At 42.3% G+C, this 144,179-nt stretch overlaps 3 protein-coding genes across 4 annotated transcripts; 1 reads left to right on the plus strand and 2 right to left on the minus strand.

Annotated features, from left to right (window-relative positions):
• Positions 1-22,990: 22,990 nt before the first annotated feature.
• Positions 22,991-24,674, minus strand: LOC147421627 (uncharacterized). Its single transcript, XM_086503298.1, has 3 exons — positions 24,578-24,674; positions 23,989-24,201; positions 22,991-23,850 (listed from the first exon to the last, which is right to left on the minus strand). Exons 1-3 carry the CDS (start codon positions 24,605-24,607, stop codon positions 23,104-23,106), a joined length of 990 nt encoding a protein of 329 aa, XP_086359424.1. The 5' UTR covers positions 24,608-24,674; the 3' UTR covers positions 22,991-23,103.
• A 42,799-nt stretch (positions 24,675-67,473) lies between these two features.
• Positions 67,474-117,181, minus strand: LOC147421628 (dynein regulatory complex protein 1-like). Of its 2 annotated transcripts, XM_086502667.1 has the most exons (12): positions 116,970-117,181; positions 105,830-105,923; positions 101,531-101,601; positions 98,473-98,552; positions 70,547-70,636; positions 70,238-70,372; positions 69,928-70,157; positions 68,823-69,360; positions 68,376-68,577; positions 68,093-68,291; positions 67,900-67,984; positions 67,474-67,764 (listed from the first exon to the last, which is right to left on the minus strand). In XM_086502667.1, the coding sequence occupies exons 2-12, from the start codon at positions 105,865-105,867 to the stop codon at positions 67,747-67,749; spliced, it is 1,686 nt and encodes a 561-aa protein (XP_086358793.1). In that variant the 5' UTR covers positions 105,868-105,923; positions 116,970-117,181; the 3' UTR covers positions 67,474-67,746. The 2 variants fall into 2 exon arrangements, with proteins under 2 accessions (XP_086358793.1, XP_086358792.1); XM_086502666.1 differs by having other exon boundaries at positions 67,474-67,984; positions 116,970-117,180.
• Positions 90,912-96,800, plus strand: LOC147421629 (uncharacterized). The gene is made up of 3 exons (XM_086502377.1): positions 90,912-90,928; positions 91,015-91,802; positions 96,670-96,800. The coding sequence occupies exons 1-3, from the start codon at positions 90,912-90,914 to the stop codon at positions 96,798-96,800; spliced, it is 936 nt and encodes a 311-aa protein (XP_086358503.1).
• Positions 117,182-144,179: the final 26,998 nt, after the last annotated feature.

The raw sequence follows: 144,179 nt of genomic DNA on the forward strand, positions 1-144,179 counted from the left end.
ATGGTGTAGGGGACATTTCGCAGAGAGAGAGAGAGAGAGAGAGAGAGAGAGAGAGAGAGAGAGAGAGGCTCAGGGCCTGCAGTCGACGAGGACAAGGGGAAAAGAAAAAATCCCGTCCCAATTTTGTACGTTTGGAGAAAAAAATTCCCGAATTCACCCACAAAGAGAGAGAGAGAGAGAGAGAGAGAGAGAGAGAGAGAGAGAGAGAGAGAGAGAGAGAGAGAGAGAGAGAGAGAGAGAGAGAGAGAGAGAGATGTACCGGTCAGGACAATGGCACGGCCTCAGGCTCGGGTTTTTTTCTAACACTGCTGGAGTCCTTGACTCCTTGGGTTTCGTGAAAAACGCGTCTTAGCCTAATATCGTGCCTGTTTCAGTTACCAGAAGGATCACCGATACTTTGGGTTCATTAGCTTTCAAGCTGTGGGTTTCATAGGAATGGAGGCATAAACGATCGATGATGTAGGGGGCATTTCGCAGAGAGAGAGAGAGAGAGAGAGAGAGAGAGAGAGAGAGAGAGAGAGAGAGAGAGAGAGAGAGAGAGAGAGAGAGAGAGAGGCTCAGGGCCTGCAGTCGACGAGGACAAGGGGATCGAGGACAAGGGGAAAAGAAAAAATCCCGTCCCAATTTTGTATGTTTGGAGAAAAAAATTCCCGAATTCACCACAAAAGAGAGAGAGAGAGAGAGAGAGAGAGAGAGAGAGAGAGAGAGAGAGAGAGAGAGAGAGAGAGAGAGAGAGAGAGAGAGAGAGAGAGAGAGATGTACGGGTCAGAACAATGGCACGGCCTCAGGCTCGGTCTCCTAGGGTCAATCGTTGCAGTGTCGTATCAGGTTGTGGGGACGCCATCTATGGCGTGGTGAACCAGGGTAGGCCAACGAATCAGTGGCAACAAGCTAAGGTGCACGAACGAGAGAGAGAGAGAGAGAGAGAGAGAGAGAGAGAGAGAGAGAGAGAGAGAGAGAGAGAGAGAGAGAGAGAGAGAGAGAGAGAGAGAGAGAGGCTGTCCCAGTTGTGCACGAACGCCGAGAACTAGGTAGATGGTTAGTCGTAGTGGGCGAGAGAGATAGATAGATAGATAGATTTTATTATCGTCCTCGGAGGTCAAATATGACCTATGGGACCAAAGTTACATGTGATGTAGTATGTCTATGGCTGATGAGTGACTCTCGATGCTCCAAAATTGTAGTGATGAGAGTCGCAATGGAGAGCCCACACTTTGGCTGGGAGAAGAAAGTGTGTAGGTCTAAGTTATGGCTGAAAATGTGAGAGAAGCAAGTTCGGATGTGATCAAAAGTTGAGCACTCTAGTAGTGTGTGGTACTCAGACTCTCGAACTTGTAGTGAGCATAATGTGCACAATCGATTTGACTCTTCTCCATTGCCCCAACGCCCTATCTCGCATCGAAGGAAATGGGAGCTAAGCCGAATTGCTGCGATAGTGTGTATCGCGGACAAGGGAATAGGCTCAAGCATGTAAGTGTGAGTACGGTTTCCTCTCTCATCGAAGAACATGGTTTTGTAGTTGGGGGCAATATAGGTGGTGTAATGTATGAAGCGTGACCCACCGAATTTCTCCCAAGCCGTAATACATTGGCGTTGTAGAAAAGCTTCATTCACTTGAGAGTCAATTGAAGCATCATGTAGCAAGTGTAATGCATCCCATCTCCCAAACCACTTCTTTATGTCTTGCATCCATCCCGTGCTCAAGATCTTGCTTTTATGCATCTTTTGAACTTTTTTGCTTGCTTCCCATGCAATTGTAGGAAGTCGCTGTGAGGGGTTTTGACGCATCTTTATCATGTACTCCACAACCCTTTCCATGCCCATAACCTCAATTGGAAGAGATCCCGACTCAAGAAGTAGGAGCATATATGGTGTTTGTGTCTTAACTTGGAGAAAGTTTGTAAGAAAACGCTTTTGGACATTCTCAAACTCTTTCCAAGTAGACTTTGAGATGCTCCCGCCCCACACTTCAACTCCATAAAGAAGAACCGGTGTCACCAATGCATCAAAAAGATACTTCTTGAGAACCCAACACTTGATGTTTCCCGCATTACACATGTTCTCAAATGCATAATATGCTCTCTTTCCCGCTTCCAAACGACGCATAGCACATTCATGCCACTTCTGATTGGATGGAACCTCAGGGCCAAGTTACTTAAAGCTCTCAACAACTTCAAGTGTCTCGTTGTTGTACACAATGCATGGCTTCTCCTTATGGTTGGTTTTCACAAGCATAACCTTTGTTTTGGATTCATTTACAATCAGCCCACTATGCAATCAAAAGTTCTCAAGGACAACCATAAGCTTTTGTGCATCTTCTAAAGTGTGTGCTAGAAGCACTACATCATCCGCATACAACAAAAGCATGATTACCGCATTGCAAATAGTGACCTCTTCAATGCCTTCTTCTTGCATAAAGTCAAGTACCATTTGTTCCAATTGATCGATGCATAGACCAAAGAGAGTTGGTGACAATGGACATCCTTGTTTAGCCCCAATAGTGCTTACAAAAATTTCTAAAATTTCTCTTCCCATGCGCAATTGACAAATCACCTTCTCATAGATTCGAGAAACCGCAAGCATAAACTCACTTGGCACTTGGAGTTCTTCCATCCTTCTCCACAAATTGTTACGTGGAATCATATCAAAGGCTTTCTTAAAGTCCACAAAACAACAATACAATCTCTTGCCTTTCAACCGACTTTCCTCCATGAGAACACGAAGAGTGACAAGATGATCAATGGTGCTATGGCATCGACGAAAACCCGCTTGTCCCTTTGCACGCTTGTCATTCTCTTCAGCCCAATCACTCAATTTCATCTCCATTATGCACCCAAACAACTTTGCCATAAGAGACCCAATCATTATAGTCCGGTAGTTGCTTGCATTCTTTACATCCCCTCCTTTATGCAAAGGCTTAACCCAATTAGTACTCCAATCATAAGGCATACCATGTTGAAGTGCAAGGTTGAACATATCACACATCCACTCATGGGTAAAATCTCCCGTCCATTTGATCATCTCCGGCTTGATACCTTGAAGATCTCCCGCTTTGCGAGTGGCCAACTTTTCAAGCCCACCGCATACATCCTCAATAGTAAAAAAAGACGGCATACATGGGAGTGAACCATAAAATGGCATTTTTTCAGTATTTTCTTGCTCATATATTTGCCTACAATGTGTGTACATATCCACTAGACTCAAGTTACCAAAATTCTCAACCCGCTTGCCTCTCAAGTTTCTCCAAAATCTTCCACATGCATGTGCCTTTTCTTGGACTTGAAATTCTTGTTGCTTTACTTCCCATCTTCTTCTCTTCTTTTGAATCAATGCCTTGTATGTATGCAAATGACTTTGATAGTTGTATTTGTCCATAGTTGCATCAAGCTTTATCAAGGACTTTCGAGCATCTTGACATTCTTTATCAAGCCACCTTTTGCGCGATCTATCTTTGTTGATACCATGGAGATGCTTTATGGCAAAGCATTCTTACGCACAAGAACAAATAGCTTTCTTGAAAGCTTCCCATTTAGTTTCCAATGGTGCATCACATTGAAGATTTGTCATCCATAATTTTTGCTCAACCATTTCAATGTACATTGGTGCCCGTTTAAAATCCATACATAGTGATAACTTCTCTTTCCTTTGGCTGAGATTATCATGCTTAGTTGCTTCTCCACATGAAAGGTCAATACATAAGGTGCGATGGTCGGATTTCGGGGTCCATTGACCAAACATAAAACTCTTTATGCGATACATGATGGCTTCAGAGAGTAGCATATAGTCAATCACACTATCCCCATTATGTCTTCTACATGTAAATCCATTGGTTCCACTCCACAAAGATACACCATTGGCAATGAACATACCCGTGCTATTACACATGTGTAAAAGCAACTTTCCATAGTGATCCGGCTCTTTCTCATCCATTGAAGTACGATCATACAAGTGAACTTCCTCCAACTCCCTTGAAATGTATGGCATATCAAATTGTTGAGTATCATGTTGCAATGTTTTTGTGCGAGCATTCATATCCCCAAATACAATAACATCACCTTCACCTTTGAAATAAGCAATGTCCTCTTCCAAATCAGAAAATGGTTGATCTCTATCCATGCAAGCATAAAAGGGAGAATCATGATGAGGAATGTAGCAACCGGCTACAAAAATGGGTGCTCTTTTTGGTGTCATAATTTTCAGCCATACATAACGTTTGTACTTGTCATCTTTCACAATTGATACAAAATCCTCCAATCCTTTCTTAACCATACATGCTAACCCTCCTTGTCCTCTTCGTTGCTTGAGATTCTTTGACCACATCAATGAATGTACATTGTAATCCTCCAAGCCGTTAATCCTTTGTGTATCATGCTCCCAAGTTTCAACAAGAAGTACAACATCGGCTTTGCTTGTTAGTTCATCAATGCCAACCCCCGCATTCCATGGGTATCCATTACAATTCCAAAAGCATATTTTCAATTGTAACTCGGTCTCATAGGTCACGCATCCCTATTTGCTTGAGAGACTTGCCTCCTCCTTGGGCACATTTTCTTCATGAGAGATCTCCTTGTTTTTATTATTCTTTTCCTCATATGCCTTGCGACGCATATTTTGTTGCTTAATAGTGCGATCTTCACATACAAAACATTTTGTATCCCTCAAATAGATCCAACTATTATCAAGGATAATCTTTCGCTTGGTCTCATCCGGCATGGTGCATACAATTGGCCGTTCTCTCGAGCGAGGAGCTCCTTGCTTCCCCACTCTATGTGCTCCATAGACCATAACTCCGGACATGCCAAAGTGGGTTTTGAAGAAATCTACAATAAAAATGGCAAGAGAAGGAGGTGTCTCTAACTTCTCTTCGGGAATTCCACGAATAACAATGTTCTTGGAACGTCGCTCCCGTTCCTTCAACTCCTCCACATCCACATTCTCAACATTCTTTGTTTGGACCATAGCTTGCATGAGTGAGGAATTAGAAACCACATTGCTACCACATACATCAGCCCAAGACTTGTTTGTGCATACATTTTTCATGTCGCATACATCCCGGCTCATAGTGTCAAATTTCTCCTCTTTCAATACATGGTCATGCTCTACTTTGCTCATCCGCTCCTTCAAAGCATTCAAGTCCACAAGTGAGCGTTTACATTCCTTGACTTCCTCTTCAAGTTGCATCAAACGTGTTTTTTGCATCTCAAGTGTCCTCTTGAGATTCTCATTCTCAACCACAAGTACCCTTAGTGTGCCATTCTCCATTGCAAGTGCTCGTAAGTCTTCGCCTTGTTTGTTTACGGTCTCTTGCAATGATCCCAAGTACGCCATGATCATGGTTTTCGATGTCGTTGGTTGGGTGGTTGTGTTGCTATCTCCACACTTAGGAGATTTTGGATCATTTTCCACAATGGTTGTGGACCTTGTTGAAGAAGAAGAACCCTTGCGAGTGCCGGAAGACATTGTATGTAAAATAGGAGATGAGAATCAATTTTGTTGAACCTGTTCACTTCGGAAATGCTGCTACAGAAACGCCTTCCATAACTCTGAAAATTTTTGTCTTTACATCAATGCGTAGAGGACTTCGTGCTCTTCGATTGAGGCTATAGATCACCCAAATCGGAGTTCGGATGAAGAAGTTATGATCAAAAGAGTGGACTGCTGTCTACTAGGTCAAAAAACGGCTGCACTGAGAGAGAGAGAGAGAGAGAGAGAGAGAGAGAGAGAGAAGAAGAAGAAGAAGAACACACATTGTTGTGCCGTGTTCGAAAAAAATGTGTCTGAGCTTAATATCGTGTCTAAAATAATGAAAAAATTAGTGTAATTTGGTGTAAAAACCTTCAAATTTTGTCAATTTACCTTTGTTGTTTCAAATATGTAGGTTTGCCAAGTGTTTAGAAAAAAAAAAAATCGAGCACTGGCCTGCACGCACGTGCACTAGGGGAGAGAGAGAGAGAGACTCCCTCTCTGTCGCGTCACGGATGCGCACTGCGCACGTGCAGTAGGGGCATCAGCTTAATACGGTGCCATTTTCAATTTCCTGGAGTCCAGGGCTAGAAAAAAACAGTTTTCCTACCCGAAGAAAATAAGGGCAAACTTGAAATACTCCTGGTTTTTCGATCGAAATTTAATGCTTTTGCCGGTAATTACACTAAAACTTATGAAAATTGCCCGGTTTTCTTCAAGGCAAGCTCAAAATCTAATCGGGATTTTAGGATTTCAACTGGTTAAAATACACTCGACCCCGATTTTTTTCTAACATTGCTGGAGTCCTTGACTCCTTGGGTTTCGTGAAAAATGTGTCTCAGCCTAATATCGTGCCCGTTTCAGTTTGCCAGAAGGATCACCGATACTTTGGGTTCATGAGCTTTCAAGCTGTGGGCTTCATAGGAATGGAGGCATGAACGATCGATGGTGTAGGGGGCATTTCGCAGAGAGAGAGAGAGAGAGAGAGAGAGAGAGAGAGAGAGAGAGAGAGAGAGAGAGAGAGAGAGAGAGAGAGAGAGAGAGAGAGAGAGAGAGAGAGAGAGAGAGAGAGAGAGGCTCAGGGCCTGCAGTCGACGAGGAAAGGGGAAAAGAAAAAATCCCATCCCAATTTTCTACGTTTGGAGAAAAAAAATCCCGAATTCACCCACAAAGAGAGAGAGAGAGAGAGAGAGAGAGAGAGAGAGAGAGATGTACGGGTCGGGACAATGGCACGGCCTCAGGCTCGGGTCTTTTTCTAACACTACTGGAGTCCTTGACTCCTTGGGTTTCGTGAAAAATGCGTCTCAGCCTAATACCGCGCCCGTTTCAGTTGCCAGAAGGATCACCGATACTTTGGGTTCATTAGCTTTCAAGCTGTGGGTTTCATAGGAATGGAGGCATAAACGATGGATGGTGTAGGGGGCATTCCGCAAAGAGAGAGAGAGAGAGAGAGAGGCTCAGGGCCTGTAGTCGACGAGGACAAGGGGATCGAGGACAAGGGGAAAAGAAAAAATCCCGTCCCAATTTTGTACGTTTGGAGAAAAAAGTTCCCAAATTCACCCACAAAGAGAGAGAGAGAGAGAGAGAGAGAGAGAGAGAGAGAGAGAGAGAGAGAGAGAGAGAGAGAGAGAGAGATGTACGGGTCGGGACAATGGCACGGCCTCAGGCTCGGGCTCCTGGGGTCAATCATTGCAGCGTTGTATCAGGTTGTGGGGACGCCATCTATGGCGTGGTGAACTAGCGTACGCCAACGAATCAGTGGCAACAAACCAAGGTGCACGAACGAGAGAGAGAGAGAGAGAGAGAGAGAGAGAGAGAGAGAGAGAGAGAGAGAGAGAGAGAGAGAGAGAGAGAGAGAGAGAGAGAGAGAGAGAGGCTGTCCCAGTTGTGCACGAACGCCGAGAACCAAGGAGATGTTAGTCGTAGTGGGCGAGAGAGAGAGAGAAGAAGAAGAAGAAGAAGAAGAAGAACACACATTGCTGTGCCTTGTTCGAAAAAAATGTGTCTGAGCTTAATACCATGTCTAAAACGTTTTTAAATTCAAAAATACCGGTTGAGGACAAGGACAAAAGGAAAAATTCCGTCCCAAAATAAAGAAAAGTAAACTTTTTGAAATCTCCTCTTCGCAAATTCAAGCAAAGGATTTTTGTATGATTGGGAAAATGATTTTTCTCGAATTGACAGAGAGAGAGAGAGAGAGAGAGAGAGAGAGAGAGAGAGATGTACGGGCCGGGGCAATCTCACGGCCTCACGCCTGGGCTCTTGGGATCAACCGTCGCAGCATCGTAGCAGGTTGTGGGGACGCCAGTTATGGCGTGATGAACTAGGGTAGGCCAACGAATCTACGGAAACGAGACAAGGTGCACAAACCAGAGTGTTAACCCTCACGGCTCACGGACACCCCATCACCTACGACGGACGTGTATTATGTATTTGGTAGAGTCAGGTACCGGGCTTGTCGGACCAATAGGAAAAGGGTAAGAGTGATCGCCGATGAGAGGCGCACTCTAACTGGGACATTCAAGGGATTAGTTGGCTAAGCATGGGCGCCCAAGTGTGAATGGGGTGAGCTCATATAAAAGCCAACTAAACCTAAAATTCACTCATTCTCTCATGTGTGCAATAGAAGAGTGCTCTTGCTCCATCTCCATCTCCATCTTCTTCTTCTTCACCTCCTTGTGTGTGTGTATGTGTGTGTGTGTGTGTGTGTGTGTGTGTGTGTGTGTGTGTGTGTGTGTGTGTGTGTGAGAGAGAGAGAGAGAGTGCAATCGAGCATTGCGGCGGCACGACGGCGGTAAAGCGGTTGAGCGCGACGTAGCAGCGTCTCCTTCTTCTTCGCGGCGAGGAATCCTCCACGGCAGAAGCATAGAGCGGTGAGTGACACACCATTGCCCTCTTTTGAGCTTACTAGTTAAGCTAGTTGTGTGCTTGGAGCCGTCTATGGCTCGCATACAGTGTTAGGCAAGGCCCTTGCTTCGACAGTGCGGCAAGGAGCGCACATTTTTGGCGCCGCTGCCGGGGAATCGCCCTGCACTAAGCCCAAGAGGCACTTTGTGCTTCTCCTATGAGTTTTTTGTAGTAGGAAAGAAGAGGAAGAGGAAGAGGAATGAGTTATTTTTCTGCAAGTTATTAATTTCTGTATTGTCTGCAAGTTCTGTGATTTCTGCATAATGTTGTGTTTTCTGTTTGCACACAGTCTTTGCACGGTTAGTAGTCGTTAGCTTGTTCGTAGTGAATGAATAAGTAGGAAGGCAGTTAGCAATTTCTGTTTGCACACAGTCTGTACACAGTTTTCTATCAAGGTTTGCCTGCACACAGTCTTTGCACAGTAAGGTAGTGAGAGAGGAAGTAGGTGGACAGTTAGCCCACTGTCAGTAAGCAGTTAGGTAGGTGTTTACAGTGTGTGTGGCCAAGAAAGGGTCACCTAAACCGCGTGCGGTCGTCGCCTTTAGAAATATATATATATATATATATATATATATATATATATATATATATATATATATATATATATATATATATATATATATATATATATATATATATATATATATATATATATATATATATATATATATATTAATATTAAAATTTTAAAAAAAAAACAAAAATATTTAAGCGTGAGTGACTGGGGGCTACACTAAAATTTTGATCGGGATCGGGATCGGGATCATTTCCCCAAGCCCAAGCCCAGGCCCAGGCCCAGGCCTAGGCCTCAGTCCTATGATATATACTAGACTCACTCCACCCTAGGTTTTGGACCTTCGGCTGGGACTCAAGGTAGCGCGACCCAAGATCCTCATATCGCGTCTAGTGATTCTTCCTCTGACTACGAAGTCATGGAGGGGTATCCTACACCAAACCCTAATACTTCAAGTCAAGACATGCATGCCATGGGCCCACGGCCCGGGTCCAGCATGTTTAGCCGCTTAAAAGACACCCTTAGTAGAGCTACTCACTCCGAACATGCGGTTAATGAAATAAATGAAGGGAGTGGGGAAGTAAATTCGTCATTCATGCCTAAAATAGAACCTATGCTTCTTGAGAGTGTGCATGTGAATGTTCCATCCACTGCACCTCCTGATCCTTTAGGACTATCTTCCTCTGAGGTTTTACTCCCCGATGGTAGGAGTCTTGCCGAAGTACAAGAGATCGAACGCTATATGCAAGCAACAAGGGAGAGGGAAATTGAGAACCTACGAAGGCTAGAACAAAGTCGAGCCCTGAAAGCAAAGGATCCTATGACAACAATCATGCCAGCCGAGCAACCGAGTGCTCCCAAGGTAGCAGTCACGGAGGGGCAAGCGATGGGGAGCAATAATGCTTCCACTTCGAGGGAAACCTCCAACACGCCAGGCCTAGATGGGATATTCCTAAACGAAAATTGGGAGTATAACCTACAAGCAGAAGCTTTAACTGATCGGTACACAGGACACACCTATCATGTGGGTTGTTTAGATGTTCTACAATCCACATCGGGTGCTACTAGCATAGATGAGCAACAACAGAAAGTCTGTGATGTCCTCCATAGGATTGTCGAGTTAGAAAGACAGAACACAGCGATCAACATGCCTTCAACAGGCCTAATGAGATTCTTGGATACAGGAAAGGCCAACCAACCAACCCTATCACCAATGGAGACTCCCTCAGTGAGCCCCATTGATCCTCCATATGTTGTTTCGCCAGGAGCCTCAGTACAATCTGAGCCCACAAGTGGCAGCTTTACCTTCCCAGATCTAGCTCATCTTTATCTTAATGACACTACGGCTACCATGCATATCCCAATGGTGAGCATGACAAGAAGTACACCATGGAGTTAATTTGTTAACACTGCGCCGATGCCTAGTAGCACAATGCCCCTAACTATACCTACATGTATGTATCAATCATGTGCACCTGTCGTACCTTAGCCTCATGTAGCTCCTACACCTCCGATTATTCCAAGAGCTTACAATCCAGAATGGCATTATCCAAGCTCTTATACAAGTGGAGCTATGCCATTTAATAATAACATGCCATATCAGGCACCCCCTATGCCTAGGGCCACGCCTGTAAACTTTGGACCACCGTCTGGTACACCACCATACGAAATATGGGACCCAAGAGCCGCGCGTATGCCAAGGCCAAGGCTAACTCCCAACTCGCATGTGGTTCCAGGAGCACATACACCCATTATACCTGCTCAAATAGGAGATTTGGCAACATTTGCTCAAACTATCGGTCGCTCTATTGCGGAAAACATGCGTAGTGCACCTGATAGAGAGCCTAGGAGCAAGGCAGTTCAAGTAGCTAAGCTCACACAGAAATTCAGTGGAGACGGAGATGCTAGAAAGCATATGGAAGTATTTGAACATGTGTGTGATTCCTTGGAAGAGCACAATGAGCTACATAAGTGTAAGGCTTTGAGTTTGACCCTAAGCGGAAAGGCTAGAGATTGGCATAGAACCTTAAGAGTAGAAGAGAAAACGATCTACTCTACTCTTAGGAGACTGTTCTTAAAAGAATACATACGAGAGGGAGTACTTTGGGGTGTAGCCTCTCAGCTCCAGAAAGCCCAACGAGAAGAAGGTGAATCTGTGAGAGACTTCATTAGTCGCCTAAAGAATTTGAATTCTCGATGCAATCCAAACAAGCGATTCAACAACAACCAATTGCTCGATAGATTCATTAGGGGACTACGACATGAAAGTATCTATAATGGCCTAGTCATTAGAGGTATCACTACTTGGGAAGCAGTCACCATGAATGCGATCCAATTGGAGGATAATTTAATGATTGCAGGAGAAAGAGTGTCCGCCGAGCCGAAGTCTAGTAGCTCGCAAGCGTCAGGGCATGAGCCAATGAAGATAAATCCAATCGTGAAAGAGAAAACAATATCTGAGATGACTTTGGCAGATATCACCAAGGCCATCCAAGAAAGCCTTAGGGGTAATCGTGCTCCACAAAACACTCATATGTATCCAAGAAGGGAGCAGCAATGGTGCTCAATCTGCTTGGGCCCACATACTACGAGTGAATGCCCTACTTTCAGAGTAAAGTTTAACGGGACTTGTAACGCGTGTGGTAGGTATGGCCATCAAGCGAAGGATTGCCTAATGCTTAAACGCATCATGGAAAATAGACCGCCTATAGCTTGGGCAGACTCACCTCGAGTTCCTGCATTGATGCCTACCCCACCCATGGAGCAACAGTTGCCATTACAGCACATGGTCCCTAGAACCCAAAATGTGGTCCAAACCACACCGTTGCCACCTCCAGTGCTAGGACCGCAACCCCCTCATCCAAGAGTTACACCTATGAACCAAATAGGTTGCGAGTCATCTAGTACTTATGTAGATTGCGAAGAGGACATAGACTCTAGTATCACTTATGGAGTCGACATGCTTGAGGAGTGTCCCATGTACTATATGGAAGACCGTTGGGGACAAATCAAACTGGTATATCAAGCTACTGCGCTAGCAGCAAGAGGCAAAAACATTAATAGTTTTGCCAGGAGACCACCTCTTCAGTGCTACGAATGTGGTGGACCACATCGAGTAGCTGAGTGCCCCATTAGAATGCAAAAGAATGTTGCACTAATGCAAACAAGTCAAGGGAGTGCATTGGCAATGCCAATACTCACTTGTAATCGTTGTGGCATAGATCATTTGATTGCACAGTGTCCTAACGATCCAAACGCACCAAAAATCACACCATTGAACATAATAGAGATTGTTGATAGGACACCACCAACTATAAACATAACACCAGTGAATGCACTCACACGGTCGATGCTCCAAAAGCAAAATTACATCCTCGAAGAGGGAGATGCTGCATCCATTGGCCAAGCGAGAAAGAAGAAAACACGAAGAAAGAAATCCCTTAATGCTTCTAGCTCAAAACCTAGTTCAAAGACTAACATAGGGACAGGAGAGGATCCCGTGTATATGAATGACCCTGAGGATGACTCAGATTCGATAGAGACCACGGAGACCAAAACTGTTACTACAAAGGAAAAAGCCAGTGAGGAGGATCACGAGAGGGAATTACGACGAACACCAAAAGAGTATTCAAGTTAAACCACCCAGTTGCGAGCCCCCAAGATAAGCCACGAGAGACAAAAAATGAGGATTACAAGAGAAAGATTGGAACCTATCCAAACCCAACGGTGGAAATTGAACGAGTCCAACAACTGAGGGGTTTGGTGGAAGAAACTCAACGAACATTAGAACCTAAACCCAAACATATCCAGATGTCGGACACAGTGTTTCCCACAAAAGTTCAACCTCACAAGAACTACAGGCCGTTAGCTATACCCAGTATCATTCGGGAAGAGAGTGAGGGTAGGACATCTGAAAGTGGACACACACCTTTCCTACTAGAGAGAATGTTTGGTGAGGGAATGCCCGAACCCCTTGAGGAAGTGGACATTCCATCTTCACTATTCTCTTTTCAGGGTCCTACGTCCCACAAGATGCCATTAAATGTTGCCAAACTATATAAAGACCGCGAGCCAGTCTCAGCTCTTCGAGCCTTCCTCAATGGAGAATTACAGGCCAGATTACCACAGTTTGCACATATGAACAAACCTGACTCGGTAATGAATGATGAGGAACATTTAGCACCACCATCTGACCTAGCGGGACATGAATCTGTAATTGAAGTACCCGTTAACAAGTTGGGGCAATACTTTGAAGGTGATGAATCTAATGCTACTCTACCAATCACTACTAAAGGATTAACTGTAAAGGGGGTCCTTGACGGTGGTGCGGGAGTCAGCATGGTGACAAAGAGTTGTTGGGAGTCTATGGGGGACCTCACCTTGAAGCCACAAGCGTAGTGGTAAAAATGGCTAATGGATCTATTGTTACGCCTATTGGAATGCTAAAGGATCTCAGGATCAAGGTCTTGGGACACAAGGTAAGGCAGACTTTCATTGTTATGGATTTTTCCAAGCATCCTATGTCATTTGAGATGATCTTAGGGCATCCATTCATGAGGGAAGCAAAAATGAAGCATGACTGGTCCAAAAACCACGTCTACTTACAGTTCCAAGACTCTGTCATTCGAGTTGATCTTTTAAGTGGTCGAACGCATCCTCTAGGAAATAAATTCATCATTGATAATCGATCAGACACAACAATTCACTCAGCTCCATTACAGTATTGTTACACATTTAACGAAGACACGGATATTGGGGAGAACTCTCCTTATATGGATATCCTACCCGGAATGGCTGAGTCAGACAATGTCGATTGGGTACACCTAGCGGCAACTATAGATACATGGGGAGCTAGAGGAACAACCTGGGTAACACCAGATGGGGAAGGGATACCACACATTGCACCAGTAAACATGTTAGGTGTAGCGCATGTAACATCCGATGATAAGAAAGAGGCACACCTACCTGAGAGTGAAACTGATGATTCCTCAAAGGCTTCAGGCCAATACACATCAGAAACAGAATCTCGGGGAGAAATGGATTCAGAACCTGAGGAACCATCGAGTGAACCAAGTATAGAAACTGAACACTCAAGGCCTAGTACGACCATCTATGGTAATTTATATGAGAGTGAAGAAGATACAAGCGAAGACGTATCAGGCGAGTCGAGTTCAAACATTTACCAAAATCAAACCTTAACAAGAAACAAAGGTCATATAAGAGACGACGATATCGAGCAAATGTGAGAGCTAGGATACACAAGGAAAGATCTACTGCAGAATGGCTTAGCTATCTAGGGGCATGTGATGCTCATCGAAAGCTAGTAGACAATTGGGGTGAACATCTCCAGAGTGTCATGTGGTGCAGCCCGCAACCCATTGACCTCGCTCAATTGGAGGTTACAGAGCTGAAATTGAGTGGAACTATAAGAAGACGTCAAAACCGAGAGTTAGCACAACAACAAAAGGAGGCAGAACAAAAAGAAAGGTCTCCGTCAGGACAAGAGCTTGCTGAGTTACATACGGCTCCTGAACATTTTAAATCTTATACCACGGGAGAGCGAAAGGTTGTGTATGCCAAAGCCCAACGAATACCTACCAATGGAAACAGTGGAGTCTATGATGGTCCAGTGGTAGTTAAAGAGATAGAATTAGCAGAACAAGGTGAGAAGTCTAAACCAGACTTTATTGCTCAAGACCTTATCGAAACTGAAGAGGCTGTACTTAAGGAGCTCCTCAAGGAATGCAAGGATATCTTTGCTTGGACATATCATGACATGAAGGGCGTTCCACCTTCTGTGGTGCAACATACAATTCCCATGATCAACACTGCTAAACCCGTCCAACAACGACCCTATCCAATGAATCCCAAGTACGCCAAAATTGTACAAGAGGAGATTGAAAAACTTATCCAATGTGGATTCATATACCCTATTGAGCACTCAGAATGGGTTTCTCCAATAGTCATTGTGCCAAAAAAGAATGGGAAACTAAGAGTGTGTGTGGACCTCAAGAAAGTTAATGCAACTACTAGGAGAGATCATTATCCCTTGCCATATTCAGAACATGTGCTTGAGAGAGTTGCGGGCAAGGAAGCTTATAGCTTTTTAGATGGGTACTCTGGTTACAATCAAATCACAATTGCATTAGAGGACCAAGCTAAAACTGCTTTTATCACAGAGTTTGGAGTGTTTGCATTTCGTGTTATGGCTTTTGGCTTAACAAATGCCCCTGCTACATTCCAACGATTAATAAACACTGCGTTTAACAATTTCTAAGGGAGTTTTGTGAAGCTTTCCTAGATGACCTTTGTGTTTATTCTTCTTGGGAGAAGCATTTGTTATATCTACGAAAAATACTTGAAAGGTGCAGATTTTATCGAATCTCATTGAACCCTTTCAAATGCCAATTTTGGGTTGGAGTCATTCTAGGGCATATAGTGTCCAAGAACGGGATATCCACAGATGAGAGTAAGATTAAAGCCATTGCCAATTTTCCACCACCTACTAACTATAAAGGAGTTCAAAGATTTATGGGCCATTTTGGTTATTATCGAAGGTTTATTTTAAACTTTGCCGAGAGAGCGCGTCCATTGTACAAGCTTCTTATCGAGTTTCACTGGACGGAAGAATGTCATCAATCTTATGAGTTATTAAAGAAGGCCCTAACAAGTGCTCCAATCCTGCGAACACCTGATTGGAATGTACCTTTTCATGTGCATATTGATGCATCAAATTTTTCTGTTGGGTGTGTTCTAACTCAACCAGGAGAACATAAATTGGACTACCCTATTGGCTTTTCAAGTCGCCAATTAAATGATGCCGAGATGAACTACACTACTATAGAGCGCGAAGGTCTAGCTATGATTTACGCAATAAAGAAATTTTGCCATTACCTTCTTGCTACCAAGTTTGTGTTTTATGTTGATCATCAAGCATTGCTATATTTGGTAAACAAGCCGTGTTCCACATGTCAAATTACACGATGGTTGTTAATTCTTCTTGAGTTTGACTTCACCGTTGTTGTGAGGCCTGGGAGGAAACATGTCATGGCGGATGAGTATTTATATATTCTACAAGAGGCACACATGGGCGTAGCTGGTGGTCACTTTTCAGGAAATTTGACTGCCCGAAAGATCTTACAGTCAGGCTATTGGTGGCCCACTCTGTTTAAGGATGCATCACTTTTTGCAAAGGGATGTGATGAATGACAATGCTTCAAGAAGCCACAAAGAAGTGATAGGATGCCTCTACATCCCATCAAGGTAACCCAACCATTTGAAAAGTGGGGCTTAGACTTTGTAGGACCGATTAGTCCGGATGCACGTAACACGCAATCACGATATATCATTGTGGCTACCGACTATGTAACTATGTACCAAATTACCCCACAAGGTACCATTTGTGTGGAGAGGAGACTCTAGATGGAGTTGAAACCATTGGATTCCTTAATGGGACTAAATTCAAAAGATATGATGATCCTCTAAGCCAAGAAGAGTTGCAAGCCATCCATCAAAAGAAGGCTGCCAAGGAACAAGCAGAGCTTTAAAAAATCCAAGCAAGAGTTGAGGCTCGAGAACGACAACAACGTCTTAGACGCCAACGAGAGGCTAATCTGGGAATCACGCAAGCATTTTTCGAGGACACAGATGACGACTCATTAGAATCTGAGCCACCCCTACGATACCCAATTGAGCTAAATAGCCCCTATGGGAAAGTACTATACAATGCCTTATTAGATACGGGAGCTAAACACAATTTGTTGTCCTATGGAGTTTGGTGTCAATTAGGGAAACCAACCCTATCCCCGAGTACGATGCAAGTCAAAGGCATTAATAAAAAGAAAACTGCTATTCTTGGAGTCCTTCAGACCCTTGTTGTCTATGACAATGGAAGCATAGTGCAGAGGTTTCTAGTCATGCCCGCGGGAGCTATGGAAGGGAATGTAAACCTGGGACGCACGTGGATGTTGGCAACCAAATGCACTATTGATTGGGATACTGGTAGTGTCACGACGCGACCACCGACTCTTACCCCTATCATTCAAGAAAAGTCACCTACGTTGCAAACTCTAGCAAAGTTGAAAGATAGCCAACATTCACGAGCCAAAGTGGTTAACTTGTCTTTTTCGGCTATCCATGAACCTAGCACTTCAACACTTGTAGTTGCAGTAAGCAGTAATATTGCAAGTACTCAACCTGCACGACATAAGAGTACATATCAATGGGTCCCCAAGGCCTTACTTCCAACTACCTCAACCCTCCCATCCATTCCAAGAAAAAATTCCCCTGGAAAACCAAGAGCGCGCTCTAGGAGAGTCAAGAACAAATCACAATGGATTCCAAAACGACTATTAGAAGCCCAAGGCTACTATGATGGAAATGAGCAAATTTGGGTACCTAAACGTAAAATGTGTCCTTCCCTATCGACAACAAACCCATATGAGTCAAACAGTGTAACGCTAAAGCCAATGGCAGACCGTGGGAAAGGAAAGATCACAGAATGCTACACACCTAGTCCAGAGCTAGTTTGGGCTCCAAGGCAAAACCAATTTATTCCACCTAGCTCAGGAAGGGGGGAGTTCCATGAAGCTTCTAGCTCCTCATGTAATACATCCATAGAGGTAAAAGCTTCTACACAGCCTCCACCTACAATAGTGGACCTCCATGAAGCTACAAAAGAATCCACACCTCCCAGTGTTCAAGAATCACCTGATGAACCACTTCAAGTTCGATCCTGGGAGAGTACCTTACCACCCTTGCAACTTGACGAGGCACCTAGGGTAATAGAAAACTACTGGCAAAAATCCTCACCTATTACCAACTGGAACAATTGGTTTCAAAGGGTGACGACATCATTTCAAACGGTATGATCTACCCAAGGAAGGGGGGAGTATTTGTGGACATCCATTATTCACTTGCTTCCCTCTCAACCTTTCTCCCTGACCTCTTAATCTCGAAATCTTAGGGAATGTATATATAAAGCCTTATACTCACAAAAACAAGATAAAAAAGTAAAAGACTAAGAGCCATAACACAAATCATAAAAACAAATTATGCACAAGAACACGACCCTTGTAATATGTGCACTCTAACCATCATCTATTTGCGTGTTTAGATATGGCTAGTACGCTAGAGTCATCCACTCCTGCCTTGGGTGAGAGGTACCCTCGTTACTTTTCACAAATATTTCACATGGTCTTTCCAGTGCTTGCATGTGAATGGGATTTGATAGGTACGCTAGCATGTAAGAGGAATTTTGAGGAGTTAGAATGGCTGATACGTCTCTTGACCACGTCTGATCCATACTTAGTAGAGAGCGTTTCTCCCATTGCACAAGCCTACCCTTTTGACCAAGATGACTATAGGCGTCTAGTGACCTTCTTAGTAAGCATGGGCACCTATGATGAAGAAGAAAATTTACAGGACTACACGGATGGCACATATGGTCTCATGGAGGATGACTTTGTTTATCTCGACGACGAGGATAGGGGTTTAGCCTTAGGGTTTCCCCCCAACCTCTACAATATCTTATTCCCTTGACTCTTTAGGAGGAGTGCAAATAATTAGGTTAGGGTTCCTTATGTTTTTTGTTGTGTTCAATAAGTGTTGGTACCTTTTCCCACTAATGTGCCTCCTGGAGGTATTCCTTTTGTTTCCTAGTGTACAGGAACGTGTTGCTATTGATAGGATTTGGACCTTCATGGAATCTTTATCTCGACTCACTCTTCAAATCAAGCGCGACCATCGACACAAACAGGTGTTTCTTGTCCATTAGCATTGCCCCTTATCTTTTTTGAATCTATGATTGTCTGCTTTAATTGTGATTGGTAGACTAATATTCACCGCATTTGCTTAGTATCAAACATTTAATTCAATGTAATTTTTTGTCATAATCACTTGTCTAAGTTTAAAAATCAAGCAATCCGACTAAGCTAGTTTGACCAAGTTAGGTGTTAGAGATCTTCTCTTAATACCATGGGGAATGCCTTCCTAATAATCAATGGTTACTTAGGTTCTTAATCCGATTTAGGCAGCATTGTGTGAAATATACTATGGCTTTCTAGTGGGCTTGACCCTATTGACCTTTCGCTTAAGTATTATAAAGGGAGTTTACTAGTGTGATGAGCCTGGGGAGGTGTATCAGTGTTATATGACCCCCCAAAGTTACAAAATTAAAATGTTGAAAATGAACAAACAAAAAATCGAAGTGCCACACTGTAAAATCTTAAGCTGGAAGAGAAATCTCAGCTTGATTTGGTACTTCACTCACATGTATTGCCTATGGTACCAGAGCCCTAGAGGTTCGCAGTATGGGCGCTTTTCCTTGAAAAGAAAAAAACCCAAGGCATACAAAATAAGCGATGATTTCATGAGAAATTCCTTTTATCGTAGCTTAACTACAAGGTCCTCTAGGTATAGCCTCTAGTCAGCCCTCGAACATGAAATACTCAGCTCTCGCGATTAAACAACTTATTTAACCAGAGAAAATTAAGAAGCTTACCCATGGTATTAATAGTCGATTTCTAGTGCCTTTCGGCCGTTAAATTAGCGACCCCGGACTTGTTTAATATTTTACCTTTACATCTGTTTATGCATTTGATTACATTGCAATTTAATGCTTATTGCTGACAAATTGTTTAAAATTCTGTTACCAATCAATTGTCTGCCTAAAATTGCATAAGCTTTTTAATCGCTTATGAGAATGCAATTACTGTGCAATGTTGTTTGATTTTGCAGTGAATAATGAAGGCTAAGGACATTCATCTCAAATGCTCTTCCACCTCGACGAACGAGCTTCAACTCAATAGCTTCCGAGGACGGAATCTACATCAGGAAGGGGGGCATGTTAACCCTCATGGCTCACGGACACCCCATCACCTACGACGGACGTGTATTATGTATTTGGTAGAGTCAGGTATCGGGCTTGTCGGACCAATAGGAAAAGGGTAAGAGTGATCGCCGATGAGAGGCGCACTCTAACTGAGACATTCAAGGGATTAGTTGGCTAAGCATGGGCGCCCAAGTGTGAATGGGGTGAGCTCATATAAAAGCCAACTAAACCTAAAATTCACTCATTCTGTCATTTGTGCAATAGAAGAGTGCTCTTGCTCCATCTCCATCTCCATATTCTTCTTCTTCACCTCCTTGTGTGTGTGTGTGTGTGTGTGTGTGTGTGTGAGAGAGAGAGAGAGAGAGAGAGAGTGCGATCGAGCATTGCGGCGGCACGACGGCGGTGAAGCGGTTGAGCGCGACGTAGCGGCGTCTCCTTCTTCTTCGCGACGAGGAATCCTCCACGATAGGAGCATAGAGCGGTGAGTGACACACCATTGCCCTCTTTTGAGCTTACTAGTTAAGCTAGTTGTGTGCTTGGAGCCGTCTATGGCTCGCATACAGTGTTAGGCAAGGCCGTTGCTTCGACAGCTTGCTCCGGCCAAGCTCCGACAGTGCAGCCTGCAGCCCAGGGCATTCAACGCACTATGTGTGTGTGTGTGTGTGTGTGTGTGTGTGTGTGTGTGAGAGAGAGAGAGAGAGAGAGAGAGAGAGAGAGAGAGTGCACCCAAGAGAGAGAGAGAGAGAGAGAGAGAGAGAGGCAGTCGAAGGCTGTCGTCCGTACTAGTTGGCTTAAAGAATGTTTGTCTATGTTTGAGATAAAGTGTGTAACGAGATTAGTGTATGCAGGGGATAAAGATTTTTTTGCCAATGGGCTTTATTAACTTTGAGAGATATTGGGTATGTGGACATAAAATGGCCACACACAACCTTGGGATTTTTTCATCCTATCTTCTCTCCTTCATCTCTCTTGGCTTGTAGCTACATAATGTTGCTCTCATATATGTGTGAGCATCAGATTCGGGGTTCGAGCCTAGCTGTCAAGAGTGCCCTAGGTATCCCCCTCCCTGGCTCTTCACTGGTGGCCTCTTTTGCTACAAACATAATTTTGTGTAGCATCGTTCGAACTGCTATGGCTTCTGCTGCTGCAGATACGCCTTTCTCTCAGTTGTCGATTGCACCCTCCTAAGTTGAAAATAGCGCAGCACAGAGCTCGCTATCTATCGCCTCGCTTAGCTGGCCTTATACCGGCCCCTTTACATACTTGCAAAGAGAGATGTGTGTAACTAAGTAGCAAGAGTGTGTACACCTAGGTTATGTGTGAATGTGGTTGAGCGTTGTGAACTAATAATAAGGAGCAAAATGAGGGTTGCCAAGCCATGATTTCAACCTTTTGAGCTTCTATTCTCTCACTTTTTGTGGATGCCATTTGTGCTATGAAACAAATTTTTATATGGCAGACTTCGTTCGTGTGTGTGTGTGTGTGTGTGTGTGTGTGAGAGAGAGAGAGAGAGAGAGAGAGAGAGAGAGAGAGAGAGAGAGAGAGAGCACTCGCAAGGGAAGAGAGCTTTTATGACATAAAACCATTTTATGATACCTCAAAGATCAAGTCTCAAACTCAACAAACGTCATCCAAGGTAGAGTCAAATTGTATACTTCTAATACAAATTCCTTGCTTTGTTGATTTAATTATTTATTTTAGAAAAAGAAAGAAAAAAGAGAATCCAGGTACCTACCAGGCTTTGGCAAATCGTAATAACAGCTGATAAAAATTCAAGCTAGCTAATATAACTTATTTGATAATGAATGATCTGGTTCTAATTTCATTGGACCTTAATGTTCAAGGTTAAATATTGGGCATTTAGTTGTGAAGTCATTTAAATACCTTGAAGATGCTAATCCTAATTGTCTTGTTATGTTCACCTTGGCAATCAAGGCTAAGAAAATGGTTGTTTAAGAGTAGTGGTCTGCATAAAGAGTGCAAGCACAGATAATTCAAGTCGAAACGCTCAATGTACTACACCGGTTGAGAGTATAGCCTCTAATTATGTGAATGATGCATGCATAAACTTAATACTCATGCTTCAATGTTGTGGTCATTACATATATATACGATTACAACAAGTGAGAGAATCATGATGGCTTTCTAAAACAATTAGAACGTGATAAAATCATTAGGTTGAGTTTAAGTAGCATCAGTGTTCAAGAAAGGATTGCCTCACCCTAGCCTTGAGCCTATTGAAAGTAGATATTAGCTGGTTACAAACCATGGTAAAGGGAAGAAAAATTGGTGAAATATGTGATAAAATAGTTCAAAAATCCTGCAAATTTTAAATTTATGCTAGCAATTTCGGTTTGTAGGGAGGAAACTCAGTCGACAGTTGCTTAATGAAATAGACTTTTGTGAATATTGACTAGAATTAAGCTGTAGAATGTAAGAAAAGTCAAGCCATGTGAGGCTATAAAATGAAATGTGAAATTAAAAAAACTCATTAATATGTGTGTGTACACATAGGATTTACTAGAATTATGCAGGTGAAATTTCACTTTAACATTCTAAAACAATACAATGCAAGAAAAGTTAAAACATGTCATGCAAGAAAAGTCAAGACATGTCACGATATGAAATAAAAAAATCCATTTATTATTTTAAAATTGAAATAACATTGAATGCAAGTCTCAATCATCATTGAAAACACTGAAAGTATGCTAACCCAACTTAACTCTAAGGCTTCTTTTAGAAACCAAAAAGGGGAGGGATTCTGGCTATTATAAAAGAAGAAGAATTTTGGACCCCTCCCCCAGACATGTGACGGCAACTCCTTCATCCGACCAGCTTTCAATGGTTGCCTTGCAGCTCAACGCGCTCGACGAGAGAGAAAAGGATTGCACGCGCAAAAAGAGAGAGAGAGAGAGAGAGAGAGAGAGAGAGAGAGAGAGAGAGAGAGAGAGAGAGAGAGAGAGAGGCCACCAGCAATACTAGTGTACACTAGTACATGTTCATTACATATGTATAGATGGTGAACTACACCTAGTTGCATGGTTTATGTCACTGCTAGTCAAGTTAGTTTGCCACAACATAAGAATTAACAGGAGTTCCCATATTGAGACATGCTCATGTATGGTGGTGGAGCTACAGTACTCACGTTAGTTTCAGCATATTCTGTGAGTACATACAGACAATTGCAAATCACTACACAATTACATATCACGTTTATATGTTCAAACAAGAGCATTCTAAACTCTTAATTAGGATCATACATACATACACTTAGAAATAGGCAATTCACAACTTGCTCTTTTGTTGGTTTTTACACTTGCCTTTTTTCTTCTCATTACATGTTTTGTTCCCTTTTTGAAAAAAAATTGAAAAAAAAGCGAGAAAATTATTATGCCTCGGCATATATAAAGTGGTCCCCCTCTACTTTCTGGGGGCGTGGCCTATATAAGACTGGGCATCTCTTAGGGAGCTTAGGAGCCTTAAAGTCATTGTTGTAGTTGGTCTCACCTGAAAACTTGGCATCCGCAGGTGGGCTCAAATTGCACTTGAGGGGATCTCCACGACGGTTTGCTCGAACCGGCCATGCTTTATAGTTGTCATGATATGTTGACTCCCCAACAAAGGCATGTTGATTGGGGTCTCCAACATTATCTGTGTCATGTCTCACAGATGGACATCTCTTAGGGAGAGGCTTTGGCCCAAAATCATGATGATGGGTGGTTTCACTAGAGAAGGGTGCATTTGATGCTGCAGTTGGCTCGTGTTTGCGTGGTGAAGGGCGAGGAAGTGCTTTGGACTTATCCCAATAATTTATGCTGTAGGTAGTTGTGTCATCCAGCTTTGATCTACTATCCAGACATGTTGATGGTGGTTTCATCGGTGCTCGTGGATGCAATGGCCATGCTTTGTAGTCAGTGTGGTTTGTTGTTGTGTCATCAAACTTTGCATTGTCTCCAAATTTTGTAGAATGTGGCTTAACAGGCGTGCGTTGTTGGAAAGGTTTCTTCTTGTAGTTTTCACCGTATTCAGTTGTGACGTTGTTGTAGTTGCCATCGGGAATGCAATGGTCTAGGGTCTTTTGGGCCCCGTGCTTGATAGGAGTTCTGTTGGGTATTCTTTTGGGACAGTAATCCACCTTGGTAACACAAAGTGAGAAATTAGGTTTGTTGAATCGACTAATTAATCAAGGGTTTAGGGATAGTTTGAGTTAGAAAAGCTTGTTTTGCATTTGCAAGAGGCTGCACTCAATTAAGATTGTAGGTTAAGCATTCACCTTGTTGGTTGTCACCCCTACAAAGGGTGGTGCATCTTTACCTAAAATGGCCACCTTGGGCTTAACCCTGTCTTGCTTAGGCCACTTAACGTACCTCCCACTGTATTCTGATCCGAGGTCCTTCGAATAATGCACATTTGACGAGGTGTGTAGCGTCGGACACTTGTGCATGCCACACTCGCACACATGGCACATGCACTCCTTTCCTTGGAGCTAGCCAAGTTCACAAAACAGGAAATTGTAAACATTAGAGTATGAAATTCTAGCAAGCATTGACATTGAATTTCATACTCTAATGGCAATGCTTGCTAAGGTGGGTGGGTGTGTATGTGTGTGATAGATATATATATATATATATATATATATATATATATATATATACACACACACAGAGAGAGAGAGAGAGAGAGAGAGAGAAGAAGAAGAAGAGAATTTTTAACGTCGTGAGAGAGAGAGAGAGAGAGAGAGAAAAGAAGAAGAGAATTTTTAACGTCGTGAGAGAGAGAGAGAGAGAGAGAGGAAAAAAATAAATAAAACAATCCAGTCTTAAGCTTAAGAAGGAAGAGAGAGAGAGAGAGAGAGAGAGTACTTTGCAGGGATCGATTCTGTCTGGCGCCATGATCAAAGGTCGTGAGAGAGAAGTCCGTCCTCCGTTCGATGCACTTTCTACGCGCGCGAGAGAGAGAGAGAGAGAGAGAGAGAGAGAGAGAGATATCGCTCTCTTCGAAACGAGAGAGAGAGAGAGAGAGAGCGCTTTGCAGGTGACTCTTCGAAATTCAGTGGTCCGGAAAATTGTGCCGCAAAGGAAAAATCTCACCAGAAAAATATTGTTAAAATTTTAAGGGAAAATTATCAAAATACCCTCTAATTTGTGAAAATTTCCAATATACCCCTCAAATTTCAAAAATTCCCAAGATCTATTTTCGTTGGATCTTCAAGATTTTCTAATCTTTATTCTTGTTTGACAATTGAGATCAGTTTTTAAGTGCTTAGCATGTAAATTTTTGGAAATTACCTCCAAAAAAAAGGCAATTATGTCTAAAAATAATGAAGGAATTCATCTCCAAAGCCTACGTATCCAACTCAAATTTTGGTTTTAGCATCCTGTATGGTAAACAATCACTCCTCTTATAAAAAGCTACAAATTTTTTTGTTTTTGGAGAAATTGACTCTCACAACCAAGGGTATTTTGGAAATTTTGAAAATTTTGAAGGGCATTTTGGGAATTTATAACAAATTATGGAGGTACTTTGGGAATTTTAGAAATTTGAGGGGTATTTTGGTTACCCCTCTAATTTGAGAAAATTCCCAAAATACCCTTGTGTCTACTTTGGTTGGATTGTTCAAGATTTTCTAATCGTCATTCGTTTTTGACAATTGAGATCCATTTTTGAGTGCTCAGCGTGTAATTTGTCACTAGTTACCGTTGCAAAAATGGCAATTATATCTAAAAATAATGAAGCAATTCATCTCCAAAGCTTACATAACCAACTCAAATTGTAGTTTTAGCATCTTGTACAATAGACAATCACTCTTCTTGTGAAGATCTAAAAAAAAAAATATTTTTGGAGAAATCTACTCTCACAACCAAGGGTATTTCGGGAATTTTTGAAATTTGAGGGGTATTTTGGGAATTTCTCAAATTAGATGGGTATTTTGGTAATTTTCCCAACTTTTAAATTTTAGCTCAAATTTTCTCTTGGAAAAATCGTAAAAAAGAGTTGTGTATGGTTGCATTTCCCGAGAACATTGCCTCGAATGCTCTAAAACTTTTTTAGCAATCAAGGAAACCTTCGAAATTGGTCACAAGGGCCTTCTCTGCGATAGGTACCCTAAGGGGAACTATGTGCCTACAATACCTATAAAAGAATTTGTGCTCAACGTCATAGTCATGCGAAGCTAAACTGCATTGGCAGTTTAGCTTCGCATATACATTGGCAACGGCCATGTATAGGTGAGTTACAACTTGAGTAGTCCACGGGTTCGTAGAGGGAGAGGACAAAGAGAGAGTACACTCCAACCTTGGGCCCATCAAAGGACGTCACATACCAAAGCACTATATGCAACAAAAGCTACTAGTTATGCAACTATGCCAAAATCAACATAGTTGTAAAACTTTGGGCACAGCCATACTATGCAAACAACTCTGCATCATGTGGCATAGTTACCTGTCAGATCTACACATAACTATGCATCATGTGACCACTATCTTAGGTGCAATTCACACGAGTGCTTGGTTTGCAAAATGCAGGCAACATTGCCAATTTTTTTGGTTCACATGGAGTGTCTCCATTTCAAATTTGGTAACATGTTCCCAACAAGTTTCCAAATGGCTCCATGCCAAAGGGGTGAAGCAAGATGGCAACCGCAAGTGAAGGCAAAAGCGTTCCTCATTATATGGGGGAAAAGAAAAGGCTTTTTTGCACACACCCTCTCTTCTCTCACCTACTTTCTCCTTTCACATTTCTTAACAAGCAGATCTCTCTGGACAAGTTGCTAACCACACTATCATGTGAACTAGCTCTTATTGTGCTCACACTGCACCCCCCTAAGTGACTTCTTTTTCGCACGTTATCATCCCAGAGAGAGAGAGAGAGAGAGAGAGAGAGAGAGAGAGAGAGAGAGAGAGAGAGTTGTGATACTGGTAGCGTGTGTTTGGTAAGAGAGAAGGCGATCAGAGAATGTTATTGGGGGAAAAAATGCCTTTTTTTTAAAAGATGGATTTTTGAGAGAAAACTTTTACTTGCTAGTACTTGCACCATCATCCACATAACGTATGAACGTTGTTCAAATTCTAGCAATCTCAATGCACCACTTGACACTGGGTGGCAGACCCTCTATTTTTCTTTGATTAGAATATATTTATAACGGTAGTATATAATGTCACTAATGAACAATAACATCAACATTTGACAATGAAGAGTCGGATGGTAGCAACAACAACAGAGCATGGTGGTGAGTAGCTCTCTCTCTCTCTCTCTCTCTCTCTCTCTCTCTCTCTCTCTCTCACACACACACACACACACAAACAATCTATTTTGTAACGTTTGATGTATCCTGTACGTGTCACTGATTTTGTCTCAAAGTGGCAGCAAACCACTCAGGATGAAGCGAGGTTGACTAGACGAGTAGAGCTAGAATGAAAGAGCATGATGAGGAGTCAAAAGCAATGAGTTTTTTTTTTTTTACTAGAGTTCTTTAGTGAAATTGAAGGCTGAAAAAGCATAATGGTAGAAAAAACAATGGGTCGATTAGACAAGACGACAACCTATTAATTAATTAGAGCCAAAGATTCTTTCTCCTAGTATTGTCAAACTAAGCTATGTGCTTTCGTGCCAATTCATGTGTGCGTTCTCTCTTCTTCTCCCGCGCCTGCACACACGCCCATCTTTGTGAGTTGCGTCTCCCCTTCCTCTCCTGCTACACAAGATCCCATTACATCCCTGCTCCAAACCCTTATCCCCGGACCCTAATCTAGCACATTGCCTCCATTGCCTGAGAGAGAGAGAGAGAGAGAGAGAGAGAGAGAGAGAGAGAGAGAGAGAGAGAGAGAGAGAGAGAGAGAGATACTTGAGCATCTCTGCTCGTGCTGGTGGACGACCAGCCTCCCAGACACCTCCATTCGATTAATGGTCCCCTCCCTTGGCTACTCATCCGCGTAGAGCATCTTGAGCTTCCTCCCTCGATTAGTTAGCTTCTCCCACGTCGCCACTGCATGAACCTCGACCCTGCGCAATCTTGCCACGTGAATATCGCCCTACTCCGCATTACGACAAAAACCTATTCAACAACACGAACCTCCGATCCTGTTGGGGTATAAAGCCCAATGTGGTCGCCCAGGTAAGTGGGCGGGCCGCCAGGTATGTACACATATTCTTTTGTAAAAACCTAATAAGAACTCACTATGCTCTACACATTATAGTAGAGCGAGTTCACCATATCGTCGTGCTCTTCTTCTCGCACTCTCTCTCGCGTCGCACTTCCGCTCGTACTCCTTCAACTGGTATCAGAGCTCAGATCGAGGCTCGGGGCAGCACTGCAGGAGGCTAGAGTCACCAACTCAGATTGGAGTGAAATTCGACAGGCAAAGACACGGCCCCAAATCTCGTGGGTGGACCCGAAGGGCTTGGTGTTGTCAAAAATTCATTCTGAGGTCATCTCGGCCACCGTTCGGCTTCGACAAAGGTCTGCGCAGGCCATTTTCGACTACGTGGTCTCGACGGGTGCAGATCTGACTCTGCAAATTTGGGGTTTTCGGCCTACGACTGCAGGTGTTGAGGATATCGACACTCCCAGAGTGTTGATTTGTGGCTGTCTACACATCGAAGGACGGCTCAAAGTTCTTGGAGGCGTGTCACATACGACAGGGGCGTATCTACACACAGACTGTAGGCGACATCCACTAGTTCATCAGGTAGCTTGTGTTTGCTGCTTGATGTTCCAGATTTCATCCTGACATTGCAGGTACTTCCACATGGGATGTATTGTCAGAGATGATGTATGTCTGTTGAGGGTTTGCTGGCTGTGAGTCACGCAGCAAACAACCGCCGCAGCGGTTACAGCATATAGTGGGAAATTTGTGGATGTATGACTTTGTGGGAAGTCTATGTACTGTCAGATTTACTGCAGCCTTTGTTGAGGGTCGAGTGAGGTTTTATTGAGCTGGGGGATTCTCGAATGTTGAGATCCTTTCGGTGATACAGGTCTTGGAGCGATCCCTCGAGCAACCTTAGATAGGCAGCTAGGATGTATTGACTATGAGTTAGACAGTTGGGATTGCATCTTTGCTTTACTGCCGTTGAGGCATTGTCACACTCTATGCTTACAGGACAGTGACAGGACAGTGAGAGACAGTACAGGTGCAGGACAGGTTTACCCGCAGCTTACAGTGTCAGAGAGACAGTGTTTTTTGAGCTGTTTTTTGGTGTGTTTTTTAGTACACCAGAGCCATTTTACAAAGGAGACTCTGCCAAAATTTCTGCAGAATTTGAAGCTTTCTTGGTTCATTTGACAGGTTGATATTGGTTTAGAGGTCAGTTTACAGGGGAAACTCTGCCAAATTTTTCCCAGGAAAGTAAACTACTGTGAAGCGTAGCTATGGCTGGATCACAGGACACTGCTCTTTACAATATCAAGAAGCTGGATGGAACCAATTTCCCATTGTGGAAGAAGCATATAAAACCTATAAAGCTCAAGGGGATAAAACCAGAAGATATGGACGAAGATGAATGGAGCGAAATGGATGAATTGGCACTTTCTACCATTATGCTGACTTTGGCAGAAAGCGTTTACTTCAATGTAGCAGACGAGATGTCGGCTTATCAAGCATGGTTAAAGCTGAGTGATCTTTATGAGAAGCAGAGTACAGCTTCACAGGTATACTGGCTTAAGAAGCTTGTTGACTTGAAGATGAAAGAAGGGACACCTATGTCCAATCATCTGAATGAATTCAACACAATCTACAGTCAGTTGTCAGCTCAAGGTGTCAGGTTTGATGAACCTGTTAGAGCTATGTTCCTGTTGATCACATTGCCGGAAAGTTGGGACACTTTTCGCACAGCTTTGAGTAATTCTGCACCTCCAGATGGTTTGAACATAGCAGGTGTAGAAGGAAGTCTGCTTACTGAAGAAACCAATAGAAAGACAATGGACAAAGGCAAAGGAACAGCCTTAGTTGTCAGGGGAAGGACCAAAGAAAAGTACAAAGGTGGAAAGAGGAATCAGTCTCGTAGCAAGTCCCGCAGTGCTAAAGGCAAGAGTGACATAGAATGCTACCATTGTGGCAAGAAGGGTCACATGAAAAGAGACTGCAGAGAATGGAAAGCAGAAAAAGGCAAAGAGAAAGCTGAAGACCATGGTGAGAAGAACAAGTCCTCAGTGAAGATTCAAGAAATAAATGTGACAAACACTGTTGCCGAGGATGACAGTCTAGTGTCAGGAGACATCTACTTCTTGAAGAATACAATGGACTCAGCTCTTCTTACAGCATCTGATGGAAATGCACTGAGTGACTGGATTATAGACTCAGGGGCATCACTTCATGTGTCTCCAAACAAGGAGTGGTTTACCTCTTATGTGACCACTAAAGATCATGTTCGGCTAGGCAATGGGCAGACATGTGAGATCTTAGGTGTTGGAGATGTTCAATTGAAGTTTCAGAATGGCTCTTCTTTCATGCTGAAGAATGTGAGACATGTTCCCGCAATTACAAAGAGCTTGATCAGCACAGGTTTAGTTGATGATGCTGGCTACGTCACCACTTTTGGACAGAACATGTGGAAGATATCCAAGGGTTCTATGACAGTAGCACATGGAGTAAAGTCTGGAGGACTTTACATGATTTATGTATCAAATGTCTCTAAAAATGTAATCAATGTAACCGAGCAGCCGAACGTTTCTTTGTGGCATTGCCGGTTAGGACATATGTCCAAGAAGGGAATGGAAATCTTGTCTCGTTCTGGTTATTTGCCTGGCTTTTCATTTAATGATTTTGAATTCTGTGAACACTGTCTGTATGGTAAGCAAACACAGCAGCCACATAAGCATAGAAGCAATAGAAGAGATACACAATTGGCACTTGTTCATAGTGATCTGTGTGGACCTATGCCTAACCTATCTCTAGGGGGAGCTTCTTACTTTATGACATTTATAGATGATTACTCGAGGAAAGTATGGGTTTACTTTCTCAAGCACAAGGATGAAGCGTTTAGTGTTTTCAAAACGTTTGTGACACTTGTGGAGAATCAGAGTGGCAAGAAGCTTAAATGCTTACGCACTGACAATGGTGGAGAGTATGTTTCAAAGGCCTTTCAGGACTTTTGTGAGTCAAAAGGTATAAAACGTGAACTTACTGCTCCTTACAATCCTCCTCAAAATGGTGTTGCTGAGAGGATGAATAGGACCATACAAGAGAAGGTCAGAAGTATGTTGTCTAATGCACAGCTGCCAAATGGGTTTTGGGCTGAAGCTGTATCAATAGCTGTTCCTCTTGTAAATAGATCTCCTAGCAAGGTTTTGCAGAAGGATTCAGTGCCAGAGATGGTATGGTCAGGCAAAATGCCCTCATACAAGCATCTCAGAGTCTTTGGCTGTGAGGCATATACTCACGTTCCAAAGGAATTTAGGAACAAACTTGAGCCAAAGAGTAGAAAGTGCATCTTTCTAGGCTATGGTAATTCTGGTGAGATGGGGTACAGACTTTGGGATCCCGAATCCAAAAAGGTTGCCCGCAGCAATGATGTTCACTTTAATGAATCCAAATATCATTCTAAACCAGAGAGGGTTGAGGAGATTAGAAGAGTTGTCTTCCAAGAAGATGGACCTGCACGTGCAAGACAAAATGTCAGGGCTCAAGAGGAGCAAGGACAAGATAGAGTGGAACCACAGGTTGTGGCTGAGCCTGAGCCACCTATTGTGCGTAGATCTGGACGTGTCACGCGACCTCCTAATAGGTTTGTTCCATCTATGAACTATGTCATGTTGACTGATTGCAATGAGCCTTCATGTTACAAGGAAGCAGTGCAAATGAAGGACTCCGGGAATTGGCAATTGGCCATGCAGTCAGAGATCACAGCTCTGCATAAAAACAAGACATGGAAGCTAGTTAAATTACCACAGGGAAAAAAGGCTCTACCTTGTAAATGGGTTTACAGGTATAAGATCACCGCTCATGATAGTCAGCCAAAGTACAAAGCAAGGCTTGTTGCCAAGGGCTTTAAGCAAGAACAAGGCATTGACTTTGATGAAGTCTTCTCTCCGGTGGTCAAGATGACTACATTGAGATGCTTTCTTGCATTGGTTGCCATATTAGATTTGGTGTTGCACCAAATGGATGTCAAGACAACGTTCTTGCATGGTGATTTAGATGTGGAAATTTACATGCAGCAGCCAGAAGGGTTTGTTGAGAAAGGCAAGGAAGATTGGGTATGCCAGTTGTTAAAGAGTCTTTATGGCTTAAAACAATCACCGAGGGCATGGTACCATAAATTCCACAAGTTTATGCTTTCTCAAGGCTACAAACGTAGTGAGTTCGATCACTGTCTATATACAAAGAAGGCTAAGGATGGCAGTTGGCTGATCCTTATTTTGTATGTGGATGACATGTTGATTGCTGGCAAGCACTTGGAAGAAATTTCAGCTTTGAAGTCAAAGATGGCAAAATCGTTTGACATGAAAGACATGGGTGAGGCAAGTCATATACTTGGTATGCGCATTGAGAGAGACAGATCAAAGAAGTTGATTTGGTTATCTCAAACAGAGTATATTGACAAGGTTTTGCAACGTTTCAATATGGAGAAGGGAAAGGCACTGAGTGTTCCATTGCCACCATATGTGAAACTTAGCAAACAAGATTGTCCTGTGTCTGAGGAAGAACGGGCTGAAATGGATAAGATTCCATATGCGTCTGCAGTGGGTAGTTTGATGTATGCAATGATTGCTACTCGCCCAGACATTGCATTTGCAGTGGGAGTAGTAAGTCGATACATGTCAAACCCAGGCAAGAAACATTGGGAGGCAGTGAAAGGAATATTGAGATACCTGAAAGCTACAAAGAGTATGCGTATATGCTATGGGAGTCAGGAGCTAAGTGTAAAGGGTTTTACAGACTCAGATTATGCAGGTGACTTAGACAACCGAAGGTCTACGTCAGGGTATGTCTTTACATTGGCTGGTGGAGCAGTATCATGGCGTTCTAGATTACAAGATTGTGTTACTCAGTCTACTACAGATGCTGAATATGTTGCAGCATCAGAGGCATGCAAAGAATCAATTTGGCTTAATCGACTAGTAACAGATTTGGGAATCAAAGAAGAGATGCCTGTGTTATATTGTGATAGTCAAAGTGCTATACAATTGGCTCGCAATCCAGTTTATCACTCAAAGACAAAGCATGTGGATGTGAAGTATCATTTCATCAGGGAAATGCTCGAGGATAAGCAACTTCAGCTTGTCAAAGTTCACGCCACAGAAAATCCTGCTGATCTACTTACAAAAGGACTTCCCTCAGAGAGCTTTGCGCATTTTCGCAAGCAGTTAGGTGTAGGGTAGTACATCTCTTGTATATTAGCTTGTATAGTAGCTTCTCTCACACTTAAAGTACCACATTGGACTTTAAGTGGGAGGTTGTTGGGGTATAAAGCCCAATGTGGTCGCCCAGGTAAGTGGGCGGGCCGCCAGGTATGTACACATATTCTTTTGTAAAAACCTAATAAGAACTCACTATGCTCTACACATTACAGTAGAGCGAGTTCACCATATCGTCGTGCTCTTCTTCTCGCACTCTCTCTGGCGTCGCACTTCCGCTCGTACTCCTTCAGATCCTACTGTGTAGAACGATGCAAAACGCATGCTTCCCCTTCTCCCCAACACGATGCCCTCTCACACACTCCCGGTCGGTTGATTCATGCCCGACCAACTCATAGGAAAAAATTATCAAGCTCTCGTTTCGCCTGCCCGCACATGGCATCCCTTTTCTCTCTCCTCCACGTGACAGCTCTCCGCTTTTTCACTTCGAAGCGGTCAAAGGGATCTCCCAAGATCCCCCTTAATTCACCTGCTTAGCAACATTGAACGGACATATTGGTAGAAAAAACAGTGAAGGACAAAAAGATTATGGATTGCACATCAAGCTAGAGTAAAAGAGCATGATGAGGAGTCAAAAGCAATGAGTTTTTTCTTTTTGACTAGAGTTGTTTAGTGAGATTGAATTGCTACAAAAGCATAATGGTAGAAAAGGCAATGGACGACAAAAAGATTATGGATTGCACAACTAACTAAGGGTCCAAACCTGTTGTCCACCTTGTCCTACTCTAATAGCTAAAATGACTTGTACACACAGAGAGATAGAGGGAGAGATGCATGGATAGTCGTATACACACATAATACCAAAATATCAGTAGAGATACACAACAAATTTCTCTCTCTCTCTCTAAAAATAGAGGTTTTATGAGTCGTGATCTAAAAGTTGCATTTTTAGCCACACAGAAAAAGGGGGTGGTTTTGCAATTTTGTTCGTATTTTCTTATAGATCAGACCTGTTCCCATCATTTTGAGTACCTGAAAGTCTATATTTTGAGTTATGGTAGAAAAAAATTGTCAGCAGCAACAACAGGTTAAAACAAACAGATATACACAGGTAATATCTCTTTTAGTTGATCCAATCAAAAAGTGATTGTACTCTTTTAAGATGGTACAAAATTATGTTTTATAATTTGATTATCATGTTGAATTGGTTGCACAAGTATATTCTTTTGGCTGTTTTGCAAACGTTGCAGAAACCAATGTGATATCTACTCTTCAACGTGAAATGGGATCTATCATGATATTGAGAATGTGATCTTATTGCGATTCGGATTATGATCTTTGTTGTCATTCAAAGATTGAGATTGTGATAGAAATTGAGAGTGTGATTGTGATTGAGAATGTGATTGAGATTGAGAGTATGATTGTGATTGAGATTGAGATTGTGCACAAGATTGAGATTGAGATAGTTCGGGGGTGGTCTGGAGGTTATGAAACAAGCTATGCTTTTCCTGTAATCATTATCGTACATCCATACAAATTCTTTATTTCATCTAGTATTCTGTGTATTCTATATTTTTCATTATCAATGTATGTTGCTCTCCCATGTCGTGTCACAAGTGGTGTTAGAGTAGTTTCGATTATGTGACAACCATAAAGAATACGAAAATTTTTGAAGAAAGAAAAAGATGAAAGTGGAGATAAATATCAAAAAAGAAGAAACGAAAAAGCAATGATGGTGATGATGGCGATGACGATCCGGGAGAAGCAACAATCAAATAATCTCGGGAGGCTCACCATTCAGTACCCCCCTGTATAACGTGCGTTCGTGGGGTATTAAAAAAAACCCTCTTTTAACATGTCTGAATGAATAAAATGACCCCTTATTTTAGGTGTTTTCAAGATTGAATATAAAACCCCCTTATTTTAATGTATCTCTATTAAATTGCCTAATTTTTTTTCCATTTTAAAACCCCTCCTTTCGAACTCACATTATACATTAACATGATTACATAGTGCACTTCCCGAGAAAATAATTCTTTAAGAAGGCTAATCTTAATGAGTTTGACGGCATCAGAAAGACAGACAAAGATTTGGAAGCGTGGATTGGAGAACTCAAAGATTTAGACTATGCTTTCAATATGGAGAACAAGACCACCAAACTTTTGAATGCCCAAACAAAGTGATCGATAAGGTAGTACGAAGCAAGATGGCTGAAGTGGAGATGATTCACAATGGATATGATAAAGGTATGTCATTTGACCCTCTGTCATTCTAATACTTTACGTCTTTGATGAATCCTTTGAAATCTTCTGAGATCAAATTCATGCATAAAATTTGAGATTTAAAATTGGATTTCTTAATTGATTTGAATAGTACACATTGCTTATTGTTCGTTGAGTTAATTGAGAAATCAAACATGAAATTAAATTGAGAAATTAAGAGACTTGTGGACTTAACTAGTGATAATAAAAGATTCACGAAAGAACTAATGGAAAACATGTCTTTTTCTTGAATAGTCGTAATCATAAGGGTAATTTTTATGTCATAAACATGGGTATGCATGATGTCATTATTGGTATCAATTAGATGGCTGAAAATCATGCTTTCATTGATTATGAAGAAAGAAAAGTCTCTCTTAAATCATTGAATAAGGATAGTCACACTCTTCATAGGAAAGAAAGAGATTATAAATCTAGTTTTGGCCATGAAATTGATAAGGTGACTTATACAAGAGTCTGAGACTTTTATAACTTTTATAAGTGAGTTAAAAGATGAACCAAAAATAAGAAACGGAAAATCCAGAGTATGTGGAAAGCTTCTTGACGAGTTCAAGGATGTTTTTTTTCATTTGGAAAAGAATGAACCCTCTAGGGGGCCTTTGGAATTAAGATTAATTAGAGATCAGCCAATGAGAAGAGGGTGGTGGACACACTTTATGCCCTCAAAAAAGTAGGGGGACAAAGTAGTCTTACACTTCTTAATGGCCATTTACCTAGTGAGAAGGTGGGGGGTGGGGGGGGTCACCTAGAACCTCCAACTTCCCTCCTTTTTTATCCAGTTTAGAAAAAATCCCAAAATTTTGAAATTTTCAAAACTCAAATCTTTTCTTCTTAAAACCCCCCCTAAACCTATTTTATGGTCAAAAAATCATTTTTTCACCTCCAAAAGTCAAAACAGGCACCCAAAAATTCAAAAAAATCTTTGAAACATCATTTTTTACTATCCAAAGCCCCCCCCAAAACCATTTCTCAATCAAAAAGTAATTTTCTCTCTCTAGAACCCCTTTTCCAACCCCTCCTTGGTTGCAACCATCACACTCACCCTCTACTCTAACACTCTCTCTCTACACCATCTCCATTGCTGCAGCAAGGAAGCTCCTCTCTCCTCCCCTCTCACCTCCATTGCCACATCAAGCAAGGGTTATCCAGCTTCTCCTATCTCGATTTCCACAACACTCCTCCCCCCCCCTCTGTCACTACCACCTGCCATTGGTACACCAAGCAAAGTCATTCACTTTCTCCCACCTACATTGTAGCAACAAGCAAGATCCTCCTCCTCCTCCTAATTTTCTTTGTACACCCATGGCCAGCTCTACTCCACAAAGGCGGCCAAAGGATGAGGTCACATCACTTGCATGCCACAACACAAGAGGTATAGATGGTGAGTGGGTGCCATAAGAGTTCACCAAAGGTGCTTGGGTATACATGCAGCCATCTGTTGTTGGCCCTCACTGTATGCGAAATCATGCAAACTTGGATTATCATTGGAAAGGAAAGATCCTTGGCTTTAAGAATCACAAAGACAAGGGGATAGCCATTGTGCAACATGTTTTCTTAATGTCAAGCATGCAATTGCAACAACCAGTTTGATTTCCAACACATTGTAAGTACATGTTTTGAGAATACAAAGCTAGGTGTGAAATCACAGTCGAATGTACTTATGGATTCATATTTAAGATTTGCCATGCATTCATAGTCATATTTCCATCCACATTGGTGGAGGAGCAACCACTACATAGCCTCTCCGGCACATTCAATGCTATACATGCGGATATTGGAGCAACAATTTTTGCACATCTTTGCCCAACCAAACTGGTTCAAAGAAGTATTTTCTTCTATCTCACTCCTATATTGTGTCTACTTCTACACAAGGGTTTGGAAAGCTTGAACCCATCAAAGTATCTTCCTTATTAAGTATGGAGTGGCCACAACCAGATCTGTGGTCGATAGCATCTCTCAAGAGAAAATGATAATAGATGTTCAAAACTCCTTGAAATATGCTAAAGCTTCTAGGTCTATGGGCTTGAGTTGGTGTTTTCCTATAAATTGTTTCGTGCGTATCTTTAAAGAGTTTAAATTTGTGGAGACTACCACAATTCTTGTATGTAAAGATGTGCATTATGAGGATTTAGGGAGGCTTTTAGAAGAGGACTGGAGTTTTTTGGAGGGCATGCATAGTGGGGATAGGTACCGTTGTAAGGTTGGAGCTTCAGGTATTGGAATGCGCTATTTAAAATCCTGCATCTCCTTGTAGATACAATTTCACTATGATCGTTGGATGTACAAGCTTGGAGTGTGGACTCTCTTAAAGAGTGTAAATGGCGCTATTGCAAGCTTTGACATTGTAGTGAGGATGCCCAACGATGCTTTAAAGGTTGTCCAAGTGAACAAGCATTGGACTCTCATTAATGCGCGAGAACATTTGGCTATTATGGGTTTTGAGGACCTTCAACAAGCACAATCTTGTTTACAAAGTCACAAGGTGAGAATCCTTCTACCAAATTTTCACTCCATCAAAGTTTTAGGAACATTGTCTACTTATTGTAATGAATATCCGCAGATTGGGAAGAGAATGGAAGACAAAATGAAGGTCAATGAGGATTGGGACATGGATGGAAATATGCTATCACTGTTATAGCTTTCTAACTCTTGCAGTTTTGGAAACAATGCCCTATGTAATCAATATGATTTGCTTCAGCAAATTTAAGACTTTGAATATATTTTTTACTCTACAATGGCCGTCTTATAACTTGTTTTAGAACCATCTTTAGTTATTATTGAAATCTAACCATCACATTGATACAAAAGTTCATTTTTGGTGAAAGTTCCCTTTTTTTATTGTAAAAGTGCCTTTTTTTAAAAGGGACCATTATAAAAGGGGGTCTACATAACTCATCAAACCTTTCACTTTCGCAACCCTTGAGATCCTCCACTCTCTGTTTGCACCTTGGGCTAGATATGGACGCCTCCACAGCCTCTGTATCTGCACCCACATTCACCCCTTTGTCACGCTTTACCCTCTTCCTTGAGGACACCAACTACAAGGGGTAGTTGGACCTCCACACCTTCTTTACTCGTCTCCTCGACCTTGACGCCACAGTTGCCCTCCACATGGATGCATTTGCTGAGATTTCAACTTTCATGGAGGAGCACATCATAAAATATTCCATATCTATCTCCCCACATGCACGAAACTGGGTGCCTTGCAATCTCTTGCTCTACATACATAAAGGTGATCACCCATTCTCTAAGCGGTTGAGATGGTTCCAAGAAATTGCCGCCGATGTAGGCCATTTCTTGGACGAGCAAGCCCGAGGAGTGCCAGTGCTCAAGAAGCGCAATTCGGGGGTGGAGTACCTTTTTTGACTGGCAACATTCATCTTCTTTGTGAGTGAGGAACCTGATTTAGAGGAGCTCCGCCTACCATACCTTCAGGTTGAGTCCTTTATCAAGGACGCAAAGGAGCAGGAGGGTGTCCCTATGAATCCTGCAGTGGAAGGATAAGCACTTCGTCTCGAGTACCTCAGGGGGCTCAAGGAGGTGCTTGAGAAATCCATTGTTGTGGATGTTACTAGTGAAACTCTAGTGGATGCTGATGGATGAAGTTATCCTAGAGGTAGAAATCAATCACTTCTCCTCAGTGGTAGTGTATGGGGAGGAGAATGTCTTTATGCATGACTTGGAGAAAGCATTTGGTATGCGCATGGATGAGTGCATGAGCATGCTATGCACCAACGCCCAATTTCCCTTAGACAATGAGCTAGATGCCCTTGAAAGCAAGATCTTGCCACTTGGGGACTATGTTACTAACACTATTGCAGTTGTGTATGTGGAGGTCCTGACAGCAGAGCAGTTGCATGTGGCCGAGGAAGAATTCCAGGCCATGCAAGCCAAGGTTGTGGCCTCTAGGATGCCTACTCCATTGCAGAACCCCCCTCTAATGATCCAAAGCTTGTGGATGCGATGAAATCAAGCGTCGACTTGGGTGGAAAGGGCAATAGGGAGGAGGAGAACAAGGAGTAGGAGGTAAACTCTATCCTAATTTCCATGTTGTTTTTACTTCCCTTCATTGTCTTTTTCTTACCCTTGACTGGTTTATGATAGGACATCCTGGAGGTTGATGAGTTTGCAACAAGGATGGGTGGAAAGCGGACAGCCTTTGGACCTCGGTCTCCCCTTGTACATTACATAGTACAACTCCCCCTCGCGATGTTGCATTGTACACAATGAATTTACTACCCAAGGGTCCTGGAGTGCAAACAAGGCCAAAGAATTCCAAAAAGGGGGTGGCCATAAGGGCGCACAGATGGGCCAGACGGGGGGGGGGCTGCCTGGCCCATCTGCGCGCCCTTGTGGCCACCTCCTTTTTTTGGCATTTTTTGGCCTTGCTTGCACTCTAGGACCTCAAAAGTGGTGATATAAAGCTTAAATTTAATTAATGCACATGATCACTGCCTTCCACTTAATACATCAAGAATCCAAAAAGGCAAATCATTTTGGGGATAGTATAAAAACCATCTGAGTGAAAAGAAGTGGAATTACACTATTATTTTGCATAAACATCTGCTTTCACTAAATATTAACCCTTTTGGGTATCCTAGAGGGCATACAAGACCAGATAAGGCCAAAAAGGGGGTGGCCACAAGGGCGTGCTGATGGGCTAAACAGGACTTCTGTTTGGCCCATCTATGCGTCCTTGTGGCCACCCTTATTTTGGCTTTTCTTGGCCTTGAGGACACCAGAAAATGTTAAGATTTAGTTTAAATTTAATTGTTCATGCACAAAATCACTTAACTTAAACTCATGAAGAAGCAAAAAAGGCAAATGAATTTGGAGATAGTAGATACAAAACTCTTTTGTCATTGCAAAATCAAATGAGTACAAAAGCAGAGTGTGCAATACAAAAAGAGAGGTGTAACTTCAGCTAATGCTTGAAGTCTTGCCGCAATCGGCATGCAAGATGCATGTCCTTTGGTTGTATTGTCACTCTCTTTGCATGTATGGCGCATAGGTTGGTATCTCCAACACAGAGATAATGTGGGCCTCTGCAACTTCTTGAATAGCCTCCAGCACCATTGCTTGCATTCTGTATTGATTGCCATAGCTTTCAAGCACCTCCTTCACTGTGCGAAAAAAGGGGGCTCGTCAAATTAGAATCAGATTAGTCTTCTTGTAGTGCTAGATTTTTGCAAATTCCCTTGCTATTTTACGACGCCGTTGAGGTTTTCTAGGGACACTTGCAAGTTTGCTAGTGAGCGGTGTTTGGGCTTCTTGAAAAATTTAGATTTGCGCATGTTTACATGCTTTGGCATTGGATCTTCCGCCTCTTCTGACTCATCCTCTCCCCTTTCCTCTTGATCTTGTGCTGTGGGAAGAGCTCCCTGGCCATGGGGCAGGGTCTTCCTCCCCCCCACTGGCACCTAGTGTGTGTGCGGTATATGAGTACGCTGCCATGGTGGCTCTTTCTCTAATTCAGTATCTGTATGGACCACCTGAGATTTGGATGTTATGCTTTCAATTGGTGGCACGGTGGCTCCTCCCTGTCAGACTCTGATGTTTGACGGTCATCCTCTTCTTGCTAGTGCTCGGTGTGTTGCTTAACTCTACGTCGAGTTGTTTGTTGTTTTGCACGTGAAGAATCTTCTGCCCTCTATGACTCCGGGCCCCGACTACCCTCCCCACTGCTTGAAGAGTACCTACTAGAACGACAAAGTTGTTCGGGCCGTTTTCTTGTGCCTTTAAGCCACACCGGATTCTCACATCCTTGGAGGGTGTTTTTGTTGGCAGGCAGAGGCTCTTTGGCCGTTTGTTTGGTGTGCATCATTCGGTATGGTAAGAGCTCACATGTGTTGAAGAAATAAGTGGTTTATGAGTGGATCCAATATTTATAAGGGCCCATTTTAAAAGATCCCAATTTAAAAGGGCTCTGTTCACACTAATTTTACACAAAAATATTATTTTTTAAAAGGGTGCACCAAATTTTACTAAAGAAATATGTAAAGAAGAGTTGGACCCTGCGTTCATGTGTAGTCAATCGCACAGAATCCACTTTGATCTTATCGCACTCTATATTGGTTCCATGCAGCATGCTTGGTGGGGCCTTGCGACATTTGCCACTTGTTGTTGAGCTGTTGACGACTCAATTTGCGCACTTCTCTAGCAATCTTGGATTGTCGCACACTCTCCGTTGTGAGCTTACGATAAAATGTTTTGCAAAAACCAGTTGAACCTCTCCTCCAAATAGTTGGATTGCACCATACCACCACCATGTTGAGTAATTTTGAAGTACATCCCCCTTGCTCGATAATGGGACTTCTCCATGCCTTGAGTGCTAAAAATCTCAAGTGAACCATATTTATGCATAAAAAATGCACCATGCGCAAAAAAGATATGTTGTTCACATGAGAAAACAATGCACATTATTTAATAAAAACAATCTCTTGTAATAAGTTCACTACGTTACACGGCTTACCATGTAAAATGTGATGTTATTTTCACCCCAAGAAAGGGTGAAGACCTTGGTGAAATCCGCCAAGGCTTCTTGAAATGATTGGCATTGTTCTTCTATTGTGCTGGTAAGGCCCATAAGCTTGACCATTTTATCAAAAGTTGCCCAAACTTGCTTGCGCTTGTTTACAAGCTCGCCATTCAAATCATTGTCAATAGTAGCTTTGCATAATTACTTCCAAAGTTTTGAAAGCGTTAGGAAGAGAATGAGGTCTAGGAGGGCCTCTTTATCTGCCATGAGATTATGGAGGTGATTAACATTTTGACGAATAGGTGCATGCCATGTGTGCAAGAATGGTGGGTGTGTAACAGAGGTGTAAGAATAATCAAAGAATGCATTTTTTTCCCAAAACAGAGGGCGACAACTTTTTGATTTTCGGCCTTCCATAACTCCTACATATGATCTCCGATTTTAGCTCTTTCTGTAGATATGTTACATGATATAGTTTTCCCCGCTAGATTTTGAATTTCATTTTGGAGGGGAAATTTTGAATAAACTAGTTGTTTTGCCTGTTTGGATTCAAAAGCTTTCCTTTGATTGCTTTCTTGATACTAGAGCTTTGACTCCCTTAAAATGCCAAATAAAGAGGCCCTCCTAGACCCCATTATCTTCCAAATGGGTTACCTGCCTTGTGGTTGGAGCTCTTTTGAGCATCATATCGACTTGGCTTTCCTTGGGTTACTTTCTTCAAAAAGTGTCTAGCTTTTTGTCCACTCATTGACACTTATTAAGCAATTTCATGGGCCTCCCCTGTGTTCTTTGCAGCAGTGATTGACACATCCACTGTGATAGCCAATGGAATTCAAGAGTTCCTCCACCCTTTCAATCGCTTTGTGGGACTTTTCCAATGGCTTCATTGTGAAAGCATAGTCAACGTGGAGCTTCAATAGCCTATCAAAATGTGCCTGAATGTGTGTAATGTACAAAAATGTACATTCAATAGATAAAATGGAATTATTGGAATCCAAGCCTGGTCCTTTTGTGCGTGATCTGGGGCATTGAGCATGGGACATCTCAAAAGAGATGCTTCCCATTCTTTGCCTTCATCTGCGACATCAAGATTGTCCAACCCTTCTTCTCCATCCCCTTGCCATGGAAGCATTGAATCACCCTTTGCAGAGTTCTTGTGTACTTTTTTTCCGCTAGGTTTGTACCCTCGAGTGCAAAATGGACAAGGGATGAGAGAAGAAGCCCCTTGTTTACAGCCAAGCAAACACTTTATGGTCTTCAAGTCCTCACCTAGGTGCCACTCCACATCAAAGCTGCCAAAACCCTCAACCTCCAACTTCTCAACTGCAAGTTGGGAGTGCATTACTTTGTGATCCATGGAGTTCTCTAAAAAATCCATGAAAGTACTCCGTTGGTCTCTTTGGGCACCTCAATAGCACCCAACCACCAAATGTCTTTCTCTAATTGCACACTAAAAGACGAGGTGGGAGATGGCTTGAGTGAATACCTTCTCTTGGTTTGCCAAAGGGCTTCATTCATTAGAATGAAACTTAGCCTCTCTATAACCTTCAGCCTTTCACTATTTGACACTCATCGAGTTTTGGTACAAAAGTGACATTTGTGTCAAGCACTGCAAAATAAATAGTGGCAAGACTATAAACTTCAAAGTCTATGATACGAAGAACACAACCAATAGAAAGAATAGTGTGTCACCTTCTTCAGGTAACTCGTAGAATCTCAGCATGGATTGTTGAAGCCTTCTAAGGTCCACAAAAATATTGTTCCACATTGTGTAAGGGAAGCCCTTCTCCGAAGGTCTTATGGAGTGTTTCCTACCTTTTCCCCTTGCCTTTGGTGTGCACGAAGCATAAAGCAAAGTTGGCATTGTGTCCTCAATGTTTAGGTATGCCCCAACGTGGGAGAACACATCTTTGTTTGTGGCCTTCTTTGCAAGGTTTACCTTGTGCGGAATGGGAAATAGATTTTCCACAATGTCACGCTCTTTGAGGGTATTCTTTAAGAGTTGAAAAATAGACTGGTAGGATTTGGTAATCCCAGCCTCATCACAAGCTTTTTACACGTCATCTTCACTAACCACAATTTTCAATTCCTCCATAAGGTCCTTGGTGTGACTGCATCCTCAATATGCTTCCCCCCAGGTGATTGTGAGATAGAAATCACATCATGGGTCTTGAGACAACTAGTGAGAAGGTTGACTCAATCATCCTAGCTTGCTCCACCGCATGCCTCTTGGATGAAGTAGACTAGCAATCAATAAGATAAATGTTAGAAAATATTATGAAGTAAAAATATATCTTGCAAGTAAAGAACAAATAAAGAATAGTGTGAAGTAAAGAATGGTAGGCTTTGGTGTTGATCACAGCCTCATCACAAGCTTGTTGGGCATCATCTTCACTAACCACATTTCTCAATTTTTGCATAAGGTCCTTGGTAACTGCATCCCTAATGTGCTTCCCCCCAGGTGATTGTAAGAGAGAAATCACATCATGGGTATTGAGACAACTAGTGAGAAGGTTGACTCGATCATCTTGGCTTGTTCCACTGCATGCCTCTTGGATGAAGTAGGCTAGCAACCAATAAGATAAATGTTAGAAAATAGTGTGAAGTAAAAATATATCTTCCAAGTAAAGAACAAATCACCTTGTGGTTGTCACGCGTCGTTTGCATGCTCCACCCGAATGTGCAAGTGTTTTAATGGATGAAAACATGCACTTGTGCTCCCTTGCACCAAGGGGTGTTTCTTTCAAATATGTGATGGTGTTGGCAAGCTTCATAATGTGAGCATCCTTTTCCTACGTTTGTTGTTGAAGAGTTTCAACCTCCCTCTCCAAAGAGGCAATACTTTCTTGTAATGCCACTATCTTGAGATAAAGAGCTTGACATTTGTGCATCCACGAATGCAAAGAAGCACCTGCACTCATACACAACCATTTGCAAATAGCCTAACAAACCTGCTTCTCCCCTCCCAAGATATTGAAGAAATGTTAAAAGGCTATTAAAGGATGGATGGAAGCGGCTTATAGGATCGTAAGGGTGAAAATGGTTGTCCACCCAAATGTCAACATTCATCTCACCGGCGGTAAGACGTTCTTGTGAGATGACCTTTGATCACCCTCACATGCAGCCTTCAGTGCAAACACTGTGGGAAAGAAAATATGTATGCTTTTGGTATGCGAAGCACGTGGTGGTGGAAGCAAATGATTTGTGATGTATGTAAGCACCATGGCAGTTGTTGTGTGAGGAAGCAAAGGATGAAAAGAGAGAGGGGGAGGGAGAGGGAGGAGAGAAGGGAGCAAGGGGGAGAGGGAGAGAGAGAGAGGAGGAGGAGGAGGGTAGGGACAAGGAGGGAGAGGAGACGGAGAGCGGAGGAGAGAACAAAAAAAATTTCTTTAAAGGGGAAAGATTTTGAAAATTTGACTTTTAGTGTTTGTAGGTTTTAAAAAAAGGTCAAAAAATGATTTTTGGATATGTATATATGTTAGGGGGAGCTTTAAGTAAAAAATAAGTGAAAGTGAGTTTTTCTTTTTTAAAGGTAAAAACTTTTGGCTCTTAGTGACCCACGTTTTTGTTGATGTGGCCACACGCCTTTACTCCCTTCACTTTCAAAAAGCTAGAGAGAGAGAAAGTAACCTCTTAGGTCCACATCCTATATACATCTTATAAAAAGGCTAGAAAAGCCTACTCAAAACCAAATTCTTGCTTACTCAAAACTAACTTCTTGAATGTCCTTCTCCCCTTAACCCTACACGACATTAGCCTTAATCCCTAAAAATTAGGATTCCTTACAAGGCAAAGTCCATATTTCTCCTAATGTTGGTTACCTACCAAGTATGCCCCTCCTTCTAACTCTGAGGATAGAGAGGATAGAGTTAATTTTGATAAGGGTAGAATGTAATAGGACTATTTTTTCAAGTTCTTAAAGTCGGAAAGAATATAATAGGTTAGATCTTTTGTTAAATATGGTTTAAATTATTTTTGAATAGTTTATGAGATAGAGAGTGTTAGTCGTACACAAATGAGTTCGAGATATCGAGGGAGAAAATATATTCTTTCACAATACATTAAAGATGTATTTAATAATAATTATTGAATAAAAGATAATTTGGTTATAGACTGTAAAGTAAACACGTAGTCAAAATTGATGTTTTTATCAATATCAATGTTTTGTTTTTATGTTTTTTAGCTTGAAATACATACGTAAGCTTAAAATAAGTTGGAAAAGTCGGAGATCCAGAAATAGAGGTTTTATGATTCGGTTTTAGTCCAAAAAAGTTTCATTTTTAGCCCAAAAAAATGGTTTTTGCAATTATGTTTGCGTTGCCTTGTAGATCAGACATGTTCCCATCCTTTCGCGTACTTGGAAGTCTATATTCTGAGTTTATATGACAAAGTTATGGCAAAAAAAAATTGCCAGCAGTAATAGGTTAGCTTACAAACAGATATACACATGTAATATCTCTTTTGTTTGATCCAATAAAAAAGTGATTGTACTTTTTTATGATGGTACAAAATTGCCAGCTGCTCCAGCACAAGCCTGCTCACTTTCTCCAATTACAGTGAGGTTTGGCGAGCATTCGCAGGTCGACAAATATTTCAAGTGAGCTTGTAGAGCCCAGTCTGCTTAGATTTTTTATTCGGGCTCATTTCGACCTTCATTTCCACTACAGGCAGGTCTGCATAGGCAATTTCGTCATTTTGTGTAGAATTTTTGTCAATGCCAATTTTTGCATAACAGGTGCCTTCCAGTCTTCTACGGTTTGTGCTATATAGCACGTGTTGTTCCCGCTCTGTTTCTCCTATTTTCAGCAGCATTTACCATGGCTTACAACAACACAGATGTCTTCAAGATGTTTGCTGATGAGGACAGGTTGGATGGGGACAATTACCCTATGTGGGCTTATACGATGCAACACGTTCTTGTGTCAAAGGGCGTCTGGAATATTGTGCAGGGCATTGATGTACGTCCTCGTTCTGAGGATGTAGGCGATGTTGAGGATGTTGCAGGTCTTGCTGTAAGGATTGCTGCTATTAGAGTTGTTTTGCCTACGACAAAACAAGCTCGTTGGGATGTAAAGGATGTGCAGGCTCATGCATTGATTGCGTTTTCTGTGAAGTGCACCATTGTTCCTCACATCCATTCAGCAAAATACAGGCTTGGGATATTTTGGCTGGTCTTTATGCAAGTCGCAATGAGGCTAAAATTGATTTGCTGCGTAAAGAGCTGGAGTCAAAGATTATGCATGAGGAAGATGATATGGACACTTTTTTTGCTGGTGTCAAGGATATCAATGAGCAACTTATTTCTGCAGGTGAAGTCGTTTGAGAGAGTTCCATTATGCAGACTTTTCTTGATGCCTTACCAGACTTTTGCTAGTACTTGGAGACTTATGACCCAAGGAAATCCAAAATTTGTCAAGTTTGATGCGTTATGCACATTGCTGTTGCAAGAGTCACTTTCCAGAAAAAACAGGACAAGACAATGTGCAATCAAACACGCTTTTATTGCTTCTCAAAGAAAGGGTGGTAATAGCAATGCAGCCACTTCTTATGGTTCTGTTGCGAGTGGCAAAACTTCTGTTCCCAATGCTTCTGCTGACAGCACTTCGTCTGGCAATTCTGCTGATAAGGGAAAAAGAAAGATGCATTGCCATTATTGTAAAGCTAATGATCACTTGATCAAACAATGTCCTAATTTGAAGGCAAAAGAGGCTAAGAAGAAAGAGGGTGGTTCCAACGCAAATGCTGGTTCCACTACAAATGCAGCCATTGTTGACTCTTCTGTGAAAGGAGATTGTGTTGCTGATGTTGATGCGAGTGGGCTTTTAGCGCGGAGTGCACTTACAATCCTGTTGTCCATGATGCATGCTTGTCAGTTGCTGCAGATTCACATGTGTGGTATTTCGACAGTGGTGCTACAAAGCACATTACCTCACATCGTGAATTGTTCACCTCTCTCGAGTCTGTCCCTCATGGGAATTCAGTCACTTGTGCCAACAATGCCTCTTATACGGTTCAGGGAGTTGGAAAGATTGTGCTTACGCTGCAAACGACAGTTCCTTCACACTTGTTGATGCACTTTATGTACCTGGGATCAATAAGAATCTCTTATATGTATCCGCACTTGCTATACTTGGACTTGTACTCAAATTTGTGGATGACAGATGTATAGTTCATGATCTCAGTTTTGGTGATGAAATTGTTGCATCCAGTCTTTTGTGCCGTGGGTTGTATATACTCACTTTGTATGGCAAGTGTGGAAAATTTTTACAAATGCTGTTGCAGATTCAAGGGCTATTTCAGATGCAAAACTTTGGCATGCACGTTTTCATCATCGAAATTTTTCCAGCTTGTTGCGTTCGCAGAAATTTGATATGGTTGCTTCTTTTCTGCCTCTTGAAGCACCTGTCAAACATGTTTGTGAAGGCTATATTTTGGGTAAGATGCAGTCCTCTAAGTTTCCAAAGGATGGTTCAATTCGGGCCACATGCAGGTTGCAGCTTGTGCATAGTGATGTTTGTGGGCCCATGCAAACTCCGTCCTTGGGCAACTACATGTACTTCGTGACTTTCATTGATGATTACTCCAAGCATGCATGGGTATTTCCGCTTAAAGTGAAGTCCAAAGTTTTTATGTGCTTCAAATTTTTTTTGGCTATTGCTGAAAATGACTCGAAATGTACTATGGGCACCCTCCATTCCAATCGAGGGGGGGAGAATACGTCTCATGAATTTAATGCATTTCTGGCTAGTTGTGGGATAAAACACCAATGTAAAGTGCCTTATACACCTCAGCAAAATGGTATTGCTGAGAGGAAAAATAGGTCACTTATGGAAATGGCACGATGCATGGTCAAAAGTCAAGCTTTGCCGCATTCTTTGTGGCTTGAGACCATCATGTGTGCCACTTATGTACTAAACAGGTGTCCTAAGAAAGCTTTGCAGTCTATTACTCTATATGAAGCATGGCATGATAGAAACCCTTCTATTGAGCACATGCGTGTTTTTGGCTATTTGGCATATGCTTTGGTGCCACAAACACAGCGCAGAAATTTGGATGATAAGGCTGTCAAATGTATTTTTGTTGGTTATAGTGCTGAAAGCAAAGGTTACAGGTTGTATCATCCGCAAACAAAACGTATTCTAGTTTCACGGGATATAGTGTTTGTGGAAGATTATGTTGAGCCCTTGCTGTCATGTACTAGAGACAGTAATGTAAGCTCACAGGACATTTATGACACTTTGTTGCCTCTTTTCAATGGTGAAAATACGAATGTAAGTTCCAATGCGGCAAATGTACAGCCTATGGGGGTTTCTGAAAATGTTATAGATCAGCCTATTACTGATGCATATGTACATGACGTACTTGATGAGGAAAGGGCTGAAAATGAGCAGGCTAGAGGTATACCAAAATGGCTGGTGCACACTTTGCGTGACAATAAATTGGATGCACCTTTGTCTAGTCATACTCGTTCAGGCTCTTGCCATGCATTTTATGCATCAGATTGTTATGCTTTGGCTGTGTTCAGCTTACATGATGTTGAGGAGCCTCTGTCTTTTGATGAAGCACAGAATTTAGAAAATTGGATGGCTGCCATGCAATCAGAATATGATGCACTTATAGACAATAACACGTGGACTTTATGTGATGCAAAAAGGCCATTGGTACAAAGTGGGTTTACAAGTTGAAACACAAGCCGGATGGTGAGATCGATCGCCATAAGGCTCGACTTGTTGCAAAGGGTTATGCACATCAAAAAGGCATAGATTATGAAGATACTTTTGCTCCCACTTGTCGTATGACTACTATGCGTTTTCTATGTGCATTGGCAGCTCATTTTGGTTGGGATGTACATCAATCAGACATTGTTACTGCTTTTTTGAATTGTGACATATTTGAGGAAGTTTATGTAACGCAGCCTCGCGGTATTGTCATAAAAGGACAAGAGGACAAAGTGTGCAGATGTAAGAAGGCTTTGTATGGATTGAAGCAATCTCCTCGTGCTTGGTATGAGAAAGTTGAACACTCATTTGGTCAAACAAGGCTTTCATAACAGTCCAACAGAAAGCACATTGTATGTAAAGCGTGAGGGTGATGTACTTCTCATTGTGGTTCTTTATGTCGATGATTTGCTGATCACTAGACCAAATGAGAGACATATTGCTGAATTTAAGGCTGATTTGAATGCTACTTTCAAGATGAAAGATTTGGGGTTGTTGCATCATTATTTGGGCATACAGTTTAAGCAGTGTGATGGTGGTATTGCCTTGTGTCAGAAAAGTTACATAGAGACATTGCTATGTAAGTTTGGACTTGAGGATTGCAAACCTATTGCCATTCCCATGGGAACAGGTTTGAAGTTGAGTCTACGTGATGCTGGCGATCCTGCTGATGTCACTCTTTACGAAACTTCTGTTGGCTGCCTCATTTATGTATGCAACACAAGGCCAGATATTCAGTTTGCAGTCTCACAGGTCAGCAGATTTATGCATAGCCGAGCGTCTAAGCATTAGCAGGCTGTCAAGAGGATTTTCCACTACCTTAGTGGCACTTTACATCTTGTCTTGTTTTATCCCAAGGAGGGATCATTGCCACTAGACTTACATGCTTTTTCAGACTCAGATTGGGCTGGTTGTTTTGACACGCCAGTGTCCACAAGTGGTTTTTCTTTCATGCTTGGCAGTTCATGTATATCATAGTTGAGCAAGAAGCAACCTACTGTGGCCACTTCTAGTTGTGAGGCTAAGTACAGGGCAGTCTTCACAGCTACGGTTGAGTGTATATGGCTCAGACGCCTTATGGATGATTTGGGTGTTGGACAGGACACTGCCAACACTATCTACACTAACAGTCAAAGCGCATTGGCAGTTGCGAGGAACCCAATTTTTCATGATCGCACAAAGCACATTGAGGTGCATTATCACTATGTCAGGGAGAGGCTCTCAGCATGAGAGATCATCTTGGCTTATGTGCCAACACAGGACAACCTTGCAGATCTTTTCACAAAGGCATTGTCTCGTGAGAAGCTTGAAGCTTTCCGCAAAGGCATTGTCTCGTGAGAAGCTTGAAGATTTCCGCAAAGCTTTGGGCTTACTCCCCTTTGTGGATTGATCATGTCCTCAGGGCATGGCACTTCCCTTTACTCTTGTGCTAGCTCACCGCATCACTCCAGGGGGGGGATTTATTACCATATACATGTGGTAGTGATGTGTGTGAACACACTAGGACCTCCGGGGCATTTTTTCCCTCTTTAGGAGGTTTTTTCCCTCGTGCATTGTATATACGCCCATCACTCTAGGGCTATCTATCTTTCCATTGTACACTAAGTAACACACTCTCTATTGTGGGCCTTTAGCTTCCTTCGTCTTCTCCAAGCTGTGTGCGTTTCTCTACAATCCTAATTCCAAGAGGCTAAGCTTAATGAGTGTGACGGCATAAGAAAAACAAACAAAGATCTAGAAGGGTGGATTGCAGAACTTGAAGATTTGGATTATGCTTTCAATATGAAGAACATGCTCACCAAACTTACGAATGCCTAAACAAAGTGATCAATAAGGTAGTATGGAGCAAGATGACTAATTTGGAGACTTTCACAATGCACATGATAAAGGTATGTCATTTGACCCTCTTTTCTAATACTTTACGTCTTTGATGAATCCTTTGAAATCTTCTGAGATCAAATTCATGCGTAAAATTTGAGATTTGAAATTGAATTTCTTAATTGATTTGGATAGTACACATTGCTTCTTATTTGTTGAGTTAATTGAGAAATTAAACATGAAATTAAACTGAGAAATTAAGAGACTAAAAGATTTACGAAAGAACTAATTGAAAACATGTCTTTTTCCTTGAATGGCAATTTTTATGTCATAAACATGGGTATAAATGATGTAATTATTATTATCAATTAGATGGCTGAAAATCATGTTTTTATTGATTATGAAGAAAGAAAAATCTCTCTTAAATCATTAGATGAGGATAGTCACACTCTTCATGGGGAAGAAAGAGATTCTAAATCAAGTTTTGGCCATGAAAGTAATAAGGTGACTTAAATGAAAGTGTGAGACTTATAAACTTTTATAAATGAGTTAAAAGGTGAACCAAAAATAAGAAAGGAAAAAAATCCAAAGTATGTGGAAAGATTTGATGAGTTCAAGCATATTTTTCTTGATGACCTACCATGTATGCCCCTCCTTATAACTCTGAGGACAGAGTTAGTTTTGATAAGGGGAGAATGTAATAGGACTATTTTTTCAAGTTCTTAAAGCCAGAAACAATATAATAGGTTAGATCTTTTGTTAAATATGGTTTAAATGAATAGTATATGAGATAGAGAGTATTAGTCGTACATAAATGAGTTCAAGATATCAAGGGAGGAAATATATTCTCTTCACAATACATTAAAGATGTATTTATTGAATAAGACAAAACTTGGTTATAGACTGTAAAGTGAACACGTAGTGCAAATTGATGTTTTCATCAATATCAATGTTTTGTTTTTATGGTTTTTAGCTTGAAATACATATGTAAGCTTAAAATAAGTTAAAAAATTCATGGAGACCCAAAAATAGAGGTTTTATGAGTCACGATCTAAAAGTTGTGTTTTTAGCCAAAAAAGAAAAGGGAGTTTTTTGTAAATTTTTTCGGGTTGCCTTATAGATTAGACCCGTTCCCATCATTTTAAGTACCTGAAAGTCTATAATCTGAGTTTGTATGACAAAGTTATGGGAAAAAAAAATTGCCAACAACAGTAAGACAACCTACAAGCAGCAAACAGTTAGCTTATAAACAGATATACATACGTAATATCTCTTTTAGTTTATCCAATCAAAAAGTGATCGTACTCAGTTTTTATGGTACAAAATTATGTTTTCTAATTTGATTATCATATTGAATTGGTTGCACGAGTATGTTATTTTGGCTATTTTGTAGACGTTGCAGAGACCAATGTGATATCTACTCTTCAATGTGAAACAGGATCTTTCATGATATTGATATTGTGATCATGTTGCGATTCGAATTATGATCTTTGTTGCCATCCAAAGATTTAGATTGTGATAGAGATTGAGAGTGTGATTGAGATTGAGATTGAGATTGTGCACAAGATTGATATTGTGCACAAGATTGAGAGTGTGATTGAGATTGAGATTGAGATAACTCGGGGGTGGTCGGGAGGTTATAAAATGAGATATGCTCTTCATGTAATCATTATCTTACATCTACTTATTCTGCTATTTTTTATTATCAATGTATTTCACTCTCCCATGTTACGTCACAATAGGAGGATCCAACAAGCAAGATGGTCTAGATGTAGGATCTCATCATAGTCACAAGGCCTAGAGGTTGATTTGGCTTCCCTCTAAACAATTTATTTATCATGATGTGTTGCAATGTTATGGAAATTCATCAAGTAAGTGTCACTTGGTCTAGTTTTACCATCAGGAGTGAGAAAGTTGTTTTCAATATGAGCTTGAAACGGTGGGCTACCATGATGTCTCTAGAATTCTCCAGCATGTTACAAGCATCACAGGTTGTACAATGTATCTTGTATTTACTTCAATGGTGGAACTAATCAACTCACCTTTTATCTCTAGATTAGAGTCTCTGCATGTAAATGATAAACTATTGACCATGGTGAACAATAGAATAAATAACTATGCATGGAGATACATATATGGTGACAATATTGAGCTTGAGAGTTCTTTCTAGGGTTTGAAAGTTCATTAGAGCACACTATAAATGGGCAAGCCTAATGATTTTATCATAGGTTAACTCCTAAAGGAGCTCTCTAATATTCAATGAGCAATATGGATTTCTCTTGTTTTAGAATAGCCATATGATCCTTCACCTTCTTTTAGTTAGTGATAGAGTTCCTCTAATTTCCCTTTCAATGAGTTTTAAAATGCCCAAGCGAGGCTTCATCGTGTTCCCTCATTAATATGGTCCAAGTTTTCCTACATTCTCTCTCTAGATGATCACAATCATATATATATATATATATATACTATTAAAAAAAGGGGGAGGGATTCTGCCCCCCTGACACATGGAAAGCTCTCCTTGCTTCGATGTACGTGCCCTACAGCTCCCGACAACATAGCATCACACACACACACACACACACACACACACACACACACACACACACACACACACACACACACACACACACACACACACACACACAGGTGGCCATCGGTTTCTAGCCAAACTAGTCTATATCTATATTTAAAAGACAAGCATATGCTCCATGTGGTTGCAAGCACGATGGAAGGCCCCCAATTTTCCTTTCTAGATGCCAACGAGGTTCCACCAAGTCGAACCCATCTCTCTCTCTCTCTCTCTCTCTCTCTCTCTCTCTCTCTCTCTCTCTCTCTCTCTCTCTCTCTCTCTCTCTCTCTCTCTCTCTCTCTCTCTCTCTAGCATGGGCTTGGGGAAAAAACCCCTGCCGTGAATAAATGCATGCAGTGCACTCTGCCTACATTGGAGTCAATGTGCATCAAAATTAATGCACATAGTGGGCTTGGCTTGCCGCAGTAGATGAGAATTGCAATCAAACGGTAGATCTTGTGGCTGCAAGCATTTACAACCACATGGATCAAACTCATGTATGACCATGCACACATGGAATTCTTGGGTACCACAATGAACATTTCGTAACAATGCAATGCACTACCCCCTCGACTCAGTAAACAAGTACGTAGTGATGGCCAAATTGCGGGAACACTTTTCATGGACTGCAAGCCTCTGCCAACGTATGCAAAAGCCATACATCTGTGTCAAATAATTTCTACTTTGGACACTCCCACTTGCAACTATCAAGCACCTACAAAAGCCCGTTGAGATAGAGTAAAACGATTCCCAAGCCGGGTGCATAGCTGAGATTGAAGATGGAACACTAAAAGAAGCTTTGAATAAATTGTAATATCATACAAAGTTTCACATGTCATACTTAGAAGTTAGAGAACCATGTCATAAGCATCCACATATCTTCAGTGTCGTGACCCTTGATGTTTCCTTGCTAACATATTAACAAGTGATGAAGAGAAGAAAATTTTTGAGCCCTTCATATGGATCCTCTTCTTCTTCCCGAATCGGAGAGAGGACTTTTGGAAGTCTCACAAGGAGGCTTCCTAGGTACTCTCTCATCATGGTGGGGAGTTTGGAGAATCCCATGAGCACGAAGCTTCCGACTTTGGAGGGATGGATTACCCATGGCTTGTTGAAGCTTGGAAACAAGGTAGTTCACAAGCATAGGGGCATCATTAGTAGCCTGCTCATTAGCAAAATCAAAGCTATCAACATTAATTTCACTCTCTTTACTATTGGCAGCCATTCTAACAACCTTTAGGTGTAAACTTTTCTAGGTGTACTTTGGCACTTCAAGACCTAATTGCTACTCCTCTTTACCCCTTTAGAAAAGCACTCAAGCTACTGAACCCGTAGCTCGAATACCATTAATTGCAAGGAATAGAAGGGAGGATTTTTCAACACCAAAATAGTACCGGTTCCTATCAAGCTTCTAATAGCTCAATAGTGGTTAAGCCGTAGGCAAGCCGCGTAGGACTCGACTATTAAGACCGTAGCTCTCGATGGTGATGCCCCATTATCTGCATGAAGGAAGGCGCACTGCAAGGCTGAAAATTTCCTATTCTACTTACTCAATTGCAATTAATAATACCAACCATTTATAGCTAGCTTGAGGATCTCCCTTCTTGAGCAAGAAAAGAGAAACCTTGTGCTCTGATACCAATGTAGCATTTAATGGCCTAGTAACTTGCGTGTAGCAAAAAATAGCATGAACATAGTGAGCATTTCATTAGAATAGATTCCTAATGAGAATACCAAGAGTGCTTGGGTGGAGAGAGCAACAAAAATCATAACACCTAGTTCGATACGCATGAACAATACTTCAAAAAATAGAGAAATTAAGCTATTGACAATAGTTGAGGATCGGATTTACATGGAGCCGGCGGTCCCCCCTCCAAAAGGCTTTGTATTATAGGTTTCCCCCATCAAGGGAGACATTTTACAATACAATTCTTCATGTTCCTTCAATAACTAGCTAGTGCAATGAAGATGGAAGCTTCAAGCACTAGCAAACACTTTAAACACAACATCAATTCCCTCACGATCTCAGACCCAAGACCTCACACACCTTCGAAGATGGTGAGAGATAGCGGGGTATGAGAGTAGATTGAGAGGAAGAAGGAGTTGTCTTACGTGAAAGAAGTACATCTCCTCACATAATCACTCATATTATCATAGCATAGCTTAGCTTAGTAATTAGCATGGTAGAGGAGATGAGCATGCATTGAAGCTTGGCTTTTGGTTGGATTTTCATCACAAAGCCAAGATTTTTTGGTGTAGGCCTCCCTTCTCACAAGCTTGGAGTAGGTGATAAGCTTTCCATTATAGCTTGAGAAGGAGAGAGAGAGAGAGAGAGTATTCTTGCTTCACACATGAGCTAGTGTGAGTGTGTGTGGAATAATTCCTTTGAAAACATCAGCCCCTCTCTCTCTTGGTCGACCTCTCTTGCTAAATCCTCTTGCTGGCACCTCATTGGACCTTTCCAGGCTTAGCCAATAGGCTTTAAAAAGCATAAGTGGTAGCCTTCTGACATGTGTCCTCCTTTCCCCTTTTATGCAAGATTTAGGTAATTAATTAATGCAACTAAACTCTCATTGGATCCCTTTGTCTCCTGGCCAATAGGAATCAGACAAGCCATTAGGCTGCTGAATGCTCATTGGACCCCTTGGGAGACTGTCCAATAGTCTTCTAGAGAGCTTAATTCTTATTGGTTATTTTATTAAGTGTTTTTAAATTAATTAAACTAGATTTACTATAGCCTAATTCTCATTGGTCCACCTCCATGGCCATTCAATAGGATTTGAGTGCACCTTGTGTGCATCTGGGCTAGGGAGCTGACATGTGTCCCTCATTCCCTTTGTGTAAAGGAAGCTTGTGAGTGTGTGTGTGTGTGTGTGTGTGTGTGTGTGTGTGTGTGTGTGTGTGTGTGTGTGTGTGTGTGTGTGTGTGTGTGTGTGTGTGTTTCTCTCTCATCTCCTACTTACAGGGCTCGCCCCCTCTTATGTAGTAATCATGAAGACTTTTTGGTACACACACAAAGCATCCAATTTTTCTAAGCTTGACCATTGGACACAACCTTTGATATTTGGAACCTTAGCATTTTGGAAGTCTTAATGGGCTGAACCTTAGGGTCTTTAAAGCCCATTGTTGCACATTGCTCTACAGATGGCCCCCCCTTTGGATCCCTATTGTGGCCGATCTGCCAGCTTAACCAACATTCTAGCTTTTTCTCCCCTGGCACTTCCCCATATTAAACGATCAGTTTAACATGAGAAAATCATTTAGGAGAATTAGATATTAGTTATTATGACACCACCCGTGGAGTGCCTTAGAATAAATTTTTCACTGACCTCTGGGTGGGCCCTCACCTAGAGCATGTTGTCATGTATAGTGGAGACCATCTTTCTCTTTGAGTCTCCAACAAGGAAATCCCAAGGAATCTCTAATCAACATATAATCCATCACCCTAGACAGAGGTCTAAAGCCACATCTAAAGACACATTGAAATCATCCATGATTCTCATAATACACTAGGCGTTGACATAAATAGTGCTACGCGGTCTCTAGCTCTAAGTCACAAAATTCACATGTCCTCTCCTCGGAAAGTGTTGAAATATATCCCCATGTCTCTCTCTGCAATTGATGCGAGGAGGCATGAAGCTACCCTATCGCACATCAAAGGCCATGTGAGAAATGTGAATCCCTGTATATCGGTGGTAGAATGAATCCATCTTCAATAGTATTAAGAAAATTCTCTCTATAAAAAGCCCTTTTGTTTCCTAACTCATGAGAGGGGGCCTCAACCATGTCCTCTCTGCATCAATCTATGTAATATCCTTTCTTACTATTGTGTAAATCTCTGAGCAAGTCAACGTAAGTGATGGTGCATCCAAGGAGTACTAAAGGGTGGCAATTTATCCATTGTGAAGCCATGTAGTTGAAACCAAGCTGACATCTGTGCATAGCAACATCTAGAGTCTCCCCCCATAGTCTAGCATAACAATGACATGGGAGATCCCACAAGACATGTATATTTGAAATTCTATTATAGTAAGTGACTAAATCACAAGTGGGTAGTTGCCAAATCTGCTCTAACAATCTCAAGTGGTATTGCGGTCTTGCAATGGATCAACTTGGAGATCATAGTGACGAGAGATTTCTCCATTGCTCTCCACCCATCATACATTCCTTTGTACTTCATGCGATGATTAAGACCAGGTCCCCAAATTTGCACCCCATACAATAATGTGGATGTCACTACAGTAACAACAGCCACAACTTAGTTCGCAAATCTTGAAATTGTACCAAGGAGCACATTTTCTCCAAGCGTGCAAGGCATGTATGCCCTTGTATAAGTCTACATGCTAATGCCTCTGTCATAGAGAAAGAGGGTTCTCTAAATACAACTCCAAGGTAAGTGTAGTTTTGTGTAACCTCTACCACCTCCTATCCATTAAAAAACATTGTGCTACTGCCCTCACCCATTGACAAGTGCTAAGGTTCACATAAAAATCCTTGTTATGTACATATCTTTGCAGTGTATCCAATTGGTTGTGCGATCCTTCTGAAGATTTAGCAATGGGTACAAAGTGATCCACATAAAGAAAACAAAGGTATCCATGTGCCTAATAGCTATGCATTGCTATCTCTATCTCTATCAATATAGTATGGAACCCTTCAATGGACATACCAAACAGAGAAGGACAGACTGGACATCCATATTTCACTCCATTGGTGGAATCAACAATCTCTGAAAGGCCCTTTGATATGTACATTCTACATGTGACTATTTCATAAAGTAGAAGGATACCCCTTGTAATTGCAATTGGAACCCCCATATCATACAGTTTTCACATCAATCTTGCTCTAGGCACTAAATCAAGCGCTTTCCAAAAATCAACAATGTAAGAGTAAACATGTTGCTCATGTGTGTGACCCTCCTCAATGATAGCTTGAATAGTAAATATGTGATCAAGAGTAGAGATTCTTCTTCTAATACTACCCACGTGCTCTTACACCCTCTCTCTTTGCCCAACGACTAAGCCTGTTCTCAAGCATAAAGCCATAAAGCTTTTCCAATGTGTGATATAGCATGATGGCATTATAATTACTATGCAACATAGGATCCCCAACTTTGAATACTGGCACAATGATGTTGGTGCTCCAATTTTACGAAAGCATTCACAAACATCACTATTAAACATGTGGGCCAATAAGCATGCCAATGAACCTTGCACATGACGTACATGTTTTCAGCAATCAATCCATCATGATCATATTCTCTACGTGTATGAAGTCTATCAATGGCATCATGTATCATACTCTTAGTGAAGAATGTGCAAGTCTGAGGACGGCCCCCTACTGGAAATGCTAGGGAAGGCTGATTTGGCATTGTATATAATTATTTGCATACTATCCCCAAGTATGTGTAGAAGTAGTGGGTGGGGGTGCTCAATGCTCCTAAAAGATTCTCCATGCTTCTCTAGATTCCTGGCTCAAGAAAATCTCAAATAAATCCTACTCAAGTAGGACACAAAGCATCTCTTCTTTTGCCTCACGAGATGTTGAAAGATAATCTTTGGTTGTCGATGTGTCGTACCACCTGCTACTACCTCTCTTTGTAGTCTAGCCCTCATCTTTTCACACTCATTTTCATACAAACTATTCTAAGGTTTAATGTCCTTAATGTCTCTCTCAACATCGCCAAGGTGGGGAAAATCAATTTTTTCAATTTCATGGAAAGCATTCGCAAGCTACTCTTTAAGCTATATCAAAGGTACATGGGGATCCACCATTGATAGTCATATAAAGATCTCCAAAGTATATTAATTTTGTGTCTTCTTAGTAAAACGATATATAGGATACATTAGTGATTTTGTTGGCTACCCATAAGCTGTATAAAATACCAACAATCTTAATGTGAAAGATAAATATGCATGATCTATAGTAGTCTCGATACTTCTAGGTGAAACTGATAGCTCATGAATACATGGGATGAGTGCAAGCAGTGCAAGTAAATGGTCCATCATAGGAACATTACAATGTGTATAGCACGTGAGCTCTTTTGAAAATGGCCACTTCATGATGCCATTGATTATGGCTAGTCCGTGTATAGCTCCCATCTCTATAAGACACTTACCATATAATGTGCATTTACTTTTATCCTTTAAGACTCTCTTGATCCCAAGATCCACTTAATCATACTCACAAAAACCTTCTACAAATGTATTAAGAAAGGAAGCTTCACACAAACATGTCCTTGCATTAAAGTCCACAACATTTGGACAAGCATAGATAGTGTTCGAAGGTGCAAAATAGCATATAGCAATGTAAAAATGAAAAATATTTTGTCTATAATCCACGTATAAGGAGCCTCTTCATCTCTCGTGAACACTTGTATGATAGGATGTAACTCCTCTCTGTATAATACAACAATTCCTCTTGATCATCTATAAGTATCCCCATGAGGCTTTTTGTGGCCATTGATTCCCATCTATATCACAAAGGTGTTTTTCCTATATTGATGAGTTTTTGTATAGAAAATTACATATCAATCACACATGGCATACACTCTTTTCTATGTGAAATTTGAGCATGAGTGAGATCCTCTTCCAAAACTATTTCCTTGAAGGCACGTCGATGCAAAAGAAAATCTTTATTTGTCTCGAGATCAACAAACTTCAAGATTAGTGGCCTCTTTTGATACATCCTTTTCTACTCTCCATTTTTTATACATCCTTTCCTAAAATCCATGTCAGCCAATGTCTTTTTGTTTGCTCCCATTTTCATGCATAAATCCAAAGGATCCTCTTTTAGACTCTTGTTCTCTTTCCATCCAAACACTCATACATAAAAAACTCACACTTTTCTCTGATTGTCTTCCTCTAATGTATCCTTTATGAAAATAGGAGGAGAAGATGTTGGAGCTGCCTATTGCTCTTTTGTCACTTCTATGCATGTTGTGTTCTCCTCATATTGTTTAACTACATCGGTCCATGCACTCAATCCATTCTCTACATGACATTTTAGCTCTTTCACCTCTTCTTGGAAGTGCAGGTCTGCTCTACCATTTGATGATACCTCATTTTCATCCAGCCTCTAACATGCTTTGAGCTAGTCCTTGAGGTCATCAATCAAGGTATCCTTTTCACTCAAGCATTTTTTCTACTTTTGCTTTCTAGGATTCAAAAGTAGAAAGTGTATCATCTAATGTTTTTTGCAACATGCCTTCCATTACATTCACCTTGAGATCCTCAATCAAGGAATCCTTTTCACTTATGCATTCTTCTAATTTTTCTTTCCAAGATTCAAAAGTAGTAAGTGGATCATCTAATCTTTTTTGAAGCACGCCTTCCATTACATTCATCTTGAGATCCTCATTCAAGGAGTCATTTTCATTTATGCAATTTTATACTTTCTCTTTCCAAGATTCAAAAGTAGTCAGTGGATTGTCTAATCTTTTTTGCAACACACCTTCCATTGCATTCACCTTTGCCCAGACAATGCCTTGCAATTCTCCTTTAAGTCATGTATACGTCTCCGCTTTAGCCTCACTAAGCATCTCTTTTTGCACATCCTTCCTTATTTTTTCATACATACACTATTCATGAGAGTTCAAAAGTTCATACATCTCTGTCTCAATCTCTTTCCTCGATTTGAAGGATGGATTATGTACAATAAATGGAGGTGACCATAGATGGTATGAGTGTCCCAAGAAACCAAATCCATCTAATTTGAGAAGAAATTTCAACACAAAAACATCATCCAATTTTGAGCGAATTGCTTTTGCTAAGGATAAAGGAAAATCTCTAGTCAATACAATTAATGTCTCGATGGATACGACTATCCTTATGAAGCATGCTCAATGTGTTTCTCCAATTTTGAAGCCTCTCTCAAAGTTAGTTTTGATCCTTCTTGGAAGTCCCAATGGTCACTCTATCAATGTTTTGATAGACATTGGTTGTTCCAATAATTTTGTCATCACTCAAATAGTTTCACAGCTTGGCTTGCCAACTCAAAAGACATCTTAATTTTATGAAGTGGAGTTAATAGATGGATCATTTTTAACTTGTGATAAGACAGTTCAACACTTGCAGTTCAATTTTCAAAATTATGCAAATCAACTGGATTTCAAGGTCATGCCTTTATCTTATTACGACATAATTCTTAGTCAACATTGGTTGTTTCAATATGATCCAGCTATTAGCTTTTGATGACATATTATCAATGTGTTCAAAGATGGACGTTAACTAATTTTATCATATGGAGCGAATGATTCAAGCCTCACATGTACAAGTCAAACATCATGATACAGTGGATTGTAAAACAGATATAATTTTTGATGCAAATAAAGAAATTATTATTGATGAAATTTTGGATTCATTAACTTCTCCTCAAATCAATTGTTAAAGACAAAAATGATTTCAAACAGGAAGTTTTGTCAAATGATACTTTGTTTTTAAATAAAGATAAAGATATGGTTGTAGATTCTCGGTCAAAAGATGATTATGCTTTTTTTTATTCTTTGATGGACAATGATATGCCAATTGCAAGATGTAACAATTTTTTAAGATGATTCTGAAGAATTTTGGGATTCGTTATTGGAAGATAATCCCAGTAGTCTCAATCAAAAATCCTCTTCGATGATAAGTAAAGTTGAAGTTACCCCCTTCAAAGAATACTTTAAGAAGACTTCCTATGTGCCAAATGTTTCGCAATTATTGAAAGATTTTCAACGAGATGCCTTATATCAATAGAAACATTTTGAAGATCACTCTCTTGTTGTGCCAGCCTAACTAAACCACATTCCTTTAAAAAGTCTTTGAATGGTGCAATGAAATAGGATTTAGCATTCAAAGAAAAAAACATTTTTAAGAAGCAAAAGTTCAAGACGAAGGTTCTAATAACTCAAAGACTAAAGATTTTTGGAGATTCAACTCTTCTACAAATTTCTATCAACATCACAAGTCTTTTCTTTAACTGGGGCTCTATCATTTTAAATGGGAGGCAATGTCACAATTGTGACATACACTCCATCCATATGTTACCTTCTTGCACTTAATCATGTTGCACATACAAATATGGACCAGAATGGAGACCCCTGTTCTCGAAAGGGTGCATCTCTTAGCCAAACAACTACACATTTTCATCGAATGGTTGCGCCCTTACAACAGATGGTCATGTCTACAATGATTGGTCACAACTATTGGTCAAAGGATGTAGCTCTTAGTCTAGAGTCATGTCTCTTCATCAGCCATTGACATGCCTCTTGATATGTGTCTCTTTGCCTCCTATATAAGGCACCTATTGTACTCAGTTTCCATCATTCATTCAATCCATCAAATCAATTCAACAAGTGTTATTGTCTCTTTAGTCTTAGTTTAATCTTAAGTATGAAGTTTTATTTTCTAATTCTAGGATTAGCACCACTAATCCTCACAACCTCCAAATAGCTCTTTGTTTCTCCTTTGCTTCATTTGACTAGATGGCTCATCTGGTAACTCTTGGATGACAACTCTAGCACTCCTAGTGATCACTTGCACTCGAACTAGCTCTGACACCTTACCTTCGACCACTTAGCTTTCACATTATTTGGACATTATGCTACAAATTCCTCGTATTTTTCACAGGTATAGGGGTGAAAGCATGTTAACCTGTCATGCTTTTTCATGTCCTGAACAATGCTAACTAGCACAATTTTGACATATGCTAACTAGTACAATAACTTGAGCTACATCTCCAAGATCTATGGCATATGATATATCAATAGAAAGCACTTGAAACAAGGAATCCAAATGTACAACCTCCGACAAATTTTGATATTATTTGTAAAAAAATTGTAGGACGCCCAACTTTTCGAAGATGTGCTAACTTTAAACTGCTAACTAGCACAAAAAGCGCGACAGGTTAACATGCTTTCACCCATAGCCTCTTATGTTACGAATGGTAAAATCGGCTCCATCTCTACCCCTACCAAAAAAAATTCTGATAGCATCATCTTCTAGATATATTGTTGGCACTGGCTCCATTGTCCATGTTCACTCTATCCCTTCTTTGCTTAGCTCATTCTCGATTCGTTAGGAATATCGTAGAAACATCTTCTCCTTACTTGAAATGATGCATTCTAATTTTGCAATTGTTAGGTACCCAAAGGATTTAAAATAAGTGCGATGGTAGCTTTCTTCATACCTATGCTCTTTTGACTTGCATTTTGTGCACCAAATCTCTACTTTTCCTACTGAAGTTTGGTTCTTGGATATCTTAGATATCTGCTTAGATAGAACCTCAATCTTTTTTGTTCATGCTCTGTTCTTCCTACTCTTGGGCGTATCCTCCAAATCACTTTTGAAGAGCTGGAGCTAGTACTGAATCCTTCAATAGATTATTCACTAGAACTAGAACTCTCGATTCCTTTGCTTCCCTTCTCTTTCTTCCTGCATGTTAATCGAACTTCAAAGCTATTTGCACCAAATCGTGAAACTTTTGAGTTGGTGGTGGCACTTCTTGTTCTCTAAATTTCTTGCTTTTGAACCCACTCAAAAACCACACACATGCGTTTTTATGATGGTGGTCCATTCAGTGGCCTGGTCAATTCCTTTGTCTTCTCCACATAACTCCTGACAGACAGCTTACCCTATTTGATTTTATCCAATTCGCAAAGGATGTCCTCATCCTCCCAGTTTTCACTATACTTCAGCAAGAATGCCTCCTTCAACATACTGTAAGTTTGGAGCTTACACATGGGTAACGGTAGTATCACTTCCTTGTTGCATCCTTCAGAGTTTGTGAAAAGTACGTTGCCCATTCATCCTCATCAATGTCCTTCAAATCATCATAGTACTCAAAGGTTTCTATGTTTGGACTTATGCTTGTGATTTGGTGTCCTGTCCCAATGTTTGTGCTTACTATAGTGATCTGTGTCTACCTCTTATCTATCATTGTAGTTATCATCAATTTATGTAACCATATCAAGCTCATTCCCTTGAAGTGCTTTTGTGTGGTCCATCTCGTGCTCGTTTACTATGCTTGTTGCAATCATTGACATCTTTGTGAACCTTCACTTTGCCTCTCCCATCTAAATGTCGAGACCCATGTGAATGAGAACGTCTCTTAGTTCTCTCGAAATGGCATCTTCTCGAGTGCATTGAATGCTCAGTAGCTCGATGCTCCTTACCCCCTCTTCTCCCTGGATTGGCATTAGTTCCCTATTCAGAGAGCGTGGTTTTCTTTGAGAACGTTGCTCCAATTCCTCATCGAATGTGTTGATGTGGTCCTAGTATTCAACAAACACTGTAGTAGCTCTCCTTTCTTGCACTGGGGAAGACTTGAGGATATTGCAAATAGCTAATTGACTTTGAATTTCAAGTAAGAGATTGGTTCCTGTCAAAAGCTTTAGCTCAGCACCATGATCGCCAAAATGGAATAAGTTGGATAGCTATCCCAAGTTTAGAATTCTAGAATCATATATTGGATATTAGATCAGATGATATGAATAGAATCAAACTTCAAGAGACCATACGAAAAATTTATACAAATAACTGAACTGAACTGAAAGAATGAATTCAAATGACATGAAGTGAGATAATTCGAACTTAGATATTTAGATTTATGAATGGTCAACTTTGGAAGTACAAATGATACTACACTTGGTGCTCAGTTACAAGATGGTACAAGTGTTGTAATGACTCATGAATGATACAACCAAGCTCTACAAAAGACTGATAAACCAATCGACACAACCCAAAATGAAAGTAATGGGTCCTATTTATAGAGGTGCCCATACTAGATTTTGACTGAATGTACAATTGCAAACTAGTAAACTATTGATGGCTATTGGTACCTTCACTAACTAATTCGTAGAAGCCGCTTTTGTGAAGACTATCTCTAGGGATGGGTTCCCACTATCTCTAGTAAGGTGTATCATTTCATAATGAGCATACGTGTGTATGTGGCATAGTATAGATGATACATATTTCTAAAAAATATGCTTCATTTTATTCTAAACTTGTGAGGACAAAAGGGCAATTCTAGTGAGAAAGGCACATAAATGTATACAACTAATGGTCTTCGTAAGAGTGTATGTGTTTATCTATAAGTTACCTCTATAGTATAGAGAGAGAGAGAGAGAGAGAGAGAGAGAGAGAGAGAGTAATAATAAAAAAGACAGACCACATGATCTATGCCTACAATAGAAGTTTTACAATCCTACATTGGTGTTAATTGCACCAATGTTGAGCTAATTTAGATCAAGTTTGGGCTAATTAAACCAAGTTTACTGAGTTTTGGATGCAAGCTGGTTAGTAATCATTATTTTGATGGTTAAGATTTGCATTTATCCTCCCAATTCATGAAAAAAACTCATTAATATAAATTTAGAAAGAAAATGTTTGGAGTTATGAATGGTATATTTTTATGTACACTCCTATCTGTTTTGGGCATTCTTGACAATTCTTAGGTTGGTTTCACAATCTATCTTGAAATAGTGTAAATTTTCTAATCTATAGGTGTTTTTGTGCATGTGTGTGTGCATCTTGGTTTAAAAAAAGACCAATTATGCTCTAATTTTTTAAGGTTTTGGGGGCAATTATTTTACTCTACTCCAATGTCTGGGTTACATAAAAATAAAAATGAACGAGGGTACCTTGAGCTATAGATCCGTAGACTCAGAGAAACTACCCTTAGGAGCAGAGGACCTACACAAAGAGGATCCATGCAGAGGCAGGTCACTACTTTTGACAAAGGGACTACTCGGGATGGCCCACCATAGGCTACCTAGTCACACTCTCATTGGGGCGTCCTTGATCGAGCCATCCAGCTCGACTGCTCACGACGCCCGAGGATGCGGGGATCTTCAAATCATAGACAAGGTCTTCATCGGAGGCTACAGAGCATCATTGAGCGACATCGAGCATGCCCACGCCCCAAGAGCTCACCATGGAGGACATTGAGGCCATACTGCAGAGACCCATGAGAGAGGGGAGAGTAGACATCCCTGCTTCATTCCAACAGTGGAGTGACCTATCTCAAATAGCCCTTTTGGTTTTTGGTGCATGCCCTGTACGTATCACCGTCTCATGAAGTGCCAAGATACCCCATGTACAGAACACCCAAATCAATCTCTCTAGGTACTCTGTCAAAAGCTTCGCAGAAATCCACAAAGCATCAATAGACATGAAATCCATGTGCTTGAACCTCCTCAAGGTAGCTCAACTGAAAGCATTATGAGTCCGGCCTTAGCTACGCTACAACGTCACAAAGAAGATGCAAGAATGAGAGGGGAAGGGGGTGAACCTACAAAAAAGACAGCCGTCCACTAGGCCTTACCCCTAGCTACTTGCCAGTAGGCAGAGGGAACTGTGGCACCTCCGTCATGTGAATGGATCATTTGTCTTTAAGTTGCAGAAAAAAGCATTGGCAAGAGAGTGCTGGCTTTCTGCCGACAACATTTACAGCGGGGAAGACGCCACAGATCCTGACTGAATGCTGCATTCCCTGCTGGAGACTCCTGATCAAGCTCATCTGCTAGCAATTGTGGCTAGGCTACAAGTTACAACACGTGCCTTGATAACATTGTTTACTTACTAAGCATGAACAAAATTATGAGAGCTTTGTGAAGGAAGACATTACTTAAAGAATAAAGGTTTCTGTTTTCTATTCAGTCGACCAAATAATTACTTTTGCTTGTAAAGGATTACAATTTTAACAACATATAAGGGCGCTTTCAATTCCGTGTTGCCTTTTTGTCTCAGTGAAAACAAATACACCCAAGCACTACATGAGCTTTATACACAGTAATTCTTTTCCCTTGAAGCATACACACTTTGCAAATGCAGAATTTGTTTCTTCAGAAGGAACAAGCCAGTTTATTGCTGGTATATGCTCATTTATGGTAAATCAATGTCTCTTTGTTGCCTAAGACAAAAGGAAAAACTAGAATTGATTATTCACTTCCAAAAGACAAATCATTGGAATTTTACTTCATGTGTCTATTGAAGCAAGAAGAATAGAGTTTCTGAAGGGAAGGTTTGCTCTCGGAGTCGACTTAACTTTGGACGAAAGGCAGTGGTTTAATGCTCCTTGGAAGATTTTCCTTTGTTGTGAAAGATAAAAGACTTCATGCATTATCTTGGCTCTAAAACAGCAAACGATACACTAAGATTAGTTTGTGATTAATGTCCAAAACAAGAACACAAGACATGGCCTAGAACCCCATTAATGATTAGCTGATAGAGTTGCTTACCTATTCTTTAACAGCTGATTGTAGCTCACCATTGCCACAGCAAGAGAAGCCCATACATGGAGCACCTTGGGAGCAACCAAGTCACTGTAGCTTCGCCAGACCTTCTCTATTTCTTTTATACTAGGAACATCTACTTTACCTTTGACGATAGCCAACAAATGTTGAGAGGACCTTACAGAGTCGTTACCTGAGCTTTCCTCTACAAAATGAGAGCAGAGTTACGTAATAATAAAGGGTAAACGTCTGCTGCAGGTAGCATGGAAAGCGTAGACATCACGGGTACCTCTTTGTAATTGTTCATGTAAGTGCAAGGCTGGCACATCATCTTTCTTCATGCCACATGGTGCTTGGCAGGATGTGGATTGAGTTTGATCAGGCTCAGTTTTTCCTTTTCTCTCACAAGAGGACACAAAGAAAGTATCTATGTCTCTAGGGGGAGGACTCCAGACCCAGCCAAGCTGCTCTTCATGTATCTTTTTGTCCGCCTGCAAAGAACACAGCCCAAACTCAGATGGAAATGTTACAAGAACTTATTCTCCAAACGAACCTCTAATCGAAATCGGATTATTTTAGAGTTTAATTTATGTGTGTGCCAAGATAGTTTCTTTACTCGGCTTCGTTACTTAAACCTCTTTTTGAGATATATGAAAACGGTGACAATGCTTGGAACAACTTGGAAGTGATTGGATGTCAGTACAAATGAGGCCAAAAAAGCACTACACTGTCTTACATGAAGAAGCCTCTTAGCAAGAACTGCAAGAGAGTGATGATGCATGCGGACAAATTCCCAATACTGCTTTTGTTGTGCTGCCTCGAGCTGATGTTCCTTACTCTGAAGGTCTTGTAAGAGCCTTATAACTTTCTCGTAGTCACCTGCAAGCTTTGCATTCTGCAGAAGGAAGCGTTTTTCAAAATCATTATGCCGGGTTTTGAGAGTACATACGGTGTCCCGTTGTTTTGTGAGCTTTCTTTTTTGCTGGCCAGCAGTTATATAGTTATCATGGTCTCTCTCAACCAGCACTGCATAGTTGTAATCCAACTTCTCGGTGTTTAGCTGATAGGCTGCTGCCATGGATTCCAGATGCTGCTCCAGAATCTGAACATCTGTTTCCAGCCTGATTTTCAGCAGGTTGTAGTCCTCATTGTCTTGTGTCCGGATATTCTCCAAAGACTTTGTATAATCCTCTATGCGTTTGGTCAAGTCTACTTTAAGTGAGCACTCTGTAGTTCGAACCTTCTTCAGTAATGCATCTATTTCTGCTTTGTTTCTATATTACAATAAAATATAGAGTTCTGAGAAAACAGCTTTATCTCACAAATGCTCACATCGACAATTTAAAAGACCTTGACATGGTTGCTTTTGATTAGCTTATTATGTTAAAGTTCATGATGCCATCTGAGTTGCCGAGTTTCACAGTCGTGCTCTTCTTCTTCTTTCTACCGAATGTTGATCATAAACAAGAGAAAAGAATAGGTGTGATGCAGTTATCCAGTGCCCATAAACTTCAACATTCTCCAAAGTATCTCCATTTATCAATTTACTATAGTCATAAGTGGACAACAAAGAGTCTTAACATCAGACTTCCAACATGCATTAACTATTTTCTGCAAGTTTCTGTTCTTGACTTAATTTTTGGATGCACATAAACAGGTATTGTTCTCGGTGCTCAAACGTATAAGGTACATATTTAACATCAGACTTCCAACATGCTTTAACTATTTTCTGCAAGTTGCTGTTCTTGACTTAATTCTAGGATGCACATAAACAGGTACTGTTCTCAGTGCTCAAATGTTTTAAGGTACAATGATGCTTCATATTTACACTTAGAGCTAACCTCAGCATCAGATCTTTACGCTGTGCCATAAAATCAGCCTCAATAGTTGACAGCTCTTCAATATGAGTGTTATGAAGATTTATGACCTGTGCACCCATGCTGAGAACGAGTATATCAACATCTTTTGATTGCTGCCGGAACATCCTATGATAATCTTCATCTACTGCCTTCAGCTCTCCGTGAATCGCCTTAATCAGGGATCTTTTGGATTCTAGTAAGGCATCACAAGCCTGCACGCCTAACCTCAAAATTTGTTAGGAGCATATCAAGAAAATTGTCCCTTGATAGTTACAACCAACCATCATCTTACTTGACACTGCTCTGAGATATGTTGTGCAAGTTCTTGGGGAGCTTTACATGAAAGTAACTCTTCCCATTTTGTATGAATCTGCTCCATTTTTTCCTTGCAGGTAGAGTCTTCTTGAAGAATCTGAGTGCTGATTGTCTGAATTATAAAAGCCATTGTATTAGTTGTGCAGAATTTTTTGTTCAATCCTCACCAAGTTCACTGCAATTTCTTGAAGAGCATGTGAACTGTTTTATGTTCTTGTTTGTAAAACCGTAATCTCAAGTTATCGTCATGCGAAGGCTTTGGTTCCTAGTTTCATTGAAGTATTACCAGCTTCTTTTCATTTTCACCCGAGGCATAATTGGATTCTCCTTCACAAGCAGCAGCTCGCACAGAGTTCGCAGCCATCAACATTGAGCTCTGAAAGTCAAAAGTGTTAAAAATAAGCAGAGCATGTAAATGTAACAATAAGCTTAAAGCAGAACAATCTACAGGTGTAAAATAGCAGAAGATGACACAAAAATCACTCTTTAGATCCATTGTCTGAACATATCGCACTGCTAGTAAAACACCAAAGCTTACAGATAGCCCAAAAGCAGGTAATGCTTATTACAAAATTGGTGCTCTAAATGTAATTCATGTAAAAAAACATGCCACACCAGCAGCCATCCACATGCCACATCAGCACTTTATGGACAACCCATGATTTGCGGCAAGTTTTTCAGACGTCCATACAACCATGTACGGATCTCTGTTGTCTGCTCCAGTCAGCTCAGCTATGCTCCAAGAGGGTACAATCATGCCATGTTATTATACCTCGTGTTGTCAAGAAAATTGCGGTCTCGCCAGGAAAGTGCAAAACATCTAGCTGTGAGAGTTCGTGCTGAAAGTCATAAACACTTTCTAAAGAAGTGCTTATGTTGTTAACAAACCCTTTTCCTAAAGATGCTTCAAATAAAATACTTTTAAGTTCAACAATGAAAGCTCTACTCACACATAAGCAAAAACACATTCAAAACCCCAGCCTTATTCATGGAATCTTGCAGCCTCGCCTCTAATTGCATAGTTATAACTTCAATCTGTTGAGTGTAAAACTTGAGCTTCCTATCACAAAAGTGTTGATGTGGCATTTTACAGATGCGATGACGTGGCAAAACTGCCGCAATTAGCAAGTCTGATTTTGGGGCACTAAGTTTTTGGATCTAATGCATTTCAATGCAAGCTTTTTGTATCTGATGCTTTCAAGCCTAGGGCCTTTGAATATGAGACTTGGGGAGAGTTCTCGCAGATTTGCAGTTGCAATCGCAAAGCGTCTCTCTGCGGAAGTTGTACCTTTGTCAAGAGTAATATAAAAGAAATACCAATAAGGACGTCAAGGTTTTGGGGTCAGTGCATATGGGAGTGGAACTCCGCCGCTACGTGCCTATCGTGTGGATCTTCTCTCCCTCAGTTTCAAGTTGTGTTGAAGTGCTAAAGTTTGTTCCAGTTGGCACGTGATGCTACCCTCTACGCTTACAATGGTATCAAAGCATTAGTCGTTTGTTGTCATGGCAAGCAAACCGGTTGTACATGAGCCTACAACGGGAAGCTATAGAGTTGGAAGAAGAAGAAACGACAAGAGCAATTTGAGATGAAGAAACGGGAGTTCGTTTTTGCCCTAGAATGCTATAAGAACATGCTTTTTGACACTTTTTTGTGCTAGAGAGATCCCTAAAAATCTCTTCAACAGATAAGAATTTGGATATGCAACACAAGACAATCGATCCTCTTGATGGGCCCTATGCATTGACGCAAATGGATTATGATTCCACAAATTTCAAAATATTAGGCTTTTCAACAGCGAATTAGGGTTCTGCAGCATGTGTCAAAATTATGTTTTGGATGTTTTTAGCAGACAACAAGTAGCAAGATGGAGGAAGATGGAGTTACAAGCGTTTGAGAGAATAGGAGATGCAGACCCAATGAGAAGAACCACTTGTTTGGAATTTCGATCGAGATTTTTAATACTATTCTAGAATACTGTTTGGGAACTAGATGTGTGCATGACGGCAATGTCTACTAAAGAATCCCATTGAATTTTGTGAGTGTAATCGCACTTGATTACTCTTCCTTTAAGAGAAGGGGGGGGGGGGGGGGGGGGGGGGGGGGGGGGGGGGGGTGTTCATAGAAGTGCTGACGTGGCATCCCATTGAAGAGGGATGATAATAAAAGAATCACGGACTGGTGACGTGGCAAGCCATACGGCTCTCTGTGATTTCCAATGCGATTTACTAAGGTGCTCATGTGGCAAAACTACACAATTAGCTTTGGGACGCCAATTTTGGATCTGGTGCTTTTCAACACTAGCCTTTTGTATCTAATGCTTTTAGGGCTGGATCCTTAAAATATAATCCTTGGGGGAGAGTTCTCACAAAGTCTTTCTCCTCGGCAGTTGTACCTTTGTTAAGAGCAATATAAAAGAAATACCCAAAGGGGCGCAAGGGTTTTGAGGCCATTGCATCTGGGAGTGGAACTCTGCTACTCCGTGCCTACCATTTCTCTCTCAAATTCAAGTTCTGTTGAAGTGCTAAAGTTTGTTCCATTTTTGTCTTTCCTATTGGCACGTGGTGCCACCCTCTACGGTTACACTTCCTCCCTCAATCGCCTTCATTTTGATTTTGAAGAGATTTTAGCGTCCTATTATTCAAACCCATATATAAATTTGAGGAAAGAAAACCCTAATTCACACCCTCACAAGCCTAGAAACAAGAAGGACGAGAGGCGGGACTATACTACACTTGCATAAAGAAACCATGAAGTGAATACACAAAAGAGGAAGAATTCTAGGTTTTTCAACCATAAGCAAGCAGTCCCCCTTGCTTCCCCACACACCACTTTTGATTATGTGTCAATTTTCATACAAATCTCCTCAAAATAGGCTATTTCTAGCCATTTTAATGCCATTTCGGCCAAAAATGACCCCCTTTTTTGGCAATATAAAAGCCAAACAACCTTTAAAAATCTCCAAATTCGTAGAAACCTTCTTTGAATTCAAATTTCATATCAAACATAAGTTTTCCACTTGGCATAATCTCTCAACACATCCACGACAACCGTGCATGCTAATTACTACTTTTGGCAGTTTTTATCCACATCAAACTTTGTGGGCCAAACTAGTGTGTATATACATTATTAAACTAGATTAGGTATGTTCTCTAGTAGGCATGTTCTAGAGTGTGAAAACACGCAACACCGTCATGTCTAGGGCCATGATAAGGTATGTACACGACAGAAACCGCAGCAACCACCTTCACACATGTCACACTATGTACCTTGTAGCATTTGCTCCCATGCTTCAAAAAGCATAAAAAGTAAGATAGACTTTGTCAGATTAGGTATGTTCTATAGTAGGCATGTTCTAGAGTGTGAAAACACGCAACACCGTCATGTCTTGGGCCACGATAAGGTATGTACACGACACAAACCGCAGCAACCACCTTCACACATGTCACACTATGTACCTTGCTCCCATGCTTCAAAAAGCATAAAAAGTAAGATAGACTTTGTCACTTCACATTATGTACGTGCCACGAAACGACAGTGTAGTCAAAACAAACATCACAATTTGAAAGAGTAAAACATCTTTATTCGAACAAACATTATTATCATATGTACATATGTAGAAGTCACCAAGCAGAGTACCGCCAGCTTACTACCCACAAAAAATGTCAAAAGACATAATCGATTGACTTATTCACAATCCTAATTGATACGTTGACAAGAGACGTTGATGTATTGTGGAGTTTCTTATGATGACAGAATTGATTGGCTCTATTCACAATCCTAGCTGATTTGTTGATCCAAGTTCATCGCTTGACTCTATTCAAAATCCTCGTGGATCCATTCGCTATGTAGTAGACATTGCACCAGACTCAACCGTTGAATTGGCCTCAGCCCTTGGAGTGGTCGCAGCTAAACCAAAAACCTCAAGATAAAGCTCTAACACTTGTGGAGTATCTGCCGAGTCCTCCTCCTCCATCCACTTGGCATCAAGAGTAGGGCGATTCCTACAATTCACCAAGTATTTTCGGATTAACTTTCCTTTCACTTTCCTTTCCTTATATACTGAGAGCTACTCAGGTTGAAGGATTTCTTCCGTCTCTTCTACCTCTGGATGCTCCTCAGGCCCGACGTAGTTTCGTGCCCGGAGGTATTGGCCCCAAAGTCGGGCGCCCCTTTCAGTATTTATTTTTACATTAATAATTGAGCAAAGTACAAAGGGTCCTCTTTGCTCAGTGCTCCCACGCAAATCTGAGAGAAGGGAGGCCTTGGTTACATATTTATAGGCTCTGGGCTTTCTCAAAACATGAAAAGCTTCAGTCTCAAAAGCGTTTGGTCCAAAAGCTGGCACCCCAAAAGCTGCCAACGCATATCGCAAAATTCTGGCCAATGCCACGTCAACAGCCAGCAGAAATTGCGAAAATGTCTATACAGCCCTGCCATGTTAGCACGGCACGTCCTTGCTTTATTTTTAGCGTTCTTGCGTCCCCTGGGCCCCATCGGACGGGGTCCATAAGTTGGTATGGGAGATACCTCACGGACATGACGACTACACATGGGTTAGCCATACTTAATGGCTTACAGCGATTTCCTGGAGCAACCGGTTTCACATGCTTTCCACACAGACACGGGGCCAGTACAGTGGACTATGTTATGGCACAACCGAGCTTTATTCCTTGTATTCAGGATTTCATAGTGGGAGCCAGACCAGTGGGTGTAGCAATGGATCGTACACTTTTGACATTTTCTGTTTCATTTCAGTATAGTACAGCCCAGACATCAGGAGGTAGGTCATATACCCGTTATACATTTACACCAGAGACTGACTCAGTTTATACAGAGGAGATCTATAGCCGTCTATACACAGCTGGTCATGGCCTCTTAGTGGAGGAATGCACCACTTTACTGACTGAGACACTGCATGGTGCAGCATCAGAGGCATACCCACACACTCAACCGGGTCGGAGGTAATATTCTGGGAGCATGCCCTAGAACAGTTGGTATGATGAGGAGTGCAGAGAGATGAGAGCCTAACTTCACAGGGATCTTCTTTTAGGAGTCATCACTTACAGACAATCTCGGATTGCTTCCCGACGCCTTGTGCGACGGAAGAAACGAGCTTACTTGGCCCACATGGAGCGAGACTTGTATCAGTTGTTCTTGAGTAGAGACTCAGGAGAGACATGGCGATTCTTTCATGAGCACTCCCCTCCCCAGTGATTACTTCTCTTGATGTGTGGGGCCAGTATGCCTCATCGTTATTGTAAAGTGTGAGCTTTGTCCTAAAGTGTGAGTCAAGGAGAAGAGAGTAAATTTATCCCACATGCTGTGGAGCAAGGCTGTAGAGCTACTTAAAGCTCATTTCATGAATGAATAAACACAACTCTATTTTGCACTACATGCTTGTCTATGGTAAGCTTGTGCTAAGCTAAGTCAGTACTCAAGATTGTGTTTATGAGTCCAAGCTAATTCTATCTTGGAACCTAATTCACTTGAGTGATAACCTTGCTTACACACACACTCACACATTGACGCTATGTTTCTCTTTCATCCACCACAGCTAGCACGATCCAATTCCTAACATTTGGTATCAGAGCTTTAGGTTATGCTAGCTAGATTTATCATCATGCATTAGTGTGTTAATCATTAGCATCTCCATTAGATCGATTAGCATTTCATTGTTACGGCCCATTGACATTTTCATAACTAGTTGCATCTCACTAATTAAGCACTAATCTAGTTATGTGTGGGCATGTCCTTGGCACACCCAAGAGGCCACTACCCTCCATGGCTAGATAGGCTTGATTAGGGAGAAGATTAGTATCCAATTTTTGCATGCTCTAGTCATTTTTGTGTCCTAGTTTGCACCTTCAATTAATCTCTCCACCTTTGCAATCACCTAACAATATTGACCTCATCTCGAAGTACTCGACGCAAGCTCTCCGTAGAGCCTTATAGCTCTTCAATCCGAGCTCGGGAGCCCCTTCATCTCTATGCCCAAACTTTTTCCTAAAAATAGGTGTGTGTGTGTGTGTGTGTGTGTGTGTGTGTGTGTGTATGTAAACCTGCTGAGCTCGAGCTTAAGAACTTATTTTTCGGAGGCTCTTCACAAGGAAGCCTATTACCAAGCTTCAAGGAGGGTTTATTTCGAGCATCAAAAGCAAAAACAAAGAGTTATTTTCCCTATCTGTAGAGGGGCACAAAGAGTTATTTTCCCTATCTGTGGAGGGGCTTCACCGACGGTGAAGAGGAGCTTCACAAAAGGGAGTAAAGCTTTACCAAAGAAATTTTCCCTCTCATTCTCTCTGTCTCTCAACTTGCAATAAAATGAACCCCGCCGAGCACAACTTTAAATAAATTTTCAAATTCTTGTGCACCGTGTAAAGAGGTAGACACTGGCTAGGAGAGTCTCCTAAGCTAAAACCCCTCTATTAGCACAAATGGGGGACAAGGGAATAGAAAAATTCAACGGGGAAGGGTTTCACACCTGCAAACGAAATTAAGAGGCTATCTTATGAAAAAATGTTTGTGGTCTGTCATCAGCACTTCCTTAGAGCAACAAGCCGAACCCGATGGAGTGCACACTAGGGCATCTACACTCATAGCAAGTGCACAGAACTTGGCCAAAGACGAACAAGCGTTAGGAATCATCATCACCTCCTTGCATGACAATTATGTGCATTTCATAGACGAATGTACGCATGCACATGATGCCTGGCATGTTTTAGAAAGCAATTTTGGAGCTAGGGCCAAAAGAAGCAAAGTTAGTCTTAAAAGACAGCTTTACAAAATTACTATGATTGAAGGGGAGGACATTGCTAGCCTAGTGAATAGGCTTAAGAGCATTGTCACCCGAAGCTCACTTACATCCAGGTTGAAGTGCCAGAAGATGACAAAGTGGCCATACTATTAAGTACACTTCCACCTTCTTATGACCACTCAGTCACAATTCTTGAAGAAAAAGAACCAACGCCACCATTTCAAGATGTCATTAACTCAGTCCAAGTAGAAGAAAGAAAGCAAAGAGGTTCATTAACCTCATCAAGAGGAGTTTTTATTGCAACATCCTCAAGGGGAAGGCATTCGTCATCAACATCGACAAACGGAAGAAAGTGTTATGAATGTGGAAGAATGAGACATGTAGCGAAAGACTGCTACACAAACAAACCTTGCAACAAATATGGTAGGAAGGGACACCCTCCTTCTCGGTGCTACTCAAATGGAGGCAAGTAGCAGTGGAGCAACAGCAGCAGCAGCAAGAGCAGTAGAAGCAACAGCAGAGCAACGAAGGGAAGAGACTGAAGAGGATCAGCTCACATAGTAGAAGACCAAAAGGATGAAGACGAGAGCAACATTGTCTTTTATGAAGACCCATTTTGAAGATGCAGCCTCTCTACTTGTAAAGGAGGACTTTTTCCTGTGTGGATTTTATCATCCTGTGTGGATTTTATCATCCTTTGTGGATTTTTCCTGTGTGGATTTTATCATCCTGTGTGGATATCACCATCCTATGTGGATTTTGTTAGCCTGTGTAGATATTACCATCCTGTGTGGATAGCAACTTGTCATCCTGTGTGGATTCTGCATCTTCAATATCTTGTCATAGTCCAAACCTCGAGCGGAGGATTGTAAAGTGTGAGCTTTGTCCTAGAGTGTGAGTCAAGGAGAAGAGAGTGGAGCAAGGCTGTAGAGCTACTTAAAGCTCAATTCATGAATGAATAAACACAACTCTATTTTGCACTACATGCTTGTCTATGGTAAGCTTGTGCTAAGCTAAGTCAATACTCAAGATTGTGTTTATGAGTCCAAGCTAATTCTATCTTGGAACCTAATTCACTTGAGTGATAACCTTGCTTACACACACAGTCACACATTGACGCTATGTTTCTCTTTCATCCACCATAGCTAGCACGATCCAATTCCTAACAGTTATATACAGTTCCTGGACAAGACCCCAAATCCTACAGAGCCATGCCCACCTACCAGCACCTTCTTTAGCACTGAGATGGTAAAGAGAGCCATTGACAGGATGAGGACCAGCAGGGCATATGATTATGATGGTCTAGTAGCAAAGCACTTTACACATGCTAGAGATATGCTGGTAGAGGTTCTTGCAATGTTGTTTAATCGTGCTATGTGTGAGGGGTTACCTCAGACTTGGAGGTTGTCTACTATTGTGCCTATCTTCAAAGCAAGTGATCCTACAGAGCCTGGGAATTACCGCACTATTATGGTTGGGCACACATCACGGTTGTATGCATCCATTCTTAAGCAGCAGTTCAGTAACTGGGCAGAGGGTGAGGGTGTACGAGCAAAGGGCCAGGCCGGTTTCAGGAGGGGTTTCTTCGATCTTGATCATATTCTGACACCTAGAGCTATCATTGAGGAGAGCAGGTCACATGGGAGACGGATTTATTGTAGCTTTGTGGATTTCCGCAAAGCATTTGACATGGTACCGAGAGCTAGATTGATGCGCAGATTGCAGGAGATGGGGGTGCCCATAGTGTTGATTTGGGGGATTATGGCTCTATACAGATGAGTGATGGGACATGTACGCACTCCGGAAGGAATATCTGATTTAGTTCACTCCACCATTGGGGTGAAATAGGGTTGCCCATTGTCTCCTACTCTATTTGGTATGTATGTTGATGAGGTGTCTGATTACATTGACAGAGAGGGTGATAGAGGTGCCCAGCTGGCAGGGACGAGGATCCCATTATTGTTACATGCTGATGATATTGTGTTGATCTCTGACTCACCAGAGGGTATGCAGCGACAATTGGATGCATTAGACAAATTTGCAGAGGATAAACCTTGGTAAAACCAAGGTTATGGTGTTTAACACCACACCACAGTGGATCAGGAGATCAGAACCGACTTTCATATATGGTCAAGAGATTGTAGAGTATACAGATGCATACACTTACCTTGGGGTTGTCTTCACTGGGCCGGGTTTTCTTTGGGGAGAGCAGCAGAGACTAGACTAACTAGAGCTTTTGCGGCATTGGGAGGCTTAGAGAGGATGAGTTCGCAGGTTCAGTTCCAGGAACCTCAGACAAAGTTGTGGCTCTTTGATACCTTAGTAGCCTCAGCTATGTTGTATGGGGTGCAAACATGGGGACCTTCAGTAGGCCAAGATGGTTGGAGACGTATGGAGAGGCCCTTGGTATCTATGATCTCTCAACTGATAAGAGCCAAGGCCTCCGTACCCCACGCTATCATTCGAGCTGAGCTAGCTGCCCCTCCTATGGAGATTGAGGCGCTTACCAGACCAGTCTCCTTTGCGCACAGCTTGTGGGATACTACTAGAGACAGATATGCTAGACCGGTCCTTGAGTCTTCCAGACAGTTAGTTCTTCAGGGGGACACTTCATGCTGGTATGCACAGATGACATCATGGTTTCAGACGCATGGTTTCACCATGGACAGGCTGCCCTCTTTCCAGTACTCTCTTCAGGCACCCTCGATGTCTCTTACACAGGTGGAGATTACTAGACTCATTCATCAGGACCTGATCCAGCTGGATACCAGGAGGACATGGATAGAGCCGCCACAGGAGTTGGGCACGAAGATGGCTTTCTATAGAGAGCATCTTCTCCACCTCACAAGAGATGGGTTTGTGATTCAACCCAGCTACATGGACATACATATGTCTCATGGTTTGCGGTGTGCCATTGGTCAGATACGCACATCCTCACATCAGCTAGAGATTGAGACTGGTAGATTTAGAGGGATACCTGCAGACAGCAAGATATGCCGCTTATGCTAGTTAGAGCCAGAGACAGAGCTACATTACATATGTCATTGCACACTGTACTATGAGATACGGGGCCATTTCCACTGCTTATTCAGAGAGGGTTTCAATCCTTTCTCTAGGGTCATGAGTTGTGAGGATCAGAGATGTCTTGGGCTATATCTACTTGAGTTACACAGATATAGACACTTTACTGGGGAGAGATAGAGAGAGACAGTCCCAGAGACAGATTACAAATTTCTTTTCACTAGATATGGGACAGCCAGAGGAGCAGTCATCATTGCAGAGCTCGGCCCACACTCATTCAACCACTACCGCCACTCTCATCGACCGAGCACTGGAGCTACGGAGATCTAGACGGCCACGATTGAGGAGAGGAGCTACACAACATCGACGGAGACTACAGCAGAGGATTCAAGCCATACTCTCTCGATATCCAAAGTGCAGATGAGGATGGATTCTAGTAGTAGTTTCTAGTTCTTTTGTACCCAGACATGGTATTAGATTCACCATTTTGTAACAGATTGGTCTCATAGGTCATTTTGGCCTTTTGAAGACGTTAATATAACATTTCATTTCATCTACACAGCATCGACGGAGACTACAGCAGAGGATTCAAGCCATACTCTCTCGATATCCAAAGTGCAGATGAGGATGGATTCTAGTAGTAGTTTCTAGTTCTTTTGTACCCAGACATGGTATTAGATTCACCATTTTGTAACAGATTGGTCTCATAGGTCATTTTGGCCTTTTGAAGACGTTAATATACCATTTCATTTCATATCTCTCTCTCTCTCTCTCTCTCTCTCTCTCTCTCTCTCTCTCTCTCTCTCTCTCTCTCTCTCTCTCTCTCTCTCTCTCTCTCTCTCTCTCTCTCTCTCTCTCTCTCTCTCTCTCTCTCACAACCGGCTGCTTCGGGAAATCGCTGTAAGCCATTAAGTATGGCTAATCCATGTGTAGTCGTCATTTCCACACAGAAATGGGGCCAGTACAGTGGACTATGTTATGACACAACCGAGCTTTGTCCCCTGCATTCACGATTTCACAGTGGGAGCCAGGCCAGTGGGCATAGCAGTAGATCATGCTCTCTTGACACTGTCCGTTAAATTTCAGTATAGTACAACCCAGACACCAGGAGATACGGGGCCATTTCCACACCAGAGACTGATTTCGTTTATACAGAGGAGATCTGGGACCGTCTATTGGAAGGCACAGTTGGCACAAATGGTACAGGCCTCTCAGTGGAGGAGTGCACCACGCTACCGACTAAGACATTGCACGGGGCTGCATCAGTGCCATACCCACACACTCAGCCGGGCAAGAGACGACATTCTGGGAGCATGCCCCAGAATAGTTGGTATGATGAAGAATGCAGAGAGATGAGAGACCAGCTTCAGAGGGATCTTCTTTTAAGAGTCATCACTTACAGACAGTCTCGGATTGCTTTCCGACGCCTTGTGCAACGGAAGAAGCGGATGGAGCGAGACTTATATCAGATGTTCTTGAGTAGGGACTCCGGAGAGGCATGGAGACTCTTCCATGAGCACTCTCCTCCCCCAGTGATTACTTCACCTGATGTGTGGGGCCAATATGCGACATCATTATATACGGTTCCGGGACAGGAACCCCTTCCAGACCCTACCAAGCCTTGCCCAACTACGAGCACTTTCTTTACGCCTGAGATGGTACGAAGGGCCATCGACAGGATGAGGACCGGGAAGGCATATGATCATGACGGTCTAGTAGCGGAGCACTTTATACATGCCAAGGATATGCTGATGGAGGTTCTCGCAGTGTTGTTCAATCGTGCCATGTGTGAGGGATTACCTGAGACTTGGAGGTTGTCTAATATTGTGCCCATCTTCAAGGTTGGTGACCCTACAGAGCCTGGGAATTACCGCACTATTATCGTTGGACACACATTGGCACGACTGTATGCATCTATTCTGGAGCAACACCTGAGTAGCTGGGCAGAGGGCGAGGGTGTACGAGCAAAGGGTCAGGCCGGCTTCAGGAGGGGTTTCTCCACTCTTGATCATATTCTGACACTCAGGGCCATCATTGAGGAGGCCAGAGCACATGGGAGACGGATCTATTGTAGCTTTGTGGATTTTCGCAAAGCATTTGACATGGTACCAAGGGCTCGATTGATGCGCAGATTGCAAGAGATGGGGGTGCCCATAGAGGTAATTTGGGGGATAATGGCTTTGTACAAATCAGTGGTGGGACATGTACGCACTCCAAAAGGGGTATCTGATTTAGTTCACTCTACTATTGGAGTGAAACAAGGTTGCCCATTGTCTCCTACTCTATTCGGTATGTATGTGGATGAGGTGTCTGATTACATTGACAGAAAGGGTGACAGGGGTGCCCAGCTGGCAGGGACGTGGATCCCATTGTTGCTTTATGCTGATGATATTGTACTGATATCTGACTCACCAAAAGGTATGCAACGACATCTGGATGCACTACGCAGTTTTGCAGAGGATAGTGGACTATGTGTAAACCTAGGTAAAACAAAGATTATGGTGTTTAACACCACACCGCAATGGGTCAAGAGATCAGTACCTACTTTCAAATATGGTCAGGAGATTGTGGAGTATACAGATGCATACACTTACCTGGGGGTAGTCTTTACTGGCCCGAAATTTTCTTTGAGAAGAGCAGCAAAGACTAGACTAACTAGAGCCGGTGTGGCTCTGGGAGGAATGGAGAGGATGTGTTCGCAGGTTCAGTTCCAGGAACCTAGGACAAAGTTATGGCTCTTTGATACTTTGGTTGCCTCTACTATGTTATATGGGGTGCAGGTTTGGGGACCTTCTATAGGCCAGGATGGTTGGAGGCGTATGGAGAAGCCCCTGGTATCTATGATCTCTCGGCTGATTAGAGCCAAGGTTTCCGCACCGCATGATATCATTCGAGCGGAATTAGCTACCAACCCTATGGAGATTGAGGCGCTCACCAAATCAATCTCCTTTGTACACAGTCTGTGGGATATTACCAGAGACAGATTAGCCAAGGTGGCTCTAGAGTCCTCCAGACAATTAGCTCTTAATGGGGATACATATGCTGGTATGCACAGATGGCATCATGGTTTCAAACACATGGTTTCGACGGACAAGTTGCCTCCTTTTCAATACTCTCTACAGGCACCCTTGAGGTCTCTGACACAGGTAGAGATTAATAGACTCATCCGTCACGATCTGATCCAGCTGGACACGAGGAGGACATGGATAGAGCCGTTACAAGAGTTGGGCACAAAGATGGCTTTCTATAGAGAGCATCTTCTCCACCTCACGGGGGATGGGTTTGTGATTCGACCTAGCTATATGGACACGCATCTTTCGCATGGTTTGCGTTGTGCCATTGGCCAGATACGCACGTCCTCACATCAGCTCGAGATTGAGATTGGCAGATTCAGAGGGACACCAGCAGATAGCAGGATATGCTGCTTATGCCATCTAGAGCCAGAGACAGAAGTACATTACATATGTCATTGCAGAGTGTACTATGAGATACGAGGCCGTTTTCACTGTCTATTCAGAGAAGGTTTTGGGCCTCTATCTAGGGTCATGAGTTATGAGGATCAAAGATGTCTTGGGCTATATCTACTTGAGTTACACAGCCATAGAGAGACTTTACTGAGGAGAGCTGAAGAGAGACATCCCCAGAGACAGATCACACATTTCTTTACACTAGATATTGTACACCCAGAAGAACAGACAGAGGAGCAGCCAACGGCGGTGGAGAGGTCTACCCGCACTACTAGCATTCTCATAGACCGAGCATTGGAGCTAGGGAGATCTAGACGACCCCGAGGAAGAAGAGGAGCTACACAGTTTCAAAGGAGGCTACGGCAAAGGATTCAAGCCATACTCTTTCGTCGTCCAGAGTGCACATGAAGATGGATCTCTACTCCCCTCCCATATTGTCTTCACATTGTACTGCTTAGTTTAGGATCCCGCAGTATTTATATTTAGTTATCCGAGTTCAATTTATTTTGTTAATCTGACTTTGTATCAGATACACCGAATTGCATGGTGCAATTAATGCTTTTCTTTTAGCATCTGTTTTTACACATTTTCATAAATGCTTTTATGTAGTGTAGCTAGCACGCAAAAAAGCTAATGTCGAACGGAGTAAAGCAGTTGGCCGGCAAAGATTGCTTTGCTTCAATTTTGCTTTCTTTTAAAGCAAACGCATCTTTTTTTGCTTTCGCTTGTTTGCTTTCTCTATCGCATCTTTTTCTTTGCTTACAGCTTGCTTTCCTTTTCTTTTAAACGGTGTTTCTTTGCTTTAAAACTGCTGACAACATGTAGTGCGGGGGCAGGATTCGAACCTGCAGTCTTCAGGTCATGAGCCTGACGAGTTGGCCATTTACTCCACCCCGCAATCTTGGCCTTGGCGTTTGGGGTTGGTTGCCCACCAGCATAGGGACCACCTAGCCTACCATCGGTCCCGAGAGGTTACGTTAGCCTAGCACCTAAAGATCTAAGGGGAACGATACTCCCCAGGCGGGATACTTAACGCTAAGTTAGCTACAGCACTTAGGGGTTGATACGCGCAGCGATTAGTCTCCATCGTTTACAGCTAGGACAGGGGTATCTAATCCCATTCGCTCCCCGCTTTCATCTCTCAGTGTCAGTGTTGGCCTAGCAGAGTGTCTTTGCCAAAGGTGTTTAAATTGATTTCTACGCATGAAATAAATTGGAGCTTTACTAGTGGAGTGGTTTTAAGCCTTTTTTTTTATCGTTGCTACATTCACGTCGTCATCAATGGTAAACTACAAATAGTCATCAGATCCCTCCCATTTTCTATGGATCCATAGTTTAGTTCACCTACTTATTCTTATTGGGTAGTTCGTTAGGTTGCCGAATCCTCCTCAGGTAGCCTCGTCGGAACGAAATGAAGAACGAGAGTGAGATGTTGAAACTGCCTTCATTTCAAAATGAATTCCTTCTCAGAAAATGATTAATCATGTGGATAAGCTGATACCGACTCGTCAATCTCCTCCATATTCAATCCGCCTCATATTATTGACGCAAAGGCGGGAAACTCGTTGTATCGGTAAACCCACGCATCAATTTGGGATATTTTTCATTTTTCCATCTGCGTTGCTTTTTTGCAATCCGGCAAATTGGTGGGGCGCAACGGCGAAACTTTGAAAATGAATTTGCAAGGAAAAAGGGTAAGATTTCTTTTCGTAAATTTCTTTTTGTACTTGTAGTCGAAATCGATTGAGAAGAGTTCTCCCCCTAACAGTAATTGAATGACGAGGAGCCGTATGAGATGCGAATCTCACGTACGGTTTTGTATAGCGACATTATAGCTGTCGACTATCTCACAACTACACCGAAAAAACCCAACTCTGCCCTACGTAAAGTCGCCAGGGTTCGATTAACCTCCAAATTTGAGGTAGCGGCTTACATACCATGTATTGGCCACAATTTGCAAGAACATTCGGTGGTCCTCGTAAGAGGCGGAAGAGTCAAAGACCTGCCCGGCGTTAGGTATCACATCGTTAGAGGAGCCTTAGATGCTGTAGGAGTGAAAGATCGTAAAAAAGGGCGTTCCAGTGCGTTGCAGAGCATTGTCGCAACTCGTATCATCGCAACGATTCCGTATCAATTGTTCTAATATGTTAAATGTGTAGCCGACCCAACATTGCCAGGGGACCGAAGCCTGCTACTGCAAAGATTGACCATTACCCGTCTATTTGTGTGAAATAACTTGGTGTCTAAGGTGTTTTACTTCAGTAGGTTAAGTTGAGTTTTACCCGGACTCCCACCTGATAAAAAAAAAAAGCCTTTTCCTTCCGGAACAGGTTCGGGTTAAGACTACGAATATTTGACGGAGACTTTGCCTACATCTACCGATTGGATCGGGAAACCTACGGACATTGCTGGTGAGATAACTGAATTGCAAGATTTTTCCTTTCCATGCCTATTTCTTCTTCCTCCGTGGAAGAGAGGGAGACGGATACTCAATGTGCAATGAGTAAATATGATTTATGTGATGAATAAAAATTGGTTGGAAACCATAGTTATTACCCAATCATATGGAAAGCTGTATTCGACGAAAGTCGCACATGCAGTTTGGAGGGAGATCCCCCACTAACCGGTGGATCCACTCTACAATATGGAGTGAAGAAGCCGAAATAGTAGCTTAAAACGGGAAAAGACATAAAAAAAAATTGGTTGAAGTCTGACGTAGTTGTAAACTCGTGGTACATCGGAGCAGTGTAGCGAACGAAATTAGAAATATCGAATCGGATCCAATTTATTGCAATCGATTGGCAAACATGCTAATTGATCGTATCCTGAAAAAAACGGCAAAAAATCACTAGCTTATCAGATTTTTTATTAGGCTATGAAGTGGATTAGATAAAAGACAAATAGGAACCCACTGTCTGTTCTGCGACAGACAGTGCGTGGGGTAACTCCCGATGTAGTCACAGAAACCAAACGTGTGGGTGGATCAACTTATCGAGTTCCCATTGAAGTAGTACCTACAAAAGGAAAAGCTTTGGCCATCCGGTGGTCATTGATCGCATGTCGAAAACGCTCAGGTCGAAGTATGGCTTTATGGTCGAGTGATGAATTGATAGATGCCACCAGAAATTTTGGGAGTGCCATACGGAAGAAGGAAGAGACACATAAAGTTACGGAAGCAAACAAAGCTTTTGCCCACTTCCGTTAGTTTTGCTTAGATGAGATTAGTTCCAATCCACAATCTTTTCGTTGTGGATTGGAATCGGGGCGCAAGTATCGGGGAATCGAGAAACACTACGCAGAGATGGATGAGTGAGGGGTTGACGACTACTCTTCCTCCTTAGTTCGTCAATTATTCCAATATTTACAATACGTTGGCCGATGCAAAGCTGCGGAGTGCTTCGTCCATGAAAAGGCTTGACGCAGGATTCTTTTTTTAGAGACCAAAATTGATTAGGGGCGTGCATTACCTAGGAGAGAAATTTCATTTCTCCCTCTCCCCTTGTTTTAGGGAATCCAGGTTGTGAAATAAGTGACAAAAAATTTTGAGATACGGGGAAAAAGCCTCTGTATCCAAGAATTCTAGAGACTCAATTGATTTTGGTTGACACGGATAGGTTTTTGTGATATGCTACATAGTAGCAGGCTTACTAGCCTGGGGAATCACTAATTCCTTTTCGAAAACCAAAAATTCCCATGACCACAACTTTAGAACGACGCGAAAGCGCAAGCCTATGGGGTCGCTTCTGCGACTGGATAACCAGCACTGAAAACCGTCTTTACATCGGATGGTTCGGTGTCTTGATGATTCCCACCCTACTAACCGCAACCTCTGTATTTATCATCGCCTTCGTCGCAGCTTCTCCCGTAGATATTGACGATATTCGCGAGCCCGTTTCTGGTTCTTTGCTATACGGTAACAACATTATCTCTGGCGCTATCATCCCTACTTCTGCAGCTATTGGGTTACACTTCTACCCAATCTGGGAAGCAGCTTCCGTCGATGAATGGCTTTACAATGGTGGTCCCTACGAACTGATCGTTCTTCACTTCCTACTTGGTGTAGCTTGCTACATGGGTCGCGAATGGGAACTAAGCTTCCGTTTAGGTATACGCCCTTGGATTGCTGTCGCTTATTCAGCTCCAGTCGCAGCTGCTGCTGCCGTCTTCCTGATCTATCCAATTGGTCAAGGAAGTTTCTCTGACGGTATGCCTCTGGGCATTTCTGGTACTTTCAACTTCATGATCGTATTCTAGGCTGAGCACAACATCCTTATGCATCCTTTCCACATGTTGGGTGTAGCTGGCGTATTCGGCGGCTCTCTATTCAGTGCTATGCATGGTTCTTTGGTAACTTCTAGTTTGATTAGAGAAACTATTGAGAATGAGTCTGCCAATGCAGGTTATAAGTTTGGTCAAGAAGAAGAAACTTACAACATTGTAGCTGCTTACGGCTACTTCGGTCGTTTGATCTTCCAATATGCTAGCTTCAACAATTCTTGTTCTTTACACTTCTTCTTAGTTGCTTGGCCCGTGGTAGGTATCTGGTTCACAGCCTTAGGCATCAGTACTATGGCATTCAACTTGAATGGTTACCCATCACACGGCTCTCCAACTTAAGTTACCTTAGGGAAAAGGATCGCTCTGGGCACAGGCAAAGGTTTATTATTCAACCATAATGATTGCCGTCCAAACATCCTACATCGAGACCTCAAGACAGCGAATGTGCTTCTTGACGAGGCGCTAGAGGCTCACGTCGACGACTTCGAGATGGCGCGGTTAGTGAGTGCATGTGACACATATCTTATTGTGTTGTGCTGTGAGCGCAGGGGACACCTGGATATGTGCTGGTACTACCAGACTCCCAAATGCACAGACAAAGGCAATGTGCACAGCTTCAGGGTGTTTTCAGAGCTAATGACAAAAAGGCAGCCAACATGGTCGTCGGGAGCGACCGACAAACTATTGAATGATAGCTCTCGTAACCCCTCATATACTATATGACCTCCGGCTCGCCTAACCCCGATAAGCTCAACTCAGATAAGTCTAACTCGGATAAGCTTAACTCAGATAAGCCAGACGGCCAGACGGGGGCTTGCCCCTGACCAACACCACCTAACAAGAAAAGAAGGCACGGTAAGGTTTAAGGTTGCGTTTTGCTCGCAGGACTTGTGGTTGCCGTGAAAGGGATAGCGGGTGACGGGATTCAGAAGGCGGAAAGCAAATAAAACGAATCCTTCATCTACTAAAGCTACTTCAAATTTACTTAAAGCACCCGGTTCTTCATCTACTAAAGGCCTGAAGCACCTGCATCTTCACCCATGACTTTATCCACGTCAGGTACTTTGCTCGAAGTAACAGCACCTTTCATCCACGTCAGCTAGTTCACTCGAAGTACCTGTTCCAGACTCAAAGTCTGTACCGTCGAAATCGGCTTCTTTTCTTTGGGTATATCGACAGAAACTGCAGAGAAAAGACACTTACTTGAAGAATTAGCCGCAGCTCGTGGCACCTAATAATGGAGGCGCGCTAAAAGTCAACTAGAGGCCCGCAAACCACCTAATCTATAGGTTAGATGATCTATCTCGAAAGATGGAGAAACCCAGTAGAGTAGTTCCAATCCTGCCCTGAGCATTCCACTTTCACGAGAACTGGTATGGTAGCTTCGCAGAGTGGGTTCGATGATGAATCATCAGATTGTTGATAGAAATAGACGATCAACGTTAAAAAGTCGAGTACCCCACCCGGGTTCGGTTCATCCAGCCGCTATTTTCTTTTAATGGCGGAGGCAGAACAGGCGCAGTACGACAGGGAGTGGATTTGTAATCTTGGGGAAGGGAAGGGTTTGATTGCGTGCTTGACAAGGCTTTCGCACAACAACTTCTCTGGCGCTCTCTACTCCATTGCGGCGCCCTTTCTTTCATGGCTTAACGTTTCAAACAACAGCCTTTCAGGCAGCCTCCCGATGGGTATCGGCCAATGCAGGACACTTAAACATCTTAACATTTCCTTTAATCAAGGAACTGGCGAAAATACCTCTTAAAGCCTTCTTATTATCTACCTTGAACCTCACAACTGCCATAGCTGGTAGTTGCTCAGACCTAACTCTATTAGATCTCTCTAAAAATTTTATAGCAGGCCCAATTCCCACATCCCTCAGCTCCTACCAAAGCTTGCGCCATGTCAACATCTCCTTGAACTCCTGGAAATATTCCCACCATCTTCAACCAGCTAGTAAGCCTAGAGGTGCTTTCCGTCTCCAAAAACAATCTCACAGGCGCAATACTACCCGATTTTGGGGATTCTTTACACCAACTTAAGAAGCTGGATCTTTCGGCAACAAGAAGAAACAAGGTAATCCCAATTGCCGGCTCTGCATAAGCTTGTATTGAGCTTCAACAAGTTCACGGGGCCTCTTCCTGCATCCCTCCCCAACTCCAGTAGGTTAAGGGTACTTGACCTCGGTGCAAATGCCTTCACAGGAAGTATTCCTGGCAAGACCTGTGGTCCTTCGCTCCGCAGATTGCTATTAGCAGACAATGATTTGTCTGGGGTGGTGCCCTTGGAGAGCTGCAGCAGCCTTGCTGCAATAGATGTCAGTTGCAACTTTATGACTTGCGCCTTCCCGACACCGCTACCGGCTATGCCTAACATGAGAGAGATGGTTATGTAGGGCAACTTTATTGAACAGGAAATACCCATTGACATCCGCGGCGCAACAAGGCAATTATGGCTACTGGTGCTCAACCTCAACCTTATCAACGGCACCATCCCGCCCACCCTCTCAAACTGCAGCAGCCTAAAGTAGCTAACTATTTCAAATTCAAACAACCGTCTCACAAGTTACATTCCGCCGGAGCTGGGGCTTATGCCAAGAATCAATTTTCTGCATCTCAACAACAATTCATTGTCGGGCACAATACTGCCTACACTTGGGAACTCCAGGTATCTATCGTGGGTTGATCTCAGCGGCAACGAGCTAGATGGTGCCGGTGAGGTGGTTATGCGACACCAAAAGCTTTTTGTGGTAAGGAAAATATTTCATTATACTTTCTTTGGATTGAAGGGAGCTTTGAACTAAAATAAACTTTGGACTGAAGGGAACTCTTTCTCCTTGGACAGGAGAGAACTACCCTAGGCTAGGAAGCCACCTCACCTTAAATTGGACGCGGGTCTATGAGGTTGGACGTGGGTGCATTTGAGGAGAGTTTCAAAGACAAGGATATTGTGTTCTTCTCAGAGACTCATCAGGCCCCTGGACAGGTAATGCCACATGTGGTGGGATACAGATGGGAAACAGCTCACAGGACAAATGCGAGATCTGAGCACGGGAGTAGAGGTTCAGGAGGAGTAGCAGTGCTATTCAAAGAGGAACTACAACCATTACTGCATATTGTACGAAGAGATGATCATGCTAGATATATGTGGGTGAGACTGAGACCTGACACAGGTCGATTCCTATATATTGCCATATGTTACTTTCCTCCCAGTACATCAATGTATACCGCATCCAGAGGGCAGTCTCCTTTCTCTATCCTAGATGATGACATTTGGGAGTTTTCAAGGGATGGTGATATCATTCTCCTAGGGGACTTCAATGCTCGAACGGGCAACTCGCAGACAGTCTTCTACGACACCTCAGATGAGGTGCTTCGAGAGCTGGATGCGGGTGAGTTGGGGCTTGACAGATGCTCAGATGACAGAGAGCAAACGGAGTATGGGAGATACCTCATGGAAATGACGACCACACATGGATTAGCCATACTTAATGGCTTACAGCGATTTCCTAGAGCAGCCGGTTTCACATGCTTTCCACATAGACATGGGGCCAGTACAGTAGATTATGTTATGACACAACCGAGCTTTATCCCCTGCATTCAGGATTACACAGTGGGAGCCAGGCCAGTGGGCATAGCAGTAGATCATGCTCTATTGACACTGTCCGTTAAATTTCAGTATAGTACAACCCAGACACCAGGAGGCAGGCCACACACCCGCTATACATTTACACCAGAGACTGATTTCGTTTATACAGAGGAGATCTGGGACCGTCTATTGGAAGGCACAGCTAGCACAAATGGTACAGGCCTCTTAGTGGAGGAGTGCACCAATATACTCACCGAGACGCTGCATGGGGCTGCATCAGTAGCATATCCACACACTCAGCCGGGTAAGAGACGACATGCTGGGAGCATGCCACAGAATAGTTCGTATGATGAGGAATGCAGAGAGATGAGGGCACAGTTTCAGAGGGATCTTCCGTTAGGAGTCATCACTTACAAACAGTCTCGGCCGACGCCTTGTGCGACGGAAGAAGCGAGCTTACCTAGCTCAAATGGAGCGAGACTTATATCAGATGTTCTTGAGTAGGGACTCCGGAGAGGCATGGCGACTCTTCCATGAGCACTCTCCTCCCCCAGTGATTACTTCACCTGATGTGTGGGGCCAATATGCGACATCATTATATACGGTTCCGGGACAGGAACCCCTTCCAGACCCTACCAAGCCTTGCCCAACTACGAGCACTTTCTTTACGCCTGAGATGGTACGAAGGGCCATCGACAGGATGAGGACCGGGAAGGCATATGATCATGACGGTCTAGTAGCGGAGCACTTTATACATGCCAAGGATATGCTGATGGAGGTTCTCGCAGTGTTGTTCAATCGTGCCATGTGTGAGGGATTACCTGAGACCTAGAGGTTGTCTAATATTGTGCCCATCTTCAAGGTTGGTGACCCTACAGAGCCTGGGAATTACCGCACTATTATCGTTGGACACACATTGGCACGACTGTATGCATCTATTCTGGAGCAACACCTGAGTAGCTGGGCAGAGGGCGAGGGTGTACGAGCAAAGGGTCAGGCCGGCTTCAGGAGGGGTTTCTCCACTCTTGATCATATTCTGACACTCAGGGCCATCATTGAGGAGGCCAGAGCACATGGGAGACGGATCTATTGTAGCTTTGTGGATTTTCGCAAAGCATTTGACATGGTACCAAGGGCTCGATTGATGCGCAGACTGCAAGAGATGGGGGTGCCCATAGAGGTAATTTGGGGGATAATGGCTTTGTACAAATCAGTGGTGGGACATGTACGCACTCCAAAAGGGGTATCTGATTTAGTTCACTCTACTATTGGAGTGAAACAAGGTTGCCCATTGTCTCCTACTCTATTCGGTATGTATGTGGATGAGGTGTCTGATTACATTGACAGAAAGGGTGACAGGGGTGCCCAGCTGGCAGGGACGTGGATCCCATTGTTGCTTTATGCTGATGATATTGTACTGATATCTGACTCACCAAAAGGTATGCAACGACATCTGGACGCACTACGCAGTTTTGCAGAGGATAGTGGCCTGGGTGTAATCCTAGGTAAAACAAAGGTTATGGTGTTTAACACCACACCGCAATGGGTCAGGAGATCAGTACCTACTTTCAAATATGGTCAGGAGATTGTGGAGTATACAAATGCATACACTTACCTGGGGGTAGTCTTCACGGGGCCGAGATTTTCTTTGAGAAGAGCAACAGAGACTAGACTAACTAGAGCCGGTGCGGCTCTGGAAGGAATGGAGAGGATGTGTTCACAAGTTCAGTTCCAGGAACCTAGGACAAAGTTATGGCTCTTTGATACTTTGGTAGCCTCTACTATGTTATATGGGGTGCAGGTTTGGGGACCTTCTATAGGCCAGGATGGGTGGAGGCGTATGGAGAAGCCCCTGGTATCTATGATCTCTCGGCTGATTAGAGCCAAGGTTTCTATACCGCATGATATCATTCGAGCAGAATTAGCTGCCCCCCCTATGGAGATTGAGGCGCTCACAAGATCAGTCTCCTTTGTACACAGTCTATGGGATACTACCAGAGACAGATATGCCAGGGTGGCTCTAGAGTCCTCCAGACAATTAGCTTTTAATGGGGACACATCATGCTGGTATGCTCAGATGACATCATGGTTTCAGACACATTGTTTCACCATGGATAGGTTGCCTCCTTTTCAATACTCTCTTCAGGCACCCTTGAGGTCTCTGACACGGGTAGAGATTAATAGACTTATCCGTCAGGATTTGATCCAGCTGGACACGAGAAGGACATGGATAGAGCCGTTACAAGAGTTGGGCACAAAGATGGCTTTCTATAGAGAGCATCTTCTCCACCTCATGGGGGATGGGTTTGTGATTCGACCTAGCTATATGGACACGCATCTTTCGCATGGTTTGCGTTGTGCCATTGGCCAGATACGCACGTCCTCACATCAACTCGAGATTGAGATTGGCAGATTCAGAGGGACACCGGCAGATAACAGAATATGCCGCTTATGCCATCTAGAGCCAGAGACAGAAGTACATTGCATACGTCATTGCACAGTATACTATGAGATACGAGGCCGTTTTCACTGTCTATTCAGAGAAGATTTTGGGCCTCTATCTAGGGTCATGAGTTACGAGGATCAAAGATGTCTTGGACTTTATCTACTTGAGTTACACAAGCATAGAGGAACCTTACTGAGGAGAGGTGAAGAGAGACATCCCCAGAGACAGATCACAGATTTCTTTACACTAGATACTGTACACCCAGAAGAACAGACAGAGGAGCAACCAGCGACGGTGGAGAGGTCTACCCGCACTACTGGCATTCTCATAGACCGAGCATTGGAGCTAGGGAGATCTAGACGACCCCGAGGGAGGAGAGGAGCTACACAATTTCGAAGGAGGCTACGGCAAAGGATTCAAGCCATACTCTTTCGTCGTCCAGAGTGCAGATGAAGATGGATCTCTGCTCCCCTCCCATATTGTCTTCACATTGTACTGCTTAGTTTAGGATCCCGGAGTATTTATATTTTGTTATCCTAGTTTAATTTATTTTGTCAATCTGACTTTGTATCAGATACACCGCATAGTAACTTTCTGGTCTCATAGGTCACTTTGGTCTTTTGAAGACGTTAATATAACATTTCATTTCTCTCTCTCTCTCTCTCTCTCTCTCTCTCTCTCTCTCTCTCTCTCTCTCTCTCTCTCTCTCTCTCTCTCTCTCTCTCTCTCTCGCGGGGGGCTTCACCATATCAGAGGATCCGGATCACCCTAGCTCGACATGGGAAGCACCCAGTCAAAGTACTGACTATGGAGGATATTGACGAGATTCGCCACCAACCGATGAGGGATCTCCTCTGACACCCCCCCCCCCCCCCCCCCCCACCCCCTTGTTAGTTGTAGTCAAGATATTGTACTAGATTCACCACTTGTAACTTTTTTGGTCTCATAGGTCACTTTGGCCTTTTGTAGAGGTTAGTATATCATTTTAGTTTATTTCATTTCATTTCCTCCTCTCTCTCTCTCTCTCTCTCTCTCTCTCTCTCTCTCTCTCTCTCTCTCTCTCTCTCTCTCTCTCTCTACCCTCAAACAGGAGAACCCAAACGCCGAGATACGGGTACTCAAAAAAGAAGTCTAAGCCCTTAAACAGGAGCTTGCTGATAGAGTAAGCAATGGACTAGAGGAAGGCGAATTTCAACCCTCGGTATTAAATGAAATCAAGGAAATTAAGGAACAGGTAAGGATGATAACAGAGGAAGAGAAACTGAGTGTGGCAAAGACATCTTCATGGGCGGAGATGATAACAAGGACACAGAAAAAGGCGGACGAGGCTGAAAAATGGATTGAGGTCGCCAAGAAAGGGAAAGGTCAAGAAACTCCTTGTACACCGACGTTTATCAACATGACTCTCGAAGAGGAACAAAGAAGGCGGATGCGAGCACTGCATGTGAGAGTGACCGGTCTCAAAGACAAACAATGTGGAGAAAGAGGTCACAAACCTTACATCCATGATGGGGATGGAAAAGCCTCTGCACACAAAGGCATGGAGGGTAGGTAAGAAAAGTGATGGCACGGGTGAGTCTTCAAAGGGGAGAGCTCTCATACTATGCTTCCCCTCGTTGGAAGAGAAGAAGGAATTCTTGAGGAAGAGGCCTACTCTCAAAAAGACAGGTATTTTCCTCGGTGATGACCTGACTCTCTCACAGCTCGCACATATGAGAGGTAATGCCAGAGATTACAGCGGCAAGGGAGAAGGGAAAGATAGCCTTTTACAGAGATGGACGGGTGGTGATTTTAGAGCGGCGTACTGCATGACGGTGCGAGACCTATGGGACCACACTGAAGATGGCTACCTGGAACTGTAATGGGTCTATGAGGTTGGACGTGGGCGCATTTGAGGACCAGAGACAGAAGTACATTACGTATGTCATTGCACAATGTACTATGAGATACGAGGCCGTTTTCATTCTATATTCAGAGAAGGTTTGGGCCTCTATCTAGGGTCATGAGTTATGAGGATCAAAGATGTCTTGGGCTATATCTACTTGAGTTACATAGGCATAGAGAAACTTTATTGAGGAGAGCTGAAGAGAGACATCCCAGAGACAGATCACAGATTTCTTTACACTAGATATTGTACACCCAGAAGAACAGACAGAGGAGCAGCCAACGGTGGAGAGGTCTACCCGCACTACTGGCATTCTCATAGACCGAGCATTGGAGCTAGGGAGATCTAGACGACCCCGATGGAGAAGAGGAGCTACACAGTTTCGAAGGAGGCTACAGCAAAGGATTCAAGCCATACTCTTTCGTCGTCCAGAGTGCAGATGAAGATGGATCTCTACTCCCCTCCCATATTGTCTTCACATTGTACTGTTTAGTTTAGGGTCCCGTAGTATTTATATTTTGTTATCCTAGTTTAATTTATTTTGTTAATCTGACTTTGTATCAGATACACCGCATTGTAACTTTCTGGTCTCATAGGTCACTTTGGCCTTTTGAAGACGTCAATATAACATTTCATTTCTCTCTCTCTCTCTCTCTCTCTCTCTCTCTTCTCTCTCTCTCTCTCTCTCTCTCTCTCTTCAAGTTAAGTGATTTTGCAGTTTCTATTGGTGTGTGGCTATTGATTTCTTGCTTGGAGTGTCCAAGCCTGTACCAATCTTTGCCATTGTATGTATATATGTGTTAGCTAGCATCGATGGAATTTTGGTCAATTCTAGTTTTGCGGCACAACACTTGCACATCCCTATACACTACCGAGTCTCTTCACCCTCTGTATCTAATTGGTCATTGGTCAGGAGCTATGAGTGCTACCTACGAGGCTTGTGTATACACTAAGAGTCTAGTGGTTCAACAGGCATCAAAGTCTATATTTCGGTTTATGCTATTGCTATTCCAGTTCATTTGTCAATTCACTATTGCTATTCCATTAGAAAAGTTGTCATTTTAGTTGTTGTCTCATGTTTGCCTCCTCTAAAGATTGAATGAGTGAGGTTTCGTGCACATTGCACTGAGTGACACCCACCAGAAAGCACAGATGGCAGACCAGGACACTTCTTCTACGAATTTTCAGAAATTGACACCAAGGATTGGTTTGGATACATGATAGCATTCTTCTGCCTTCAGCCAACACCTGGCGTCCACCATTTATATGAGGTCATGATAGAAATGTCTTCTTATCTATACAATATGCTACGTATTATTAAGACTAGGGCTAGAATGTCTCTTGCAACTTGGCTAAAGAACATGGCTTGGGACCTTAAAGGAGACAATGAGCACAATCGCTAGCATGGCTGGGTGGTGCATTTGCATGACTTGAAAGAATACCTCAAAGGAGTGTAAGTGGAAGTTGAAACACCATTGGAATCTTGAGGAGGTGTTACAAAGTGATGACGTGGCATGCCCAACTGGAAACAAATGGTCGAGAGGATAAGAGAAGCTGAACCCGAAGAATAGATGAAGTCTAAACCCAAGAAGAATGGCCAAGGGACCTAAAACTTAGAAGGAATCGGCGATTTTTTAAAACCTAGTTTCCATTCAAATTAAAGAGCACCAGCCGAGGGGCCTAACCCTAAAACTCAGAGGTGTGAACTCTGACTAACAAACCCGTAAAACACACTGAACGCTGACGTGACAGATTGTACGGAATTCCGCAAATCGCGTTGTTGTGCTGACGTGGCAGGCGGTACGGATTTGCATAAATTGCGCTAGCACATTTTTACTAGTTCTATGCGTGGCTTTTGAGAGCAGAGCTTTTGGGGTTTAGTGCTTTTCGATCTGATGCTGCTTTTGGGCTCTGCTTTTGGGCATCCCTTGTACTGTTTATAAGGACCCCTTGTATTTTGCACATGCCGAGTACAAGGGGTCCTTATAAACAATACAAGAGATGCCCAAAAGCAGAGACAGCCTGCCACGTCAACACAACAGCGCAATTTGCAAAATTCCGTACAGCCTACCATGTTAGCTATCCATAAAGCCTTGCCACATCAACAGTCAGCGCGTTTTACGGGCCTATCAACCAGAGTTCAAGCCTTTCAGTTTTAGGATTAAGCTCCTCGGCTGGTGTTCTTTAAGTTCGGTGGGAACTAGGTTTTTAAAAAGTCCCCAATTCCTTTTAAGTTTTAGGCCTCTCGGCCATTCTTCTTGGTTCAGACTTCATCTATCCTTCGGGTTCAGTTTCTCTTATCCTCTCGGCCATTTCTTTCTGGTTGGGCACGCCACATCATCACTTTGTGACAAGATGGGTGGGGCAATCTAGTCACTCTCTGAGAAAGAACCAAAGAGTAGATAAGAGAGCAGTGTTCTCTGCTGAGATGACACATCGTCACCTAGTTGAGAGGAAGAAAAGCCCCTATGGTTCTTATCTAACATTTCTTATCTGTCGTGTTCATGCTAGCAAGGTTTGAATCTTTGTGCTAGCATGTTTCAAAAAATAAGATTTGTTTCTTTCCAAAAGCTCTAAGCATTCTCTGACATGCTGATTTTTCATTCCACTAGCGCTCAAAAATATTAGATTTCTATCATTTAGGCAATCTATCCCTTTCCTGACTTCAACCAAAAAGATTTTTCCCCTTGAACATTACGCAAGTCAGTAACAAAACAATAATCATTACCAAAATTGTTGCTGTAGGTAAGCCAATACCAAAAGAATAACTAATACCATTGTTCTTGCTGTTTTGTTGAGACTGGTAAAAATCTGCAACTCATCAAAGCCAGGTTCGTTTCCCTTCTTTGTTGAACCTATCAATCTCAAAGAAATTAGACCTCTTACAACAACAGAACTTGAAAGAAACAAGAAAGCAAGACCAGAGGGTTTGCGGGCGGTATACAGAAGAGAAAAAGAAATAATCAAAGAGTTCAAGCATCCAGCAAAAGTATTACTGATTGATATTATATTTGTCTTTTGATAACCTGAATCAATAAGTGCCGAAACAATTGACCTGAGTTGTCCTGAAGGTTGTTTTGGCATCTTAAGGACATTGTGAAGTGAGCCATGGGGATCCACCAAAACGCATGTCATGGTGACCATGGCCTGTATTCAGCCACCTTGCAGAGTCCAGACTAAGCAGCAAGCCTCTAAAGAATCCATTGAATCATGGCTTGTCCAAAAAGTAACTGCTGAAAATCTAATGGCAACAGCTGAGCTACTGGAATCCAAATAGATTATGCCACAAACAAGAGCCTGGCGTTGGCGAGTTAACTCATGACCCCAGCTCTCCAAGGCCATCAAGAGACGAATAAAGACCTCTCCACCACCCTCCTCTGAACTGACCAGACACTTTCTGATTGCCAAAAAGCTTCCTACTAGTGCACACCGGGATGGTGTGGCAAGAGGGGCAGCTTTCCAGCACATGCGAAACAGGTCAATGCGAGGAGGCAATAGGGCAAGGCACTACAACGCCAGTAGAATGCATGCATAAGTAAGCAAGCAAGCAATCGAAGTGTTCAGGTAGCAAGTTGTGCAAAGGATGAAGCCAAGTGGATTCCGCAGCCAGCAGGCTACAGCGGTGCGCGCAGAAGAGTGTTCGGCTGTTGCTTCTGACTAACACAAACCCTTCTGACACATTGGGGGCGACGAGCAGGGCACAGGGGATGGGGTATGGTGTCAGCTTGGCTATGGCGCAATGGTTAGAGGCCGAATTTGCAGCAGGGATCAGCTGAGGTTGTGGACATGTATGGCCTCTCTCTCTCATGGGACTCTCCTTAATACAGCTCCTCGTACCTTTCGCAAATTATGTCTCAAACATAATCACCATCACTGCATACAGGCCTTTATTGGGAAGCATAGAGCAGCACCCAGCTCCTACAAGGTTCTTTACAGAGGAGAATATTAACGCCATGATGCAGCGGCCCATGAGAGAGTCCATGTGAGGGTACTTACAGGGGCTTGCCAGATAGACTACCAACTGACTCTACTGCTTCATTTATGTGTTCATATTTTACTTTTTTGCCTTAGCCTTTTGTATTTCTATAGTAGACAATGAGACATTTGAATCATATGACGAGGATGGAATTTTTTGGTCTCAGAGGTCTTTTAGGCCTTTTGCAGACGTAAATAGGCATTTTATTTCATTTTCTTTTCTCTCTCTCTAGAAAAAGAATTTTCTATTAATTAAACATCTTGGGCCACATACCCCAAGAGAAAAACTACAAAGGCATAATCTCCAATAATGCTGATTCCTAGATACATCAAATCAAAAGCAAAACTATGTTTTGGTATTCAACCTCTCAAATCTCCTAAAATATACAACCCTCTCAGATATAAGAGGTGGAAAATTCTCCTCATACCATGTCATCAACACAGCAAAAGGAATCTCATCTCCATCAGAACTATCAAGAGGTCTCAAGTCACTAGCAACTCCATCAAGCTCTCTGGGAGACATAAGCGGTACAGGTGTTAAAGAAGCCAAAGACAATGAAATTCCAGTTGTGGAATCCTTGCGCCTTTTCTTTTTTTTCATTAGTGTTTGGCGGCTAGTACTTTTATTCACGATGGAGCACGGTCTTTGTCTCGCATTAAAGGCCTCGTCTTTTGCTTTTTCTCACTCCTATTCTGTGATGTAGCCATTGTACCATTTTTTTTCACTCATTTTGGGAGCGCATTCCCTCTTTGTGCAGTGTTTTCCCGAGGTAGGACTGGCGCAGCCCGTTAAGAAACTTCTTAAAAACCAATAAAAGGGTCTTCTTTGTACAAAGAAAACGAATTGTTTTTGAGGACTACAAACTTAAAATGAGAAGACATGGCTTCAAGTCCTAAAGACTCCTCAAATTTTACAGCAAAACTAAAAGCCTTTCTTTATGGCCTTGAAAGACAAGTGGCCATCTGAATAAGGAGCTCAAATTGGGTAACTCTAGAGAAAAGCTATTTTAGTGGAATCCAAAAGAATCAAGGGGCAATCTATAGTAACAATATAACCCAAAGATCCATTGACACAAGAAGAAAAGGCCGCAAGTTCAAGTAGATAATATTTCTCGTGCTTGCACACTCCACCCAATATGACTATAATTAGACGTTTTCTGTCCTAAGGTTTTCAAGTCTTAAATTCCTGAGGACCACCTGACCAAGAAGACTATCTTTTGATGGAGAAACTGGTTGTCATATGCCATAACTTAGCACATCATTATCCAGTATATGAATTGATCTTCATACCCTCTTCCTTTCCAGGGACGGTACTTTATTTCTTGCAATTCTTGAATGATTGGTTTGTGCTCAGACAAGCCATAGGAGAACTGTGATCAGTACTGCTAGAGCACATATACTAAGCATGGAAATGTTTGTTATTGAAGAACGTTAAGTATACGAAGCACATTGTCCATGTCACGTATAAACATCATAAAAGTTGCCTTGGAGCTTTTCGCACAACCGCAAGGTAGGAATTCCCAATCACAATGCACACTTGCAGAATTAGGATTAAAAACTTTGATGCACCAAAAGTTCCCTTTGCGGCAAATTCAGTATGATTTTTATCGACTGCCTCTCATATACAAACAGGCTGGCGGCTGTTACATGGTATGATCAAACATCCTTAGGTTTGCAAGATGGAAAGAGGCAATAGTACAAGAACAACCTAAAAGTAATATTGCTCTATTTATTTAGAATCACAATCAATGGCTGTCTCAATGTCGATTTGAACTACACACATTGCTTTCAACCTAGAGCAATAGTGCAAACAAAAGAAAACATTTTCCGGATGAAGAACACAGATGATAAAATCTACCTTTTACAAGACTGATGGAATTGTCAACCACCTTCACCTCTGGCGTTTCATTTTTTCCAGGATAAATTCTCCTAAAACCATTCCACATTGCACATAAAATTTTAAAAAACTACAAGTAATGTATGCATGTTATGAAAAATATGCAAACTCTGTAATTTTTAAACATACAATATTAGGTCTCCTCCACAATCTCGGAAAAATAAAAATCCTTTCAAAACATCTCAATTGCATAAGTGAAGGGTGAGTCTAGGATATGAAAGCCTATTGAAAAGTGGAAAGTCAAAAAACTTTGCATGTCTATATAAAGAATGCATGCAAATATTTGTATTCTTCTTTTCTTTACCTTTCCTTTAGTGTTTTCTTCTCTTTAAAGTTTCCTTGCACTATGTAGGTATTGAATTTATTTTTTTGAAGCCATTAGGAGATATAGATATAGATACCAAAAGACTTTAGAATAACTCTGATCTCTAATTAGCTTTGATTTCTACATGATAAGGAGAAACCTACCTACGGCAGCAGCAGAGAAGCATACACACATAAATTCTTGGTGCATCCACTCAAATCAGGATAGCCTCTGAGACGCCTGTCGGGAGTTTCACCTTCTCTCTATGGATGCTCCGGTATCTCACAGGAGCATGCATTAGGGACTGAAAGTTGTTTTGCGGTTGTGCCTGAACGTGAGTGAGGTACACTTTACTTTCACGTCCTGTTGAGCCATGCAATGCCCTACCCACTAGGAGCTTCATCTCAGTTTGTAGAGCCCTTTGAGGTGAGAAGTTAGAACCCATGCTTAGGGGGTTCTCTGCCTTGTCCTCATTTATGGCATCATGGGTGCATATATGTGGGGAGGGCAGGGTTACTTGTGTATAGCATTGCAAGGTGCCAGCGGTAGGATTATATTGCCTCTCTCCTGAATCATCAAAGTGAAGTTTGTTGCGCCAACTATTGTCGACCTCTCTCTCCTCATCATCAAACCAAAGTTTGCTGCACCACCTATGCTGGTGGAGGAATCATTCCTAACCGTCTTCCTCATGGATAGATTCATAGATATGAGCCCCGCTTGACTCTCATGTAGAGCTTTTGAGGAATCCAGATAGTTTGCTGAGACAAGAGCCAAGGATTATGGTATGGAGATATATATAGATCACAAGCCACTCTTCCAAAATGACAGGGATGTCCCCCACATCTGCCTCTCACCCTATGAGAGGAATATACTATTGAGGTAGGACCTTTGGCAGCTCTATAAACAAGAAACATGTATACCACCTAGCCCGCCTCTACCATCAAAATCTAAAGATGCTACACTACCAAGACCATTTCATAAGCATCTCAGAGGTGGGATTCATACGCAGACCCAGATATATGGAGGGAGTCCTCATGATGCCAGAGAAGCGATTGGTCAGCTCAAAGTATCTTCATAATGCCTTGGGAGAGGTGGGTAGAGCAGCTCAGATCCCCAGCACAGAGAGCACATGTAGATTATGCAGGAGGTGGAGTATGAGGACCGTTATCTACGCAGATGCAGAGCATATGCCACCATCGGAGAGAGATATCATCCTTAATTATACAGGAGGAGGTGGATTGTGAGGACCATAATGTACGCAGATGCAGAGCATATGCCACCATCCAAGCAAGATAACATCCTTCATTTGGAGAGCCACACTCTACGAGAAATCCTTAAGTAAAGAGACCAGCACATGCAGGGACGAATTTGACTAGGTATGCAGTGGCACATAGAGGTCTCTTTACAGGCTCGGACCATAGCAGGGGTAAATAAAAACCGCTACACATAACATATTTTTTTCAAAGGTCTACATTTGGAACCACTCAACCCACCCCCCCTGTGGGCCGTCCAGCGGGCCACACAGCCAGGTGTCACTCTCCAACGAGCAGAGAGAGTCTACAAAATCCAGGGAGAAGACAAAGAGCACCAGGCTACTGGATACCAAAGATCTACTAGAAATTGAAAGACAGAGAATGGTTATTTACATTTGCAAAAGACCTATGAGACCAAAAAATTACATCACCTTCTGTCCAATATAGAACATACAAAGACAAAGGTAACAAATGCTAAAATGTCAACAGATAGGCGAGCCAATAGAGCCAGGTGGTGACCCTAATCTCTTTAGTGGCCGCCCAAGAAAGTACCATCACATGAACTCTCTCATCAGCCAATGCATCATGGCCTCAATCTGCCTTGTATGAGCTACTCCATGCCTCTCAATAAACATGCTGGTGATGTGATCTAAGAGAGGTACAAGGGCGTTGAGATCTATTAATCTCTGTAGCTCTAGCTAGGAGAGTCCCACGGGCTAAAAACTGAAGAATCATGAGGTCCTGCTAAGAACTGCTACTCTAGAAGAAATCTGTCACCTGCTTCTGAATGGATCCTTGGCTAGGGTGTATAGAACTGCGTAATAAAGCATGTATGTGCCTGCATAGCTCTAGCAAAAATAGACCAAGGCATCTTTGGTCTGTGTTATCCATTACCTTGGACAGAGACGCATATCCCTCTTTGAAGGGACAACGGAGTCATCCCCGTATCTCATAATATATTGAGCATCGACATAAATTTAGTCCTCCACAATGTCTAGCTCTAAGACACATAGCTAGTACATCCGTTGCTCAAAAGGTACCAAAGTGTATCCATTTGTCTCTCATCTACAATTGACAGAAGGAGGTCCAACCTGTTCTATGACACGTTGAAGCCCATGCGACAAGTTTGAATCGGACATAAAATAAGTCCATCTTGATTGTGAAGAAAATGCTTTTTGAAAAAAGGCTCCTGAAACTGTACAAGCGAGCACATCCGCTCCAACTATGCAAGGGCGACATATCCTCATGTGAGGATTGAAGCTGCTGCCTCTCTCATCAAGAAAAAGGGTCTCATAAAAACGACTTGCCATGGTGTTAAATGTCATAACCTTGGTCTTGCCAAGGTTTCAGACAAATCTCTATTATATGCATAGCTACGTAGTACACCTGCCTCTTTGACCGACTCCATCATCCTTTGAAGGGTATCATAGGGATACACCTTCATACTCCTCTTTCGAAGCTGTGGTTGAAGGCCCACTTCAAACTTCCGCATCTTTTCCTCGTCCGAAATCTTCATGAAAGGGGTGACTTTCAAAAGAATCCTACATCCCAACATGAAGCAACTTGGATATTTCACTGAAGTTTCCATTTCCAAAAGTAACTTCAAACTGTCTGACAAAAGACAACGCATTGGAGATATCTCTCCGTCTTGTCCTTGAAGGTCACTTACTGCCCAATAAGTCCAATTACTACCTAGGAGTGCAAATATAAGTTCCTGACACCATGATCGCCGTATCTCACTAACCAATGTTTTACCACCTAGGTGTCACAAAGTGATGATGTGGCCTATCCAACTAAAGAGGACCTGTTTAAGCGCTTGAAAGTGGCCGAATTGAAGAGGACAAGCTTGGACACTCAAAAACTGATGACATGGCTGTTGTACGAACATCTTGCAACTCGCACCTGGTGGCCGTAGGGCTCTGAGTATGTCAATAACCACCCAGTAGTACAAATATACACATTGTAAGTTTTTGGCACCATGATTGACGTATCTCACTAACAAGTGATGGATTTGACATGGGGATTGAACCGACTTGTTTCCCTAACCCTATGCTACAAGTTGGTATTGATGGATGTCCATCAAAGTGTAACAACACCCCTCAAACAAATGTACAAACTATTTATGCAAGAGGGTTCCAAACCTGGAAAACCTAATCTTAATGACTTGTCCGGGCAAGCATGTCCTGCGAGCAAGCTCATAAGCATGAGCAAGTTAGAAGTTTAGAACTCCCAAAAACCAATTCATGCACATCCCTTCACTAAATGGGACATACACAGGATAATTTATGCACCGACCACATTCTCTAACCTTTGTCATCCCAGCCTGGTCATCCATTCCCGTTCCCATGTTACTATGCTGGATTCTTCGCTGTAGGACGCTATTTGAACCATAAACCTCTCTCAACTTTCAAGACATTTGGATGGGGAAAGTTTGTGAAGGAAGATTTACCAGCAGACCGTGTCATCAAAGAAAAGATAAGAGCAAGAATGAGCCTAGGCAGAAATGGCAGTTAATTCAAATGCTGCTCAAGGTATCTTCTACCATCACCGACTTCCACACAGCCATTGGTTGATTACATAAGGTTGTTTGTTAAGCAGAACTCTTTCTACAGTATTAAAGCAAAAAGCAAAAGACCTTTTTTATCATGTTGCAGAGATTAAGATGTGCTTGTCGTGTACAGCAAGACATCTGAATGGAAGTACCTGCTTTCAATCATAGGAGGTCCAGGAGAACTCCCCATAGTGCCGAATAGCCCAGAAGCTCTAAGTCTCTTGCTTATTTAAACCCTTCTTGTTTCTGATGTCAAACAAAGGCTTTTATCCATTAATCAAGCAGAACTATGGGCCTTAACTGTATGGAGGAAGAAGAAAGTAAGTATCACCAGCGGTGCATGTCCCCATTGCATGTATATGTGACAAGATAATATGTTTATGTTCTCAGGTATGTAAAAAGGAGCTTTGCAGAAGCTTTTTGTGCAAAATGTGTGCATACAAACAGACAACAACCAACAGTAAGCATGTCCATATTGAGCAGTGCACAATGAAGGTACAATGATTTAGAATCCTCCAAAGAAAAAGATGGTGCAATGATTTAGAACCCTTCAACGATTACAAGTTTGTCTGCTACTTACTACTGTTCTTGATGAGAGAGAATGTAAAGCTACATGTTGCCACTCCATTTCCTGTGCAATCATGACTGCTGAGCAAGTCAAGAGTGCACGGTCACATTATGTTGTGTGCATGTGGGGGGGGGGGGTGTGTGTGTGTGTGTGTGTTTGCCAAATTTTGTTGTGGTAAATTCGGTCATTTGCAATCAGAATGTCCGGGCGGCGGAACCGCACCTCCAGCCTCCTCCTTTAGCTGTACCACCTCGACAACCTTCCCCTCCTCCAAAGTCCCCCCCGGAATTTAGACACAATGGTGCTTTGATTTCCGCATTACCTTCTCTTGTGGACAAAGGGAAAGGGAAGCACGATTGATGTTCACCACTTGGCACACCTAATTTTAGAGTGTCCAAAGAAGCGGGAAAAGGCAAAGAGAAGGACATAGCGAAGGATGCCTGGATCGTTCCCAAAAAGACAATGTCACAAACTGCTGACGTGTCAAGCAACTGAAGACCCAGAGGGTTAGGGCTCCCTGAGCCTAACCTTAGCCAACCTGCAGATCCTAGCCAAGGGGCCTAAACCCAAACAAAAGCAGAAGAAACGAAGGACTTACCAACTTCCGAAGTCTTGCCGATGGGGCCCAAAAATAACAAAAACGTTAGGATTTTATCTAACACCTCCCAACTTATGGGACCCCGTTTGATGGGGCCCAAATTAATAAAATAAAGTAGGACACTACACACACAAAGACTTGCGTAAAGACTGGTGATGTGGGAGTTGTACGGACGCCCAAGTTTTGCGCCTGGCTGATGATGTGGTAGGCTGTACGAACTTCCACGAATTGCGCTGGCAGCTTTTAGTGCCAGCTTTTGGGAACCATATTCTTTTGAATTTGATGCTTTTCATGTAAACTACTTTTGGTAGGCCAAGGGCCTTCAAATCACAGGGTCTCTTTGTGCCATTCTACCAAGTGCACATGCAGAGCAAAGCCACAACTGTTGTATTGTGTTGAAGCAATATAAAGAAATACCGAAAAGGGCAGAACGATTTGGGGTCACTGCTCTCTTGAAATGGGACTCCGCCACTCCATGTCTCGTGTGCCGTGCATCTCTTTCCATTCAGTTGTTTTGAAGCGTCTAAAGTCTGTTTAGCTTGTTCTTATTGGCACGTGGTGCCCTCCCCTTACATTGGTGTTAGAGCTCCAATCGTGTGTTTTTTCTTAAAGCATACCAATCCTACCAAGAACAGACAGAGCACAATGGCGTTTCTACATTCTACAAAAAACCTGCAGTTTCTTCTCGAAGAGCTTCGCAGCATACTTTCCCGGCATCCTCAGTAGAATCTCCCGATGCTGCAAAGTTTTCAACAATTCTTGAATTACAAGTTGCCCCGTCTAATGCCCCGGGTGGTACCACCTAATCCGGTGTCACAAACCGTTGATGTGGCATGACCACCGGGCAAGACCATAAGCTGTACTGAATCCCGGAATTTGCGCTAACTGTTGACGTGGTAGACTGTATGGATTTCCACAAACTGCGCTGACAGCTGATGATGTGGCAGACTGTACAGATTCTCGCAAATTGCACTGGCTTCTTTTTTGGCAGTTTTCACGACCAGATGCTTTTTGAAACAAGTTGCTATTGGGACAAATTGCTTTTGGGGCATCCCTTGTAAGAATAAATAAGACCCTTGGGGCCTCACTCTCGAGGGCATCTCAACGCAGAGTTTGAGAGAAGAGGTCCCTTGGGTGTTGTACTCTGCTCAAGCATCAATATAAAAATAAATAATGAAAGGGGCGCTAGATTTTGGGACCAATACCTCTGGGCACGGAACTATGCTGGGCCATGTCGACTAAATTGAATTGTGATTTAACTCATGTGTCGTGCCAGATTTCCGACTTGGGGTGCCCAAGTTTGTGACAGTGGTATCAGAGCATCAAGCGTGTGCTTTTCTCAAAGCAGTCCTATCAAAGAACAGACAAGGCACTTGGGCACTTTGGAAAGCACTTTGAAAATTGTTAAGGAAGAATCTTCGTGCCCTGATCCCGGACTTCAAAGAGCAGACAGGACACTTGGGCACTTTGAAAAGCACTTTGGACATTGTTATTGAAAAATCTTCGTGCCCCGACCCCGAACTTATTAGCCTTATAGAATCTTCATGCCCCGACCCCGGACTTAATAGCAACTCCCACCCTTACTTCATCGCGCATCGGGCGCGCTTCCGTCTTCATCACTCTGTCTTACACGACATAAGTGTCACAAAGTGATGACGTGGCGGACAGCAGAAACCCTAATTTCTGCCAGAAACCCTAAAATTCCTGCAAACCCTAATTTTTGCCAAAAACCCTAAATTCCAGAAATCGCGGAGGCGGACTTTTTTTTTATTTTTTTTTAAAAAAAATTTTTGGAAAATGATGAGCGACGCGAATTTTGCTTTTGCTTTTTGTTTTTAAAAAAAAAAGAGAAAAGACTCTCAAGAGAGAGAGAGAACTGATGCTTTTGATTTTAAAAGCTTTTGGGGCTCTGCTTTTGGGCATCCCTTGTAACCTTTAAATTAGTGGTGAGGGCCTCACTTCTCAGGGCATCTGGACGCAGAGTCTGAGAGTGAAACCCTAACCGCTCTCTTGTACTTTGATGATTGATTAATACAAAAAGAAATACCGAAAGGGGCGCCAGTCTTTGGGGCCAATATCTCTAGGCACGGAACTCCGCCGGGCCAGTGCAAATCTATTGTGATCTGTGAATTGTTTTGAAGTGGTTATTTGGTGCTGTCGCGGTTGATTCTTGACTTGGAGTGTCCAAGTTTGTTACAGTGGTATCAGAGCACGGCGGATTTCTCTTCTACGGGAAATCCGATCCCCGAATTTTTTTCCGCGGCACCTATGGCTTCAGGCAATGATCAGTCGACTCCCTCTGCATCTGGAGATGCGGGCTGGGATCACAACGAAGATTCAGACAGAGAGTATGGCCCGCCTCGGCCTACTCAGGCGGAGCAAACAGAGATGGAGCGTCGTCAATTGATTGGCGATGCAACAAAGATGATGCTCAATTTTGCCAAGGACCCGAAGATGGTAAAATATATGAACCAGACCTCTTTGAAAGAGGTACAGATGGAGTGGCAGAGAACCACAACACCACTCCCGAAACCCGCTCTCAAGAAACCTTCTGCCTCCAAGAAATATACGGAGAAGGAACTGGAGAACGTGGTTGATGCACGGATTGCTCAGCTTTTCGACGTGCAAAAGAAAGGCAAAAAGCACGGCAAAAAAAAAGCACGGCAAAAAGCAGAACAAAGGTACTGACTTCCCGGGATATTTGGGTCGTCAGTCGACATTCGACAAAGCAAAGAAACGGAAGAAGCGTGTTCGATTTGAAGGAGTACCCAGTTCTTCTTCTTCTTCTTCTGACAGTTCTTCTAGCTCCTCGGATTAGAGCGAAGAAGACAGAAAAAAAAGCAAAAAGCGAAGCAAGACACAAAGCTTCGGAACGGGCAAGAAAAAGGCAAAGAAGGCTACATCTCGCCCAGAGACTGACAGTTCTACTGAGGACTCGTCTACAGACAGCTCAGATTCCGATGACGAAAAGTTTTATGCGAACAAGAAGAATTTTTACAAAGCCAACCAGTATGACTTTCTCGAAGATAACAGCAAGAAAGTCCGAGAGTTTAAGGAAGGTGGCCACTCGATCAAGTTTGATACTTTTCAGGATACTCAGATGCTTCGAAGGCTTTGTCTTTTATACAGCAGTTTGACATCGCTTTCGCGGGAGGACGCTATTCAGAGCACTCCAAGATTCGGAGAGCTGCCTCTTACTCTGAGGGGAATGCTCGTACTTGGTGGTCCACGCTTCTATTAAGCAAGACTGTGCTAGTTACATGGCTGAAATTCAAGAGGCTTTTTATTTCTTCTTGGTTGACTCAAGAGTTTGAGCGAGATATACGAGCTGCTTGGAACCATCTCCGGATGACCAAGAGCGATACAGTGAATTCTTATTGTGAAAGATTCTGGAGCTCTTTTCTACCCGCCTCTTCATTCAGAGAACAGATTGAGCGGTTTACCTTGGGTCTACCTACAGAGATCCGAGATCACTGCTTGGAACAGAAGTCAGCTTCTATTCAGGAGTTGATGAGTCATGCGAAGCGGGGCTTTGCCATTCACTCTGGCAGTCTGACCTACCCCACAGATGAGGCCATGACACAACGAGCCGAACAGACTTCTGGGAATGAAAGTAGAATGAAAAAGAGCAACCCAGAGAAAAAAAAAGGATGCACGACCCAAGCTTACTCCTGAGGAGAGAGCTCGCTTCATCAGAGAGGGGAAGTGCTTTGGATGCGGGAAACATGGACATATTTCCGCAAAGTGCCCTGATAAGGCACAGAAAGAACAGAATGATAAAGACGACGACAGGTCTGAGAGTTCGAGAGCAGCTGAGGAATGTGGCAGAAAAGGCAGATAGAAAAGCAGAACTGGTACCACATGGCGTGGGACTTGCACCAAATCAAATGAATGAAAGTACAAACTTTGCCATTTTTTTGGGGCAAAGTGAAGGATCAGGAAGCTCTTTTGAAGGAGCCAAGGCCAACTTCTTTTCACTTGGAATTGGCGGCTCGATTTGGAACTGCGCCCGACAGACTGACGCCACTGGCGAAGGTAGTTCGACTGGCACCCGGATGGGATGTTGCCATTACACCGAGCATTGGCAAACTTCGTTTGCAATGACAGGGGTGTTCAGGGCACGTGAGTGACGTTCTACTCGGGATCCCTTGGTACCACAAGAACTACGCCGTGGTTGACTACCGGGCCGAGAAAGCGACTTTGATAAATGAAGGGCTTAGAGATTGTACTTGATGAACTTCAGTTTTCTTACTCATTCTTTTGGGAGAACTGAACGATGGATAAAGGTTGAATATGTTTTGACCTGAAGAAAAGAACGCCAAGATTTTTTTCTCCACGCTCATGCCGATTGCTTTTGAGAGGGCCTGAAGATCATACCATTGATCTGATATCTGGAAGCACGCCACCGAATCGGCCACCTTATCGTGTGAGCCGAGTACAGAATGAAAAGATTATGAACTCAGTGAAAGACCTCTTGGAAAAGGGTCTTGTCCAGCCTAGTACTTCACCGTATTGCTCTCCAGTGTTGTTGGTTTTGAAGAAAGACGGATCTTGGAGAATGTGCATCGATTATAGCACTCTCAACGAAATCACCATCAAGAACAGATTTCCGATTCCTAGGATCGATGATATACTCGACAGGTTACAGGGATCCTCGTGCTTTAGCAGGATTGACTTGAAGAGTGGATATCATCAGATCAGGATAGCACCAGGAGATGTCTACAAGACAGCTTTTCGGACGACTTTTGGGTTATTTGAGTTTTTGGTGATGCCTTTTGGCTTAACCAATGCTCCTGCGACATTTAACCGGATGATGGATAGGATTTTTCGAGAGTACAGGCTATTTGTTGGCACTTTCTTTGACGACATCATTGTTTTCTCCAAGAATGAGGCAGAACACAGAGATCATCTGCTTCAAGTCTTTCAGGCATTACGAGATCACACGTTAGTGATTAATGCAAAGAAAAGTGAATTTTTCCTACCAGAGATACACTTTTTGGGACACATTGTGTCAGCAGCACGAGTGCGAATGGACCCGGCCAAGATAGAGACTATCCGTGATTGGCCCGATTTGAGGAATGTCCATGAAGTTAGAAGCTTCTTGGGACTGTGTTCGTACTACAGGCGGTTCATACGAAACTTTGCAGAGGTTGCTTCCCCTTTGCATACCTTGACACAGAAAGGAGTACCTTTTTCGTGGGGACCCACAGAGGTGACTGCCTTTCAGACATTGAAAGAGAAATTGACTACGGGACCTATTTTGACTTTGCCGGACTTGCAGAAGTCATTTGAAGTATTTTGTGATACTTGTGGTCGTAGTCTAGGTACGGTCTTGATGCAAGAAGGCCATGTCATAGCTTACGAGAGCCGTTTGTTCTCTAGGCCGGAGATGACAGCACATATCTATGGGAAAGAGCTTTTGGCGGTTATCCATGCTCTTACTCAGTGGCGGCATTACCTACTCGGAGCGGATTTTATTGTCTTTACAAACCATCAGAGTTTGCGCTACTTCTTGTCACAGAAGCAGCTTTCGGAAAAGCAGATGCGGTGGGTGAACATCTTGTCACAGTTCCACTTCCAAATTGTCCATGTGCAGGGACAGAAGAATGTGGTGGCAGATGCTTTGTCTCGGAAACCGTTGGTTCTGGCTATTCCCGCGATACATCATAGGAGCTTCGAGGATATGGTCGATCAGTGTGCCACAGATACAGATTTTGCAGATATTTTCACACGGATACGGGATGGGGAGACAGTAGCTGGATACTCCCTTCGGGAAGGCTACTTGATGAAAAAGACTATGTCGTGCGTTACACAGCCGTTGAGGGAAAAGGTTATGACTGATTGCCACTGTCCACCTTTTACGGGTCACCGCAGCATTGCTACCACCATGAAAGGGGTAGAGAGAGATTTCTTTTGGCGGAGACTGAAGAAGGATGTGGAAGAGTTTGTGCGCAGTTGCTTGGTATGCTAGAAGGTCAAGTTTGACAGGCATAAGGCACAGGGATTGTTACAGCCTTTACCCATACCCACCCGCCCCTGGGAAAATATTGAAATGGATTTCATTTTTTTTGATCTCCCGAGAATACAGAATGATCACGATGATTTTCCGATTACATGGCACGCCTGAGACGATTGTCTCCGACAGAGACCCCAGATTTATGAGTTTGTTTTGGAAGGCAATTTGGGAGAACATTGGGACGCGGTTGCAGTTCTCGTCATCGTTCCACTTGCAGACTGACGGGCAATTTGAGATTGCCAATTCAGTGATTTTAGATTTATTGAAGTCTTGTATCTCGGATCAGAAGACTCAATGGGAAAAGAACTTACCTTTGGTGGAATTTGCCTACAATAACACGATACACTCTTCGACGGGGAAGACGCCATGTGAGATTGTTGAAACTGCTGCAAAGGTTCCATCCTTCCTGAGCACGAAAGATTAGAAATTTGAAGCGGATGAATATTCGCGAGATTTGGATACGGCTTTTGCCAAGGTTCGCGAGACTTTGCAGGAGTCTCAAGAACGACAGAAAAAGGCAGCGGATCGCCATCGTCACGACTGGAAACTGAAGGAGGATGATTGGGTGCTCTTACTTTTGAGAAGGCACGCCTAAGAAAGAAACAGGGAAAGGAGAGGCTTTTTCCAAAGCTTAGTATGTGATACTACGGACCTTTCCAGATTACTGACAAGATAAATGATGTCTCCTTCCGATTGAAACTGCCAGATACTTGGAGGATTCACAATGCATTGCATGTGAGTCTCTTGAACCCTGTTAAGGGTGATGTGCCTTATGATGGGGAGCTTGATGAGCAACCCAAAGTGGAAGAAAACGAGGAGATCCTTGTTCCTGAACAGATTTTGGCACATAATGATACGAAGAAAGGTAAAGTCCGAAGGCGGTTCTTGGTTAAGTTCAAGAACTTTCCTGCATTTGATGCGAAGTGGATGGAGGAGGAGGACCTAGCAGATACTCCTCGGATTGTGAAACTTTACCTCGATGTTTTGGTTTAGCATAGTCTACTCCAAACGGAACCCAGAAACTCAGCTTGGCCGAAGATCTGGTGCAGTGGGATGCACAAGAGGGGAGTTACTCCACTCCTTTGTCAACAGATGCCTCGATTTTGATACTAAAGTCACTGATGTCTCTTTGAGCTTCAGGGATACTGAGAGCTGACAGTATTCTGCTGGATGACTTTATGAAATGGAATTCCTGATTATGATACTGATTTGTTCTTGACTTCTTGTGAGTGCAGGAACTGATAGCCGAAATGACTGCAGCATTTTGGTCTGATTGATCTCGAATAGACATGGTTGCAATAGGGGTTAGTCAATCGGACATCGATGAGGTCCCGATTGGACCTAGATGTGATTGCTAGCTACATTGCCGATAAATCATGGTCTAAGATCCGAATGAATGTTGAATGTCATGTGATGTCCTGCGATGTCTGGTGATGTCCTGTGATGTCGTGTGATGTGACTGTCGATTTTGTACATGTGCTAGATGTGTGTTCCTAGTACGTAGGTACTAACAGTCAGTGTCTGCTAAGACGGTTTATGGCTTTTGTCGGTTTTGTAGGCGTAATCGCGGTCGATTACAATGCTTTCAAGAGGGGGGTATATCACAAAGTGATGACGTGGCAGACAGCATAAACCCTAATTTCTGCCAGAAACCCTAAAATTCCTGCAAACCCTAATTTTTGCCAAAAACCCTAAATTCCAGAAATCGCGGAGGCGGATTTTTTTATTTTTTTATTTTTTTTTTAAATTTTTTTGGAAAATGATGAGCGACGCGAATTTTGCTTTTGCTTTTTGTTTTAAAAAAAAAAAGAGAAAAGACTCTCAAGAGAGAGAGAGAACTGATGCTTTTGATTTTAAAAGCTTTTGGGGCTCTGCTTTTGGGCATCCCTTGTAACCTTTAAATTAGTGGTGAGGGCCTCACTTCTCAGGGCATCTGGACGCAGAGTCTGAGAGTGAAACCCTAACCGCTCTCTTGTACTTTGATGATTGATTAATACAAAAAGAAATACCGAAAGGGGCGCCAGTCTTTGGGGCCAATATCTCTAGGCACGGAACTCCGCCGGGCCAGTGCAAATCTATTGTGATCTGTGAATTGTTTTGAAGTGGTTATTTGGTGCTGTCGCGGTTGATTCTTGACTTGGAGTGTCCAAGTTTGTTACATAAGCCATCATAAACCCCAGATTATATATAGGTTTTCACGAAGAATCTGAGAGAGATAACACCTCTCGGTGGACAGGCAAAGAAAAGTTGAAATCCGGCGTAGGAACTGAAGAAAAGAATGAAGTATACGACAAATTTTCGACAGGAAAGTTTGCCAGAAGTCCTTCAAAAATCTCATCAACGGTTGAGAATTTGGATATGCGACAGAAGACAAAGTTGAACCTCTCAATAAGCTCTACGCGTGGACATGAACAAATCTTATATCCAATAACTTTGGAAAATTAGGATTATTGTAGAAAATTTCAGTGTGTGGAATTAATTTTTATAAGCTCTTGTTATCTGTGTGCAGATAACTACTAGAAGCGACGAACATGCATATGAAAGCACTTGGAAGCATGGAGCCGGACATCGACTCTTTTGCAACGAGGTGAATCATTTGCTTGAAACTTCGCTTGTTTTACACGTGAAATCGATAATGACATGGCAAGGAAATTGCCATCTGAAAGCAATCAGGAGCAAGGGTAGCTCAAGAATGAATCCGTCGATTACAGAAAAGAATGATGAGTTTTGTTTTGAAATTTGAATGAATGGATGATGATGCATGAGGAATACTAAATGATGAAGAATGATTCTAGTGCATCAAGATTCCATATGAATGAGATGACCCGATATTGTGGTGAGCCCATCAAGAGTTCCTGCGGGATGAGATGGCTACTCGGGGATCTAGGTGCATCGAGACTTCTGGACGAACAAGAAACATTGTGTTCAGTATGAACTAAGTGTGTGATTTGTGAACTGCATGGAAATTTCCCAAGATAAATTTGATTTATGTATGAAATTAATGTTTTCTGAAAGAACTTGCTAGTTGTGTGCAGATGACAGGTGAAAATCAAGAATGAGATAATGATGAATTCGGAGCAATGACAGCTCCAGAATAAACCTGATAACAAAAAGAATCATGAATTTTGAATCATGAGGAATGATTCAATGGAACTGTCGTAGGCGCATCAAGAGTTCCCGCGGAATGAGATGCCACACAAGTAGAACTGAATGATTGAAACACTTTGTTCAGCATGAACTTAGTGTCTGATTGATGGATTGGGATCCCCGGAAATGATTACTCGCACATGATTGTGCTTGAGTACAGATGAAATGATTGACGAAATGACTGCAGCATTTCGGTCTCGAGAAATCTATGGACATGAACGCAATATGGGATTAGTTAATCCAACATCAGTGAGATCCGAGATGAATCTAGATACGATTACTAAATGCGTTGCCAAAAATCATGGTCCTAGATCAGAGCGCACATGAGGCCGTTCGCTCAACCATTCGTTCTTAGAAAAGTGCAATAAACGGATGCGAAATTTTCGCCATCCATTCATGCATCCGTTCGGTCAAAAAAACAACTTGTTCTGTACGGCCACGTCATGTGTGCACATGTGGCCGACTATTCACATCCATTCGTAATGGAGTTGTGCGAACCAACAAACCACGCATTGCTAACATCACAAAGATAGCCTTTTCCAACAAAAAACGTCTAATAACCCTGTACCGAATGCATGAAAAAAACACATGATAAAAAAAGATTTCAATGTCCGAATACCACATAAACCAAAAACTGACAGTCATAAAATAAGTTGTTCTAAGTGCATCAAAATGGATCATTGACTACGATACACAAGCGCACGACATTGCTACTCATTGGCAGCCATAAGGCTTGAGAATTGTGATGAAAACCATGTAGGAGTACACAAAAATATAGTTGCTGCTCATTGGCAGCAATTTCATTGCCTTTTCCTTTATACACACATAGCAATAGCAATATGTTTTTCAGTCAAAAGCTCTCGTTCATCAATGAAAGCAGTTCACACACACACACACACACACATGTAGCCATAAAGCAAGCTACATGAAATGTGTGTTTCTGTGTGTGTGAGAAGGGATTACCTTGCAGGCTGGGGGGTACCGAAAGCAGAAGCAGGAGCAGGAGAAGCAGGACTCGCGCTCAGGAGCCAGAACTCGACTCGCTGATTTGCATGGCCATCGCGAATGCGTTGAGGGGGGAGGGGCTTTCAAACGTTACACGTTACTAGTCAGTCCAAAACTTTGTGGGCCACGTTATTTAAAACGTACCGAACGCGGCTCGTGGCCATACCATGAATTTGTGCCTCCGAGTAGGGGTAGTAGGTACCGGCTGGGGGAAATTAAAAAATCCCCCCATTCGGAGAGTCCATGAATTTGTGCCTATGAGTAGGGGTACCGGCTGGGGGAAATTAAAAAATCCCCTCATTCGGAGAGTACATTCGATCGAGAAGGATGTGAGAGGAGATTGCGCAAGCAGGTGACCACGGCATAGGTCTCACCAATTGGAGGCGGAATGGCGCGTGGTGTGTTGGGGACGGGGGGGGGGGGGGGGGGGGGGGGGGGGCTGAATTCTCACAAGCGGGAGGCTGCGGAGAGGGAGGTGATTTTTTTGAAAAAAAACTAATTTGTTTGACAACATCTTGACACAAGAGAGAAAATGGGTGTGTGGTCTACTGCAGTTGCCACAAAGTGGACGTATTCTGCACGCGCATGTTCAAATCACTCATCCCTTTAAGAGGGTGACGGTCGAGGATTCTTGAGTTCCAAAGTTAGATTTGGAGAATGCATACTGTTAGAATTCAAATTCATGTCCGGTGGTAGCTCCGGTATCCCCCAGGATCAGATTAGGGAGTGAGGGTTGTTTTGTGGCTATACTCGGCCAGTGTGAGGTTGTTCACTCATGTCGGGTCATGTCTAGCCATGTTTAGCTCGGGGTTTGGCTTTGTTCCATGGTCACATAGGCTCCTGGAGGAAATATCCCAGACTCCCCCTATTTTTCCCTCTATCTCCCATAGACTTATGATGCCCTTCCCCTATTTTCCCCCATTTACCAAGGTTGTGGAGCTAGATGTTTGGATCGAGCAGGCTGATGTTGAGCCTATATAGGGAGCACAGGGGAGTCATTTCCATAGTAGTGGGCAGTGCCTTGGGGGCAGGAGGGTGCCCAAGAGGGCAGCCCTAGCACAGGTGATGGACAGAAGGGGCAGATCTGTCCAGCATTTTCTACCTACAGCCTTGGCATTTTTTCCATGCCCATTAGGAAGGGAATGGGGTCTAAGGGGGCCTCTTTATTTGCCATGGGATTAAAAAGGAAATTATGGAAGGGGCAAATGGGTGGATTCCATGTGGACTAAAATGGTAGGTATGGCAAGGCCTAAAAGTAAGTGGTCAAACTTGTACTCTTTTATAAAATACAAAGAGAAAATCTCTTATAAATTCAAAAAAAGTGAACTTTTCTCTAAATAGTTGAGTAAAAACCAATCCTTTCTCTCTCTACTAGTTACCAGTTTTTGCCCCCCTCTCTCCTAAAAGGGGGTCCCTCCAAAAACGTGTTGATCATTCCCTCCCTGTAATAGGACTTATTCTGCAAAGTTTTGATGAATATTTTTGTTTACAGTACATTTTGTTCATTCCAGTGTTTTTCCACAGTATAGGATTTCATTTTAATCGTTCTCGTGAAGTTTCAAATTTTGACCCGGGACACCCCTCGGGAGCCAGTTTCGAGGGTACTATGGTCAAAATTTGGAAAAGTTTTGTATGTAGCGCCTGTAGCCCTCGACACGAGGAAAAATATTGCTTCTTTGGGTTTTCGCTAGTTCCTGCATTTTGATGTCCGTTTCAACCCGTAGATTACAGAAAAAGTGAGAAAATGCTGTTTTAGGCTGTTTTTGTGAAAAGTGCTGACTTGCAGGTAAATTTTCGGGCAAATTGAGCAGGATATGGATTTTTCGCGTCTCACAACTTTCGAAGAGCTCGATGAGACGAACAAATTCATGTGAGACAAACCCGGTCAACTTCTGAACCGTTTGGGAGTTATGGCTCGCTGAAAATGGCCAGAAATTGTAGACTTAAAAAAAAGTTTCTAAAATTGCTAAGTTGCGAGTGTGGGTTGCGTTTTGTGGTTCTTATGCGTTTGAATGCAGGACGTCTCTTTTCGGAACCTATTTTGGACCGCTTTTGCTAAAGACTAACAGAAGGACGAAAATAGCCACTTTTCCCTCGCGTGAAGAAGACACCCTGTGGAGAAGAAGGATATTCTACAGTGAAGGCGCCTTGTGATTGAGATTGAGAGTGAGAGTGAGAGTGAGAGTGCGATTGAGAACTGTGCAGAGATTGAGAGTGAGATAGCTCGGGGGTGGTCGGGAGGTTGATACAAGCTACGATCTTCTTGTACTCGGGAATTGATTTCATATATACATCTCTGATTTCCTGTGTCTACTCTGTGTACTTGCAAATTTCTGTTATTCAGTTGTTGTATTTCCGTGTCTCGTCACACTCCCTCTCTCTCTATTGTACCATCTCTCACTTCTCTTCACTTCACCTTGTTTCTCTTTCCTTGCTTTCAGTTTTCCCTCCCAAAAGCTCTGCAGCAGAAGTTTGAACCTCCTTTCCCTCCTCAAGCTTACTGCATTCTTGAGGGTTGCATTCTCCTCAAGCTAAAGTTCTCCATTACTCCATGGGCTTCACTAAACACCTCTAACTAAAGCTAAAGTCTACAGCATATCCTTCTGCTACATCATCCCTCTTTCTTTCCTCAACAGGTTTCTTGCTCCTTCTCCATTAAGCTCTCTAGAGAGGATCTACTTCCCTCTCAAGCTTTGCAACATTATCTTCCACATTAAGCCAACAAGCAGGTGGAGCAGTATAGCAGTAAGTGGCATCCTTCACCTTTGCGTACCATCAAGATTCTTGCTCTTTATACAGCTGAGAACATGGATGTGCAATGTCTAATCATAAGTGTTTGTGTGCAGGTTGTGCCACTATTTCCCATGGCATCATCAGGTACTCGACGACCTAGGAGTGTCATTGACTCCATTTCATGCAGCAATGTACAAGACGACAATGGATATTGGGTGACGATGGAGTTAAAACGAATGATGTTGGTGACAATGCAGCCCAGCTCAAGAGGTGCACACAAGGACTCAAGGAGACACATGGCTTTTCGAGCACACTGTTGGAAGGGAAGAATCATGGAGTTCAAGCAAACACAAGACGGCAAGAGGCTTGCGAAGGTGTAGCATCTGTATGTTGCTTCACAATTGAAGCTAGAGACAGCAGTGGCTCCATCAAGGTTTCCTGCAAATTGTAATTTTTACTCCTCTTGCAATTTTTTTGGTTATATATTTAGTATTTCTACCTTGTATGTTGCTTTTGATGACTGTAAGATTTCCATTGCTTTTTGTTCATGTTTACAGATGTTTTTCAATCCGATTTTGTAGAGTGGGAGCCAATAGAGTCCTTCACAGGAACTTTTGAGGCCATCCACACTGAGCTTCGCAAGTTGCTTTATGTTGGTCAGTCCACTGAGCTTGCCTCACATGACATTTTCTTTTAATGATCATACTTATGTCACACCTAGGCGAAATGGATATGGTAATCTATCTCTGGTTCACTTGCCAACCTTAGAGAGTTTGGAATGGCCTAAGCCAGATAGTGCCTTGATCGCAGCAACCAAAAGGAGAATCGAGGTGGATGTGCAAGCACCAATGAAGTGCACCTATAATTCCCATAAATCCACGTAACATGGTTTATGTCTCTTCATGTGTTTGTGTTTGTGTTTGTGTTTGTGTTTGTGTTTATATTTTGACTTCAGAGTGTTTACAAGACACCAACAATGTGGACTTGCAAAGGGGGAAGTGCGATCAACGTGTTTCTTGCAGTTGGATGGAAACTAAGGTGGTCAACTACCAGGGAGATAGAATCAAGTGCTCTGTAGTTGCTGACAAGGTGGTGTGCAGATACCATATTGCGAAGCAAAGCTTGTCGATGGTCTTTCACTATAGAAGATGGAAGCTGACGATGGGAGAATGGGAGGCACTAGACTCTGAGGTTGCTGCTAGAGAATTAGTTGACCTGCAAATACATCTCCATGACGATGCAGTGCACCACATTACAGTGACCACTGACTGGCATCTTAGTCACCTTCGCGAGTATCTTAATCTCAGATATACCTTGCTCAAGCAATATCTATTTGTAATCAATGAAAAGATTGTTCGCTCTAGGAAAGAGAAGAGCTTTTTGTGTGAGGACATTCCGTTTCCATGATGTATTTTTGTAAAAGCTTGTAACTGACATGGATTTTGTCCACTTTAATACTGAGTGGCATAAAATGGTAACCATCTTTTTGCAACATTTTTCAGCCTACTCAACGTCCTCTTCCTCATATGTGTATATATTTTTCTTCGCTATTAAGTTATCTAGAGTAAATTCCCCCTCTTCGTTTAACCTTTGTGGCGACACATACATTGTACTCTTCCCAAAAATGTCACCTTAGTCATATATTTATATTACCACCCTTTTCTTTTTTGCTTTGTAAATAAAAGTAAGCATACAATAACCAACTATCTACCCCCAAACTTTCTTACCTCTTGTGAATTAGTAGTAGAAAAATAATATATCCATCTTCCATCCCATATAAATAAATTACCATGGAAAATCAACTCTCCACTTGTCTTTACCAAAGATTATGGTCCATCTCTACAAGTCTTCTATGCCCCCTACATAGGTGGCCCAATATCTGTTAAGAATATACATATAGTTTTTCTCCTTTTAAAAAGACTCAAATTGTATATTCTTTTCACAAGAAAATAATATTGGGCCCTTCTCTATTTGTTTAAGCATCATACCCTTTTGAAAAAGCATGATTCCCCTTGGATGCATATAAGCAAAGGGCCCATACAAGAAGACTTGGAAGCAAAAGGTTCCCTAGCCTAGTGTGGACCTTCCAAACCGAATTCCTTGGTTCATGGGCATGAAGAATAGTCCAAATTCATATCAAACATGTTGAGAAGGTCAAATTTTCCTTTTGAAGCATGTCATTCCGAGCTACAGGTAAAAAGTTATGGTCAAAATAGTGTAAATCTGTCAAATTCTCAGCAAAAGGGAACTGTAAATCAAGTAAATCAAGAGGGTGAGATCTTATTTTTCCCCTACTCATCTTCTAGAAGAGCAATGAGTGTTCAAGGTCACTTGCATGTGATGGGACCAACCTAAAGATGCTTTCTAAATGCCAAGACAGACAAGTTGAGATACCCCGCAGGAGCCACCCGTAGGGCCTCATGGTGGGGCCCACCTACATTATGCACCCCTATGGAGCCTTCACGGTCTAAAATGATATTTTTGGTGAATAAATAGTCCCTTTTAAGTCCAATATTCAATGAGTGGTCAAAGGACACTTAATTAGGGCTAATCACTCACCCTAATTAAGTGTAGCATAATCCCACTCCTACACAACTATAAATAGCCCCCCTTGGAGAGACTCAGGACACACACCTATCTTTTCAACTTCATGTTGTTTCTTGATCAATAGTAGAGAAAACCCCAACTCTCCCTCTTTCACATCCTCCCTCCTAACCCTCCTCTTTGGAGGAAGTGCAACTCTATCCTCCACTCTTTCTATTCTACAATCTCTTACTCCATCAACCCAATAAGTCATTTGTAGCACCTCAATAACTTGTAAATACATCATGATCTCTCTCATGGTTATGTTAATGATCATTAAATCATCTTCAAAACTTTCAAGTGTCGCAATTCGTGATGGTTAGCCGGCGTTTGTCCTCCCCTTAAAAGGTGTGCGAGAAATCAAGTAAGTGTTCTATTCTCAATTTACCATTGGTTTGTTTCTCCACACTTATTCAATTGGTCTAAAGAAATTTCTCACTCCAACTCTTTTTTGCTTCATTACATATGCATGTGGCTACCTCTCATGGTGATTTTATTTGTGTCACGGCATTGCATAGATGGAGATGAGCTCTCTATGCAAAGTGTGTTAGTTTGATGTAAGTGATTCTCTTGTGTATTTGAGAGGCAAGTCTTGTGCGCATGATTTTTTGATGAGTGCTTGAGAGAGGAGGAGTTTGGATGTATTATGGGTATTCTTATGGGGAGAAGGTGAATGCTATTCCACAAATTGCATATTTCATTTGATGCACGGCATTGGGTTGCATAATCGTTGATGGTGTTTAAGTGTCCAAAGTGTATATAGAGTAAGGGGGTTTTCAAAGTGTGTTGCTTGAGTGGGTGAGTGCAAGTGTTATTTTGATTGGTTTCCTTCTCCACTCCCAAAAGAAGGTGGTGCCCCAAGTAGTGTGCGTACCTCTTTACGAACATTTTGTGAGGGTAGGCCCATTGGTTTGAGTTTAGAGGCCCCATTTCAAAAAGCTCACCCTCATAAAGTGGTGCCCCCACGGAGGAACATATTTCCAAGTTACCTTCAATTTTTTTTAGTGATGAACAATGGAGTTCCCATCTATCCATTTCATTTTGCACAACACATTAGAGTAAATGTTCACATAGATAGAAAAGTCTTTTTCCAGCAACGCATTGTTTTTATGTTTGGTGCAGAAAGACTTTATGAAATACTGGCATCACCCAATCCAATTATACTTCCAATCGTCAATTATGAAACTTCTTTTGATGTTCACATTTTCATTTTGTTTTAAAGGCAGGAACAAGGAGTGGTGAAGGGGTGCTCAAGGGCCATATGAAGGAACGAGGTCTTCAAACCAACAACGAGGAGTAGCACATGAATCACGATCAAAACAATGAACCTCTTAGGCCTATTGCTCGGCAATCCATTCATATAATCATTGCAACTAAGTTTAGGTTTCAATCTATCATAAGGAGGATATTTGGATCCACTCGCCTCAATGAAATCAATGCTTCAATTGATCCATTTATTCTACCTATGATAAAGTACGAATTAACAATGGATGTGTACATCTTCATTTTAATGTAATCAGATTTATAGTGTCAACAATCTTGTGCGGCCCGTAAGAGAAAAGTTTCTTTTAAAAAAAAAAATTCAAAAAGTCTAAACAAAATGTCAAGTTCTTTTCCCACGTTCTATGCAAGAAGTGGGGAAGATGCGCAAGAGTTTCTTGACAACTTGGAGATGGCACATCTCATATCCGGGAGAGATGAAGAGGAAGTAAAGCTACGAGCCTTCCCGTTGGTTCTAAATGCAGAAGCTAAAGCATGGTATGAGACCTTGCAACCCCAAATCAAGTCCAACTGGGAGAGACTGCGAGCAAGCTTCCTCTCCAAGTTCGGGCAAGGTGATACTTCTGAAGGACTATGGAAATGTCTTATTGGACATAAGTAGGTATCACTTGAAGATTATTCCTCTTATGAAGCAACCTTTGTCAATCTATGGGGTAGGTGGGAGGCTACATTAGAAAATCATGGTGGTGCACCTAACTTTCTAAAAAAAGAGAGATTCATGGTTGGCTTGTATCCACTTTTAAAGGCTAAAGTAGAGTTAAAATTCCCATCCACCTTCGAAGAAGTACGTGAGGTAGCCATCATCAAGTTTAGAAAACTACACTTCCAAGCACATAGAGCAAGGGGTTTGAATGAAGTGACTGAGAGGGAGTCTTCACAAACCATGGAAGCACCAATTAGGGCCCCTCTTGCACAATCTTCACAAATAGGAGATAACTCTCAACAAGAGGTTTTACAAAGGCTAACTCGACAGCTTGAGAACCTCACTCTGAATCTAGTACAAAGCCTACCTCAACAACGACAACCAAGAGAAGGGAAACGCAATCAGCGAAGACAAGCTCAAGAGTTGCGATGTTGGAATTGCAATGAAATGGGTCATGGAATGTAAAATTGTCCACATCCAAGGCGACTTCCGGGAGACATATATCCCCCTAAACTGCCTCCTCTCACTGTGCAGCAAGAACTAGCTCAAGGCCCACAAATCCTTCGTCGACCACCACCACCAGCAAATATACCTCCCGTCCCACATGAGGAGGAAGAAACAGGAGTCAACATCATCAAGCTAGAAGAGGTAATAGATGAGCATACTCTAAACTTTGATGTTATGCCGGCAGAAAAACGCACAAGAGCACATGATAAGGATGAAGACATGAGAAGTGAAGGAACAAATTCAGCCAGAAGGGACAAGAAGAAGAAGTCAAAGATGGAAGAAGCTGAAAGTAGCAGGAAGAAAAGATCAAGGCGAAGGGAAATTGGTATCAACGACTTCCCATTGGGAAAGGAGCTAGAGCCCTACAACATCCTGGAGGATTTACAAACCCAAAAGCCAAACATTTCATGGCCTCAACTTCTACACCTATCAACCAAAGTAAGAAGACAATGGCCAAAGTTGGTAAGTACAAGAATTCCAAAAAAGAAAGCAAATCTTTCCATTAAGGTTGTGGCCTCAAAGCTACAAAAAGATGTGGAACCCATTGTGGATGCTTACATAAGGGGTAAAAAGGTGTCTAATGTATATGTTGATGGTGGAGCTCAAATGTGTGTGATCACAGAAAGATCAATGAACAGGTTAGGGCTTGAAATTACAAAGTCCTCTAATTGTCAAGCTAGGCCAGCCAACAACTCAAGTGTGACGTGTTTGGGGATCATTGAAAATGTAAAAGTCTCTGTATGTAACATAGATGCACGAGTGGATATGTATGTCATGCCTGCTAAGGGGGAGGGCTATCCCATCATCCTAGGGAGGCCTTGGCTCATTGCTGTGAATGCAGATCAAAAATGGGGAAGTGGTCGTTTGATTCTTAAGAAGGGTCAACCGGTGGTGTATGATTGGCGAGAAGGAAAGCAACTAGATATCAACTATGAAACCACGGCAGATGAAGAGAGCGAGGAGGAGAGTCCTTACTCAAGTGATGAGGAAGCATCAACCAGTGCATCAACCAGTGAAGAGGAGTCTTCTTTGGAGGTAATGGGAATTGTATTCAACGCCAACACCCAAGATGTTTCTATAGAAGACAAGCCAACAGACAATCACACACGAGGGGATGAAAGATGCCACCACCTTGAAGAAGGATTTGAGAAGATGCTTGCAAAAGATCTTACTTGTGAGGAGAAGAGGTCCTACATCAATATGTTAAGGAGGTATCCCAATTTGTTTATCACTGACTACTCACAAATAAGAGGTGTAGATGTAATAGAGCATCGAATTGAATTGAAACCAGGGACCAAACCCGTGGCTCAAAAGTTAAGGCGACTAGGATCTGTGCAACAAAAGGCTCTCCTACAAGAAGTGAATCGACTCTTGAAGGCTGGCTTCATCTATCTAGTATCCAACTCCGAATGGGTATCACCTATTGTAGTCACTCCCAAGAAGAATGGTAAGTGGAGGGTTTGCGTGGATTACAAACCCCTCAACACTGCGACAAAGAGGGACCATTTCCCTCTCCCTTTCCAAGATGAAATTTTGAATGAAGTAGCAGGTCACGAATGCTACACTGTGTGTGATGGGTATTCAGGATATTTTCAAATTAGAATAGCAGAAGACGACCAACCAAAAACCACCTTCATCACACCTTGGGGATGTTTTGCATTCAGAGTAATGCCTTTTGGGCTCACCGATGCTCCTAGCACCTTCATGAGATTCACAATATTTGTATTTCAGCCATTCTTTGGAAAATCTATAAGAGTCTTTATGGATGATTTCTGTATTTATAGTTGTAGATCACTTCACTGCCAAAAGGTTGAAGAGGGGCTTAAGAGGCTCCATCAATTTGGGGGACAACTCAACCCAGAGAAGTGTCATATCGGTGAATCTCAGGTGGTTTTGCTAGGCCATGTGGTTTCTTCACAAGGAATTCAAGTGGATCCCTCTAAAGTAGAGGCCCTTTTGTCATTATCTCCACCAACAACAACTAAGGAGCTAATGACCTTCAACCACAAAGTGAGGTACATGTCTCGCTTCATCCATCTCCTAGCAGAAGCCATCGCCCCTTTGCATAGGTTGGCAAGCCAATCTACATTTGAATGGGGGAGGGAACATGCAAAATGTTTTGAGGAAGTGAAGGGCATTCTTAGCTCTCTCCCGATCCTAATGCCACCAGAACTAAAGGAGACCTACTATGTCACTCCAAGTGTAGGTTTCGAAGCAATTGGTGTTGTTTTGATGCAAAAAGATCCTAAAACATCATACATGAGGCCAATCTATTTTGCAAGCAAGGTGATGACTCCGGCCGAGAAGGGATACACTGAAATGGAGAAAGTGGTCTTTGCAATCTTGTTTGCGGTAAGGAAGTTTCGATCGTATCTTCTCCCTGTGCCATTTGTTTTTCTCACCTTAAATCACAATCTACCATATGTAGTACAACACATGAGCCTCTCATCTAGAATAGCAAAGTGGGTGCTTGAACTCCAAGAATTTGAATACACTTTCCTTGTAGAAGATAGCACAAGAGCAAGACTTGCAGACATTCTCACCTACAAAGTGAGAGAAAGGGAAGGATCACGACTACAAAGAGAGGAAGGCTCAAAACAGTTCAAAGTGAAGGAGATTAATAATGCCCATACTTTATGCTTTGACGGAGCTTATCAACGCCAACAAGACAAAGCAGCAGGGGGGATCGTCATTTTGAACCCACAAAAGGAGGTAATGGTTAGAAAAGGTATCACCCTACCCAATGTTCACTCTAACAATGAGGCTGAGTATGCTGCTCTAACCCTTGCGTTAGAAGAATGCAAAGAATTAGGCATACAAAGACTTATTATAAAAGGTGATTCTTTGCTAGTGGTCAGGCAATCCAAGGGACTTGGAGGTGCAAGAATCGTACATTGTTTGAGTGGCTTAGTAGTGTAAGAGCTTTGATGAAGGGTTTTAAAGCAACACAGGTACAACACACTGTGAGAACTCATAACAAGGAAGCAGACTTACTCGCAAATGAAAAGCTTCAAATGGCGGTAGGAGGTGTGAAACTATATGAACCCAAATATCAAGGTCAAGAGGAGCTAAAAGACATTATCTTCTTTCTACAAGCAAGTGAGTGTCCCAAACACTTAGACAAGGTGCAAAGACATAGACTAGTTAAGAAGGCCACACCTTACCAGTTGATCGGGGATGATTTATATCACAAAGGGAAAGATTTGGTCTTGAGGAGAGTACCAGGTGTGCAAGAGATAGAGAAAATTCTTCTTTCATGTCATGATGATGTCTGTGGTGGTCACTTTTCTCAAGATATTACAAGTAGGAAGATTTTACAAGCAGGGTTTATTTGGCCGATCTTACATCGTGATGTCCAATATTGGTGTAAGGCATGTAAGCCATGCCAAATTGCTGGGGATAGACGACTAACATATGAGCCTCGAGTCCCAATAATATCTTATGGCCCTTTTGAAAAGTGGGGTGTGGATGCAATAGGTCCCCTACCTCGTACTTCTACAGGGAAGGTTTTCATTATCATGGGTGTTGACTACATGACACGATGGGCGAAAAAAACAAGCACAACCCGAATCACAGCTGAAGAGGTATCAAAGTTTATTTTTGACCATATTTGTAGTAGGTTTGGAAAACCCCTAGAAATCTTATCACATCGAAGCCCGGGTCTTAGGGCTGACCTTCTGAATGATCTCTTGAGGAGGTTAAAAGTGAAACACCTGCATTCCACACCCTACTATCCTCAATGCAATGGATTGGTGGAAAAAGTGAATGGAATGATATGTAAGATCATTTCTAAGCAGGTTGTGGACCGGCCTAATGATTGGGATCGCCATTTGACGGCTTCTCTTTGGGCGTATAGGACATCTTTCAAGGTATCTACCCAATTCACCCCTTTTCATCTAGTTTATGGACAGGAGGCACTTCTCCCCATTGAGTTAGAGCTCTCAAGCTTGCGCGTTCTTGCAAGAGTGGCAAAAAAACCAAAAGAGGTTCTACATGAAAGGATCTTAGATCTCCAACGACTTGAGCCAGATAGAGAAGAGTCCATTGATCACTACATCACCAAAGCGACAAGCCAAAGGGACAAAATCAACAAGAAGCTCAAGGGGAAAGGATTGAAGGAAGGTATGTTGGTTCTTCGCTATGATAACCGACTTGATACTCGACTTGACAAAAAGTTTTTGCAAAGATGGGAGGGACCTTTCATGATAAAAACAATGTTTGGGAATGGTAGTTACAGATTAGCAGATTTATCAGGAAAACTCCACAAGACCAGAGTCAATGGATGGAGATTAAAGCCCTACTTTCAACGTATCAATCCGTTGATAGGAAGTCATCTGCCTACATCGTCTAAGCTCCAAATTGGCATGGCTCCCTTCGGCTTGGCAAATGCTCCACCTATTTTTAAAGCTTTGATGTGCAAAGAAGAACCAGCCTTGGAATCTAAACATACCCAAGGCAACCCTCCCATCTCCGATTTATGGGATTGAGGTAATGAAAAGCAGGTCTAATGGAGTAAAAGAGTGCATGACACTCCTCCTATTGAAAAAAAAAAAGTGAAAAAGGAAAAAATGACAAAAAAAGAGAAAAAAAGAAGAAGAAAAAGAAGCAACACCGTCCTCCTAAAGATATGAATATCTCTAGGGTTGGGGGAGGGCTAATATGAGTGGCATAAAATGGTAACCATCTTTTTGCAACATTTTTAAGCCTACTCAACGTCCTCTTCCTCATATGTGTATATATTTTTCTACGCTATTAAGTTATCTAGAGTAAATTCCCCCTCTTCGTTTAACCTTTGTGGCGACACATACATTGTACTCTTCCCAAAAATGTCACCTTAGTCATATATTTATATTACCACCATTTTCTTTTTTTCTTTGTAAATAAAAGTAAGCATACAATAACCAACTATCTACCCCCAAACTTTCTTACCTCTTGTGAATTAGTAGTAGAAAAATAATATATCCATCTTCCATCCCATATAGATAAATTACCATAGAAAATCAACTCTCCCCTTGTCTTTACCAAAGATTATCGTCCATCTCTACAAGTCTTCTATGCCCCTTACATAGGTGGCCCAATATCTGTTAAGAATATACATATAGTTTTTCTCCTTTCAAAAAGACTCAAATTGTATATTCTTTTCACAAGAAAATAATATTGGGCCCTTCTCTATTTGTTTAAGCATCATACCCTTTTGAAAAAGCATGATTCCCCTTGGATGCATACAAGCAAAGGGCCCATACAAGAAGACTTGGAAGCAAAAGGTTCCCTAGCCTAGTGTGGACCTTCCAAACCGAATTCCTTCGTGCATGGGCGTGAAGAATAGTCCAAATTCATATCAAACATGTTGAGAAGGTCAAATTTTCCTTTTGAAGCATGTCATTCCGAGCTACAGGTAAAAAGTTATGGTCAAAATAGTGTAAATCTGTCAGATTCTCAGCAAAAGGGAACTGTAAATCAAGTAAATCAAGAGGGTGAGATCTTATTTTTCCCCTACTCATCTTCTAGAAGAGCAATGAGTGTTCAAGGTCACTTGCATGTGATGGGACCAACCTAAAGATGCTTTCTAAATGCCAAGACAGACAAGTTGAGATACCCCGCAGGAGCCACCCGTAGGGCCTCATGGTGGGGCCCACCTACATTATGCACCCCTATGGAGCCTTCACGGTCTAAAATGATATTTTTGGTGAATAAATAGTCTCTTTTAAGTCCAATATTCAATGAGTGGTCAAAGGACACTTAATTAGGGCTAATCACTCACCCTAATTAAGTGTAGCATAATCCCACTCCTACACAACTATAAATAGCCCCCCTTGGAGAGACTCAGGACACACACCTATATTTTCAACTTCATGTTGTTTCTTGATCAATAGTAGAGAAAACCCCAACTCTCCCTCTTTCACATCCTCCCTCCTAACCCTCCTCTTTGGAGGAAGTGCAACTCTATCCTCCACTCTTTCTATTCTACAATCTCTTACTCCATCAACCCAATAAGTCATTTGTAGCACCTCAATAACTTGTAAATACATCATGATCTCTCTCATGGTTATGTTAATGATCATTAAATCATCTTCAAAACTTTCAAGTGTCGCAATTCGTGATGGTTAGCCGGCGTCTGTCCTCCCCTTAAAAGGTGTGCGAGAAATCAAGTAAGTGTTCTATTCTCAATTTACCATTGGTTTGTTTCTCCACACTTATTCAATTGGTCTAAAGAAATTTCTCACTCCAACTCTTTTTTGCTTCATTACATATGCATGTGGCTACCTCTCATGGTGATTTTATTTGTGTCACGGCATTGCATAGATGGAGATGAGCTCTCTATGCAAAGTGTGTTAGTTTGATGTAAGTGATTCTCTTGTGTATTTGAGAGGCAAGTCTTGTGCGCATGATTTTTTGATGAGTGCTTGAGAGAGGAGGAGTTTGGATGTATTATGGGTATTCTTATGGGGAGAAGGTGAATGCTATTCCACAAATTGCATATTTCATTTGATGCACGGCATTGGGTTGCATAATCGTTGATGGTGTTTAAGTGTCCAAAGTGTATATAGAGTAAGGGGGTTTTCAAAGTGTGTTGCTTGAGTGGGTGAGTGCAAGTGTTATTTTGATTGGTTTCCTTCTCCACTCCCAAAAGAAGGTGGTGCCCCAAGTAGTGTGCGTACCTCTTTACGAACATTTTGTGAGGGTAGGCCCATTGGTTTGAGTTTAGAGGCCCCATTTCAAAAAGCTCGCCCTCAATACATACGATGTTTTGAATCTCGTTTCTACGCATACTTGTTTATTCCTCAGCTTGTTCAAGTTTTCGATTGAAATCTGCAATTTATTTGTTGTGGAGCACAAATGTTTTCAATGTTGGTGTCTTTCAATACTTTGTCGCGTGATTAAAGTTTTAAGTTATTTTGACATTAATTGAAGTGCTTTTTAAAAAGTGACTTTGGGTATATAAGTGACTTTCTAGTTTTTAAACTTCATTTCTCACATTCACAAAACTCTAGCTCTATGCTCTCTTTGCATCTTCTTCACGAACGAACTCATGGCAACGTCTACTGATGCACTTCTCACACGATTAAAAAACGTAGGACTTGCAGATCGAGCACATGAATGAACTACTCGGTGTGTTCAAGGGGACAGAAAGTCAATTTTTAAATTGATTTTGAAGACCAAGATCTCCTAGCAAGCCTCTTTTCCCTCCCAGTGAAAACTAACAACAGTTGGTGCAAACAATAGCAAGTACACTAGTAGAAATAAAATCGTGTGCTTCTTTCTACGAAAGCGTACCGGAGAGGGCATTTCATCCACACAAACCACTGATTGCGATTGGTAGAGATGATCGATCTAGCATCGATCTTACAAAGAAAAATCTTGAAGAGAGGGATGAAGAAACTCAGGTAAATAAATCTTAACCTTGTAGAATTTCTAGTATTCCTTATTACAAGTGTTAATATCAATTAAAATGCTTTGCAGATGGCTTATCATGTTGATAAGTTCGCAATGCGTACTGGAGGTTCGCGCAACGTCTCCACGGGTAGGGATAGCTCTCTTTGGCACTACCTAAGCCATATGGGGCCATCGATTCTTAGAGTTGCTCACACAGAGTTCTTCAAGAATGGTTCTGTAGAGCTGCTAAAGTATAAAGCATTAAGTGGCATACTCAATGAAGATTCTCTCACCTTAAACGCTCATAAATGTATATTGGTGGACCGAGAGGTAGCATTGTATGCCTTTACAAGAAAACACACAGGCTCGGTCCTCTCCCACTGCGCCTTGAGCCTAGGTCAAGGGTTGACAAACCCAAAGGAAAATGTAAAATCCCTTGGCGTCAAGTCATCCATTCGCCCAATATCCAAAAATATAATTCGTAGAAAAACCAATTGACCATGATGTAATATCCGAATCAATAAAGAATAATGTTTTTGTCAATGATTTTTGTCACCATTCAGTACTTGTTTTTTTATTCATATTGTTCAATAATTTCCATTTTTGCCCGCCGAGGCACACACGTGCACAGAATCTCGAACATGCAGCTATCAGGCAGCCGGGGGGAGCATCTTGGAGATAATTTTGTGAAACAGGGCGACGGGGGGGGCGTACGTGGTCAAGCCCGCCCAACGCCGCCGATGCGTTACATGCTCTTCTTGACCCCGTACCCCCCCCCCCGGTCTCCCTGTTTCGCAAAATTATCACCGAGATGCTCCCCCATGCCGCTCGGTGGCTGCATGTTCGAGGTTATGTGCACGTCCGACCCCGCCCGGCGCCGCGGATGCGTCACATGCCCTTCTTGATCCCGTGCATCCCCACTGTCGCCCTGTTTCGCAAAATTATCACCAAGGCGCTCCCCCCAATCGCCCGGTGGCTACATGTTCGAGGTTCTGTGCACGTGTGTGCCTCGGCGGGCGAAAATGGAGCCATGGTGGTGAACTTAAATTTAACATATCCAACAATTCAAATACTTATAAAAAACAATTTACAAAAAAAATTTGAACAATTACACAGAATGGTAGAAATTCACCATTTGATATTATAGAAAAAGATTACAAATCTCATGAAGAGAGAGTACATGGGATAAACTACATCTTATGAAGGCATCCTTCATTTTTTAAATTTATTGCTAAGGCTAAATCTGTATTTTTTAATGTTACACACTTTGCATGCGCCATATAGGAGACGCCATCTTGAAAAAGCTGCACCAAAATGTCTTCTCGGCGGCATTCTGTCCCGGGGCGGTCACTTTTTAGAATGTGTATGATATCACGTGAGTTAACCAGAGAGGATTATTAAAAGACCAAAATGTATAAAAATGTATACATACAGAGGGGGGTGGGGGTTTTTTAAATAGGCTCACAGTGTAAGTATAGTATGTATATTGGGGTATTATTAATTACCTCTTGAATGCACGTGATATAGGGGTCTTTTGATAAGTGACTACCCCGGGCATCCTGTAGGGTCAATAAAGCTGCACGTTGTATTCTTGTAACGGAGTCACTATATTCATCGATCATCTTTCTCACCACCCGAGAGAAGGCCGCTTTGGGTATGATTGGCTTAGTGCTCTTTTGATATTTCCTGATCTCACACGCAGAGCCACTTTGCCTGGCTTCCATCTCCCGCTTTTTTTGTGTTGGTGGTGGTGGAGGAACGACCTACCTAGCCCATTAAGGAGGATCATCTTTGTATTTTTTCCTCCTCCCCTCTTGGGTTTGTTGCTCTTCTGGTGTCACCTTGTCCCTTTTTCTTTTTGCACATTTGCTTGACTCTCTGAGGGATTTTTGAAGGCTTTGAGCTCCCAGTTCTCCCAGATTTTGTTCCAAGTTCCACAGGTATATCATCATTATTATTTTCCTTTTGGATTCACCTACCTTTGGTGATCCAATTACACATGTAGATACTGTTGGAGAGTTATGACAGTTATCCATGGTTTGGGTGTTCTCCCTTCAGAGGGGGATATGGAGCCAGCTTGGGAGTCAGTTTTTGGGACTACTTCCATACTGTTCTTGAGGTTCTTTAAACAACGGACAAGGCTGACAAATTGTTTGGTTGCTTTCTACAACTCCCTGTTCTTATCTTGCAGAGCTTGGGAGGAGGATCTTCCTTTGATCTTGTCATGGTAGCTACGGTCTCAATATTGATGTGTGTTTTTGTTCTGTTGGATGTTTGATCCTGATTCACTGTGAGAGTGGGGTGATATTCTCTCGGGTGGTGTTCCAAACAGATCAGTTTCACTCTCAGCTTCTTCAGATACAATTAGCAGTTCATCATTCTATATGGTGGTTGGTGCAGTTCTTTGGTTCCTCATCATTGGACATATAGTTCCATGATAGCCTCGAATTATCCCCTTCCTTGGACTTTCATAGCAGCTTGAAGTTTCTAACATGTGGTATATGACCGGAGGTGTAGATTTTCGACTCTTTCCTCGAGGGTGGAGTACTTTAGAGTTGGGAAATGGTCCAGATACCAGTCTTTTATGCGTTTTACCCTCAATTCGGATACATACTCTTAAAGTGGTCAGCAGCAATACCTTCTGCAGATGCTGGTTGTGTGACTTGTGAGTCAGTTGGCTTGAGAAGATTCTTGATAGATGGATTTACTTTCAACAAATAGCATTATACTTCACGGACGTCTTTCGGGGGTAGCAGTTGGATCGTACTGTAGGATACTTTCCCACTGCAGAGTTTGTAGCAAATATCCTCGTTCACACAACCCTCTCTTTACAGTTGAAGATTGCTCGCTCCAATTTCTTGGACCCTTTTCTCATCCACGATCTGAGAGGGGGTGGTAGAGTTCACATTCTTGTCCGGTGGTAGCTCTAGTATCTCCCAGGAGAAGATTATGGAGTGAGGGCTGTTTTGTGGCTGTGCCCCGCTAGTGTGAGGCTGTTCACTCATGTCGTGTCTTGTCTAGCCATGTTTAGCTTGGATTTTGGCTTTGTTCCATGGTCACATAGGCTCCTGGAGTCCTAGGATATTTTATCCCAGGCTCCCCCTATTTTTCCCTTTGTCTCCCATAGGCTTATGATGCCCTTCCCCTATTTCCCCCCATTTACCAAGGTCCTAGGGCTGGAGGTCTAGGTTGGGCAGACTGATGTTGAGCCTATATAGGGAGCAGAGGGGGGGGGGGGGGGGGGGGGGGGCATTTCTATAGTAGTTTGCAATGCCTTGGGGGCAAGAGGGTGCCTCTATAGGGTATCCCTAGCATGGGTGATGGGCAGGAGGGGTAGATATGCCAAACATTTTTTTTCCTACAGCCGTGTGCCTACAGCCGTGGCGTTTTCCCTCATGCCATGCCCAACATTCTTGGCAACACTAAGCCCACGAGGGTGCCCCTTTGCCATCCTTTGCCTGAAGTTTTTCCATGCTGTTCACTAGCGTTTTTGGTGGACAATAGACTAGTATTTTCAGTGGCATGAGGAGAGGGCAACATGTCTCCATGGGCAGCAGCCATTACTCCCTAGTGTTTTCTCCTCAAGGCATCCCTATGGTGGACAATCGCAAGCAGAGGTAGTGCATCTTTGATGTTGGCCTAGGAGAGTAAAGGATTCATTCTTTCTCTAGAGGGTAGCCATATGACGACAGCCTTGAGCCTTGATTCAGCTCTCTCCATATCCATCCTATTGTGCAACCCATGTGGAGACCATGTCAATGGTCTCGTGTGCAGGAGCAGTTGACAGTGTCAGTAGCAGTCACATTTGTGTGTGTCCTCGGATCTATCCATTTGCATGTCGGTTCTATGCTGGACCATCCTTGGTCACTTGTATGAGGAGATTGTTATCAGCATGGAGAGCCTTTCTCAGATCTCTCTCTCTCTCTTTCTCTCTCTCTCTCTCTCTCTCATTTTTAGGTATCTTGTCTCTCTTACCTCAGTGACCTCTCTTCTCCACATGTGTGCCTTGTTCATGTGTTTGGCATTGCAGGTGTTTTGAATCAGAGTTGAGGTACCCACGGATCATGAGCCAGGTCTTGTCCTCATTGCATCTTCTGTTGCCACCTTTGACACATACTACTTCACTAACTCCCTTTTTACCACAATTCTATTACACATAATATTCATAGATTCCTCACATTCCTTCCTTGTTTTGTTGCAAGCCGGAGTAAAACTCTCACCCAAGTTGAACTTGCGGCATCACGTGTTGCATTGAGGTCATTCGGCTACCATCCCAAGCGTAGCCTTATTCATTGTGTGACCCCTTCAACAAAAAAAAAAGGTTGGGATGGTGCCACGCAATGACACAAAGCATGTGCTCCCTCTTTGCGCACGACACCGGCTAGATTGCAACCTTCTCCATTTTCTGCTTGATCACACCTTTGTTTGCCACCTCCCCCAACCGTTTGTAGATTATCAACAACCCTGTCCGCTCCACGTATCTGGCTCGCCACCATTGCCGTTTTGCTTTTGTTTTCTAGAGGGTATGTCCTTAGACACCCTCTAATGAAGCACGATCCAATATTGTGCCCATTGATTCGCTTGAACAATGCTTAAATAGTATGAATCACGAGATGCCCAAGGAGATTTAGAAAAGTGAACAAGGGAAGGCAGACAACATGGATGCCATGACTTGCTTTGGTGATTATAATACATTGTAGCTGGTACTAGTGCTTGTTTATTGAATGGCCCCATCATCTGTGTGTATCTCATGTCTGTAGGCAATCTAGCACCTGACAACATAGATTGTTGTCCTAAGACAAGATGTGGCCTTGCAACTCCTACTGGTCCTGGTGCATTCCCCATATCGTATCTAGGTGGAGGAGGTGCTACTGGAATAGGTTGTACATACCTCTCCCTAGCATATTCCATGCCATAGTAACACTCTTTTCTCGTATGGTTTGTCCATTTTCTCTCAATTTCACACCATAGAGGTTCTTGGAGGTCAGATTTAACTAGAGGAGCAAGTCTCTGAGCTAATCCTTTTATAAGCTTCATTTGCTCAGTAGATACCTCTAACTCCACTGTGGGTTGGGTTCTTGGTGAATCACTCCTCTGAGAAGATGTGTCACTCTCATTCTCAGTATCATATCTTCTCAAGGTTCTGCTCTGATTTGGAAAGGAGAAAGTTATAGGGGGTGGTGATGGTACATATGGTCCTGTGGGTGACCGTAATTCCACCTCTATAAAAGTCATGTTCTATGGTTGTATCTGGGTACAGCCATGGTCCAGCCATGGTCCATTAGGCAGATTCACTTGAGAAGGCCTGTCTACCATCTCTATGATCAGTCCATCTCTCGTTATCGCTCTAGAAGGGAATCCAGGTGGCTCTCTTTTTGGAATTCTCGTAGGAGTTCTCATGCTTGGTGGAGATATATGTGGTCCTTCATTGATCAAATTTCCACCTCTTTCTAGTGCATTGTGTGGGTTTGTGTCAAAATGTGGATAGATTGGCATTTCAGCACTTCTACCTTGAATATTGATATCTACAAAAGGATTGGGAGATTGGCTTTCCATCCTGATGATCTTAGCTTTCTTAATGTCAGGCCCACTCTCTACTTTGAAGGTCTTAATAAGCACCTTTGGCCCTTTTTTCCCTTGATCAGGTCTCTCAGAAGTAAGGAATTTGTGACTCTTTTGGTCTCTATAGTTGTCTATCAAAAGTTAGAGCAGTTTTGGTGAACTGCACTTGAAACAACACTCAAAACAGTTCCAAGACTAAGGATTTTTGCTTGTATCTTGACCAAATGTTACCCAAATTTGTTGAAACTTGGTCACTAGGCTTATTTTATAGTGCTTAACACTTCTGTGAGCTCAGATGTAACTTTTGACCTCTAATTTGGCACTTGAGACATCATACGCGTATAAAGTCTATGTGCTCAGATTTTGACAAAATTTGATATGTGAGCTCTCCTTGATGTCCTCTACCCAGTGCAAGTTTCAGTTTGTGAATTTAACCTTTAGTTTGACACTGGAGACATTATACGCATTTAAAGTCTTTTGTGGCAAAATGAGGTGACTTTTGCTCCACTGATTCCTTATCACTTAAGCAACTCTCAGCAAGTTTCAGAATTCAATTTGAACATCTTTTGAGCAAGTTAAGACCAATACAAGCCTGAATCTGCAGTTTTTTTTCATTTGCTCTTTGCAAGCCCAAATGAGCTCCAAATTCTATGAAATTTTGGCTAGGGACTTCTTTTATGCTCTAGGACACTGATGTATACTCAAATGTCTGATTTGACCCAGATATGGCCTATGAGACTTTATATGCGTATAAAGTCTTTTTGCTCAGAATTCACTTAGATTTCTACCCAAGGTACTCCTTGATGCATACAACAAGAATATGTGATTACAGCAAATTTTGGATGTCAAAATTGCTCAAAATCACCTCTTTTTCACCTTTTTAGTCTTGTATCTGCAAAATTCTCTTTAAATGCAAAAGTATGTGTCCAAATGAGTTGAAATTCTTCAAGCAAGCTTAAAACATCATTTCCAACCCTCCGGTCAAAAGTGAAATTTGACTTTCAAATCTGGCCTTGAGACTTTATACGCGTATAAAATCTATGTGCTCAGATTTTGGCAAAATTTGGTGAGTAAGCTTGTCTTGTTGTGCTTAACACCCTGGTAAGCTCAGATTTCAATTTTGGTCTCTAAAAGTGCCCTTTAGACATCATACGTGTATGATGTCTAACTGATCAAAATGAAGTGAGTTTTACTTTCCTCACTACACTGGCAATTCACAGCAAGTTTCAAAATTGAATTTTGACACTTTTTGAGCAAGTTATGGCTAATACAAGCATTCACTTGCCTAGATGCGTCTTTTGGTCTCTTCAAGCCCAAAAGTGATCCAAATTTGATGAAATTTGACCTATATGCTCCATAAGTTGTAGATCACAAGGGTACACTCAGATATAACTTTTGACCTCAGATCTGGCCTTGAGACATCATATGCGTATGAAGTCTTTTGCTCATATTTTAATTCTGTTTCTACGAGAGGTGCCCCTTAGTGGGTAGATCAATAATATGTGCTCACAGCATATTTTGGATGTCAAAATTGCACAAAATCATCAAGTTAACAAGGAAATCCCTTGAAAGAGTAAAACCCCCCAGTTTTCAATCTATAAGCCTAGATTTGGTGGGTGTGCTCAACACAACATGCAAAAGATGGGTACAATGTCAAAAGTTCATTTTTGCTGCCAGAATCTCAAGTTTTTTTTTTTCGTTTCTGACACTTCGTCTTTTGTCTTTTGGGTGTCAAGAGTTGGTCAAAACTCTAGTTTCAATGTATACTTAGGGTGAAAGCCCCTTCTGAACACACTGGTGCAGTCAGGTTTTTCAAATTTTGTCTCAGGATGGTGCTGGAGACTTTATACGTGTATAAAGTCTATTGTCTATTGTCTCAGATTTCAAATCTGTTTCTATTCTAAGTTCCCCTTATCATCAGCAACATGTACATGTATTTACAACAAAATTTAAAGCTCAAAAGTGCTCACAAACACAAGTTTTTTGCTTTTTCAGTCACAACCACTCTATCTTTTGGCTTTTGGTCCCCAAATCTATGGAAAAACTCCCCACTCAAGGTGTTACTGGGGTCTAATGACCCTTCTGAACACACTCGTGCATTCAAATTTTTGAAATTTGTTTCCAGATGCCTCTTGGACTTTATACGCGTATAAAGTCCAAGTTTACAGAATCACAGTTTTTGTTCACAGAACCCTTGCACATGCCCTCTTATATGCTCAGTATCAATGAGTCATGCAAAAATGTCAATAGAACTCTTTTTATTACATTTTTTCCTCTTAGCAGCCTTTTCAGAGATCATGAATGTAACCAAACACTTTAGCAAATAAATCAGTGATGAACAGCTCTAGATCAGAATCAGATCACTTACCTAAAGCTACTCCTACAAATCATAAGGATTTTTGCATCTATGAGTAGAAAAATGCTTCAATGCCACATAGAGACTTGCAAACGCTTTTATCACCTCACAAATCACTCGACCACCAACAACTACTCTAATCTACAAATCCTAACTAAACCTACCTAGTCGCAGACCCTCGGCAAGACACGCGCTTCCTGGCTATCCACTTGATCTCAGAATAGCCTCTTTCAGATCCACTTAAGAAAAATGCTCTCTTTAACCGGAACTAAAGCAAGCAACCATCACACAAGTGTTAGTAGGAATACCTACCTAAGTCCTTGTATCCCCGGCAATGGCACCAATATTGCGGGAGCGAATCACACCACCTATAAAGTGCATGCAACACAACTTAGATCAACATGATGTCAATCGAGGACACAGACGACATGATAGGCACACGGAGGAAATCTCTTTAGCTTGTCAGGCTGAAACCATCCTACACATACAACACTCTAGAAGGCCAACTAAACCACAACCTAGGATCTCACTGCTCTCAACTACACCACCTACCCACATACACACAAACGGAAGGAAACTCACTAAATTATACTAGAATCGTATGAAACTCAAGGAACACCATCCCCTCACTAGGATACACGTGTCTCTAAGCCTCTACACTCAAAATCCTAGCTTTAAGCCCATCTGCGAAAAATGTGTAAAAAGACAGAGCAAAATTTTGAAAGTGCCCGAAATTGAAATCTATGAGTACCTATACGTAGCTTATGTCGCTACGATTCTAACGACTACTTGCAAGCAAAAAATAGACATCGTTTGATATACTTACGACCGCAAATAGCTCGTAGATGCGCGAGCGCGTATGCTCCGTTCCGCGAGGAATGCTTGGCGTTGTGGCGTAGCTCTTGCGGAGGCTAGCACGTTGGTGAAGTCGGATCTACAATGTGATGAGCGAGCGGGGAGTAGCGTCAGGATGAAGGTCACGCTCTCTCTTCCTCTCTCTCACACACAGTCGACAGCAGCTTGAAAACTTGATTATGATAAAAGTTCTTCTTACAAAAATGACCTAGGTACCTTATATACTAAGGATACCTTAGATTAACCTAAAATAGAGTTTGAGGGGTCAAATGGCTTGGTTTTTACAATCTCAAAGTGCCATTGCACCTCAGCTTCTGCAACTAGACTACCTACTTATTACAATTGATGTTTCTAAACATAATCCACAACATTCCATAACTCTAAAAAAATGAGGCTTTGTTGAGTTATGTCGTGCTGTTGACCAAGCGGTCAACACAAGGTGAAGTCTTCACATGGGCCTTCAAAAAGCAAAAAAGGTGACCATTGAGGAATCATGAGAGTTTAAAATCTATTTTAAAACAGTTAAAACTCATAAGAATGTGTATGTGTGTGTGTGTGTGTGTGTGAGAGAGAGAGAGAGAGAGAGAGAGAGAGGGTCTTAGCCAAAGTAAAAGGTCGATTTACAAAATTTATGTTATTGATTTCTATTTATGATTAAAAGTGCACTATGGAGGCCAAAAAGATCATTTAATATATAAAAATGAAAAGAACATTGAGGTAAGTCTCAATCATTGCTGAAAACATTGAAAGTATGTCTATCCTGTAAGGATTCTTTTAGAAAGTGAACTACATTTTAAGGCTCTTTTAAGGGGAACATGTCTCACAAAGAGAATTGAAGGACCTTCGCATATGGATACCAAGGCCTTTAGTAGGCCAAAAAAGTAAATGTAGCTTTTGAGAATAAGCTTTCTTTTCACAAAGCTTTTGAGCCCTTGAGATACTTGTCTTGCAATTCAAATTGAACGACCTTCACCCTTTGGGTATTAAGGACTTTAGGAGACCAAAAACCCATTTATTGCCCAGATGCCCTACGAATATGCATCCCCCCATGTGCGTATACTGCCTGCCTTGACCTCCTACTTAGAGTTAGTGGGGGGCCCTTCGTTGGCTCCCCCTCTTGCCATGCCTCCTACACCTCTCTCCCTTCCTCAAGTCTCGCCTGCATCTCTCTCTCTCTCTCTCTCTCTCGCTAAAAAAAAGAAAGAAAACCCTGGCTAGGTTCTGTGTGTGAGAGAGAGTATTTGGTATTTAGCATTTATATATTCTCTCTCTCTCTCTCAAGATGCATTTTTCGATATACAAAGCACATGCCGCCTAATTATCTTGTTTTTCATAGAGGCTATCGTCTAATTTATTACTTGTTTAAATTATTATTGTTTGGGAAATTTAACAAAATAACCCTAAAAGTTTGGGAAATTCCCAAAATACTCTCAGATTTCAAAAACTCCCGAAATATCCCTCATACTTTGCCAAAAAGTCCTGAAATTCCCTTTAAAAATTTCAAAGTTCTCAAAACACCCCTTTTATTCTCGTAAATAGCTTTAGACACTTTCCTTTTTGCAACTCTTCATAAGAAGGTTAGTTCTCCTTCGACCTAGGATGATAGAACTAGGACTTTGGATGGAATTGTGGCTGGTCTTTATGCAAGTCACAATGAGGCTAAAATTGCTTTGCTGCATAAAGAGCTGGAGTCGAAGATTATGCATGAGGAAGATGATATGGAAACTTTCCTTGCTAGTGTCAAGGATATCAATGAGCAACTTATTTCTGCAGTAGAAGTCATTTCAGACAGTTCCCTTGTGCAGACTGTTCTTGATGCCTTACCAGATTCCTACCAGACTTTTGCTAGTACTTGGAGACTGATGACCCAAGGAACTCCTGAAGTTGTCAAGTTTGATGCATTATGCACATTGTTGTTCCAAGAGTCACTTTCGAGAAAAAACACGACTAGACAGCGTGTAGTTGAACAGGCTTTTATTGCTTCTCACAGAATGGGTGGTAACAGCAATGCATCCACTTCTTATGGTTCTGCTGCGAGTGGCAAAAATTCTGTTTCTAATGCTTCTACTGGCAGCACTTCGTCTGGCAATTCTGGTGATAAGGGCAAAAGAAGATACGTTGCCATTATTGTAAAGCTAATGATCACTTGATCAAGTCGTGTCCTAAGTTGAAGGCCAAAGAGGCTAAGAAGAAAGAGGGTGGTTCCACTACAAATGCAACCATTGTTGAGTCTTCTGTGAAAGGAGACTGTAATGTTGATGTTGATGCAGAATGGGCTTTTAGCGCAGAGTGCACTTACAATCCTGCTGTCCATGATGCATGCTTGTCAGTTGCTGCAGATTCACATGTGTGGTATTTTGACAGTGGTGCTACAAAGCACATTACCTCACATTGTGAATTGTTTACCTCTCTTGAGTCTGTCCCTCATGGGAATTCAATCACTTGTGCCAACATGCCTCTTATCCAGTTCAGGGAGTTGGAAAGATTCTGCTCACTGCTGCGAATGGAAGTTCCTTCACACTTGTTGATGCACTTTATGTACCAGGGATCAAGAAGAATCTCTTGTCTCTATCCACACTTGCTAGACTTGGACTTGTAGTCAAATTTGTGGATGACAGATGTACAATTCATGATCTCAGTTTTGGTGATGAAATTATTGCATCTGGCCTGTTGTGCCGTGGGCTGTATAAGCTCACTTTGTATGACAAGTGTGGACAAAATTTTTCAAATGCTGTTTGCAGATTCAAGGGCTATTTGAGATGCAAAACTTTAGCATGCACGTTTTGGTCATCTGAATTTTGCCAGTTTGCTGCGTTTGTAGAAATCTGACATGGTTGCTTCTTTGCCGCCTCTTGAAGCACCTGTCAAACATGTTTGTGAAGGCTGTATTTTGGGTAAGATGCAGCGTTCCAAGTTTCCAAAGGATAGTTCAGTTTGGGCCACATGCAGGCTGCAGCTTGTCCAAAGTGATGTTTGTCGGCCCATGCAAACTCCATCCTTGGAAAATTACCTTTACTTCGTGACTTTCATTGATGATTACTTCAGGCATGCATGGGTATTTCCGCTTAAAGCGAAGTCTGAAGTTTTTATGTGCTTCAAACAGTTTCTGGCTATGGCTGAGAATGTCTCAAAATGTACTATGGGCACCCTCCATTCCGATCGAGGGGGGGAGTATATGTCTCATGAATTTAATGCATTTCTGGCTAGTCGTGGGATAAAACACCAATGTACAGTGCCTTATACACCTCAGCAAAATGGTGTTGCTGAGAGGAAA

This window comes from Adiantum capillus-veneris, chromosome 27, assembly GCF_014529385.1.
Source record: "Adiantum capillus-veneris isolate H3 chromosome 27, ASM1452938v2, whole genome shotgun sequence".
Taxonomy (NCBI): Eukaryota; Viridiplantae; Streptophyta; class Polypodiopsida; order Polypodiales; family Pteridaceae; genus Adiantum; species Adiantum capillus-veneris.

Excerpts from the sequence above, each read along its gene's own strand:
- LOC147421627 (XM_086503298.1), bottom strand. The coding sequence starts at position 24,607 with ATGGCGCCAGACAGAATCGATCCCTGCAAA. Across the intron at positions 24,202-24,577 it reads ACAGAATCGATCCCTGCAAA|CTCCAAGGAAAGGAGTGCAT; the intron begins GTACTCTCTCTC and ends GAACTTGGCTAG. Across the intron at positions 23,851-23,988 it reads TAGGGGTGACAACCAACAAG|GTGGATTACTGTCCCAAAAG; the intron begins GTGAATGCTTAA and ends TGTGTTACCAAG.
- LOC147421629 (XM_086502377.1), top strand. Across the intron at positions 91,803-96,669 it reads ACAGTCTCGGCCGACGCCTT|GCATCAAAGTCTATATTTCG; the intron begins GTGCGACGGAAG and ends GTGGTTCAACAG.
- LOC147421628 (XM_086502666.1), bottom strand. The coding sequence starts at position 105,867 with ATGGGGAGTTCTCCTGGACCTCCTATGATTGAAAGCAG. Across the intron at positions 101,602-105,829 it reads CCTCCTATGATTGAAAGCAG|GAGAATTTATCCTGGAAAAA; the intron begins GTACTTCCATTC and ends GAATGGTTTTAG. Across the intron at positions 67,985-68,092 it reads AATCAGCTGTTAAAGAATAG|AGCCAAGATAATGCATGAAG; the intron begins GTAAGCAACTCT and ends TTGCTGTTTTAG.